Source organism: Pituophis catenifer, unplaced genomic scaffold (assembly GCF_029215685.1).
Source record: "Pituophis catenifer annectens isolate HBS135680 unplaced genomic scaffold, rPitCat1.0.hap2 SCAF_1, whole genome shotgun sequence".
Taxonomy (NCBI): domain Eukaryota; kingdom Metazoa; phylum Chordata; class Lepidosauria; order Squamata; family Colubridae; genus Pituophis; species Pituophis catenifer.
Window position 1 is genome coordinate 313527884 of NW_027256881.1, and position 136315 is coordinate 313664198.

Sequence of the window (136315 nt, forward strand, 5' to 3'; positions counted from 1 at the left end):
TCTTCCTATCCTAGCTGTATCACACAAGTTGCTTGGTTTTTGAAGGGCTTCAGAATGCTTAATTATTATTTTTTTACAAGTAACTTGAACACTCACATGTTAAATAACTGCCCTATAATTGTTCTGTTTTGGCATATTTGTAAATGTGATGTACACAATCTGAAGTTTTTACTCTGACTTGTTTTCTTGTATTAATCACTTAAAATGTCGTAAGTTATATGCCAGTAGTAATGTTTAATCAAGATGAGTCTGAAACTATGCCTTTTGCACATTCTATATATTTATGTAAAACATATGCCGTATTTTTCAGAGTATAAGATTCACCTTTTTCCCTCCTAAAAGGGGGTGAAAATTTAGATGCGTCTTATACACCGAATGTAGTCCCGCCCACCCACTGGCCCTCACCCTTTGGCCTCTGCTTCCCAGCAGTTATCTCCTTGCAAGCAAACAGCAAGAAAAAAACAGCTTTCGGCTTCAGCACATCCTAATTAGCACAAAGTGTTTGGTTCGGCCTCCCGACTCTCAGCTGATTTGCTCTTAGCTGTTGTGCAGCAGGGCTCTGCTGCTTGCTGCAAAGAGGTAAATTGCTGGAGCAGATTTTTTTTTCCTTGTGCTAATCAAGCTATGCTGAAAACGAAAATGAAAGTAAAGCAGGCTATTTGCTGCCACGAGGCAAAATTGCACAGAGGCAGAGGGAGATTTTTTTCTTCTTTTCCTCACCAAAAAAGGTAGGTGCGTCTTATACTCCGGTATATATAATTATGCAGCCTTATTTTCATCTGAGTGGAGAAGTGTATGATTGTAGTTTTTTCCTTGATCTCTTTTATCCAGTTTAAGGAGACTATGGAAACTACTCCCACATACTGACACATTATGAAGGATTAAACTACTTAGGTATCACTAATTTTCTGACAGCCGAGTTACATACCCAGATAAACTATAGAGTACTCTGAAAATAACCATGTTGCTCATAACATATTTCCTTTGAAATAAAAGGAAATTGTGCTTTGTGGTATAATATGAAACAAAAAGGGGCATAAATCATAAAGTAAGAACTTTATTATAAATAAGCTATAATAAAATCATAAATAAAATCATAATATTAGCACTATATATCTTGCTACCTAAATATTTAAATTTAAGGTGATATATCAAATAGGTAAAATTATAGCTGCCTATGCCCTGTTTCTAACAACATACTTTCTAACAGAACTATGTTGCTATTGTCAATGTAGGGCTGATATAACCATGATGATAAATAGACCATCACTAGATCTTGGTCAGCAGTATGAGCAATTTCTTCCACAATGGTGTGCTTGAGTTTCAGTTCTTGGGAATACATATCTAAGAGCTTGACCGAGACGTCATCTGAAAAAGAAGTAAAAATAATTGGTTCTGCATTGTGTTTTATAACCTATTTCTGTGACACATTTCTCAGCATACTGCAACATAGTACGTGCATAAAATTTGGCTGATCTTGGAATCTAAGTAGATCAGACCTGATTAGCACTTGAATCTTATTACTGCCAAGAAGAGTGGGGATATGCCTATGAATTTACTAGACGTTCAGCTCAATACATAAAAGAATTTAGTTTAAAACCTTTCAGTATTAATTATTGGATAGAAAAACTATAAATTCTGAAGTTTTGTGCAAGGTTTTATACAATTGATAACTTTGGCTTAAACTGTAGGATACATCCATCTCGATTTATAATATAGAAACTTGAAAACTGCACTCAGATGAAATAATCTCTCTACAGAACTAAAGTTCAACATGTCTGAATGTATTTACTTGCTCATCAGAGATTGGCAAATCATTTCGTCACAGTTCGGCTATTAGACAATTAAGGGGAAATTTAAGGAGGATATGATATAAAAAACTAAATTAGTTCTTTGCTTTTAAGTGACTTTACTCCCCAAGATGTAAGTAGATAACTGAACCTGAATTTACTTGAAAGGAGCAGTGACAGGAGAAGACAAATCACTGAGTTCTGATAGCAGAGACTAGGGATTTTTTAAACTTAAAAATGAAATTGCATATTTCCAACCAAGAATATATAATTTAGCCCCTCAGATCAGACAGAGTTATCAGGAGTAAAAAGTAGTTAGGACATGTCAAACCTTCAGAAAAAGCCAAGCCAGGAAATAGGCTCCACAAATTCCACTGGAACTATATTTTATTTTTATTTATTTTATTGAAGTAAACTACAGTGAAATTACTTCAAAAGCCTGACTATATTTTTCCTTCTATCTGTTATACCTAGGTGAACTAAGATAGAACCTGTTCCAAATTAATTTCTTATGCTTTCTCTTCCCTAGTCTTAATACTTTTGTTTTTGTAACGATTTCTCCATATTCTCTCCAAGGCCCATCTCTGTGGCTCGCTGTAATGGGATGCCACTTTTAAAATTGGACCCAAAGATGATCTGGAATAAATAAGGGAAATCATAATGAGATGCAGGACTAAAATCCTGTTTCATCACCACTCCAGAATTTTTTGGGTCAAAAAGTAGGTAGATGCAGCTTGTTGATGCTGCTTATTTGGATTTTCAACAGCCTTTGGCAAAGTTCCTTATCAGTGAACTCAGCAAACATGGGATAAGAAGATCTCTTATTTAATGGATTGCTAGCTAGTTAAAAATAATCAAGTCCTGTGTTAAGCACATTGGGCTACTATTACTAATTAAAAACAGAAGTAAAAACAGAAATAAATGGTCAACTGCCTCAAAAGGGATAGATACAAGAAGTGCAATCCCTTGTTAAACTGCGTTGACACCAGAGTTTCCAAACTTGTTCATAAACTATCTTGATTACAGATAGATTACAGTATATGGTATTTAGTGTGGTAAAAATTTAAAATGATTATGAACAGTTCCAGAAGGATTCCTTTAAAAGCACAAATGGTCAATCAAATGGCTTCAATTTAACCAAACAGTTAAATCTAAGTAAGTGTAAAGTGATGTACAAAACCCAGACAGCATCTGTCGGTAATTGTAAAAAAGACAAATTCTGCTCTAAGGGTTAAAAGAAAAAGGACTGAGATTTAAAATGCTAACACTGTAAGGCTCTTAAGAAATTTATGACATGCCTGATTCTAAAATCATAAGTACATTTCTGATTGGCATATTTTTAAAAAAAGATATTCAACATCTTTATAATAACTAGGTGAGGAAATAGAAGAGATACATTCATAACATTGGCAGATATCACAAAAATGGGGAGGGGGGGAACTGCTTTAAAAAGATATCGATAGCTCTGAACACTAGGCCCTGCCTAACAAAAATATTGTTAAGTAATTAGACAAATAGGCACTCAGATGCAGGAAAAATCAGATGCACATTTACAAGATAGGCAGCACCTGGCTTATTATTATTAGTGTTTGCAATTAGAGTCTGGGAGTTCTGACAGACCAGATTAAATTGGACCAGCAACGTGCCAAAAGAACAAATGCAGTTTTGGGCTGCATCAACAAAATATAATGCCAAGATAATGGGAAGTGATAATACCACTCTATGTTGTTAACTGGTCAGACCATACTGGGGGTTCTATGTCCGGTTCTCATTGCCACAATACAAAAAAGATGCTAAGGAGCTGATAAGAGTGCAAAGAAGAGGAACAAAGTTGGTAAATTCTACAAAGCACAATTAAAAGAACAGGATTTATTCCCCTTAGCACCTGAAGTAAAACAAGAACAAATAGGTGGAATCTTAACAGACAGAAAGATCACCAGTAGAAATAAGGAGGAATTTTCTGATTGTGAGAATTATAGCAATGGAATAGCTTGGGTGCTCCATCGCTGGAGACATTCAAGAAAAGACCGAACTGCCATTTATCTGGAATGGTGTAAGAATTCCTGCATTGGGTAATAGGCTGGACTACATAACTTCCAAGGTATCTTCCAACTGTATGATGACAATATATTAAAACTGAAAAAAGTGAAGAGAGCAAAATGAATATAGAACATTTTCTGTAAGGAAAGGGCTAGAATGTTTCAGATTCTTTAGCTTGGAATAAATCAACCGACTGTACATGATATAGACAAGTTGGCAGGGAGATATTTTTTTTCTCTCTCTTTCAAAATACAACCAAGAATCATTCAATGAAGCTAACCAGAAGATTTGAACATTTTGTTTTTTGCATTGAGCATAAAGAAATCTATAAATGTCGTTACTATGTGATTAAAGAGGGGATCTGATAAATTTATGAAGGGCAGGTATCAAGGCCTCTGACTCATTGTTATCATTTTCAAATAAATTGTCCTCATCAAAAAGACAGATTTACTTACGGAAATGGGAAACAGGCCATGTGTGAAATAATGGTGCCTTGGGTTCTGCTTCATGATGGTATGTTTCTAAGTCACAGACCCCTTTAGTTGTTGAGCACAGTTTTTCCATTTTCTCATGTATTTTAGCCTAGCAAAATTGAGAATAAGTAAGATTCAACATTTAAGAAGCAAAAGTTCAGTAAACAGTTTGAGCAAAATTGCCTGATCACTAATTTTATCAGCTAAGACATTTTGAAAATGGGACATAGACAAAGTAAGTAATAGTGACAAAGCATAATGTTTCTCTTAAGGACATTTTTAACAGCCACAGTGAAACATGGTTTAATAGTTTAGTTTGGCACTCCTGAGTTAATATGCATAGTACTTATTCATTTAAAATCTCGCTTATATGCTTAATATCTTTTCAAGTTAAAGGTTGCTATCTTGAAGTGGCTTAATAAAATAATTAAAAGTTAATGTGACAATTTGCTGCAAAGATATACTTCTGTTGACCGATGAGGAGTATAGAAATGCTTCTCAGCACAGATCCTATTAAGAAGTACCAATTTTTTAAAAGTCTCAAGTAGTTCTGTACAGCACTGCTCCAGTTCCATGTTATAGTTATGTGGCAGTCTTTCATTGTCAGAGGGATCCTCATGTTCTATCTCCAAATTGCTGTCTTTAAACCTATTAAATAATTTAAAAAATCATTTAGTATTTAAGAAAAATGCCTTCGCTGTCATCTTACTAATTCTAACAGAGAATCATCTTCGTTTAATTTCTTTCAACTTCTGAGTCCGTCATATGACATTTTTTTAAAAAAAATCCAGTTTAAATGAAATAAAAATAACTTTTGCACCAACACTATTGACAAATTAATTCAACGTACTTACTGTGTAGCATTTTTGATGTTTACAATCTTGGTGGCAATAGAAAACCCATTATCATTCAAGGTTTCCCATTTCATCATTAGGTTGTGCCAGTCTGCTGCATTATCTTTGAGTTTTCTTGCACTTATGGACAATACAGGTGTCCGAGGAGTAGAACTACTAGCTAATCAAAACACAAAATTAAAATAATTTTAATCGCGTGATGGGAGGGGGGACTGCAGAGGTCGTAACTGTGAAAAATGGACCTCAGTCACGTTTTTTCAGTGCCCTTGTAACTTCGAACCGTCACTAAATGAACTGGAGGACGGGGACTATCCGCACTTACTCCATTCATTCATTCACCCGCCCGTCCCCCCCTTTAAACAGGAAGCCCTCACCGCTCAAAAAGTCGGCGGTCTTAGCCGGGGCCCAGCGAAAAAGTCAGAAACCCTCCTCCCACCCACCCTCGCCAGCCCCACTCTGAGAAAGCTCACCAGCCATCTTCCCCCTTCGCCTCCGCGGACGGCGACCCTCTCCCCTAAATCCCTCCTCTCGGAAATGCGCTCACGTCCGGCCCCGCCCGGCAAGGAGGCTCCGCGGCTGCCGCGAGTGCTGGCGCTGGGTTTGTTTTCCCAGCGTCGCCAGGCCTGGGAGGGAGCGGCTATCCGCGCTTCCCTTGTTGATCATGAGGGGCTCTGGGTCCTACTGAGGTAGGGAGCTTGCGGCCTAGTCAGGCGAAGCGGGCGGGGAGCGCTGGGTCTCCAAGGGCCGTGTTGCTAAGGTCTGGTGGGGGGCTAATGTCGCGAAAGAATTGCTGCCTGGCTGTTCTCTCTGCTCTCTTTAGCGGCGGAGGAAAGAGGGTGAGTATCACTCTCCTTTAACTGCCTGCTGGGGTGGGGGTTGGGGGTTGGACTAGATGACCTACCAAGGTCCCTTCCAACTCTTTTAATCTGTTAACTTCTCAAGAAAGAGGTTGATGGGGCCGGAACTACCGCAGCTGGTGCAAAATCTGCCTCCCCGTTAGATGGCTTGTATGCTTGTTGTGGTCGCTGACACTGCACTTGCAACTGCACTTGCTCAAAAGACTGACATGGGTCTCTGTTAGAGGCTTGTCATTAAAAACGCGTGGAAGCGGATTTTGCCAGCTGTAACTAAAACTAAACGGTGTTTTGTTGGCCTACTCTGGAAATGCCCCTCAAAAGGGCCCTTCAGGTGCTGGTGAAAATTGGGGAGTTCAACACCTTTTGGTTTCAGAAAAGTGCCCATTGAAGTGCTGGATTTCCCCTCCATTTTAGCTCCTACTTTTCAAAACCAACACATCATCAATTTACTGTGTTTGCTAATACATTATTGTCTCCTGATAGATCATTTTTCACTGATCTAAAGTTCTGGCAGGATATTTCGCTCACTGTCCTCCTAATTCCACATTTTGTGAAAAAAATTGTACAACCAAAGTGAATGGAGTTAAAAGTGAATGGAGAGGAGCTAAATTATTGTGACGTTTTGTTGACAATGGTTTCTATTTTTATAAGTTGTGGTCCTACATTTTTAATGAAATTGCATTCTTAAATATAAAAAAACTCCAAAATAAAATTTTTGTACATCTCATTAGAGCTGTATCTATTGTATGCTTGTGAATCGTATTGTAATTTCATCAGTTATCTTAGGGAAAACTACAATTGTGGGCCTTCTTGTTCCTGCGCACTCTGGCAAATTGTTAAGGAAGGGTACACATAAATATTTTAGATCCATTGAATAAACTGTCTACTTTGGCGGAAGTTGAAAGTAAAGTCTGCTGGAGAGAAGTATCCTACTTTAGAGGAACTGGACTTAGATGATCAGAGGGTATTTTGACTTTATTTTTCCTCCTTTCAATTGTGTCTAATTCGCTTCTGATACATGTTCCAGTAAAATGTTGAAACTTTTAAGGGCATTTGTTTGAAAAAAGTCCTGTGTCTATTCCATATTGGAATCTTTTTTAGAAATATCCATTATAATTATATTTATTATTAACATGTAATTTTAGAAGGTTTTGTATATTACCCTGTTTCCCTGAAAATAAGACATCCCCTGATAATAAGCCCTATCAGGCTTTTGAGTGCATGTGCTAAAATAAGCCCCCCTGAAAATAAGCCCTCCCCAAAAATAAGCCCTCCCCAAATATATTTAAATGCATGTGCAGTCAGTCCCCGCCATTTCCTCAGGTTAGGATTAGGGAGATAGAGCTGGAAATCAGGTAAGATGACAAGAGAAGTCCTGTCTTGTTCCATGCACCCCAAAATAATGAGACCTCCCCAAAAATAAGGCCAAGCACTTATTTCGGGGTTCAAAAAGTATAAGATGGTGTTATTTTCGGGGAAACACGGTACTTTGAGAACCAGTTTGGCATATGGTTAAGACATCATGCTAGAAACTAGGAGGCTGTTAATTCTAGCCCTGCCTGAGGCACAAAGCCAGCTGGGTGACTTTAGGTTAGTCATTTTCTCTCAGCCCTAGGAAGGAGGCAACAGCAAGCTAATTCTTTGTCAAGAAAACTGCAGGAACTTTAGCAGACAGTCTTTGAATTGGACAAAATTTAATGGAAGAAAAAAAGTTACCTTACTTGAAACTATATAAAGCTCTGTTAATTACAATATATCCTTTTAAATTCATCTGTTTTCCCAATGATAAGAAGTCCTGAAATACATTTAATTCCTAAACCAGGAGAGGATTAAACCATTGTTTATTAAATCTTACAAGCCATATTGCATAAGGTGATTGTCAAGTGAAAATGCATAACTTGACTTATATTAGCATGCAAATATGTAGAGTGAGATATGCCTTCTTTTCAGCAAAGAACAGTACTTTGAACTTTCATTTTTTTATAATGGATATTTAATATATATTTACTGTATATATCTGGCTCTAAGACATGCTGACCTCTTCTAAAGCACGATATTCCAGGAAGTGGGTTGGCAATTTCCAAACATAAATCCTTTGAATTAGAAGCAGTTTGAAGTGCTCAAAACATTTTTCTGGATGTATTTTTCATACTTGGGATGGTGTGGTCTAAAAGAGGTTCATCATAGTCCAAAGGAAAAGCACAAAGTTCTGGAGTTCTCCAAAAAGTTTCATTCCCAAATTGATCGTTTTGCACATCCCTAGAATTCTATAATATGGGGTCTTAAAATTTTTCTTTTTCATGGGCTACAAGAGTATATGAAATGTATCTTTTCTAGTCTATAGGTAGTGCACTGTGTTTACTATGGCATCAGTGATACCATCATTTATCTTCAAGGAGTTTTGCCCCTTGTACTACCTTCTCAATGCCATTCCCACAAAAATCCAAAAAGGATTTCGTTCCATTGTGGTTTACTTGACTGCACTTGACACTAATGAGGATTACATAGCGGTCGGCAGCAGTATTGGCATGCTGTATTTGTATTGCAGGCATTTGAATCAGATGAAAAAATACAATTTTGAGGTAAGAACAAATTTTAATATTGTCATATCTCTGTCTTTTAGGTTGTTTGGTTAACTTAGCTTCCATCTCAAAAATAGGTAAACCCATAAAGTCCAAAATTCTTTTAAGTAAGTTGCTGTGGTCTTTTTAAAACAAGATTAAAAATTATTTTTATTGTAGTTATTGTACTCAGTCTTTTTAAGTTAACTTGTATTTGATTTACACCCTGAAAAATACTTAAGGCAAATTTGTTCTTTATTGTCTAAATTTATGTTTTCATTCATAAGCTATACTGTTCATTACTATCACTTCATTTATATACAATTTTTCTCATAAGCAATTGTTTCTAAAGTAAATAACAGCAATGGAATATATGCTGTACTGGTAGTCCTTGACTTACAGCAGTTTGTTTAGTGACCGTTCAAAGTTACAACGGCATTGAAAAATGTGACTTGTGACCATTTTTCACAGTTATGATCTTTACAGCATCCCCGTATTAATTTGATCAAAATTCAGATACATAGCAATTGGTTCATTTTTTTGACGGTTGCAGTGTCCAGGGTCTTGTGATCCCCTTTTGCGACTGTCCAACAAGCAAAGTCAGTGGGAAAGCCAGATTCACTTAATAACCATGTTGCTATCTTATCAACTGCAGTGATTTACTTAACAACTATGGCAAGAAAAGTCATAAAATGGGTCAAAACTCACTTAACAAATTGTTAAGTGTTAACAAACTGTTAACAACAGAAATTGTGGGTTCCATTGTGATCATAAGTCAAGGACTACCTGTATTTGGCTTTCTAAGCTCAACTGAGGAGGATGAGTGGGGGTAGGTGAATTTTATTTGTCCTCTTGTCATGGATATGTGACCTAAAGGTGGCTGAATCTTCCATGGTATTACCATTTTTGAGAGCAGTGGGAATATTAAAATGATTCTTTAGCACATCAAGTTTAATACATGTTCTGTGATTCTTTAGAACTGTGCAGCATTTGCTGCCTGGAAAACTAATGCTCACAGAAAATTGTACTTGCTCTTTAAGTGGAAAACTAATTCAGATGGTTTTCATGATTGCCTCAGAGCATTGCTTTATTGCTATTCTGAGTATCTGTAGCTATTTGCTACACAGCTGAGGACAGTGAAGTATATTGAAAACAATTGGGAGAGTAGCTCTGTTCATGCAAAAGTGAATGAACACTCCCCCCCCCCCATGAAGACATATTTGTTCTTCTACTGCATTGTATCTTTGCAGAGTACGGGATTTTTCATAGTGGGAGAATAAAATCCTCAGTAGCACTAATACATTTTAAGACACATTTTTTTAAAGCCACCCAACATTTCAGTGACTGGATACACACACAGAGAGAGTTCTAATTCTTTGGTTTTCTTTACATACACACACAGAGCACCTCTCTCTGTCTCTCCTTTTCTCCTGTGTACACACACACACACACACACACACACACACACACACACACACAGAGAGAGAGAGAGAGAGAGAGAGAGAGAGAGAGAGAGAGAGAGAGAGAGAGAGAACCAAAGAACTAGAACAGTAGAGAATAGAAAAGGAAGATGATCATCATATGGGAACAGATATAAGAGCCCCTTGCAAAGAATTTCCACAATCTGTTGTAGCCTTAAACTCGGGGAAAGAACCAGATCTTCAAGGTTCATTTAAAGGACTGTTTGAATCTTGGATCTCCCAAGGTGACATTGTTTAATAGATGGGATCTGGAGCATGCCAACTCTACTTCATTGTATAAAATGGGGAGAAATAGCTAGAGAGAGATGTCCCTCAAAGAACTAAACCTTAAATCACTCCCCTCTTATCAACACTGACCGGTACTCACCAAGGGGAATGGAAGATAATCATTATAACATTTGGGTTTCCCACTCTTAAATTCTTCTGGAAGGATACAGTGAAAAATCTAGGGTAGTTGCATCAGAGTTCATTAACAAGTGTGATTAGTGCTGCCTCAATGATATGCTTTAAACTAACTGAAAAGAATCCAGATAATTTATTTCCTCCAGACTTTTTAGAAACCACGTTTCCAACAATACTCTCCAGAATGGGAAGTTTAGAGACAGCAAAAACTGTCCAGATTGTCTAAGACCCTTCTCTAAAATGTGTCTTTACGAATACTAGTGTCTTCAAAAAGCTTATAAATCATAATTTCTGAACAAGTTCATAATGAAGGAGATGTTTGCTTCTAAAACTATATAAAGATTTAAAGGTTAAAACCAACACCTTGAATTGAGTCCAAACAACAGTTTACAACAAAAGCATTCCTTTCATTATGGTATAATATGTTTATGATTCTATTAATTAAAAACAGTAGCAGCAAGCTAAAGTAAAATCTTTGTTAACATTCAGTAGTAACACTTTTCAGATTTTGTAATATTATAACTAATGCAATTGTTCATGTAAAAGGTATGAAAAAAATCTACTGCTGCAGAAATGGAGAAGGGCCTTAAAAATAAATTCATGGCTAACTAAACAAACCTCTTAGGAGCAGCAGTATAATGCCTAAAATTGTGCAATTTCGTAGATATTTTTATCCATAATCTTTTCACCCTCACCCAAACAAAGATGTGTCACAAAAGTTCTGAGTCATTAATATGATGACTGCAGCCCACTTTTTATACTTCTAATTTCATACCTCTTGCTTTAATCAAGCTAGTCATTTGTCAGATCAACATTTTGAGATTCTTTTTTTAATTCTTTCTTTTTATGCTGATAGTATTTAAACCATGTCCAACTCCTAATTTAAAAATAGTATCTCCTGACCTGAAACAAGTTTATTTCTTCATTTCATAATCATTATTTTGTTTTTGTTTTATTAGGGGAAGAATGAATCCATTACCATTGTGAAACTCTTAAACTGCTTTGATGATCTTGTTGCAGTGGGAACAGTTTCAGGCAAGATTGCTATTTTTCAGCTTGTTTCTTCATTACCTGGGAGAAACAAACAAGTAAGGACCATATGTGAAGTTTGTGCTAGTCAAGACTTGTTCTTGTTCTTGGAAGTGTGTAATTCCTTAATTGAGACATCTAAAAAAAATCTGATATTTAGTGATTTCAAAAAAAATAGGTTTTTTAGTTTCCTTTTCTTTCCCCTCCTTTTCTTTCCCCTCCCCTCCCCTCCTTTCTCAATTAACATATTCAAAGACTTTTGGTGTATCTGTTAAACCAAAATAGACAAAGTGAGAAATACCAACTTGTAAACTAGACTAATGAATCAATCCAATGTATATTTCCTCTTTTTTCCCCTTCAGTCTCTTTTATGCAATATATTGATGATACACGATATCTTTATTTACAGCTTCGGAGATTTAATGTGTCTGGTTTTCATAAAAGCAGCATTACAGCCTTGGCATGGAGTCCAAATGGAATGAAGTTATTTTCTGGGGATGACCGAGGGAAAATAGTTTATTCTGCTTTGGATTTAGATCAGGTGAGGAGCTACTTGACTAAAAAATTCTTTTCCAAAATTTGATTCCTGGAGTACAGATTCTTGCTGGATCAGATCAAGGATCCATGAAGTCTAGCAACATCTTTCCTCACAGTGGTCACCCAGCTGCCTCTAGGGAGCCAATGAGTAGGACATCTATTACTGAGAGATCTGGGGGTTTTTTTTATAGTTGAGTTGTGTCTGATGGTGGTTCTGAGAGGACCATGCATCTCCTTCTGACCAATAGGACAATAGGGAGTATGTGGATATTGTTATCTTGTGCCCAGGAGGATATCTTTCGTCACCTTCAACATGGTGACAGATGAATTATGTGAGTTGGGTTTCAGTGAGTGCCAATTGTATTGAATTCTGATTATATAACAGAGGATTCTGTATCCCTCTTCTGTTTTTCTAGGGTGTTTGCAATTCCACTTTAATATTGGAAGAACCATCTTCAATCGTACAGCTAGATTATAGCCAGAAAGTGTTGCTGATCTCTACTTTACAACGAACTGTACTTTTTTATACTGAAGAAAAATCTGTCAAACAAGTTGGAACTCAACCCAGAAAAACGTAATTATCAAATTTTGGTTTGGTTTGAAGGAAAGTCTGTATTTAAAACTCACAGTAATAAGTTGAATTCTTAAGAGGTGGTGAAATATTTTTCTTTAAAAATATTTAAAATTGTTATTTTAAAAAGGTGCATGATTTCAAGTACTGTTTGTATTTAAAATAGCATGCTTAACTGAAAATATAAGATACTTCTAGTTGTCATGAATTAGAATGTGTCATTAGACTTTTGGGGCTGATGGACACATTTGAAATTTCAAAAATATGTTGTAATACTCTTACAGAATGGCTGCTGGGGAATTTATTAATTCACAGATTAATAAATGTAATCAATTATAAAACTCAGTTAAATCACAATAATCTCTCTCTCCCCTCTTCTTTACCAAAATATGGTATCTGGCAAAGTGAACATTTTTTTTTAAATTTTCTGTGAATGTTTATGAAATTTATTGAAAGATGATCCATATATTAGAGAATGGCACTTAGCTTCACAATATGTGAGGTTTTTTATAACAATAATTTGTTTCACATAAAAAGTCAGTACACTGATACCAAAAGCAACACACTGAAGGTCCAATTAGTCCTTAGTATCCTGAGTTATATACATCCATTTTTGGATTTTATATTATTATTATCCTAAATTGGATTAAAATCTTTTTGCCTTCTTTTTCTAGTCCCCCTTCCCATTTTGGGAAATAGCATGTGTATCTGAACAACTCTAAGCAATGATTTCATTCTTCACTAAAAATACTCTCCTCATCCCAAACACCTAGTGACAAAAAATTTTTCCCCATTCTCAAATACGTTTATCTGAACTGATAATTGTTTTTCTTTTATATTTTAGTACAGGCAAATTTGGTGCCTGCTTTATACCTGGGCTACGTAAGCAAAGTGACCTAATGCTCTTTGCTGCAAGGCCTGGGATTCGCCTTTGGAAATCAGATGTTCATGGGACGGTTCAAGCCACATATCTTTTGAAAGATGTATTTGCTGCTGGAATGAAGCCTTTTGAATTATATCCCCGAGCGAACTCCTTTAACAAGAGCAGTTGTAATTTCCCAGAAAGACAGTTTGGACTCATTTCCTGCTTTTCCCAAGAAGGATGGGTATTGAGCTGGAATGAATATAGCATTTATGTGTTAGATACAGTAAACCAGGTAAGAATGCAGTGAATTTGTAATTAGTTTCTGAGATAGTTATATGACAGAAAGGAATCGTGTGAAAAATGTTTCGTGCAAAGATTTTGGCTTGCGATTTACTGGAGGTTTTTTGTAACTCGATTTGAAGAAATGTGTTGTATTGGGCTGCAGCATGCAAGATGCATAAGGTTCCCAAACTAAATTTTGTAGCTCCTAGAAATGAATACACAATTTTCAATTATTTTCCCTACACAATTAGATTATAAGCCTTTTTAAGACTTAATATATGGGGAGAAAGCCTTCCTCCTACATTTTCTCTAACTTTTTAAATCCTTGTACTCCCTCAAAATATATATTTTGTATATTTTTCCCAGGATTATATTCCAGGTATCTAATGAAGTGAATGGAATACATGGAAACTAAAAACAGATTAAAGCAGGGGTGAAATACTCCCGGTTCGGACCGGATCTCCCGATTCGGTAGCGATGGAGGCAGGTGGTTCGGAGAACTGGTAGCAAAAATCCCTCCCCCCCCCCCGCCCAGCTGAGCTGCACAATCATCAGAGGCTTTTTTAAAACTTTTAAAAGCATTTTTTCTACAACCTCTTCGGCCGAAAAAAAATGCTTTTAAAAGTAAAAAAAAAAAAAAAAGCCTCTGATGATCGCACGGCTCAGGTGAGATCATCAAAGGCTTTTAAAAGAAAAAAACCCTTTTTTTCTTTTAAATGCCTCTAACGATCAGGCAACTCAGCTTGGATCGTCAGAGGCTTTTAAAAGAAAAAAAGGGTTTTTTTTCTTTTAAGTGCCTCTGACGATCCAAGCTGAGTTGCTTGATCGGCAGAGGCATTTAAAAGAAAAAAAGTCTCTGCCGATCAGGCAATTTAGCTGGGATCATCAGAGCCTTTTGAAAGCATTTTTTTACAACCTCTTCGCCGAAGCGGTTGTAGAAAAAATGGTTTTAAAAGTAAAAAAAAAAATGGCCACGCCCACTCAGCCACATTACCCCACCACCACCAAGCCATGCCCACAGAACCGGTAGTAACAAATTTTAGATTTCACCACTGGATTAAAGGTGACAGTCTATGAGGCACCACTACTATGAGGTCTGCTGCTGCAAGTTCATATAAAATCAAGTTCATATACTTGGGAATGTATATGAAAACTATTTTATTTTGGGAGGACACCAAAACTTGCAATTAGAAGCAAATATATTTCTTTATTAAAAAAAGACTAGCAATTTTAGTGAATCTCAGATAATATTTATCAGTTCCAATTACCCAGATCTATATATACAGGTAATCCTGGATGAATGACAATTCATTCAGTGACCATTTGAAATTAGAATTTCAGTGAATCAATGAAGAGATTTCCAACCCATGCCCAAAGTTACATGTGATTGTGACCTGGGGGCTTGGCAACTCATTTGCACTGATGATAGATTGCCAGGGGCCCTGTGATCATAGGATCGCTATTTGCAGTCTTCCCTGCTGTCTCCCCCAGAAGGTCAGTAGGGAAGCTGACAGGTAGGGTCCAAGCCACTGCTGCCTGTCTGATTCCTGGAGGCTGGGTTCTTGAAAGTACCCGTATTTTCCATATATACTTGTTTATATGCCTATCTGCGGATAAGCAGATCTTCAATTTTTTTAACCCAAATATCACAAAAAATTTGAGTTGGCTTATCTGCAGGTGGACATTAAAATTTTGAGGGTCAGCTTACCTGTGGATGGGCTTGTACACGAGTATATATGGAAATTTATTATTCCTGATACTGCAGTTGGAAACTGCATTTGAAACCAGTTCTGCTCACTGCATAGCCAAACTAAAATGGCTGAGTTTGGGACCCAGAATTAGTGTTGCACAAGTATTTGGTTTAAATTTAAAGTAAGTGATGGTGTGGTTGATTATATACCATTGATTTAAAAAAAATGCTGTATAAATAAAAATAAAAACTCTGGAATAGGAACTGTATTCTTAATGTAATCCTATCATTTTTTTTTCCTTTCTTTGTTTTCACAGACCATGATTGGAAGTTTGGAAGGATGTGGTGATATAGTATCAGTATCCTGCACCGAAAATGAGATATTCCTTTTAAAGGGAGACAGAGATATCATTAGAATCTCAAGCAGGCCTGAAGGATTGGTGTCAATAGGTTTGCATATTAAGTAGTATATATAATATATATAAAATGATTGTGTCCTGAAAATTCTTATTCTTGTATTCTTTCATTAGGGGCAGGGTACAGAAAGAATGAAAAATTTAAAAGAACCATAATATAAAAACTATACTGAAACAACACAAGCTATATTCAGTAAAACCACTCAAAAATAGCCATTTCTTAAACCTAACATCAAATGTCAGAGGCAAGGGGCATCCATAAATCTTCATATGCACCTCATTATTAGGAAACAATTCTTCATTAACTTGTTGCAGGTGACTAGAGATAACACTATTATTGTTAAGAACTCTCCACTGTTTCTTTCATTTTCTCAGAGGTCAAATGATTTAGTCATTGGCACAGAGGAAAAAGCCTTTTTTACAGTAAAGCATGAATAGATTTTATTTTATTTTTTATATGGTTACCCTTCTCATTGCAACTATTCCTTGATAATGTTGCCAGATCATATTAAATGTAACCAACAATTAGTTCCTGCCAGGGCAGACCAGTTTTAAGATTTTAACCTGAACTTTACATAAAATGTTATGGCACTAGAAAGAGTTTGCCTATTATTCATACTGTATTAGTTCTTAGCTCTTACCTTTTTCTCCAATCAATTTTTCATTACTGTCATATTCATTATAGGAAAAACATCAGATATTATGTAAATAATATAAATGTTTCTCTTATCCAATATTCTTTTTTGGCAATAACTAGGTGGATATTTCTAGGAAATGTATAAGTAATGTACTTTTCTTCATATTTGTTTACATCTATTGCTGTTAACATGACTAGCAAAGTTGTGAAAGATTAATTTATCCTTTTTAAAAACACATCTTACGCTAATGGAAGCAGCAGAAACTATGAATAAACTATGCCTGTTGTGAGAAGAAGTACTCATTTGAGGAGGGTGATATCTCTAGCCACTCATTTTACACTACTTCTATTTTATAAATCATTCCTGTGTTTTCTTGCTCCTGTAAATTGCCATCTAATATTTATCAATTTGTCACATTTCAGATATGAATTCACAAGCTTGGACCAGCTTAGAATCTGATTTGAGCCCAAAATTAGAAAGACCACATTTAGTAATTGCTTCAGTTTCATGTGATCCCTCTCCAGAAGCAAACCCAAAATCAAATAACTTCTCCTCACCCCAAACACCTAGTGACAAAAATGGCTTTGTAGGAAGAGCTGACCAGGAAGTAGCATTAATAGCCCAGAAAATTCGCTCACAGAGCTTTGATGGACTAGGGGACTTAAGCACTGACCCAAGAAGAAGAGGCTACTCTGTAGTCAGTGAATCAAGAAGCAGGAGCAGCTCTATGAATTCTGTGGAGAGTGGCTCCAGTTCCTTGACCAATGGGGATCAAACGTCATCAGCAACACAGAGAGAGGGTCAACAAATTTCACAAAGGTTGAGCCTGATCAGCTCAGACGATTTCAACCAGGAACTGATTATAAAACCGATCAAAGTGAAAAAGAAGAAAAAGAAAAAGCCAGGTAAATGCTTAATGAGAAAGACTAATTGTTACATTCTTATTTTTTTTCCTTTTGTATGTAGCCTGTAAAATTCCAGTCAGATCTAATTACTCCAGTCACAGGAGTAATGAGTTATAAAATTAACACTAATTTTTATCATTGTTAATCTACATATCTCAGAATGAATTAATTTATACATTTGTTATGAATAGGATAAGAGTTTGGCTGGTTTACCCCGTACACTTGTTTTTTAGATCCTGGCATATGGTGCTGAGGCTATTTTGATTCAGATTACACTTGTCATTTGCACAGGTAATTCTGTCTTAATTGGGTAGTAAATTTTATATCTGATTGGATTTTTTTAGACTCCTGTCTTTAGCTGGTCTTCAGTGTCTTTTGTTTCATGGGATCTGCACAACTGAGTCAATATATTTTTAAAGCAGAAGGATGAAATGTGAATGTTTCAATTTCAAATGTGGAATCAAGTATTGGATTTTATGTTTTATTCCTACTGTTGGGAATTGTCATAGCAGAAAGCAGCCTTTTTGTAACACTTCAGATCTCCCAAAATGCTTCACATGTGTTATCTTCTAAACCTAAAGCAGTTTTGAGCAGGTTGATCAATTATGTTACTATTTTATAGTGCATGAAACAAGGTGAGACAAATTTCCTACTTAATTTATGACAAAATAAAGTAGTTTTCTAATTCAGGGCTCAGTCTCTTATATACCTAATATACCACAATATATTAGTAAGGTTTATGCTAAAATTGCAATCAGGAGTATCATGTTTAATGACAAAATGTGTGTTCTCTTTATAAAAGAACTTGGGTTTAATTTCCAGCATCTTCAGCTAAATAAGCTTTAAAAAACAGAGTTGAAGAAAATCTTGCATGAAATCCTGAATAGTGTTTTCACTTTAGAGACTGACCATAAAATACTTCATGACATCCTTCTTCAATTCAGAGCCTTCCAGATTTATGAGTCCACAACACCTAGTATTCCTATCCAGGGCAGCAGTTGTATACTCAGTGGGCACCACACTAGAAAAATGGTCTTTCTGTTATTGCTAGTGTTCAGGTAGGCAGTTTAGTCTACTGAATCACTCAGGGTAAAAGTCAGAATGAAGTACAATTTCTAATTTTTAATTTTTAATTTGTGATATTTGGCTCTTAATAAACTTCTCCTTTCCTTCCTTTGACTTCTCTTACCTCCACCTTCTCCAACTGCATTTGAATTTAGAAAACGGCACCAGGAGAAATCCTACCTCTCTCGAAAGCACACCCTCTTATGAACAGCAAGCCTTCACTGATAGTTTCCAGATACTAAATGTGAAATCATGCTCCATTAGTTCTAGCCTCCAAGGCAGCACCACAGACTGCTTAAGCATCTGTTCCGCAGAACAGGAAAGTGTGTTCAGTATGGAAACACAAAACGATACTGAAACATTCAGTATACTTCAGTCTCTGGAGTCGATAGTTGCTCTAACACCTGATGACAACAAGGAGGCACTAGAACTGCTAAAACTTTCTAATTATAAGAATGAAGAAGATGCATCACCTGTTACGAATTCTTGCTTGCTTGTTGTGGAAAATAAAATGGGTAGTGATGATAGTGAACGCAACTGGAAACCCCTGTCTGAAAAAATAGAAACCAGCCCAAAACAGATATTCCCAAATGAAGACCATTTTCCTCTCCTACGTAAAACGGAATGCACTTTAGATGAATTACGTCTGCTGGATACTTCGGCTTCCCTAGAAGAGACCAACTCTGCAAAAGGAACATCTGTAAATAGGAACACTCCTTTTTGCACCGATGAATTGTTTGTTCAGAGTGAAGTTGCTGAGGTAATGGAGCAGCAACCATCTTTACAATTCACAGTCCCTGAGAATCCTGAACATTATCGTGTTGTTTCTGAAAAAGAAAGAAATCCTCAAGAGAGGATGCTACCTGGACAGATTTTCAAAGAAGGCGTCATCACTGACTATGCCAGTGAATGGATGAGTAAGTCTGAGAGATACGCATCAAGTGATGAAGAGGATATCTATGGGCATGGCTTGATTTATTCGTCTTCGGAGACAAATGTGACAGAAATGGGAGCTTACCATCTTCCACGGGATAAAGTCAGGTCAAATGTTGAGAAGGAGATGCTTTCGAAATCTGATCAGGTATATTCTTGGGAATACCATTGTCTCTCTAACCTGCAACACAGCTGCATTCACATTACCTTTTCCTTCAGTTTCCCCACTCTTGTTGAACATCTTTCCACATTCATATTGTTCTCCTGCAGAAGTGTTGTTTTTGAAAAGAATCTGAAATATTGCAGGAGAAATAGGAAAGCCTTTCTTTATGAATTGAGTTCCACATATGTTTTTAAAGTTTAATGAATGACTATATTTTTTACATCTTTTCATTCAATTTTTTTCAGCTGACAGGCATATTTGAAGTGTTGAAAGCAGGTGGGAAAGCAAACTGGGAAAGTTGTGCCTTATATCCCCTCCAAAATTATTGTCTTTTTTTCTGAGTAGGGGGCATACATCCAAATCAAGTACTACGCTGCAGATACTCATTTTATTTTCTAAGAATCCTAGAGAGAGTAAACTTTCTTGGAAATGATGATACTGGAGGCTGACGCTTTACTTTCAGCATGCCAGATTCCCATTTAATTATTTGAATTGAAAGTGTATTAAAATTAAATTGGGTGGAGCAGGGGATCTGAAAACAGATGAGAGTTTTCATGGGCATGCTGTTTCCCAATACATATCTCTGTTTAAAGTAATCAGAACTAGTCCTTGATGTATTGCTGAGTGATTTACTGGTAAGCTAGTTGAGAATTGTTTCACGAAAAACTGCATTTAAAAAAAATTGCAATCAGACTCTCAAATTATAGCAAGAATACTTTGCTTGCTTTTGTTAAAAAACAGGAAGGAGAATGAGAAGAGACAGTGACGGAGATGGTGACAGTTTGGTCACGAACAATTCTCTTCTTCTCTTGGCTATTTAAAAGTATTAATTTAATTCATTATTGTGCCATAATTTTACTAGAATATAGGTAGTCCTCAACTTACAGCAGTTCAGTTAGTGACAGTTCAAAGATACAACAGCATGGAGAAAAGTGACTTATGGGCATTTTTTCACACGTTCAACCATTGCAGCATCCCCATGATCACGTGATCAAAATTCAGACGCTTAGCAACTGACTCATATTTAGGACAGTTGCAGTATCCCAGGGTCACATAATCACTTTTTGTGACCTGACAAGCAAAGTCAATGAGGAAGCCAGATTCACTTAACAACCGTGTTACTAACTTAACAACTGCAGTGATTCCATTAACAACTATGGCAAGAAATGTCATAAAATGGGGCAAAATTCACTTAACAATTGTCTTGCTTAGCAACAGAAATTTTGGGCTCAACTGTGATCATAAATTGAAGACTATACCTATTTTTCTGGCTCACTGTTTAGTTGAGATTTCCAGAATTTTCTCAATCATCAAACTGAATTCAGAATTTAGAACATTGTATAAGCTATGACTTTCGCTGGGGGTTAATGATAAACCTGGGAAATTCACACCAAATAAATTGAACACCCATTACTAGAGATATTTAAGCTGCCTACTTTGCAACGGTCACCCAATAATCTTTATTGAACGTTTAATTGTCAAATATGCTAAAAACACAAGCCCTTATATAATTTCAAGATTAGGCAGCTTCATATATCATGAAGATATATTATGCTTATTCTAACTCTTCAGTTTTTAGTTTGCAGAAAGCTGGATGGGATATGCAGGTCCTGGCTATGGAATACTGAGCCTAGTTGTCTCCAATAAATACATTTGGTGCTTGGATTACAAAGGTAGCCTGTATTGTAGTGCATTACCTAGTTCTGGGTTGCGTTGGCAGAAGTTTGAAGATAACGTCCAGCAGATGGCAGTCTCTCCTTCAGGTTAGTTAGATTTGCATTTTTAGCCTATTTTTCCTAGGGTAGAAAAATGGTTTGAATGCATTTATTATTTGTTCAATTGTTATGGGCTCATCAAAATATTGTAGGCTCTACAGGAATGGATTTCAAACTATATTTTGTAGAAATGTCATTTTCAACTGTTTTACTTCAGATAGCAGATATATATTGATCGTCCTCTTAGAAAACTTCTCATTGCCCACAAAAAGAAGTGAAGTAGTAGAAAGATATATTCTAGTATTTTTATTAACAAACATTCTGTAACATTCTGATTCCTGGTCCTGAAAATGGTCGAGTTAAATATGTAAACTGCCTTTACACCTCTTTTTACACCAGATTGTTGTGGTTTTGACCTTGAGGTTTTTCCCCATCCCTTAAATCCATAACCATGACTTGGATACTTTGTTTGTCAACAGTGTTCTTCTGTCTGTTCATGATCAGTCAAGAAATAAATCAGGAGCAATCATTATAATCTTTTATATTATTTTTCTTTCCTTTGTCCTCTCTGAGTAAATCTATTATGTCCATGTCCCATCATTTTCCTTAGCTTTCAGGCTTTCCTAATGAACCATGCCTGGCTAGTACTGTAGGTCTATTTTGTACTTCTTATTTGACAAATATTGTATCAACTTCTCTAATCATCAATGTCAGTGCCATCAGGTAGAGAAACTAAGTCTCTTATGAAAGGTCTGTTTATTACCAAGGAAACTCTGTAACTATCTTAGGTGATTGTTGGAACAAATTATTCCCTATTTAGAAGTAGCTATTCACTCAGCTACAGTAGATACAATGATTCTATTGTAGGATCACCTCATTCCTGAAAAGATTGCTTATTTCTAATCTTTACATTTTATTTGCATGCAAAAAGAGAAGCAATAGGGCAGTGCTTTAGCTTGCAGTTTAAAAGGCATGACATAAATGAAAAATTATTTGGAGGAGGAAGGAATACTACATGATTTGTTTGTTACTTCTTCGTATTCATTATATTGGACCTTCCTTGATGTTGAATTCTGGAAATAAGAATGACCAGAGAGATATCTTATTTGCAGTGGTTGTCCTATAAAGAATGCTTGTAGGGTGATTTTATTCATTGGCCTAACACTTGAGATCACTTACCGTGATCTGGCATTTTTCATGTTTTGAGTTGGATTTTTAAAACTCTACAACTATCTTGTGACTGTTCCTCTAAAGAACCTAACTTTGTATGTGTCCTTCATAAATTACTGCATTCCACAATAATGCATGGGGTGTCATTTCCATATTCCCATCTCCTTGTCCTCACCATCATGGTGGTCAGACCATCCCCAGGTTGATGAAGACTGCCTTAGGCTTTAAAATTGCTGCTGCTAACAAACAAGAAATTCATTAGATTTAAAGGTGATCACTTGTGAATAATTTATTTATGTGAGGTTTTTTCCATAGGGACTCTTCTATGGAAGATTGAGCAAAAAACCAATAAAGCTTTTGCCTGTGGCAAAGTAACTATCAGAGGGAAACGTCACTGGTATGAAGCTTTACCTCAAGCAGCATTTGTATCCTTGAGTGATGACACAGCCTGGATAATTCGAACAAATGGTGATCTATATCTACAGACAGGTACTTAAGCTAGTTTTTATTTTTCTTCTGGAACTACCTGCTTACTAAATTACATTATGAGAGAATGCTTTAAAAATTGGTGGAGGTTTTTCAGTGAAAATTCCAAGCAAGCAAATAGACAGTTTTTCTTGAAAGACGTTTTGTTGCCATCATGAATCTTCTCCTACAATGGGTTGATTACACTGTGAAATCCAGTTGCAATTCTGTTACAACGTGATAAGTAGGTTGTGTTCATTTGCACTACAATCTAAAACACTCTACGCAATGTTGTTACAAGTTAATGCAAAAAATATTAATGTTAATAAAAGTGTTCCCTGAAAGAGAGTTTTGAAAACTAAAACCAAATAGAAATTATTAATTGCCTGCTGCTGTTTGATTTAACCATGTCAAATAGTTTTAGTTTAAAGTCTTTTATGGGTTTATTGGCTTGAAATTTGCTGGTCTACAATGGAAGGAGTCCTTTAAAAATGTTTTGTCTGTCAAATGACTGATCCAACAAACATATTTGTTGAAGGGTAGGAGACAGCATTATTTATTTATTTAGGAAAATGTTTAAACTGCCTTAGTATTAAATAACAATACGTAAAAATCAATGGTATTGAATCAACCTACTTGTCACACAGTGCTGTAAGATTCCCTTACCTAGTAGACTGGTTTTCAGGCAACATACAAGGCTGCACACACAAAGGGGAATCAGCAAAATTTTCTTCCCTGCATACAGTTAACAGGGTTTCATTCTTAGCAAGCATGGAACCAGCCAGTATTCATGGTGCTGTGTCATACCAATGAGCAAGCAAATACATGGAAGTATCTATTTGTGTTCACAGTTTTCATGATTTGATGATACGTAATTCAGCAGTGGAAGGAATTTGTGCCTGAGTGGGCAGACGTAGAAATAGAAATTATAAATAAATAAATAGTGTCAGCCTCAATAGGAAAAGTAATTTCCTTGTTAATAATAATTTTTAATTTCTAATCAATAAGAGAAAAGCCATTTAGTTGTTAAATACAAAGCTCTCTTTGTATTTAACACCAGGATGACTTTTTTCTTATTAATTAGAAAAAAAATATTCTGACATTTTTAGAATTTCAAAACCTAGGTGTTGATTATTATTTTGCATTTACTTGTGTACTTTATTATAACAAAAAATATGGTTGTAATGATTGAATAGCTGGCTTTTTTCTGTGAGCTACTACTGGCTCTCACAGCAAGTATTTTGATTTGTTATATAGTATGTTTTTGTCCTGCAGGAATTCTTAGATGTCTGGCCAACTATGCCTCCCCTCTCCCTGAGAAATTTAATCTCACTGTTGGAAGCTCTACCAAAGATTGCAATGAAATTTAGGAGGAGGGGATTATATATTTTGCCCCTGCTGTGGCAGTACATATGTGCTACAGTAATTATACAGGGTCTAATATTTGATCACATACAGTGGCCAAATTCAGTGGCAAAATATTTCCAGATCTTAGCCCTACCCAAGTGTAAAATCTTTTATTCCTGCTGCTTAGAAGTTTGTAACAGTGCTAATGGGAATAGTGTATGTTGCCTTGCTGCTTTCTCTATACTGTTTAAAAATTCTTAATATAGATATAGGTATAACGTGTATGCATTTGTATAGAAATACATTTAAGTATACTTTCAACAGGGCATGATATATCCAGATCTGGAAGAGAAACCTAGGAGTTTAAGATTAGGGCTTTATAAATATAGGTACTGCATTTTAACCTTGGCCAAAACCATGGTTCTTTGCTTGTAAATGGTAATTATAAAGGTATTAGTTTTATCCTGCAGTACTTTCCCATTATATTGATTCTCAAACAATCTTAAGTAACTGAATGAACTGGATAACAATTGAAAATAATTATTGCTACACAGAGAAGAGAAATATGTTAAAGGTATAGGGCCATGATGCCAAACCTATGGCACACGTGCCACAGATGGCATGTGGAGCCATATCTGTGGGCATGCAAGTGTTGCTGTAGCTCAGCTCCAGCCCGAATGCGTGCACCAGCCAGCTGGTTTTCAGGCCTTCCAGGCCCTTGGGAAATGGGCCATTTCTGGCTTCCGGAGGGCCTCCGGGGGGGCGGGGGAGGCCGTTTTCACCCTCCCAAGGCTCCTAGAAAACCTCTGGAGGGCAAAAAACAGGCCTATCAGGGCAGTGATGGGTTGCTACCGATTCGCCCCGGATCGGGTGAATCGGTAGCAGCGGTGGTGGGAGGTTCCGCCCACTCACCCAGATGCTTCTGTGGATGCGCAGAAGTGTTGTGCACATGAGTGTGTGCACACCCATGAGCGAACCGGTAGCAACAGGTTTTAAAACCCACCCCTGTACTGGGCCCACTGCCATCGTGTGCCAAAAATGAGAGCACGGGGGGGGGGGGGGTCTCGCACTCATGCACGGGGAGGCAGGGTGCATTGAATCATGGGTATGGGCATGCACGCATGCAACCCCCCTTCACTCCGCCCACTTTTGGCACGTGATGGCAAAAAGGTTAGCCATCACTGGTATAGGGTATAGGTCAAATATAATAATATATAAAACAGAGGCAGCTCTATCTAATTACTGTATTTTTCGCTCCATAAGACGCACTTCCCCCCCTCCAAAGTGGGTGGAAACGGTGCTGGTCCTTTGGTGAATAGCAGCCGAGCCATAGCGGTGGGATCCTTTTACAGTGCTGAACCCCGCGTCTTCTGTCTTTGTCATTGCCCGCCTCTTCTGTCCCTTTACCGCAGTGCAGGAGTCAATAGGCAGAGCTGGCACATGAGAGGGCACCTATCTGTGGTCCTCTCAGGCTCTGCCTGATTTTTTTTTTCCTTGTTTTCCTCCTCTAAACCTAGGTGCGTCTTATGGAGCGAAAAATATGGTAGATTATAAATTATATAGAAAGGAAATAAAACTAAACTCAAAAACTAGAAAAGTGACACACGTATTGCTTTTCTGTATTTTACTTGAAGGCCTCAGCGTGGATCGTCCCTGTGCCAGGGCAATAAAAGTAGACTGTCCGTATCAACTATCACAGATTACAGCCAGAAATAATATAATTTGGGCATTAACGGAGCAGCGTGTGCTTCTCTTTCGTGAAGGTGTAAGCAGTTTCTGTCCTGAAGGAGAGCAGTGGAAATGTGATATCATAAGGTAAACAATCTCTAAACAGTAGGCATGTCCTGTAATAGTTCTTGATTTTGCAAGGACCAGCGTTTTCATCATCTTAGTTTGGACTTGCATGTGTTTAGACAACACATTGCATCACATGAGAAGAGAGTGGACATCAGGTTTTATTGATTTTTTTTTTTTGGTTAAATGGCAAATGTTTTGAAACTTGGCAAAAGAAGGAAAGAATGTCCATTGAGTTATACAATTTAACATATACTTTTTTCACCTTACACAATTATTACATCTTAATAATTAGAATTGCAAAGATATTTCATACTTAGACTTCTAGATCCAGATAATTTTATTCATTCGCTTATTTAAAGAACTTATGAATGCCTATCTCACACAGGGCTTCTATATTGGCTCCCAACAACCAATAAAAAAAGTGAAATAAAAATAGAACAACCCTTCCATCAGGCACCAGATCAAACAAATTCTTGACCTGAATTAACCTCATCCTAGCTCTGTGCTTGGGGGAAGAGCCAGGTCTTTAGGCCTTCTGTGAATGATCAGTTCTGATCCAAGGAAAGCCAGAATCTGTTATCTGTCTAAGTTTTGCAAATTGTTCATGATTGGCTGCTAACAGTTGTATAGTTGGTTATGCTATTAGATTTTGTAAGACTTGAGCAGATTGATTATCTTTTTAGATTATATTTAAATTTAGTAGTATTTAATCTGCACTAAGTAGGGTTTGGATATCTTTAAAATGAGCAGTGGCATGATCAAGTAATAATCATTGTCATAGTCCATACAACTGGAATGTAACTTTCAGTTTCCTTCAGTAAAATGTATCTGCAAATATTAAGTTGTGTCCGTTGGCTAAAGTAATAAATTATACCATATCATTTTGAATTTAATATATTGAATTGTAAATAAATAGAATGGGAATGCAATAGGATTCCACTATGGCTGGTATTTTTTTTAAAAGGAGGAAGGAATATTTTCTCTAAGAATGTTAATAAGACCTGGCAACAATTCTAATTATCTCTGGAATTGTCAAATGCAATGTATTTTATGTCAGGCTGCCTTAGAGAACTGTCTGGAATCCATGTTTGCTGCAGGCTAGCTGTATCGCTAGCTTTACAGCCAACATGTTGGCTTCCAATAGGCTTCTGAGTACTGTTCAAATATATATTGGGAGATATTCCCCTGTCTCACCGAGATCCAGATGGCACTCTCCCTAAAGAGATTCAGAAAGGCTATTAAAATTTAGCTTCTCTAATGAACTTTTAATTAGCATTAAAAATTTACAGTTTTAAAACTGTGGATGATAGTGTAACAGGGACACAGCAATATTTGTGTTTTGAATTTAATGGTGTTATGTTCAGTCTTGTAAACTGATAGAAGTTCTTAAGGAATTGGTTGTATAAATATTGTAAGAAAAATAAGTATTGCTTGCTTTTGCAGTGAAATGCAAGGTCTAGAGCCGCTGTGCATTACTCTTGGAGACCAGCAGACCCTCTGGATTTTAGATATTCATGGGAATCTATGGTTTAGAACTGGTGTTGTTTCAAAGAAGCCACAAGGGGACGACAACCACTGGTGGCAAGTAGGCATTTCCTATTCTACTTCCAGTATGAAGGGGGCTTATTTGGTGGTGAGGCTCTGATTTCTTACTTGCATTCCTGATAATATCCTGAATTCAGTCCCAGTCAGAAGGTCACAGGAAGTAGATTTGGGGAAGACTCATAAATGAAACGGTATCAGAGATTGCAACCCTAAGATAGTGATGAAATCATGCTTCATTTACTAATGAAATCTAGATATCAATTGGTTGTCTTGTTTCTCTGTTTTGTAAGAATGCTACTTACCCTAACTGTACACTAAGTTTGATTACTTTAATTGAAGAATTAAAAAAGAAGACAATTCTGAGACAGAAAATAAATCTCATAACAAAACTAATAATTATAAATTTTATTTTACAAGTTGTAAAGCAAACTGCAGCCACATTCAGAATGGTAACATTCCTTTAGACATTATAGAGGAATACATACGTTAGAATGCTGTAAGGATACCTAAGATACAATCATCAGTGTAATAGTGTATTTATATTCTACCTTTTTACTATATTCTGGCAATATTACCTTATAAAATTTATCAATTTTACCTTATAAAAAAGGCAAAATCAAAGCAGAACATAGAAGGTAGAAGGTAGATTAAAATAATAAAATACTGAAATTCTATAAAAGTCTGGTGAAAGAGGTGCATCTTTACAGATTTACTAAATGTAAGATAGTCAAGATCAAGCCATCTGCCATGATGAATAAATAACAGCCTGGCTGCCACACAGAAGAAGGCCTTTTTCTGTAGTTCCTGAAAAATAAGACTTGAAATCAAAGTATCTTTCAGAGGGCATTTCCTGTTTCCTGCAAGTTTGTATTTGGACTTTAATAAAAGGAAGAAGAGTGAGACCCATTTTGGTGTAGTGGTAAAAGCATTAGGCTAGAAGCCAGGAGACCATGAATTCTAGTCCCATCTTAGGCACAGAGCCAGCTGGGTTTGAACCTTGGGCCAGTCATTCTTCCTCAGCCCTCAGAAGCAGGCAATGCCAAACCACTTCTGAAATTGTGCCAAGAAACCTGTGGGGACCAAATCGGAACACACATGCATGTGTGTCCAGAACCTGAAGACCAGGTGGCTAGCGCTCACTTGCCTGTTTTTTGGCTGTTTTCCAGCCATTTTCTGGGCTTTTTTCAGGCTGTTTTCCAGGTCATTTCTGGGCCAAAAAAGGCCTGAAAACAGCTGGAAAATGACCCCAGAAGGGCATAGAAACGGCCCAAAAAATGGCCTGGTTTTTGGTCATTTTCCGACTCTCCGGCACTCGCAAAGACCAGGTGGCTGGAAACCAGAAGAGTAACTGGCAGTGGCCCGCGTGCCCACAGAGAGGGCCATAGATTCGCCATCACCGGGTTAGACCCATTGGGTTATCTAGGGATTCATGTCAAAAACAGGATTTTTGTCCTCTTATCTGTCCTTTTTTAAAACAGGTTTGTTGGACTGCTTGTTGTTAATACAGCTTCCAGATTGTTGAGCATTTGTGCTATATCTTTTATTCTAAAGGGACTGTTAAATTTGCTGGGATATTTCCAAGCTACTGATTGTTCTTGTTAACACACCACATAGTTTACTGTAGAACTTATAACAGTTTTTACTGTCCTACTTCCAAAGTGAGAAATTGAAATAAGTCACATGCAAGGCTTCCAGAACTCTGAATGATACAGTTTTGCATGCCTGTTCTCCCCGCCACCAAAGTCAGAATTATAAAATTATAATGCTCTTTGGAACATCTTACCCTCTAAGGTAAGATCTGCCCCCACCCTTCTATCCTTCTCCGTGAGCCTGAAGACCTGGCCCTGCCAGTTGGCCTGAGGACCAGATGGGGAGTTCCATGTGTGGGATGCCTGCTGGACTGATGGCAGACTCTATCCTCACCACCACCCCCGGCACCTACTTTCCATCCATCCATCCATCCATCCATCCATCTTTTCAGTTATCATATTGATGTATTTTCATTGTGTTCTTTTTCATTGTTTATTTTATTGTTCTATTATTCTATTTCTGTTTTATTTACATTCCTTTCATTTTCTTCCTTTCTATTATTTTATTATTCTTACTGTAAGCCACCTAGAATAGCCCCACACTGAAATGGGCAACAAATTTAACAAACAATAAAACAAAATGGAATAGTTGCAAAGCTGAAATTTTTCCAATTCCACCTAAAGAAGTAGATTGATGTTTCCTGAAAATGTGAATGATGAAAGGATATATGCTGTTGAAAAGAAGTTGTTCCTCTTGTTGGAGTTTTCCTGTGATGTAAAATGTGTGCTCTAAAACTAAATTAGTCCTTTTATTTATACTCCCCCAGGTAAGCATTACCGATTATGTTGTGTTTGACCAGTGCAGCCTTTTCCAGACAATAATCCATGCAACACAAACAGTAGCAACAGTAGCCCAGGCTCCTGTTGAGAAAGTGGCAGACAAACTGCGCACAACTTTCTGGTCACAACAACTTCAGTGTCAACCAAGCCTACTTGCAGTCAATAGCAGCGGTGTTTGGATTTCCTCTGGGAAGAATGAATTTCATGTAGCAAAGGGAAACCTCATAGGCAAGTGCATTTTTTGTTGCTGAGGCTGCTTTTAAACTTAACCTGTTGGCATACATACATAAAGTCGTTTAGCAATGATTTTATTCCTACCAATTATTTCAAAGTGTCTGGACACATTTATTTTGAGCAGTGGTGGTTAATATCTTGTCCATTGTGTCACTCCTGGGCATAATGCATGCTGCCAACTCATACATCAATTTGTGAATGGAAAAGGCATGTGGGAATCAGCAAACACGTAGAACTTGGTTGTATCATAGCCAAGCATGCAGAGCCTAATACTTCTTTCCTGGCATATATTCCTCTGGCCTAGTGTAAAGTTTTGCCATCTCTTATTTTAAATTATTAACGTTTGTATTATTTTGTTCCTCCAGAGATCTTCTAAGCAGCTTACAAAGAATGTCTAGGCAGATTTACTTTTTCTGGGTGCTGGCCAGACCCAGTCTTGCTTAGATTTAGTGAAGTCACTGCATCATGTGCCTTCAAACCAAGAACAAATACAATGTTATGCATGTTGTATTGAGTTTCCAGATTTTAAATTAAAAAATGTGTAAAAGATGTTAGTGGTAGACGCATGTGACTGAGTCCTATCTAGGACATTTTCAACTCACCTGAGACCCATTCTATATTTTATTTCAGTGATTTGTAGTTCAATTACTATGCAGAAATTCTGTATGTAAAAATGAATAAAGATAAATCTGCCTTATTTACAGTACTTTAAAATTAAACGACTATATTGTGGAATGGTTTATATATCAAGCCAAATCCAACAGTTATGTAGAATGTATGCTGACATTCTAATATTCTATGTTGGTTTGCTACCAATAATAGCAATAAATATTAAAATACTTGAAGTTTCAAAATATATTTCAGGTACATAAATAAAACTGAGTATTGGATATCAGGTCTCAAGATTCATAGTTGCATGTATTAGAATATGAATTAATTTACTCAATATTTCCATACCACAGTAGGCAACTTCCTTTCTTCCATACGTTTTGGCCAGTATGACCAAAAAACAAGAAATTGGGATGTGTGGAAAGAAAAATTGCCTGAGCAGATTGAAAGTGCTTATGCTTCCTGCTCCCCCTCCTTTCTATATCATCAAGTTAACCAATTGCCTATCAAGTATAAATATATTATAATCTAGACTTTGGGGAGAAAATGTCCTATTTTAGATTATCTAAAGAGATCTTAAATAGGTTAGATTTTGATAGGAAACATTAGGAAGGAAAGATTATATAGAAGAAAGTGATGGGTCAAACTAGATTGCAAAGAATATCTTGTTTAGGTGTAGTGGACAGAGGGAATGGCCTTGAAGGGCAGGAGGAAGAGCTGCTACCTAAGCAACAGTCAGGTAAGAAGGACGTGGACCCAGATCAACAAAAGTAACGTGAAAAATGTCTTGGGCAAGTCCTTCCTAGTTCACAGGAACATAAGGTGCGGGAGGGGAAAGCACATTCAGACTCAAAAGATTCTGTTACTGTAGCTCTTTTAGAACATAATCCTGCCATATATGGCATTGGCTTCTCCATGTGGCCTATCTTGTTGGGCTACCTCAATATGAATGGAATCTCTTCTCTGAATGCTTAATAATTGTCATTATTAGGTCAAAATGAAAATTGAAACCAGGAATATAAAATATGTTCTTCTTTAAAATAAGAATCTAAAGAACAAAAAAGTAGTTCAGACATTACTCACTGTACATGGGACAGAGGTTGTTTTTATATTGATGGTTTTCCTGTTTTCTTTTGCAGGTACATATTGGAATAATGTTGTGCCTCGGGGCACTGCTTCAGCTACAAAATGGGCTTTTGTGTTAGCTTCTGCAGCTCCAACAAAAGAAGGTTAAAACCTCTCTCTCTTCCTCCATCTCTCTCTCCCTCTCCCTCCCTCCTTCTGTGTCTGTGTGTGTATAAAATTTATTCATGTGTGTCTGCTAGGATAACGAAACATGTAAATTGATCTTTGCTACCATTTTATTTATCCATAAAATAGTATTGGAACTGGGTAATTTAAAAACTTGTTTAGTTCTAAGTTACAGTAATAAATACATAGCAAGAAGAAGATGAATGCAGAATTGGAAATTCCTGCTCTTACTATGAACCTTTAATTTGCACTGTGATTTAAGAACTTACAAAGGTCATCTTTGCCAGTTCCTTTAAACCATTGATTCACTAGGAATCCATATATTACATTTAATAAATGATCAAGTAAAACTATAGTTTGAGAATTTATCATTTACTTTTTATATGTCTTACCGCCTCTACATTTTAACTGCATAATCCTCAGTCTCATGTTTTATAGATATATCAAGTTTTTATATTACTATATTTTTCTCAGTGCTGTATAGCCTAAGATTGTTTTGTTCATATTCAGTGTTAACAGTTTTACTTTAGAACGGTGCCAATGTATTATGGTAATTAATTAATTTTATGTTTATTTCCAGAGTATTAGAAATAAAATAAATGCTTTTATATAAGGTAAACTGCGGAATGAAATATTTGCATATATTTTTATAAATTTAAAATGAATCCTCTTTAAACATTAGCAGTTTGTATTGATTGACTCATGCTTTGCTTATTGGTTTCCCAGAAACATCCATTTATTATGGAAAACAGAATGCTAGGATAAAACAGCCATTGATCTGAAATAACAGGATTTTTTTTTTACCATTTTTAAAGAACTGCTTCTTAGCCTTGATTTTTTAAAAAAAAAAATGGAATATGGAAATAACTTTAAAACATCTTATAATGTGTTTAAAGGTTTCCAAGTATGTCTGTGAAGTGAATTAACTGCATTATGAAGATAGTGATTATATTAATACAATCTTAGAATGCAGATTTTGCTTTATGTACAAATACTGATTAATTTTTATAAAGATTTCTAAAGAAAATGGAGTTTATAATAAAAACTTTGTCCTTCCTTCAGGAAGTTTCTTATGGTTGTCCCAAAGTAGCAAGGATCTGTTTTGTGTTAGTGATCAGAATCCTCAGTTCCATCCTTCAACTGTTCAGCTCCCTTCTGATAATGAAATGGTATATTATTCAGCTTGCCGGGATGCGATATGGAGCTTGAATAGTCTGGGACAGGTCTTCATAAGGACACTTTCACCAAATTGCCCAACAGGAATGCATTGGACCAAACTGGATCTTACTCAGTTAGGTAAATCTAATTGTAGCTTTAGAAAATTCTTAGCTGAAATGCAGATAGATTCTTTTCTCTGTATAATTGATAAGAGTTCACAAACAGAATTGTTTTGATGTATGAAATGTAATGATAATAATTTAAATTGTTGTGGGTAAAATAGGAGGAGAAAGATGTGTTGGATATGTTTGCCACCTTGAGTTATTTGTAAAAATAATAAGAGTGGGATAGATAGAAATAAATAAATAAATAATAAGTAAAAATGTAGACAATGATCATAGCAGTGAATTTTGAAATATCTATCATACTGGCTCCAGACAAAGGATATGACAATGAACTAGACAACCAGTTGTGTTTTAGAAGAGAATGATCAGTATTTTTAGGAAGCAAGATAATGATGTCACAGCAACAAGTTACGATATTCTGTTTTGAGTACGATTATTATTGTTTTTGCTGCTTAAAGGATGTAGTTGAAATCTGATTATAACCTAAGCATCAGATGTCAATTCTGTGGGCTGGAGTGAAGAACTAAGTTGTTGACACCAGTGCTGTGGAGTCGGAGTCGAGGAGTCAGAGTCGGAGGAAATTTTGGGTACCTGGAGTCGGAGTCGGAACATTTATTTCCTGACTCCATAGCCCTGACAGTGCTGTGGAGTCGGAGTCGGAGGAAATTTTGGGTACCTGGAGTCGGAGTCGGAAGTAAAAAAAACTGAGGAGTCGGAGTCGGAGTCGGAACATTTATCTCCCGACTCCACAGCCCTGGTTGACACTGTTGCTAGCATATACATACACAGTTTTTATTCTGTTATCTTTTATCAGTGGACTCGTCTCTTTGTCATCTTCTCTTTCCCTGCCACTAGTAGCCATTAACCACCAAAACACCCACAGGTGCAGGTAGAGATATTTCAAAATCCCAGTTGCACACTGGAGTGGAACTCTGTGAATCAGTGGGAAGGCCCTGAAATGTAGAGATCCCGTTACCTGTTTCTTAGAGGAGTAGGGAGATAATACAGAAATAATACTGTTGAACCAAAAAAGGTTCTGGATATCATTTCCCTAGGATTCCATTTCTAATACAGCAAAGTGTTTAATCGTTATCACTGCTTCAAGAAGGATCATCAAGCATCATAGTTCATTTTAATAGTGATATTTACTGCCCAGCATTGTCTCTGTAATTGCCTATCATTTTATATAAAAGATGAACATTTACCTTTTTTTCTGAAAAAGTTTTCTAGTTTAATATCAAGAAAACATTTCTGGTTAAATCACATTAAGCATTAGAGGATTAGCATAATGGATCAATGGATTTTGAAATTTCAACTCTGTCCAGGCAGTTCTTCGCATACTTGAATACTCATCATAGCATGTGACTTAATTAAACTTGCTCTGTTATATTCAGAATTTCTGCAATAAAGTCAAATGGACTTTGGCAATGTACTGGCTAACAGTAACATATGATTATCTGGATGAATAATTCACATCAATTTTTGTAAGAGTAATACCCAAAATTGGAGTGAGAATAGAAGCTGAAAATACAATAAGTGTATATTTGGACATCAAATTGTGCTGTGTGTGTAAATAACTCCAATAATGCAGAGGAGATGGTATGTGACTGTTCCAAAAATCCTGGCACTTATTAGATCAAAACCATCAGCTGACCACCAAGCAATGAAGTGATCTTTTAATAGCTCTACTGAAAGTTAGATCAATATAAAATTTATCCTAATGTTTTATTTTTGATTGATTAGATGTGTAACAATATTGAAATAAAGGCAGAATTTAAGAGATGATAAAGAAATAAGTGAAGATTAATACTTTCATATCCGTTTAATTTGAATCCAGTTTTTGATAAATTCATTTTAAGACTTTATCTTTAGCCATGTAGTTAGAATATTTCATTCTTCCACTTAGTTGTTTGATGTGGCACTCTTCTTTCCTTGGTCTAATCTAAACATACTCATACCCCCCACCACCAAGAATAGGCAATTTATTCCCAATTTTGTCTTCATGATTAGTTTCTTTTGAGTTTTTCTTCCCAGATTGCATGATTTTTCTCTTTCAGAGATTTTTTTTCATCCATAAGTAGATAGTTTGAGGGGGGGAGGGAGAGAAAGAGAGGGAGAGAGTGGTATGTAGGTAGTCCTCTGCCTACAAGCACAATTGAGCCTAGACTCTCAGTCATTGAATGAATTGGTTGTTATATCAGATATTATGTGACTGAGCATATGACTACTTCACTTAACAATCTTTTTTTTTGCCTGTTTAAGTACAATATGCTGTCTTTTTAAAATTGCTGTGATTGTGATAGAAAATGATAGTTTTATTTCTGTCCAAATTTTATGGTCTCTAAAATGGGAGATACTGTGTTAATTTCAACTGGAATATATTGAAATGCGATTTTGTCTCCCTCTTTTCTCTCATTCCTTTTGGAAGATCATTTCGGAACTTTTTTCCTCACATCATTGGATGTTTCTAGACCTCTCTAGACATCTCTTATAAAACAATAAACTTTGCCTCTTCCTCAGGACTGTTTGTCTCAGAAACCAGGGCAGGTTTTGTTTCACAATCTTAAAATTCTGAATTGATCAGCCATTTGACACTTACCTTTAAGATGTATAGAAGACCTTTAGGGCAATTACATAGCAGAGGATCTGTAAATGACATAGCTTTGCTCATGCTGCCAAATCGGGTCATTTTGGTTGTTATTTTTTCAAGCTGATGCTGAAGGCGCCGTGGTTTCTTCCGTTCACAGTCACCTAAGGCAGCTATTCTTTAGTTGCTATGGCAACTTTCACTGTGCTGGCTGGGGAGTTCTGGGAGTTGAAGTCCACATACCTTAAAGTTGCCAAGGTTGAGAAACACTGACCTAGAGGAATTCTTGCCATTAGTTTTTAGTAGAGCTTGTTTAGCTTCATAGTTGATCGGTTTCTTTTGTAAGGAACTGAATGTCTTCAAAATTTCCACTCAGGAACTTGTCTTTTCTTATAACCGGATGCTGTTTTTCATATAATACATAAAATAGAGCAGAGGCAAGTAAGGCATCATCTATGGCAGCCATACCTTTCTGTCAGTTCAAACATAGGTGGGTAGCATTTAACTCAGTAGTTGGGGGAAAAGCCATACTGTCATATTTGAAAATGTTATGCGAATTATTGCTTAAGTTTCTTAAAAATGAATGCAATAGTGATGGCTTTTAAAGGTTTCTGTTAATAAGATGATTATATCTGATAATGGGTTATTCCAATCACAGTTTAGAATATTTTGCTAATTAGTTTGAAAAATGAATATTTCTTTTTGTCTTCATTTTTCAAAATGCTGCTCTGCCATGCTGCACATTTGCATTATTTCCCTTTGTAGCTTTGCTTTTCCTCCTATATTTTTAATATGGAATATATAACTTCTAAAGCCAGTGACATCACATTTTGATTAAATAGCTCTATCATACTTTCCTTGCATCCTTCTAAAATCAAAGAAGAAAGAATCACACAAGCTGACATTTCTAGGAAGAAATATTCTGTTATTGGAAGATTGACAGACAACTGGAGAGAGTTATTTCACATATTTATACTTTGTATTTCAATCTTAGAGAAAGCAGCAAAATGTTGATGCTGTTGTACAATTCATGTCCTTTGAATCATAGCTCTTTTAAGATAAGTGCGTCTTATTTAGCTTAGTATACTGGAAATTAAAATAACTAATCTTGAGATATTTATCCCATAGATCTCATCAGCAGCCATTATTTGCTAGTAACATTTGGAATGTGAAACATTAAAATGTATTTAGACTTTGTAAGCTTAACAGTCTCCCAGAGCGAGTTCACTTGAGTTCATGTGAAAACTTGCATCTCTTAATTATACAACAAATTGTGTTCCTTTACATTGCATTCTTTCTCTATTCCTCATTTAGTGATATATTATTTTAATAGCTCTCTCTCTCTCTCTCTCTCTCTCTCTCTCTCTCTCTCTCTCTCTCTCTCTCTCTCTCTCTCTCTCTCTATATATATATATATATATATATATATATATATATATATATATATATTGTGTTCTATTACCCTAAGATGCTTCAATAGACAGAACTTTCTACATTTAAAAAAGGCATGTTAATAAGAGGCCCAAAAGTCACATACTTGCTTTCGAATTGCACTGTAATTCAGATTTTAAAAGTAATCTGAAATGGAATGGAAGCTTATCTATTATTGGCAGTGAAAGAGAATTTCACTTGAGAATTCCTCTGCAAGTATAGAAACCTCTTCAGTAAAGCAAATAGTAAAGCAATTACCCCCTCCTCTCTCCAAGGTCTGTACGTGGAAAGAATGTCAAATGAGGGCAGAGGAGTTCATTCTAGATAATTCAGAATAGGAGTGTCCAACATTGGGCCTGATAGGCACATTTGGTATTTTGAGAGCACATTAGAAGCACTGTGGTTTTTGGTGGTAGGGACTTACTTGCTTAATAAATCTGATGTCCAAACTATTTTTGATGAAAGGAAAAGTATACTCAGATCTCCTTTTTTCATTGTATGTTAAAATGGCCATAGAATACTGGAGAATTCTCTAATATTTTATCCCCACTCACCTGAAATTATTAGTTTGGGGCAGGGCGGAATACAGTAATTGTGTAGGTTAAATCTAACTGGTGTCATAAATCACAGTTGAAGAGGCTAACTACCATAACTGAAATCCTCCATTTCTATTTAGGTGCTGTGAAACTTACAAGCTTAGCATGTGGAAATCAGCACATCTGGGCCTGTGACAGCTGTGGTGGGATTTATTTCCGAGTTGGAACTCAGCCTCTGAATCCAAATTTGATGCTGCCTGCGTGGATAATGATTGAGCCACCCATCCAGGTAAAATAAGCCACTTTTCTTTTAACTTTCAACTAGTTACTTTTCTGTATGTTGTTGACATGAAAGGGTCTTGCATTTTTCCAATTATGGATCTAAAGATATTAAAGAATATTAAAGCTGTGAGCTTAAAAATTCTATTGAATAGGTACACTTTCAGAATGAAATTGGGTTGGAACATTTAGTGTGATATTCTGCTATTCATATACATGTGACTTCCACGTTGACGAACAAAATGCTTCAAGGATGTGAAGTGTGGTTTGTGAGTGCTCTGGTTTACATATGAAAATTTGATGAATTTTTACATTTGTTTTTTAACTAGCCTGGTGATGGGAATGCAACACAGATTGTGACATGACAACTAAGGTTAAATTTCTTGAAGCCTGACCATCAATAATTATTTTCTGTTTAAAACTGCTAATACAGAATACATTCAAGGCAATATAAAACAATGAAAAAGAAAATACCGACCAGACCTGCTGATATAACTGCCGCTGATTAAAGCACTTGAAACATTATCCAGTCCCTGAAGCCTGAGTTTTTCCTAAATGCCTAAATCACCAGTAGCACTGCTTCTCTTTGGCATGACTCCTCATAGTAGCTACAGGGATAATGGCTCCCTCTTCTCTCCTTTTCCCTGCCTCTGGGCCCCTTAGAGCTTTCTCACAGCAAATTCAAGATACATTCTGAAAGCCATTTCAGTCATATGTTCTCTTATGTCATCATTTGCTTCATTCTGCATGGTGTCAGGATCAGCAGCTGCTATTCACTGCAGAGGTAAGCAAATAGAAAAACAGAAGGGAGAGAATATTAATGTCCACTTCGTACCTTGCTCTAGTGATTACCATGCCCCCATACTGAAGAAGGGAAACGAAAGCACAACTTGGTTCATAGTGGTTTTATTTGTTTTATCTTGTTAGCACGTGAGTTGATTCAGTAGCATATAAACCCAATAAATAAATGTTTTTTTCTTGCCAAACAACAATACAAAGCAAATAAAACAAATCTTGGTGAACAAGCAATTGTTTTATTTCCCAGAATTAAAATTTGTTTATATAATAACGCTGGGTGTTATTCCATGCAAATTTGAAAATGCAACATTATCTTGTCTAAATAAACAATGTGCCAAAATTTACTAGCTTTAATCTACTGTTTAACTTGCAAATACTTTATATTTGAACCATTTAGGGTAATTGTAAATGAACCATTAGGATACATTGAAGGTTGATTATTTTTACTGAGATTATGTTGTATCATATTCACAGTGATGGAGATGAAGTGCAGATAGAGTCTAGGATTTCTTTGAAATATGAAGCTCTGCAAGTATAATTTTCCCCATTTGGTGTATTTCCTAACTTACAAATCAATTTGCCAATGAAGTGCTACATTTTCTTTCTCATCTTACATTCCAAAATTATGTTCTGCTGGCCATACTGATACAAATCATAAACCTACAACCTAATGATAGTTGCTTAAATTTTCTCAAGTTTCTTGCCTCTGCTGTGAATCTGGCTTGTAGAATAATTGGTAATTAAATGGGGGCTCATTACTAAAGAATGTGATCTATTCCTTTCATTGGTTCTCTTGGTGGTTATGGGATGGCTCTGGTTTTCTCCCATGTGAAAACAAATATAATATAATATAATATATTTGTTTTCCATCCTGCTTGAATTGTTCATAAATTGAGAACAGTAAATGTCATGCAGAGAGTAACTAGGGTATTGAAAAGTTTTTATGACACTATAAACCCAGTCTGTTTTTCTTAAAATTACAAGCAAGCTGGCTAGTTTCCTTTTGCTTTATGAGAACTCCACATTTTAAAATCACTGGTTATATTTGACTGAAAGTTTTATTTTCTACACTGGCTTTCAAGAATCTCAAAAAATAACCAACTATCTGTGCTAATTTAGTTCCATACCATTTATATAATTCAGCACTATATACTGTAGTTTTGCAGAAATTCTTCTTGGGATTAAATTAAGCTTGTTTTCTTTCTTTCTTTTTAGAAATGCAAGTACTTTATGGCTATAATAGCAGAGGAATTTTTATTTTCTTAATAGTTACTATGTAACAGTTTAGAACCATTGAGTTCTAAATCTAGTCAGTATCATTTGCAAAGAAGGACATCATTATTGATCAATTTATTTTGTGCTTAAAGCACTTCAACCATATATATATATATACACACTTCATATTTTTAAATTAATATAGAGTTCATTAGGGATGTCATTTAAAATGATTTAAACATTAATCAAAATAAAAACTGCTATCATTTTCCCCCTCCTTCCTCTCTCATTCCTTTACTCCCCCCAAAAAAATTAGGAAATAGGAAAACCATTTCTCAATTTAAGTTAACTGATCTTAAAATCCAAAAGGCAATTTGAACAACTTCTGAGTTATTTCAGCAATCTAGATCATGCTATATTACACTGTTCTCTTGAATAGGCACGTTTTTCAAGAGACGCAGAGATTATTTTAATTCAAATTCTAAGTGTCTTTTATCTGTCAGTACTGGCTTAATCAGAAAATGATACAATATTGAATATTACATTTTAGTATTATGTTATGATCTCTACTGCTTTATGAAGGGGTTAATTGGATAGCCTTAAGCAATAGAAGCCTTCATCTTATTATTGCCTAGGGCTATAGTTTTAAACATAATCTCTCATTATTGCAGAAATATAAAATTAACAAACGAATTGATAATTACAATAGTTAAGGCATTAGCCTAGAAGCTGGGAGACCCTAAGGCTCACTTTAGGCACAAAGCCAGTTGGGTGACCCACCCACTCTTAGCCCTTGGAAGGATTTCTATTTGCCAAAAAACTGCAGGGACTTGTCCTAAGGTTAAAAATTTAAACAGAATCTAATTATTGCAGAACTATTATAATTAACAAATGAATTGACAGTTAGAGCCACTGAGATGAAACAACTTCTCTTTGCTGAAAATTAGGGCAGTCCCAGTGTTAAACAAGAGAAAGATGATACTTAATAAAACACTTGTTGCTTTGTTTATGGAGAAGGAATAAATGATGCTGTTTTCAATGTGAGATTTCCCACCCTTCTACATATGTCTCAGTATATGAACATGAAGGCCATGATTTATTTGCATAGGCAAGAAAACCTTAAGCAGGGAAAAAGAAAACTGAAATATGATTTATACTCTGGGAATAAACTTTTAACAGTCTGGAGCCAAATCTCAGAGAAAGCTGAAGTAAACAGGAGTATTTAAGTGAACAGGATTTACAGTATCTTTCACATCTAAGATTTTTAAAGACCTGATGATATTTGTATTCTGTTGTTGAAGCATACCATTGGTATAAACAGTTATTTTCCCACTCCCTCTTAAAATAGCTATGCCTAAAAGAAGCAAATGCACCAGGAAGAACTCACATTTTTAAAAAATCCAAATAAAGTAGAAAAGTTAGATTAACACCTTTATCCCTAGATGGACCTATAAAAAGGTTTTATGATGACATGCATGTGTCATCACATGCATGTGGGAGCACATGTTCAGAGTAAATTTTCCTTAGGGCACCCGAGTTCTACTTTGAAAATGAAGTATGTAAAATGAGATTGCAGGATAAGGTCAATGAGGGGTTATTCTCATTATAGCAGCAATTGGGCAGTACTATCCTGAAAGTATGATGGAGTTGCAAATTGTATTTTTATAAAGTGAAACTTTACTACCTTTATCAGCTGGTTTTTCTCTTACTCATTTTCTCTTCCACTTTATTCCCTACTTACTATATTTATGTATGTCACTAATCTCTGCTATTAATTTTTTATCGGTACAACAATTTTAGCTTGCTTTTCTTTAAAAATAATCCCAAATTGTGTTAATAAAACTAACCAATTAAACCACTGAAAATTTAAAACAATAGAACATTTTGGTTTTTTTTTTTTGTTTGTTTTTATTTTTTTAATTACTAACATTACAAACAACATATACAATACTTCACCCTGTGCTATACATAAGAAAGGAAGATTTGGTTCTTTGGATATATCCTCATGATCGCCAAAATCCACGTTCTCGGGGTACAGGTACCGAAGCATCCAATTTTCCCAGCGCATAGTCCACGAATGGTTTCCAAATTTTCCAGAAAATATCTTCTTTATAGTCACCATTTCTAATTTTAATATCACATGTCATTTTATCGTTTAGAGCTAATTTCCACATTTCACAATACCATTCTTCTATTCTAAAATTCACATCTAATTTCCAATATCTGGCTATTATAATTCTACCCATTATAATCATAATTCTAATCAATTCTTTCTCGTATTTTGTTGGTTCTATTTCCTTAATTATCAACAGTAATATAGTTTCTGGTCTCAATATTATTACTTTCCCCATCATTTCAAATATCATTTCCTCCAATTGTTGCCAAAACTTTTTAACTTTATCACATTTGTACCACATATGTTCATAAGTCCCTAATTCCATATCACATCTCCAACATTGTTTACTAATTTTGTTATCCATCAATGACAATCTTAATGGAGTCAAATACCATTTCCAAACAACCTTATAATTATGCTCTTTAATCTCAATAGAACAATAGAACATTTTGAAACCTACAGCCATAAAACAGGATAAAACAAATTGAAATGTGCTAAGTAATACTGTAGTATAAGTTCTGCCAAAAGTCAATCAATAGATCTTTAATTGTATTAAAAGCTAACTAACTTGGTGCTAGCCATAATTAAATAAAGAAACAATTCCATCATTGGTGTGCTTATATCAAGAATGGCTCTGGTTGCCACATAGCAAACGGATGATAAATGGAAGAACTATGCTGTACAAAGAATCCTACATTTTCCACATTCCCTACCTTTGACCATTAGTAGCTCAGATTCTTGTAGAAAGCTTAAGCTTGCAATAAATCTTTACACTCCTGATATCCCTGGCTTGACACCAGGTACACCAAAATCTCTCTCTCTCCTCTGTTTTCCTCTCCCCCCCCCCCCCCCTCTCTCTCACACACACCTTAATGTTAGGCTTCAGTGTTTTCAGTATTGATATTCATAACATAATAAAATAATGTATGTATAGATTTTTATGCAAATATGTGCTTATTTCAGCAAGGCCATGATTAAATGAAGAACATGTTAAGGGGAGGTAAACAACTTGTAGCTCAGAGCTGTGTATGCACATCAGTTGCAACCCTCCCCCAGCTTCTCAGTAGCAGAATGGTTAATTTTAGTGGGATGCATGTGAGTGGCAGATCTCCCCAAGTAATCCAAAATTGCCCTCTAAAATCTGACTATTTTATTACTGAACGTTGGTGGCACTAATTTTAGCTGTTTAAGTATGGGACTGAAAGAAATGTTTCCCAGGGGGTTACAGTTCCCATTCTTGCTCTTAATGTCCTCAAAACTGGTCCAAAATTACCACATTCCAGTGATCCCATATGCAGAGGAATGCATTGTAGCCTCCATTCAGAAAATTGCTGACGTCTGTTTTGGATGAAGAATGGAAGAATGTTTTGGAAGAATGAAATAATAATGTTATTTCTTTCTACTGAAGAGGAAAAAATTGGAATAGACAGGCACAAGTAGAGAACTGCAAGAAGGAGGCTATATTCTTGGCAGCCTTCAATTGGATGCCTTTTAAACAGTTGAACTTCTGCTCATGTGGCTTTCATCCATGTTTTCAGTTATAAAAGAGAGATTATGTTGTTTTGTGATTAAAAGAAAGGTTTAAATAGGCTGTCTACTTTTCTCCCCCTTTAAAGCTCCTTTGCATTTAAAAAGTAGGGATTAGCTATTTGGAAACATAATTTAAGTGATAATGTAGAATTAATCAGAACTTGAATGTAAGAGTAGCTAGAATAGCAGGTACCACTTAAATCATTCTGCTTTTTAATGTTAGTCCCTTTGTTATCATATACAATAAATAAATAAGGTTTAAGGTATCTTTATGGTTCGCAGCAAATGAAAAATCTGAATGATGATGGTGAATGATAAAGGATACCGGAAGGAGATTTGAATTTGCACTATCAGATCAAGCTATACATTTTATCTCTGCTGGAATATAATTAGAGAGCCAGTTTGGTATAGTGATTAAAGATGCCAGGCTAGAAACTGGGAGAATATGAGTCATGCCTTAGGTATAAAGGTAGCTGGGGACAGTAATTTTGTCTTTCATTCTTGGGAAAAAAGCAAAAAATGGTGTCGGGGTTACCTGTAGACTCTGGAGTCTCAGTTGAATAGAGCTCATGAAAACCTGTGTGCCCTTTTCAGGTTTGCTGTGCAAAACAGTAATGCAGAAACAAAAAGGCAATGGAGACTAATCCAGTCAGAACACTAATGGAACTCTATATACCATTGAAGGCATCATAAATATAATTTCATGAATTAAATGCATAGAACCTTCTAGAACAACTTTCCTAGTTGGTTTTCAGATAAGATGAACAGGCTAATAAAAAGTGTGTTCCATCAATGCTGGACTATTTATTTTCATTTATTTTATTTATTTGAATTTGTATACCGCCCTACTCCCGAAGGACTTAGGGCGGTGAACAGCCAAATAAAATACATATAATACAAATGTTAAAAAAAAACACCATTAAAATACAATTAAATAATTGGCCCAGAAAATGAAATTTTAAAACCCCAAATTTGTTAGACAAATTTTAAATTTAAAAATTTAAAAATTTTTAAAAAACAGTTTAAAAGAAAGGTTAGGCCAGGCCAGCCTGCTGGAAAAGAAATGTTTTGATGGCACGGCGGAAAGCGCGCAGGTCCGGGATCCACCGTATCTCGGGGGGGGAGCTCGTTCCAGATGGCGGGTGCCCCCACAGAGAAAGCTCTCCCCCTGGGGGCCGCCAGTCGACATTGTTTGGCCAACGGCACCCTGAGGAGCCCCTCTCTATGGGAACGTACTGGTCGGTGAGAGGTTACTGGTGGCAGAAGGCGGTCTCGTAGATACCCCGGTCCTAAGCCATGGAGCGCTCTAAAGGTGGTAACCAAAACCTTGAAGTGCACCCGGAAGACCACCGGGAGCCAGTGCAGCTCGCGCAGGAGGGGGGTCACATGGGAGCGCCCCGTCGCTCACATAACCACCCACACAGCCACATTCTGGACCAGCTGGAGCCTCTGGGTGCTCCTCAAGGGGAGCCCCATGTAGAGAGCATTGCAGTAGTCCAGGCGGGAAGTGACAAGGGCATGAGTGACCGTATTTAACGAGTCCCGATCCAGAAAGGGACGCAACTGGCGAATCAGGCGAACCTGATAAAACTATATCAGGAAGATCTCCATAAGTCTAAAAAGATGATTTATACAACAGTATGCATCAAATAATTTGTAAACGCTACAAAATAACATCTTAAAAATAGGGATCAATGGATTTAATAAATTCTGGTAAAAAAACCCAATTTAATCAGTTTCACATAAATGGGCAGTACTAAAAACCTCAGAAAAGGAATTCTAAATTTGGAAAGATTTTGAAGACTGAAGGCACTACTTAAAATTCAAGCAATATCTTTAGAAATAGATAGATAAAAACGTTGGATTGGTAAAATGGAGCAATAGGTAGTCTACATGACTAGATTTAATAATATGTTAAAGGACAGACCTAATTTTATATTAACATTTGATGGATATATTCTTAGTTTCTACAAATGTTATTCACTTACACATTATCCTATGTATTTATTTCACTAACTATGAAATATATTTAATTGCTATATTTTGGGTTGTATTTTATGGCTGTTATTCTCATAAATGTGTGTGTGTGTGTGTGTATACATTTATGAGAATAACAGCCATAAAATACAGCCCAAAATATAGCAGTTAAATATATTTCATAGTTAGTGAAATAAATAAATACATAGGATAATGTGTATATATAAAACATTTGGATTGGGTTAAAAAAGCATCTTAAGTAATATAACTTGCACAAAAATTGTGGTCGGTGTTCTGAACCCTTGATTTCCCTAAACCTAGTTTTATTTTGAACCAGTTAAAAATTTATAATAATTTTCTTGTCTTTTACCATTTGTGCATGCTTATTGGTGGAGGGGTGAAATTGAACTTACTGAAATCTCATTGATATTCAATTCATGGTGAATTATTTCATTACTGAGTAGTGTGTAATGTGACATTGAGATTTTCTTTTTCCAGAATTGACTAATTTGATCAGTGGTTTATCCATTTTTTTTTTTCCTCCCTTCAGTTAGTTTGCCAATTCACAAAATAGGATCTGTAACATCAAACAATATGTTTTACTTTTGTAGGCAGCCGGAGTCCACTTGATCAGGGTGTACTCAAGTCCTAATGATCAGAGTCTGTGGGCCATTGACAACAAATGCAATGTTCATGTGCGCACTGGGATTACAGAGGAGATGCCAGTAGGCACAGATTGGGACCAGGTTCCAGGTAAGATTACTTAACAGCTATATGCTTTGGTTGTAACTTGAGTACAGGTAGTCCTCAACTTATGACCACAATTGAGCCCAACATTTCTGTTAAGTGAGACATTTGTTATGTGAGTTTTACCCCATTTACGACCTTTCTTGCCACAGTTGTTAAGTGAATCCCTGCAGCTGATAAGTTAATAACCTGGTTGTTAAGTGAATCTGGCTTCCCCATTGACTTTGCTTTTCAGAAGGTTGCAAAAGGTGATCACTTGACCGTGGGACACAGCAACAGTCATAAATATGAACCAGTTGCCAAGCATCTGAATTTTGATCACATAATCATACAGATGCTGCAAAGGTGGTAACTGTGAAAAACAGTCATAAGTCACATTTTTTAATGCCGTTGTAACTTTGAATGGTCACTAAATGAACTGTTATAAGTCAAAAACTACCTGTATTGCCAGTGCTTGGACCCATCTTAATTAATTTACTTACATTTTTGTAACACATTTTGATTTTGCAACAAAACCACCTCCCTCTTCCAATATCCTAAATTGTGGCACTCATCACAAGATGTTGTGAGGCCCAGTAGATTAAAAAGGAATAAATGGACTCAAATATTTCATGGAGTGTACATATAGTTCTTAGCTGTGAAGATAAAAAATGTATGAAGCTACCCTTTTTTTGTTTTTATGCTTTGTTTTAATTTATTCTAATGATACGTTTCTTCTGAATAGAGTAGGCATACTATCCATCTCAAAGTTTGTACCTCAAATGTCTTGGCTTTTAGGGCTTCAGGCAAGTGAGTTAGTAATAAGCATGAAGACTGTATGGGCACGTTGTCCAAATGGAGATGTAGCACGCCGATATGGCATCACAGATAAAAATCCTGCAGGTGATTACTGGAAGAAGATTCCAGGAAATGTTTCTTGTTTGGCAGGTGAGTATCTCCCTCCCTCCCTCTCCCTCTCTCCATTAACATGTTATTTGTGGGATTATAGCAGGAATTCTGTTTATTCAGGATGAGAAAGCTGAAATATACTAGCTGTTCTAATCAGTTGGATCTTAATTTCACACAACTCCTTTCTACATCTAGATTTTAAGCCTTAAAAGAAATATTACTTAATTGTTTTTATCTCCATTTGGAATAACAAACTGCCATTGACCTAATTCCTTACTGTAGAACACATGAGCCATTCACTACCAAAACAAATCATGCAAACAGGTATCAGCATACAAAGTGATATCAAGTGAATTCTATTCCAACAACTACTTTGAACTGAATCATTGGACTTTTTCTGTTTTCTGTTTATTTTTTAATTTAGACAAAGTTGGAAAGAAAATGAGACAAAGTTTCTTCCTCCAAATTTAGTTGACAAATTTAATTTATTATTATTGGTTGGTTGCACCCTCAGCCTGATTTTTAGACTGAATTTGGCATTTTTATCCACCTTTCCTGTCCTTCCCAAGGACCTGGGATAGGCAAATGTTGTTGTTTACTGATATTAAAGGTAGCATCACAGAATGTAAGCTTTTCCAAGTACAGCAGCTGCATTTTGTATTTGATTAGTGGAGATTTTGTCAGTTCCAATGGTATCCAAATAGTACTCCATTGTTATTGTTATTGCAAAGGCATTAAATCAATGAAAAAAGTTAATGCTGACCACAAATCCCATTGGTTTCAATGGCCATAATCTTAAATATAATTCAGCCTCACATTTTTCTGGTTGGAGGCAAACTAGATTTCTTGAGTCATTGGTTCTTCTATGTTGTATACTAAAACTAATTTGCTGTTATTGTTTCCCAGTTACACCTCTAGATGAACTATGGGCAATTGGTTCTTCAGGAAATCTCATTCACCGCCTCACAAAGACATTCCAGCATTCTCATAACATGCAGAAACAGAGTGATGCTTCTATATCATTTCACTCTGATGATTTTGAGGATGAGTGGGAAGTGATATAAAATAAATAACAGTAAATAAGCAAGAACACATCCTTGGGAATCCTGTCACTTGGGAAATGCCAAGCTTTTGAAGCCACAAACATTTTGTAACATTACCTTTTTGAGATATAGGAGACTAATTTATACAGTAGTCCTCAAATTGTTTAGTGAAATGTCTTGTTCAGTATATCTCAGGTGAGGCAGGCAATGCAGCTTAAAGAAATTGTGAACTTGTCTTTATTCTAGAAGTTGTACTTTGACCATAATGTATCAATTTAACCTCATTAACAGCAAAATGAATTTGCTGTAGCATGCAAGCTAATGTCTGTACTTTATAGGAAGAATTTCGGTTATATTACATATTTCTCAGCTGCTGAAAAATACTGTTTTGTTTTTATCATGGACATTAATATCTTAGGAGAAAATGGGTATGCCTTTAATAGAAAAGAATAAAATACTATTTTTTTCAGTGGAAAGAGCTGCACAGTTTAGTGCTGAGATTAAAGTTTCATTATCAGAGCTCTACTGAATTTTTTGCTCTGATTAACTTGGCTAAAATCATTAGTTTCCCTTATTCTTTCCTAGCTTTGAGTCTCTTGTGAATTGAGATTATAACTGTCCAAATTCCCAGCCATGTGTACCATTTTGATTGAGAAGTGTGGACATTTTGGTTGTAAGGTATCTTGGAGGGCTTCTTGTTAGGGGAGATTGCCTTACGTGTTTTTCCAAACAATTTAGGCTATTGTTCCACAGATGCCTATGAGAGCTAAACACAATATCATAAGTCATTTCAATAAAATGAGGGTGGCTCTGTGAGTGAGATTCAGTACCACATTTAGCCTGACAGAATTAAGCCTGTGTTCAGAGTAGATTCTGTATTTCCTTTTGTACCATAATTTATAATCAAATCTAAATATAGTACTAAAGAAGCTTATCCCAAAAGAAAGGTTGTAGTACTCATCAGGATTTGCCTTTATAATAGGAAATTTTAGCTACATTAGCTAAATCTTGCGATGTCTTATATTTAAAATGTTTACAGCAAAGATGCTTAAATGTATAATTTACTGATCACTGCAGCTTATGTGTCATAATTATCGAATTTCTTAAGAACACTCTAAAACAAAACATAATCCCAATAGTTTTCATTTATAGTACTTTTTAATATATATGTATATTTATTTGAGACCCGAATATTTGAAGCAACTATTATTGAATCTGCAAATGAGCTAACTGAAGTGATGCTGGATGAACCTGGGTGGAGATAATGAGATTTTTTTTCTTTCTAAAACTGCCTGATACAACACTGTATTAATGGATTTTCCGCATAAGAAGTAATTTTGGCACCATAGACGTACTTATTAGCAGCAGCACTTGTATGATCAATGCTATGTTATTGGTTGATTCTTTTATTTTGGAGTGACCAAGTGGCTACATTTGTTTTATTCTGAGATCTCATCTATTTGAGTCGGCCTCTGAGGGTTTTTGTAGCTGTCCATCTATCCCTAGTTCAATTGACATATTACTTTGGAAGTCCTTTGACAACTGGGATTCCAGTGCCATCACTTCTCTGAAGTCCAGAAATTTTGAGCAAGTGGAGTGGCCCCATGATGCACTTTTGGGCAAATATTCATATTCTAATAATGAAAAAAAAATGACATAGTTGTGTGTGTACCCAAAAATATGTATGAATGTTTGCATGTATTATAAACACAATAACACTTTTTAAAATGGGCCCCTTTCATTAATTACTTAGTTTACGAATTTGTTTATATGGTGCATAATAGTGTGATTGGCTTGATTCATAATTATGAATTGGTGTTGACAGCTCTTCTAAACCCAATGAGTTCTTTTGTATCTTCTAACAGTCTGAAATGTTTACCATTATAGTTTCACTTCCATAGACTTGTGGTTTTTTTCCCCATTAAACTTTCAGATAAGTGCAATAAACTAGATTTTTTTCTTAAAAAGTGTTTTTGTTTTGATATTTAATTTTGGTATATTTATTTATGAAATATATAGGCTGCCCCAATCTATTATGCCTCTGAGTAAAACTATCCTAAATTGGTTTTATGGAGCTATATAATAAACATTTTGATAAAATTAATGAAACATCCAAGAAAACTTTACAGTTTCTTTTTCTAGGTCCCAAAGATCCAGGTTTTGAGCTATTGAACTATTTGGTTGGAAACAGTGTCTGAAGACTTATTTCTCATATTTTGAGGCATTATTTATTTCATCAAATACTCAGTTCTACTTGAGTATTTGATACCACGATCAACTTTGTATTTGTATATTTATGCAACTATGTGTATGATTTTTAGGTAATAGAGGGGGTTGAGACCGGTCTTTACATTGTCGTAAACAGCGATGGCTAACCTTTTCAGGACCAAGTGCCCAAAGCGCCCAAACCCCCAAAATACAATGCACGTGCATCCCCTGTGTGTGGCCCGTCTTCCGTGCATGTCCCCACATGCGCCCTGGCCCATGCATGCACAGCAGAGACCCAAAGACCAGCTGGCTGGTGGGAGGCACGCACACATGCATAGCAGAGCTGAGCTGGGGTGACAGCTTGCTGCCCACAGAGAGGGCGCTGTGTGCCACCTCTGGCACACATGCCATAGATTCGCCATCACTGTTGTAAAGCACCCAGAGTCATTTGTTTGAGGCAGTTAACAAAATAAATGTTCAGTTCTCATAAGGAGCTATATTGACTCAGGTATTCAATCAAAGAGATAACAATCATGTCTGGATTTGAAAGGTCTTTGAAAACATACTCGTGGATTTATAGAAATGAATCATGTCTTGATCAAAATCTCTACCAAATTCAGAAAAAAAGATTACTGGTTATCGGGATGATAGATGCTACAAGATTATTGCCATTTAAATTATTTACTCATGTCATACATTTGTTCAGGAATTCAAGATCGCATACACAATTTCCCCCCCCCAAGAACAATCCAGTGAGGTAGATTGGGCTGAGAGTGACTGAGCCAAAGTTGGCATATGAAATTTCATGGCTGATGGTGGATTTGAATTTGAGTTTCTCTTGAATTCTGCACCTTAATTACTACACCATATTTTAGCCTCCAGCAATCCATGGTCACACATATAGCAATAGCAATAGCACTTAGACTTATATACCACTTCATAGTGCTTTACAGCCCTCTCTAAGTGGTTTACAGAGTCAGCATCTTGCCCCCAACAATCTGGGTCCTCATTTTACCCACCTTGGAAGGATGGAAGGCTGAGTCAACCTTGAGCCTGATGAGATTTGATCTGCCAAACTGCTGGCAGTCAGTGATCAGTGCAGAAGTAGCCTGCAGTACTGCACTCTAACCACTGCGCCACCGCGGCTCTATATGCACTGCATATAGAAATGCAGAAAATGAAACATTATTATTAACTCTCTTCAAGAACAAAATTCACCCCAAGAGCAAAGACTGCAATTCTGTGCAAGTATGCAATTCTCCAGGAGATTGCTGAGAAGGTATGAGTAATAGCAAATAAATTGAGGCTACTCTTGCATTGAACAGTTTAATGAGGAACACAGAATTCAAAGAAAAGAACCTAATGATTCCAACCATGAACCAAATTAGTGAGATTATCATCGTTTGGGGATACTTTGTAGCTTTAGGATTAGGAACAGTGGATTCTGAATTGTATCAGCAAATTTTACAGGAGAATGCAGAATATCTGTGAACTGTTAAAGCAGTGTGGGTCATGTAACACAACAATGGCTGAACAAAATTTACATCTTGGAATGACTGAGGCAAAATCCTGATCTTTCCTCTACTGAAATGTTATGGTATGATTTGAAGGCAGTTCAGGCAAGACAGCCCCAAAACGTGAGCTGAAGCTGTTCACTAAAGAGAAATGATCAAATTATCTGCAGGAATGATCAGGAGAACACTTGGTTGAAATTATTCCTGCCATTGGTTACTAAAATTAAAGCTTCCAAAAAAGATAGTAAAATGTACAATAAATACATGACATGGTACGCTGTTTACAGTAATGTTGATCTTTTTGTTAACAAGACCCAGAGGGATGTGACAACATTGTAGGTTGTAATATTTTACAGTTACATACAGTTCTAAAAGATTCAAAACCACACCACTGAAGATGTAAATCCTAAAATGTTGGACTGTTAACTTAGATCGGCTAAACACAAGACTGGCCAGAATTCCGTATAAAGTAAGGACACAAGTTTTATAATTCTAAGCAATATAAAATTTTACACAGCTGATTTGAAATATTACACAAAACATGGTAGATGGAAGCATGATTGGATGCTGTTGTACATAAAAGTTTAAGCGCAATTTTAGATTTTTCAACATCCTCCCACATTTCAACACAATAATCCCCATGAATGTAGGAAACTCATACTCCAGAAAAAAGTGTATGCTCTTCAATGTTAAATGTTTTTTTTTAATGGGCAAAACTTCAACATTATGATTCTCTTTACAATCTAAAATAAATAAAGCTAATTCTATACTATTTAAATAGTATTCTATTTGTAGAACAATTGTAAAAAAGCAAAATATCTCTTGAGATATAGCCACAACGGGGAAACATTGGCTGTTTTCTACAATAGGGACAATAGATGACCTCACACATCTCCTCAATTCAACTTATGTATGATTCTACCTACAGTATATTACTTTGCAAAGCAATTTTGGCTTTCCATTATATTACCAATTCAATTACAGTACCACATCAAGAATAATTGCCCTTTTAAGTGAACTTCAAATAAGATTCTTCTTCAGTGAGAATTTACTGGTGCATATCTTTTGAAATTGCTTTGGCTATAGAATTTTCTACTATAGAAAAAAAAAAGATCTCTTCACCACATTTTATTACTGTTGAAAGATATAACCACTGATATTTTAATATCAATTCATGAAACCCTTAGAAAAAGTATGCAATGGACTAATGGATTAAATGGCTTTTCCATGGTCTGAAGCAGGAGTGGAAAATGTTGCACTTTTTTTTTTCTCTGCAGACTGTCTGCACAAATGGGTAGTTTTTTCAAACTTTGAGGTGTAGCCAGTCATGGCACAGTGATACAAGACAAAGTGAGGAGAAAAAATCACCATAATGAGAACTTACTTGAAAGTAGATATAATGGATAGAATTTACCACAAAGTTATAACAGATATTGGATTGGAGAAGGAAGCCCCAATATAATTATACTTAATTTTTATAAGAGATGTTTTGAGAATATTGGGAGCATTCATTAACTTACTTGGAAATTTTATTTTTTCATCTTAAACACGTAAATCCGGGATATTAACAATGCATAAAAACATATTAATCTAAAAATAAAATAATACAGAATTCAATCTTACTATAACTGAGGCACCTTAAAAAAGCTCCAGCACCAACACACATACCAAGCTCCACTAATGTCCTGTCCTTAATGTCTGAAGAAAGAGCTGTGTTTTATGGCCTTCCTGAAGCCCAATAAAGATCTCAGGAGGGAGATCTCAAGGGCAATGGCAGCCCTTCCAATCGCAGGTCACATGAAGAGAAATACAAAAAGAAAAAAAAATTAGAAGTTCAGATTCCCCTTGGTATTAGGCCATTGCAAATGAAAAGAAGTACTTCAGATCTTGGGCTAGCAGAGATGGCTGTGGCAGATAGCCTTCTTTTAGTCTTCTACAGGAACTTCCTTACATTTTCTGAATCATCAAAACCATACCAACCTAAATCCATATATGAGGAGCTAGACGAGAGGGAGAGAAAATTGAAATCTTAGATTATATTTCACCAAGAGTACCAAGTGGTGCCTTCAGCTATCTAAGTGTTCAACCTTTGAATGATGCCATATTTATTTATTTTAAAAATATAAATGCAGCCTATTTCCTTTAACATACCGGTATTCATAAGATTTTGCTGAGTCTGCAATTAATCTTTTTTTTTTCTTGCTATGTAGAGGTAAGGCAATCTCTTTGGGTCCAAAGACCTTGTGACATGGGTAGCAAATAAATTTAATTAAAAACAAAAGCAAATAAATGTTGAACTAGCTCTGGTAGGTATAGCAGGAACCCCATATGAGCAATAGCTAGAGTGCAGCTCATAAACACATACACGTTCTTAATTCAGACACTGATTTACTGACCTGAATTGGGTAGTTTCACATAATACCCTGACCCATAATATAAGCTAATTGGGAGTGGTCTTTTAGCACGTGGGCCACAAATTAGATGGCCACATTTTTGCCTGCAGACTGAGTTACTTTCTCCACCTCTTTGATATAGAACATGATCTGTGATGCATATGGAAACGAGAAAAAATGGTTGTCTTCATAAGCCTATGTACTCTTATCTAACAGTCACCCTTACCATGTGCACTTGGGTTTACTTCCAAATAAACATGCATCAGACTGTTCTGTGAGATTTCTCTGATCAGGTAACAGTCCTAATTGCTAGTGTTGCATTTACCATGGTTAAAGAAGAATAGAAAAAAGATGGGCAAACACATCTCACTGATGCAAGGCATCACGGCTATGCTATGAAATGTGTAAGGTTTTCAATTTCTTTTGTTTGGATCTGGCAACTTCACCAGTGCTTTCTACAAACAAGGTTCCTGATGAGATCCCCCTTGAATACTGTGTTGAAGTGCCTTTCTTCCATTATAATAAGAGTCCTCATTGAAAGAAAATGGAAGCAAGACTTCTTAGTCATCACTTATACTTTTTGATTGCTTCCTGACAATTAGTACTCTTTCTTTCAAATGCCAGCTGAGATTGGTCCTTTGGAGCTTATTGAGACAAAACCCACCAAAGAGAAAAAGCAGAGCCTCCCCTTTCTTTCTCTCATATAGCAACATGGCACAAGATTTTGTAGGTATCTGGGCAACTGTTTCTAATGCTTTGGTGCCAAAGTGGGAGGCAAGGAAAGACTTTTTTGACTGCTGAACAAAAGGCCACCAATTACATACTTAAGATTTCTCACAGCTGTTGCGCTATTGCCTCCTACCCAGCAGAAATCTGCAGAATTCAAAATAAGGTTGTGGTGCCACGAACAAGAATGCCACCCTTGCATCTTGAATCCCTGCCAGAAAAATCTCTATTGATGCACCCTAAATAGCTTGCTTAATGGTGAACCTGGTTATGAAAGCACAAATTGCAAAATTAAATACCTGTTAAAATGCTGGCATAACTTCCGACTGATAAAAAAAACCTTGAAAGTTACATTTTCTCCAAGGGCTGACAATCTCTACAGCCTGTTTTCAAGACTGTGATTCAGCCTTGCAATATATTGAGGTTCAGGATGAGGATCAACAAAAGCTATTGCATGTAACCAGAGAGGTGGTTTTTTTTTTTTTTAAAAGAAAATTGATTCTGTTGAAATTCTGCTCAATTTTTGTCCTACCAGGTACTTCTCAAAAAAGAAGCCTAGATCCAGAGGAATCATGAAGAGCTTTATTACTGGGATGCTCCCCCTAAATTACCCAATCCCTCATTATTCTGCCTTCCTGTATCTTAGCTTTCAATTTAAAAAGCAACACTGAATTCCAAGGAAAGTTCAGATTTGTCTTTAGGAATACCATTTTGCTGCCTGAAGATCTACTTGAGAGGATACAGTGTTGAATGGGGGCAAGAAAACAGCTGCAAAGATTAATCAACTTGATAATGATTTGACAAGGAATCTAAAAAAGCTCATGGATTCTTAGGGGTCTTTGCCAAATGAATTTTTTTGGTGTATTATTATGTTTGCATAAAATACTTCATTTATTTGTTGTGTACTTAACCTAGTTTTCTGGCCCTGACTTACGAAGAAATCTATAACTATAACTGCGCAAGATGGATTCACATGATATGCTAGGCTGCAATGAGATTGGCTAATATATGGTACTGTTTTTGTGTGAGCTCAGCTGATCAAATATAGGTTGTGGACAGTACACAAACTAATTGTGAGTTTTGTCATAAGGTTGTTGGAAACACAGTGTTGCAATTCTTCAGGTGAATTGTGAAAAATTGGCAATGGTATCTGAATCTTTCTTGTTTAAAAGAGGCAACAACCAGTTGTTTTTCTTTTTCATTTGTGAAATGGAGGCAGCTTAGCATAGTCAGGAATAGACTTGTGTGAAAGCCGTATGACTAATGTTGGTACTGAAAAGCCACCTTGCTACCAACAATATCCAAACTGTGATGAACACAGCAGGGAAGAATTATGAAAACTGATATCATATATCCCCCTCAGACCCCCCCTTCTCCAGGCTAAATACATTCAGTGCCTCCAGCTGTTCTTCATAAATTTTTCCTTCCAGATTCCATATCATGTTGGTTGCCCTCCTCCATAATGTTCCAGTTGGTCTATTTCTTCTAAACTGGTAACCACACTAGATGTAATGTTGTGTGGCCTGACCAATGAAGAATGTAGAGTAGAATGATTACTTCTCTTGAGATATATAATCTCTTTAATATAATCTCTTTAATATATAAATCTACAAATTTGTAGATGACAATCTTTGTGTCATCTACAAATTTGATAAGCCTATTATTTAACCCTTCATTCAAGTATTTATAAATATATTAAACAGTGCAGGGCCTAGAATGGCCTCTTGCAGTATACCACTCATCCAGACTGTTGTAGAGCCACTGAGGTACATTTATTTATTGAGTACAATTGTTCAGCAAACTTTATATCCATTTAACAGTAGCACACCTGTGATCAATTAAACTTTCAAAAATTGAGATCAAGTTGGTTAACCATGACTTCTGCCAAATACATGCTCCCCAAAAGATTGCTTAATGATATGTTTCAGAGTTTTCCTCCCACTATCAATAGCAAGGTCTTGTGACTATTAAGTCCTCTTTTCTTCCTTTTCTGGAGACAAGAATAATATTTCCCCTTCTCCAGTCTTCTGGCACTAGACTTGTCTCAAATTTCACTGAAGGGGGCAATTTGTATTCCCAAACTGGCTGGCATTGAAAGTGTGACCAATCACAACAGAATTGGAGCAAATACAAAACGATGAATTTCTAGTCCTCCAGAATATTTCCTACCATTACAAATGATCCTCCCTCCCTCCCTCCTTCCTATACTTTGAAAGAAAGCATTGGAATGCAGCCATCCATCATTTTTATTTTTAAAGAACATCTGTACAACCAGTTCAGGGCCTAAAGGTTTTTACAGAAATAAAAGTAATGGAGGAGAGTATGTTTTGTTCTGCAATTTGCTAGTTTTCTATTTTATTTTTTTAACTGAAAGAATCTTTAAAAATCAGAAAGGAGCCTGATGCCCAAAAAACCTATCAAAACATTAGTGACTGGGTTACCCATCTGCAATAAAGGCTAAAGCAGATAGGAAGTTGGTAGGTCCATTTGTTTAAAATCTTTGTTTGCTCCAAATATGAGCTCAGACTTCAAGACCCTTTTCATATACTCTTTGGGGTATTGTGCATCCTTCCCTAATATGAGGTCCTCCATATATTTAGAATGTTTCAAAGTTGGTCATGCTGCCTCAGGACTCCAAGAGTTGACATTTAATATACCTAGGGACTATTAAATTGAGGTAGGCTGATTTAATATAAGAAAATTAATTATTTCCTGTTTATTGCCTTCAAGTCTGTATATTGCATGGACCTGGATTTTTTTTTAAGTCAAGCTTTATACAAATGTTGCATTATTAGAGTTATAATTCTCATTGTCTGCTCAGAAATTGAATAGAAGGCAACGCGAAAGACTTAACAAACTCTGCACCTGATACAGAACCGTCTGCTGAAATCCTCCATGCAATTTGGTCATGATTGCTGGATGATGAATGAAAAACACTATGTTGTCCTTGCAACTCTTTTCCTAATATCTTAATATCTAATCTTTATCTTGATGGTTCTATATAAAAGTTTACTTTTTTTCTGCTTGAAGCCTGAAAGGAAAATGTGTGTTTATGCCCATGATGGAATCCAGTCTGTTCCCCTTTAGTCTGGCTCAGGGGTCTGCAACCTTAAATACTCAAAGAGTCATTTGGCTCCGTTTCCCACAGAAAAGAAAACACTAGGAGCCATAAAAACTGGGTGGGCGTGGCCAACTTGATGTCACTCACTTCCACCAGTCACATGATCCCCCTAGCCACGCCTACCCAGCCGGTCATTAGGGCAGAGAACCAATTGTTAAAAAACACTGGGAACCACAAAATTCTTTTGACATATCTCTCTCTCCCTCCCTCTCTCCCTGTATCTCTCTATGTCTCTCTCTCTCCCACTCTCTCTGTCTCTGCCCTGGTCGCTTCTCCCATCCCCTGTGGTCATCCTTACCTTCTCAAGTCAGGCAAGGAGTGACTGGGAGGGAAGGGCGAGGGGCAGGGTCAGCCAGTGGTGAGATCACCTGATAGGGAGCCACAGCAGAGGACCCAAAGAGCCGCTTGCGGCTCCGGAGCCGCAGGTTGCTGACCCCTGGTCTGGCTGATGATAACAATCCCATGCTGTTTTATAAAGTGTGGCAGCACCTTTGCAGTAGCCATTCATTGGCTTTTTAAATGTTCCACTGCAGAACATTGCAGAAATGCCTTCACAGCGATGACGTTTGTAATGACATGTACTGATTTTGATGAAAGACCTTTCCTGGGCATGTTTTCAAATCTTAAGAAACAAAAGAGCTCCTTGTGTGGTAACACACAAAAAAACCCTAAACAGTAGGCTTCTTGTTCCATACGGTACTTTTTTTTCTTTTTTTCAAATAATGGTTTATCCAAATGTATTAACAAAAAGTTTGAAAATTGGTTCTGTCTCTGATGCAGCTATGATTTAAATCACCTATGGTACAACAGTAATTTGTTACTTCCAAACCAGGTTACATAGGAAATATGGATAAAAATTACCAAAGGAGGTTGGCTTTAAAGCAAAGGCTGTTGGCTTATGTATGTTTGTTGAAGTATAAAAATGCAAATGGAGGAAACCCACCCCATGCCACAGCTTGATACTGGGTAGCGGAAGGATGTTGAGTGTTCAGATGAAAAGTGGGAAACACAATGTTTGGAGAAATAGTATGGGATAATGTTGAGAAGGATGGAAGGCAAGCATTTTGTTGCAGATTACATTTATTTTCAAGTGGTTTGACATATTTAAATATGTTTACAGCCATTTTTCAAGGGTACCTTCTGTGCAACTCCTTCCAGAAGGGACAGATAAGTTTCTCTTTTGTCTCCTTTTCATTTAGGGAATGCCAATACTAAATTGGCATAAAAATGAAGAGAGTTATATAAGCAACCCCCAAAAGGCACTCAAAGGTACTTTGAGACAAGTATTCAGTTACAGAGAAGACAGAGGAAAGATATATTGTAAGTCGGGGTCACCAACCTTTTAGACCTCAGGGACCACTAAATTCATAATTTTAAATCTCACGGACCACTAATATGAATTTTTTAAAAAAGATAAATAGTATTTAGTGCAATATAAAAATGCAAATAATGTTTCTGAGGACCACCAAAATTTTCTCGCGGACCACCAGTGGTCCATGGACCACTGGTTGGTGACCACTGCTGTAAGTTACCAACATGGATCATTATAGTTAAATGCTGGTGACAGCAATCAGAGTTGTTTTAGCAGGGAGCTGCTGGACTTTTTGGCATATGTGGTGGTTGTGGTAGAGAATAATGGGAGAAGGACGAGTAGTGTAACCTGCTCTGAGCTCCTAAATAAAAGGAGGATGTAAATGAAATAAACAAGACATCAAATAAGTGGACACCAACCTTCAGAGCAGTGGTGAAATCCATTTTTTTTTACTACCGGTTCTGTGGGCATGGCGTGTGATGTGTGATGTGGCTTGGTGGGTGTGGCTTGGTGGGCATAGCAGGGGAAGGATACTGCAAAATCTCCATTCCCACTCCACTCTGGGGCCAGCTAGAGGTGCCATTTGCCTGTTCTCCGAACTAATCAAAATTTCCTCTATCGGTTCTCCAGAACCTGTCAGAACCTGCTGGATTTCATCCCTGCTTCAGAGTCCCCAACTCTTGAAAGAAATTGTTCCAAGAATGACAGGTCCTGTTACAAAGTGCTATTGGATGAATTTCTCAAATAAATGCTGAGGTAGGTTTATAGGCACAGTGGCGGTTTCACTTAACAAGGAATATCTGTAGTTATTGCTGGATCAGGTCAAGTCTTAATCTACCATTTTACTTCTCACACTGGACATCATAATATATACAGTATGTCCTTTTCTACGAGGCATTTTCAGGAGCTCAACTTTTTTTTAACAAAAATCTCTTTCCAGTCGGCCAAATCTCAAACTCAAAATTTTTATTATTATTTTGTTTTTATTTAGTTTTGACATTCATGCCAAATGAGTCCTAGATTACAATTTGGGCATCATTAGATAAGGCTAAAATCTGGTTGCCTAGCTGTGGCTGGTTATGTTGGGCAAACAGTCTCTTATTGTAACTTCTCAAGGGTCTGCTGGCCCTTCAGGACAGGCAGAAAAATAAGACTTTTTATCAAACTTCTGGTGAACCACTACTCCATGTTCAAGGGAGACCTGTTTCTGAAAATCGCAGAAAGAAAATTAAGAACCCGAGCATTCAGGAAACATTCTCATTTATCCTTCCAGTCCATGGAAGAAGACTGGGAAAAGGTAAGACTACTATAATCCAGTGATCATGATGGAAAAGATGTTGATTATCCTTGTCTGATGTATCAAGATAATTAATCACTAGAATATGGATTGCACTTCACAAGGACAGGTGTGTTTGGCATCTTTACATGTTTTGGCCAAACAAAACATGTAAAGATTGATTAGAGAGCACCCTTTCTCGCTCATTGTAAATTAAGAGCACCTTTTCTTGCACCCTTATTCAAGTGAATAAATTTGAAATGCTGTAGAGAGCATTTTGGTTAATTGCTGACTAAGAGTTAAGTATCTGGAAAGCTGAAACTGTATCCTAATGTGAAGCTTGACAGAGAGAATGTTTATCAAACTTGCAGATGATAATAGGTGGGATGGCTAACACCCTAGAAGAAAGAAAGAAAATTCAACATGATTTTGATAGGTTATTGCAATTACAGTTAGAAGATAGATATTAATATTAACTTATCAGTTAATACTATAGTATAGAATATAATTTAAGACACAAGGTCAGATTTCTTCACTTACAAAAATCAATTGTACAAGTGTAGAATGGGAATATCTGGCTTGATGATGCTATTCGAGAAAAGTGTCTTGGCTGCCAAGAAGGCAGATGCAATATTAGGTTGTATCAATACTGTTTTGCTTTGGTTGAAAGTCACCTTGAGTATGATGCTAAATTCTAACCATTGCACTTTAAGAGGGAATCAGAAATGGAACAATTCGGAAAAGGGCTACAAAGATGCCCAAAGGATTAGAAATTAAACCTGAGATGACAGATTGAAGGAGCAGGGAAAATTTAGCTTTGAGGAAAGTTGATTGAGCTGGGCTATGATAGGACTTCTCAAATATCTGTAAGGATTTATACAGAAGAAGGTCTAACTCTAGACCTGTTCTTCAACATTTTGTCACACATGGAATAGTAGACTTAATAGCAATGGCATTTAGATTTATATACCGCTTCACAGCCCTCTCTAAGTGGTTTACAGACTTTGCATATTGCGCCCAACAATCTGACCATCTTGGAAGGATAGAAGGCTGAGGGGGTCAACCTTGAATCGCACAGAATCGAACTCCTGGAGTGAGCAGTGAGTTAGCCTGCAGTACTACATTCTAACCACTGCGCTACCACAGCTCTTAAATCTTAAATTTCCTATCTTAAATGATAGGAAAGCAGATTTCTTCAACTGAATATTGTACATATGTGCATGTGTGGGATAATTCAAATTATAAAAGAAATGTAACAGTGCAATAAAATACCCAGACAGGGGGTGGACTAGTTATATTGGTTACATTCAGGCAGGTGCTACACAGCCATGTATCTGGGGTGCAGAGAGAAGCCCGAAAGTGATGGCCTAAATGCACCCGTCCAATTCTAGATATCTAACCTAAGCAGAAAGGAATGCGATGGCTCAGTGGCTAAGACACTGAGCTTGTTGATCGAAAGGTCGGCAGTTCAGCGGTTTGAATCCCTAGTGCTGCGTAATGGGGTGAGCTCCCGTTATTTGTCCCAATTTCTGCCAACCTAGCAGTTCGAAAGCACATAAAAAATGCAAGTAGAAAAATAGGGACCACCTTTGGTGGGAAGGTAACAGCGTTCTGTGCGCCTTTGGCATTTAGTCATGCCGGCCACATGACCAGAGAGATGTCTTCGGACAGCGTTGGCTCTTCGGCTTTGAAACAGAGATGAGTACCGCCTCCTAGAGTCGGGAATGACTAGCATATATGTGCGAGGGGAACCTTTACCTTTACCTTTTAACCTAAGCAGGACAACAGATTCTGAGCGAAAGCAGGGGCTCTCCTCCAACTCCACTACCCGTATTCCATTCTGCTTCTTTCCCTTAGAGGTCAGAATTGCATGTCTCCTATTCTCAGTATTGATTCCTTTCTTTAATACCCTAGCTTTTCTCCAGGAGCTCAGAGTTATGTATATCAGGATCTCCTCTCTTTTTATCCCTACCAGTCATAGATTGGGCTGACTGAGAGTAGGCTAAAATGGTCTAATAAACGATTAAGAGCTTAGGCTTGTGTCTTCACAGCCCAGGTCTCATCATCATAACCACCACGATTTAGTGGCACAGAGCCACCAGGTTCTGTGCCACTAAAGTAAAGGACTGAAGTAAAATAGTTTTTGCATTTCAGCCAACAACTGTGTATGGAGGGGAGAGACTCAGTCTAATCCCTCTGGACTAACCCTGCATCAATTTGGTAGATGAGTCTGGGTGATTGTGAGTGCACAATTAGACCCTCTTTTGCATCTATCTCATCCAAAACACTTTTTGTCCTTCTTGACCATTTTGTGATGAGATATGGAACCCATCCATAAGAATAACCAGATGTGTACCAGTGGTGGGTTGCCCCCGGTTCGTACCGGTTCTATAGAACTGGTAGTAAAACCGGCGGGAGGCCCTGCCCACTGACCCCGATGTCATGAAAATGCTTCCGTGCTTGCGCAGAACAGCACACACGCGAGTGAGCGAAGCTCATGCACGCGCGCAGCCCCATTGCAAACCGGTAGTAAAGGTAAGTAGAACCCACCCCTGATGTGTACCGTATTCAGTGTTCAGTGGGCTAATGTTTACAGCCCCATGTTCTCAACAAAGTTCATGAAATGAAGAGTCACTATGTGAGTTGGGTGGCTATGCAAATATAATAGACAGACAGAAAGCAAGACAGATAGATGAGACATGACTCTGAAGAGAACAATGGCAACAAGGGCATGTGAAGCTTTGCATTTTTACATCTTGGTTCTTGACCCTCACCTTCATCAATATTCCTTCTGATCTCAAATAATTTTCGAATGACTGCAAAAACATTTTTTTGACTTTGAATGTTTTTTCAGTTTTCACTACTTCCTACTGAAATAGTTACTGCTTATATTGTTCCACTATGGTTATTTTTATTAATACCAATGGAGATTGTTATGTATTTAATGCTTTTTAAAAATTTGTTTAATGCTCAGCTGATTTGACCTCCTCTTGGATATGTATATTTTTTAAATAAAAGTGAACTATTGGTGGCAGAGAAAATAACAATAACTCTTTTAAGAAATTGACTGTTGCAATATATTGCTATGAGGAAATAATGAGAGAGGAAGAGAGTAAGGACAGCTGGCCAATAGTTCAGTTCTTTCTAACATCTAATAGCTGTTTTATATGAAATGATATTTTTTGTCCTTTTTCACATTAGCTGGACACAACTCTATAAGAGGTAATAGCTTAAACCAACATTTCAAACTCTGGTTGTGTTGTGTTTGTTTAAATTATATACAATCCTGTGGCACGTAATTTGAAGTTGACAAAGAAAAGGTGGAAAAACTGGACATACTCCAAACCTTCTTTTGCTGGCTGGGAGTATATCCAGTTTTTGTTTTGTTGTTTTGCAGCAATCAGTATCCAGTTGGTGCATTATTTACTGTTGATCTACTGAGTATGGATTACAGAAGCTACTCTCTGTTTCATTGCTTCGTTTAGCTTCTGGCCTAAAATGCTAATTCACTTGGGCAGTCTACAAATCGTCATGCCCAAGTTAAGCTTTAAACCCTGCATCCTGCCATAAAATGACATTTATTTTTAGAATGCTCTCTAGGTGTTCCACTCTCTCCGACTGAGCAATAGTTAAATAAAAACACAACATATTAAAATCTTTGCAAAAAAAGGTCTCTAATTAAAACAAGTGCTTCTCCTTCTCCCACACAGATTTCATTTTCAGCACATGGGTTCTCCACACAACCTATTTTCATCACACAAGCAGCAATTGAAAGGTGAGGGAGAGAGGGGGTCTCTAGCTTATGATCTTAGCCCTTCAACTTCAGGTCCAAAGGTTTCAGAAAGTGCGGCAAAGGTAGCCCATCCAGAGCTTCTGGGAAATGTTCGCGTGAAATGCTCCCAATTAAAACCTGCATGGATCTAACAAAGAGAGAGCAAGGAGCAAGACCAGCCAGCCACTGATATCGGCTATCACCCAGGAGGTCCTGCCATGGTTGCTGGTCTTCCCGCAGCTGCTGTTTCATGGCAAAATGGAAGCCTGTAGGCATGAAGAGCAAGAGCGAGTCCAGAAGGAGAAGCTTGGTGCAGAGATTTGATGCTGGACTCTCCCAAATTTGTTGTAGAAGTAGGTCTAGAGGTGTGTTCCCAGCACAGTCACGAAGGCAAGGTAAGGCTCCGTGTCCCAGCAACAAAAGCAAACACTCCGGCCTTGCCAGTTCACAAGCCACATGAAGGGCTGTTTTGCCACCTTCTACTCGACTGCAACCTCGGCGGTCCAAATAGGTAGCTCGGTCGTTTACTGGAAAGTTTTTGATGGCCTTCAGAATCTCTACTAGGACATGGATACGATTGTACCGGACGGCCATAGCTAAGTGAGGAGCTGAAGAGTGGCAGCAGCTGAAGTGAAGGCTTGGTACTGCAAGGGCACTTTTAGGAAATTGGTTCAGTAAATATCGGGCATAAGGCTGGTGGTTGTGTACCAGGGCATACAGCAGTGCCTCTGAAGGTGAATATGTGCTGACTTTGCCTCCTTCTTGCCAGTGGAAAGCCTCCATGCGCCTCATGTCTTCCAAGAGCCATACCGGTAGCTGGTCTCTCACAGCTTGATAGAAAGCAAAAGAGGATTTCTTGCATTGTTTCTGAGACTGGGAGCTGTGGCTGTTGCAGCTATTCAACCATTTGACATTCCAGGGCATCCTTGAGGCTGGGTTCACAGGGAAGACCTCCCTTCTTGGCTACCAGGTGTTTTTCTCATGAAGAGTCAACAAGACGGAGGAAGGCTTTAAGAAAAAAGGAATTGTTTAGAAACTACCCTCCCAAAAGCCACGTTCTTCTGTGTCTTTGTCTCCCATGCCAGGTTCATCAAGGTACAGGTGTTTCTCAACGTACAACCATTCATTTAGTGACCATTTGAAGTTACAACGGCACTGAAAAAGGTGACGTATGACCATTTTTCATCCTTACAATCGTTGCAGCATCCCCATGGGCACGTGATCAAAATTCAGATGCTTTGAGCATAATGATATATAAATATGTTTGAATTGTATTGTTAATAGTGAGGATTTAGGGTAAGAATTGTTGTATTATGAGTTATTAATTGAATTAAGAATTAAGGTAGGTTAATTGAAAGGTAATTGTTTTGATTAAGTAAATATGTGTTAATTTTTTTAAAGATGGTATTAGCTGAATATGTGATATAAGATTTAGAAATAAGTGCTACGGCAAAATAGTATATTTTGTTAAAGATTTTGTTAAAAATTGAACAAAGTGATGACCGGATCAAAGCTCTGTTCCGAAAGGATGTAATTTGTATGTTTGGAAAAAAACAAAAAAACTTTTTGCAAAAAAAAAAAAAAATCAGTTGCTTTGCAACCGATTCATATTTATGACGGTTGCAGCGTTCTGGAGTTACGTAATCATCTTTTTCAATCTTCTAACAATGGGGAAGCCAGATTCACTTAACAACCATGTTACTAACTTAACAATGGCAGTGATTCATTTAACAACTGTGACAAGGTAGGTCATAAAATAGGGCAAAATTCACATAACCAATGTTTTGCCTAGCAACAAAAAATTTGGGCTCAGCTGTGGTCGTACGTCGAGGACTACCTGTATTGTGAGGTATTGACAAAAACTGTTTGAAGATGATAGGAAAGAACTCTGCCTGAATCTGAAGTCTCCCTGTATTGATGGGAACTGCAGGCACTGCCATCCAACTCTTTGAAAATAGTTCTTGATCTCTCTCTGTTCAATTTAATAAAATAAATAAATAAATAAATATCAATTACAGTGGAGTTAAAATCACCATGGAGTTTTATTTTGAAACTCCAAGGCTCCATTTTCTCATTGGAAGGAACTCTGCTAGTTACCAAATGTCAGATTCTACAGCAGTTTGAGGGCTTTGCATTTTGCTCAGACAAGAAAACTGGAGTTGGGGGTGGGGGACTGACAAGTTTGTGGTATTGTTATTCTTGTCAGTTGCCTCCTCTCCAAGATCAGCTGTTGTATGCAAAATGTCAGGCTTCTGATGTTATTCTTTTCCTTCTATCCCTTTTGTGTAGATGGGATTTTTGCTGTTGCATAATTTATAGAAGGTCAAGCTGGCACAGTATTTTTCCCAGCCTTTAAAGTCAAGTAAAGACAGGTTAGTCATGGATCAGTGTTAAAACTACTTCTGAGGGTTTGGGGAACAAAAACAGTACCAGTGCTTTTAAGATCTTCCACAATTTTTACCTATATTTCTCAACTTTCAATGGACTTGATGAGGATTTTTTGGGTAGCTTCCCTTAGCATAAACATATTTTTTTGCTTCTTCTTCCCCCCACCCTCTATCAAATAATAGACATATCTGGTTATCTATCAGCTTACTCAAGGCCCCTAATATCGCTCACCTTGGTTGGATAATCTTTATCCTAATCTCCAAATTTTGTAGACATTTCTTTCTGTGGTTATCACCTCTTGTAATACTAGTTCTGCTTAGTGATTAATTTTTTCCTCCTGCCCTTAAAAATAAGAAAGGAGTGAGGAGGTGTTGGCTGAACTAAGTAATTTAAATCTAACCCAGATTGAATCAATTTTCCCACAGGACAGATGGAATGGAAATTTGCAGAGCTAGTTTTTACAAGGTACCTGAACTCTAATTCGGTGTCAGTCCCCTTTATATTATTAAGTATGATAAAGTAAACAGACAGTACCTTTTTAGAGGTGTATGTGGTCTGTATTTTATTTAGCTGGGCTGTTTGTGACTCCTCATCTAAAACTGAATACAATATGTACATATTTGTCTTAGCGCATTCATGATCAATAAATGAAGGGGCTATTTCACTCCTCAGTATCAAACTGAGCTACAAACAGCAGATCAGGCATTGAAAAATAACTGTGTTTGGTGAATTTATCTGAGTCCCAGAAATGGGCTACTAACTATGGTGTTTATGTCTCCCAGGAGCTGCAAAAGACTTCCGACTCACTCTGTATAAGCTTATCTATCCCCATTCACCCCAATATTACAATCAATATAACACACGCAACAGAATGACTTCTTCAGTTTATTGTCTTGGAGCTGTTAGATCTCCTAGGCAAGGAATGGAGTATTGCTATAGCAGCCCTTGAAAGCTTACTATACCCCAATCACCATACCCATCTGGGTTGTCACAAAGGGATTTCCTAGTACATCATTAACACTGCATCTTCTCTTTCCTATTGATAGATCTGAGATAAATTAACTCTGCTGGCCAGTTCAGCTTTGTTTTGTTTTGTTTACACTAGCAGAAGGGTTTAAGGGTGCCTGCACTTTGGCTCAGGAAGGTGTGATGTTTGCTTCCTTTTCAAAGGCAAAGGGCCATGAAGATCTGGCCCAGCCGCGAGTAACAAGGCTGACCTCCTGATCAAGTTGCAATTTGGAGAAGGCCAGTTAAATACCACCCTGCAAATCCCAATCCATTTTGTTAGCGTTATGGCGACTTGCTTTACAAGCGGAGCCCCCAGTGATCTCAACATCAGGGTTTGGTCCATCTTGGACTGGTACCTACTCGGAATATAGTAATTTGGGATTTAATATGTGGCCCAAAGGCACTTTCAGGCCAATCTACTGCACCAGTGTGTCTCAATCTTGGCAATATTAAGATGTATGGACTTCAACTCCCAGCCAGTTGAGGGAATTCTGTGAGTTAAAAACCACTTGCCTCTTAAAGTTCTCCAAGGCTGAGAAACGCAGGTCTACACTATCTTGTCCTTGGATTCCCCCCTCCGTGTCCTCCCCTTTTGAGCTAGCATGATCTTCATCCCACTCACCCAATGGGACCTTGCTGGTACAAACAAGGGAATGCCCTCCAAACCTTGCACCCTTGAGGGCTCCAAAGGCAGTTACCACTTGACCTGCTTTCCCCTCACTGGCATTCATCTTTCTTCTCCTCTCTTGCCAGGCAGCCGCTTGTAACAAGACATGGAAAGAGGAGGAACAACGTTGGGAGGTTCAGGGGAGGCCAGGACTCTCTCAATCTGGTTATACTGCTAGTTTTTGTACCCACAACCTCTTCTCTGCAGGCTGCTCTCTCTCTCTCTCTCACTTGGGGAGTACCGGGCTCCGGCTCCTCCAAAAGGCTTCCCTTCCAAAGACCCCTCCTCCCCCCCGAGTAGCTTTTTTTAACAGCATAAAAACATGCATTTTGGGGGGTGTTGACGGTTCATCTTTCAAGACTTGAAGGGAGAAGGGGCGCTACTCATTCTCTCAGAAGACACCGCTGTGCCCCCAAGGCCCCCATTCTCTGCTTCGGCACCTTCCGTCTTTCCAAGCAGCAGATGCAATTCCGGCACGACCCCTGCCTCCCCTCCCCTCCCTCCCTCCCTCCGTCCCCCGCTCTCCATCTTCCCTTCCCCTCGCCAGACGCCCCAAGACCTCCTCTTACCTCGCGCGTCTCTCCACCCCAAAAACTCCCCAGCCAGCCCGCCGGTCTTCCGAAACGTCGCTGGGGTTTCGATCTGGCATTCGCGGATTGGGCCCTGACCGCAGGGAAAGCGGGATCCAAAGCCGCCCTTCTTCCGTCCGCAAAGAATGCAGCCCGGCGGGATTCGCCTGCGGGTCGCGCGGGGCTCTTCCTCGGGGCTGGCCGCAGCAATGAATGAGCGCCGCTCGCTCTTTGCTTCTCTCCGGCTGCAAGCCGCGCGCACACGCACCCGAGGGAGTCCGGCAGCCGCGGCTCTTCCCTCCGCCGCGCCCCCCCCGCCCCCGCCCCCGTGCGCTCCTCCGCTGCCTGCGCTCTCCTCCCCCTGCGGAAGAAGAGCGGCTGTGCTGGGCTCCCGGCTGCACCGAGCGCGAACTGCCTTCTCAGAGGAGAAGCCGCGGGCGGGAACAGCAGCAGCCGAGCCGTCTGTTCTCAGCAGGAGTAGAAGCAGCAGCAGCAGCAGCAGCGGCGGCGGCCAAACTTCAATTGCCTCCTCCGGGCTCTTTTATCCCTTCCCAGATCCCCGTCTGGTGAAGGTCGCTTAGGACCGGGGAACTGTCCGGAGCCTCAGGATTGGTCCCGGCGGGGTCCTCCCCCCCCAGCTTCCCATTGGCTGAGAGGAGAGGACGGGGCCCCGGAGCGATTGTTGGCGTCAGCGGGGAGGCAAAGTTCCAAGAAAGTTTCCGGGCTGCTTGTAAGTCGTAGGAGCGCGCGGGGCTCGTGCTGTTGACCCTACAAGGGGAGGAGGGCGAAAAAGGCGGCAAGGCAGATGGGGCTTCCCCCTGCAGGGGATCAGACGCCCCCCGTTCCCCCCCCCCCACAGCCCTCTTCCGCCCCCTTGGGCCCCCTTTTCCTCCCATCCTCGGGGCTTGCTGCCATTGGCTGCCTTAACGTGCTGATCTCTCCGCCAGGCTTGGAGCCGACGGAAACATTCCTAACACCAGCTCTGCTGCCCCATCGCCGACCCCTCCCCTCTCCTGCCACAACAAGGGCGCCGCTAAAGGGGCTGCCCTTGCGCGCCTATTGTGAATCGGCGCTCCCGTGGATGAGTCTAGTTAGTAGTTGTTGTGGCCAAAACAAAGACAGGTGCACTAGAGCAGGGGTCTCCAACCTTGGCAACTTTAAGCCTGGAGGACTTCAACTCCCAGAATTCCCCAGCCAGCAAGGACAGGTGCGTTAATGCAGGGGTCTCCAACCTTGACAACTTTAAGCCTGGCGGACTTCAACTCCCAGAATTCCCCAGCCAGCAAAGACAGGTGCGTTAAAGCAGGGGTCTCCAACCTTGACAACTTTAAGCCTGGCGGACTTCAACTCCCAGAATTCTCCAGCCAGCAAGGACAGGTGCGTTAATGCGGGGGTCTCCAACCTTGACAACTTTAAGCCTGGAGGACTTCAACTCCCAGAATTCCCCAGCCAGCAAGGACAGGTGCGCTAGAGCAGTGCGCTTTGCTGGTTGAGGAATTCTAGGAGTTGAAGTCCGCCAGGCTTAACGTTGCCAAGGTTGGAGACCCCTGCACTAGAGAGAGCTGAGCTTTCACCTCTTTCGACTGGAAAAGTCTCACCAAACGTTCCTGAATCTTGTTGCCATGATAGCTTATAAATAGGGGCCTTGGGTGACAAAGCCTTCCCTGGAATTCTTGTGGTGTTAGCTTAACCCTCCTTCCAAGAAACTTAACTCATCGAAGTTCCAAGAATTTTTTCTTTTCTTTTCTTTTTGGTACTGGTTTTCAATACAAGAGAAAGCAGACACCGAACCACTTAAGGAAAGGGATTGGCTGGATCTGCCACTTCATTTTCTCTTTCATCAGTTGCTTAGAATTCAGCTGCCAATCACTCTCTCTACAAATATTATAAAGCCTTAGTAAGACCACACCTAGAATACTGCATTCAGTTTTGGTCATCGCATTATAAAAAAAGTTGTTGAGATTCTAGAAAAAGTGCAGAGAAGAGCAACCAGGATGATTAGGGAACTGGAGGCTAAAACATAGGATGAATGATTGCAGGAAATGGGCATGGCTAGTCTAGTGAAGAGAAGGACCAGGGGAGACATGATAGCAGTCTTCCAATATTTGAGTGGCTGCTACAGAGAGGAGGGGGTCAAGCTATTTTCCAAGGCACCCGAAGGCCAGACAAGGAATAATGGATGGAAACTGATCAAGGCGAGATTCAACCTAGGGTTTCCTGCTTGGGTGGGGGGGTTGGGGTTGGACTAGATGCCCCTTCCTACCCTGTTAATCTGTTAAATGACATCTGCCTATCCCAGGTCCTTGGGAAGGACTCTATAGATAGAGGAAAGTTCCAAATACGGCCTAAATATCCGGCTGACTGTGCAATGAGTCACAATAATAAAATAGTAATTGGTGCAATCCCAAAACAATTATACCACTGGAACACTAACAGTATTGAGAAATTCAACCAGTCAATTGCAAAAAGCAACTTTATTTGGGACAGCTTGCATCCTGTAAAACCATATCTGTAACACCATCAAACATCCACATCTGCCCATCCCAAGTCCTTGGGAAGGAGTCAATAGGCGTAAAAAGATTGCAAATCCAGCCTAAATATCCAGCTAACTGTGTGATGAACCATAATAATTTATTAAACCTGTGTGCCAACTGGACAGATCTCAGTTCATGAACCACATCAGCAGCCACTGAAGTCACTGAAATGTGCTGGAGTACATTTATGGCTAAATTTTGCTGGGAGAAGAAAGAAGCTGTCTTAGTTATGGGCTCATCTTGTAGGTAACATGGCAGAAAAAAGTATGGCAGAAAAAAGTGTGACAGGTTACCAGGAAATGTTTGTGATAAAGAGCTGTACATCTTGACACACCCACTTCAAATGCTTCTATTTTGTTTGTATATGTGATTTTGGGTTCAGTGATTATTGCATGCATAATATCTATCAGTTCTGGGAATAGTAGTGTTGGAGATTCCCACGCAGATTGGCATACCTCTCTTGGTGAGGAAATTGGGTGTTTCCAAATTTTGGGTGAGCTTTGTGTGACATGTCTAGCAAGGTACATATCTGAAAATCAAGAATTTCTATCAGGAATAACCTGAATTTGTTCCTTGGACTGTATTTGCTAATGAAGGGTACTGTACTTCTATTTTCTTCTGATGCTTAATATTTGTTGGTTCTGTCTTAAAATTGGGGGTAAACCCATTTACAATTTACATCGGATTAAAAAAAAGTTTTACAACTGTTCAGAAGCAAAGTTCACACTGAATCCAGCACCATCCTTTGCATGTATTAAAAAAAAAAAAAGATAAAGGTTTTCCCTGACCAGTGGTGTCTGACTCTAGGGAGTGGTGCTTATCTCTGTTTCCTAGGTGAAGGAACCAGCATTGTCCGAAGATGCTTCCGTGGTCATGTGGTCGGTATGTTTATATGCTGAGGCACATGGAATGCTGTTATCTTGCCACCAAAGAGGTGCCTATTCATCTACTTGCATTTGCATGCTTTCAAATGTATATTTAGCAATAAATTTGGTGATGTTTTTGAATTGATCCATTCATTTTAATAAAAAATGCATTTACTGCAGCATAAGTATATAAATAATAATCAGGAAAATAGTCTTTTAAAAGAAATGCATAAACAGTAAACAGCTTAATGCAAATATCAATGTTGAAAACTCAGTTGATTTTTAATTAAAAATTAATCATGTAGTAAATCTAGAATCAACTGATGATTTCAACAGGATGAAATTTCACGCAAATGTGACTAATGCTGCCTCTGCATGCAGATGTATTTGAGAGCACAGTGTGCAGAGATCAGTTTGATCATTGATCCAGGGAAAGGAACTCTCTCCTGTCTTGCTTTGTGTTGTGGCTAGCCAGAGCTGGCAGAAGATTCGGACAGTGAGGAGGTTGGGGAGAAACATGGGCCAGTCCTGGAGTCTGGGGAAGGCTCTGAGTAGGGCTCTGCATCAGAGACAGAGAGGGGGCCAGGGTTGGATGCCAGTTATCAGCTGCCTTCAGATTCAGACATCAGTGAGGCAGACAAACAGCCGGAGCCTGTTCCCAGTGTGCGCATGCGTAGAGTTGCCAGACGAAGGGAACAGCTAAAGAACAAGGGTCGACTTGGGAGTAAGGCCACAGGTGGATGATGAATGGCCTTTCCTAGAGGGAATAAAAGAGGAGCGAAAGGGGAGTAGAATTTGCAGGTGACAATTAGTTTGCCTAATTGGTTTGTGACTCTCTGAGGCTCTTTGCCAAGTTTTGAAGATATAGGCCTGGCAGCTCTCTAAGCCAGATAAAGTCTGTGACTGTAAATTCTCCATTGAAAGACTTTGCTGAAGGTGAATGAGAGGAATTCACTGTTCGTTTAATAAAAGGGGTTTTGTCGGGACCAAGATTCTGCTTCATGCTTTTTGGGGAAGCCTAGGTCAGAACACTTTGATTTGCTTTTCCCAAAATACAGGCCAGCTTGCATCTGTTCTGTCCCTGTCTCACACACGCACACAAACAGACAGCCGGGGGTTAAATAAACTGGCAGACAACCAATTCTTCCGATAAGAAGCTTGGCAGCAACCCAGCAGCTGCTTGCCAAGAACTTTACTCAAAAACAAAATACACACAGTCAAGAATTGTCCAGTTTGTAAAATAAATCCAAGGCCGATAATGTTGTTTCCAAAGATGCAATATGACTCGATAGTAGTTAGTTTTGTCTGTCACAGAGTCTGAATGGCCACCTCACCCCCTTTTATACCCTGTGGGGTGTGGTCCAGTGACTCAGCTTAATCTCTGGCACGCCTTTTCTTCTGTTGCACGTGCTTATCTCTGCGACTGCCGAGGATCCAGCCAAGACTCATTTCCCTCATCACTGTCTACCTGTGGCTGCGTGGACGTGCTTGGCCCCGGCCCTATCTCTTGCCCTTCGGCGGACACCGAAGGCATTGCCAGAGAGGAGGGTCCTGGAGAGGGAGGCCTTGCCAACTCCTCTCCTTCACTCTCGGAGTCCTCTCCTGCCGATGACACAGGCTCAGGTAACGGAGCCACAACAGCATCAAGAATGATACTTCATTTGCACCTGAATCCTTTAGATTATGAATATCCAACCTTTTGGTTTGCCCGGGTCTCATTTAATGAAGACAAATTGTCCTGGGTCTCATATAAATATATATAATGTAGTTAATATATATAAATCACATAATGTTAAGAGTGTATGATCTTGTGCATTAGTAGCTGTCCAGGACTGCATGCAGCACACAGGCTGTGGGTTAGACACGCCTACTTTAGATACAAATATGGCTTTTTTTTCACCATGCACAATTGCATCCCAGTTCAGCAATGGAATTTAGTTGTGTGTTATTTATCCTGAATCAACTAAATATATTGTTACATGAAATTAAATTACATGGAACAGTATTATTAATAGGAAAGTTAGCTGTTAAGAATGTCTGCTTTCGTTTTCAAATATTGGTATTGCATGCTGATTTCCTACTGGCAAACTTTCTGATTACACTGCTGTGATTTAAGTTTTTATCCAATGCTCTTTATATCATTCTTGTTTTTATTATATTCTATTTTATGTTTTTGTCTATGTCTATATGTGTTATAACAGATGACTAGTTTTACCCAGAGTCACACAAAACACAATTAATTGCAGCAAATACATGGATTTCTACAGTGTTTTCTTCGTGTTTCTAAACCAGGGGTCTGCAACCTTAAACACTCAAAGAGCTATTTGGACCCATTTCCCACAGAAAAGAAAACACTGGGAGCCACAAAACCTCGGTGGGTGTGGCCAACTCGACCACTCACTTTCACCAGTCACATGACCGCCCTCTAGCCATGCCTACTCAGCTGGTCATTAGGGCAGAGAACCGGTTGTTAAAAAACAGCGGGAACAACAAAACCCTTTTGACATTTCTCTCTCTCTCCCGCCCTCCCCTCTCCCCCCCCCCTCTCTCTCCCCCCCCTCTGTATCTCTCTGTCTCTGCCCCGGCCGCTTCTCCATCCCCCGCCGTCACCCTTACCTTCTCAGGCCAGGTGAGGAGTGACTGGGGAGGGCGAGGGATTGGGCCAGCCAATGGTGGGATCATCCAACAGGGAGCCACAGCAGAGGGCCCAAAGAGCCGCATGTTCTAAACCATCTTTTATCTAATAATTTTCCTAACAACTCTTGAAAATAATGGGCAAAATACAATTTTGAAAATGATGGGATCTGATTTATGATCATGATATATGGCAGAACTTGACTAATCTTCAGGTTGGGAATTGGGTAGAATGAAATTTCCTTATGGAGGGCACATAACCTTGCAAACCTGAAAAGATTGTGCAGCAGTTTTCCTTTCTCTTTAATTGTTTTTTGGGGGAGTGCAAAATAAAAAAATGTGAAAAAGATGTACGTAAATATGGGAAGGTTATAAGCAGAAAGTATTGTACAGATCACCCCGTAACATTCTGGAGATGAAGCAAGATAATTATATATTTAAATCTTATTAACAAATGTATTTGCTTTTTACAAAGCAAGGGCATGTTTATCCTTCATACTAGGCTTTCTTGATATTTGATATTGATATTTTTCCAGAATTATTAGACTTTGGTACATAATAGTCCAGCACTAGTAGCCATGAAAACTTTCGGTTATAGGAGTTGTGGTCCCAACAAGATACAGAAATTTGTTGTTAAATTTTGAATGGGAACCTACTTGTTTATTTTCAAATCAGTATGTGAAAAGAAACTTTAGTTATTACCTCAATTTTGTAGTCATCTAAATTTGATAATACACCGTGTGCACAATTATTAGGCAAGTGAGTATTTTGACCATATCATTTTTATGTATATTTTTCACCTCCAACCTGTATAAACTTGAATGCTTAGTTGGCATAAGCATATCAGGTGATGTGTGTTTGTGTAATGAGGGAGGGTGTGGCCTAAGGAGATCAACATATCAAGGTGTGCAAAATTATTAGGCAGCTTCTTTTCATCAGGCAAAATGGGCTAAAAAAGAGATTTAACTGACTCTGAAAAGTCAAAAATTGTAAAAAGTCTTTCAGAGGGATGCAGCACTCTTGAAATTGTTAAAATATTGGGGCGTGATCACAGAACCATCAAACATTTTGTTGCAAATAGTCAACAGGGTTGCAAGAAACGTGTTGAGAAAAAAAGATGCACATTAACTGCCAAAGATTTGAGAAGAATCAAATGTGAAGCTACCAGGAATCCATTATCCTCCAGTGCTGTCATATTCCAGAACTGCAACCTACCCGGAGTGCCCAGAAGTACAAGGTATTCAGTGCTCAGAGACATGGCCAAAATAAAGAAGGTTGAAACCCGACCACCACTGAACAAGACACATAAGTTGAAACGGCAAGATTGAGCCAAGAAATATCTGAAGACAGATTTTTCAAAGGTTTTATGGACTGATGAGATGAGAATGACTCTTGATGGACCAGATGGATGGGCCTGTGGCTGGATCAGTAACGGGCACAGAGCTCCACTTTGACTCGGATGCCAGCAAGGTAGAGGAGTGGTAGTGGTATGGGCTGGTATTATTAAAGATGAGCTAATTGGACCTTTTCAGGTTGAAGATGGACTCAAAATCAACTCCCAAACCTACTTCCAATTTTTAGAAGACACTTTCTTGAAGCAGTGGTACAGGAAAAAGTCTGCATCCTTCAAGGCCACCATGATTTTTATGCAGGACAATGCTCCATTGTATGCATCTAAATACTCCACTATGTGGCTAGCCAGTAAAGGCCTTAAAGATGAAAGAACAATGACATGCCCCCCCCCCTTTCCTCACCTGACCTAAACCCTATTCAGAACTTTTGGGCCCTTTTTAAATGGGAGATTTACTGTGAAAGAAAACACTACACCTCTCTGAACAATGTCTGGGAGGCTGTGGTTGCTGCTGCACAAAAAGTTGATTGTCAGCAGATCAAGAAACTGACAGACTCCATGAATGGAAGGCTTATGACTGTTATTGAAAAGAAGGGTGGCTATATTGGTCACTGATTTATTTTTAACTGTCAGAAATATTGATTTGTAAATTTTGAGTTGTTTGTTTATTATTTTCACTTTAACAGATGAAAATAAATGAATGAGATTGGAAAAATTTCATTTTTCATTTAGTTGCATAATAATTCTGCACACTAATAGTTGCCCGATAATTGTTCACACATAGATATTCTCCTATGAAAGCCATAACCTCACTTTTACACTTTTTAAATATTCAGGTTTGAGGTTTATTAACATTTTGGATTGATTGAGAGCACTGTAGTTGTTCAATAATAAAATTAATCCTCAGAAATATAGCTTGCCTAATATTTGTGCGCACAGTGTACATTTTGCCAGCAATAAAAAGAACCAGGCATATTTCGGAGGAAAATTATTGAGAGTTGCAGCCGTTCCTGGAGCTTGAGATACTGGTAATGGTTAACCAATCCGTCATCACTTTTCATACCACTGTAATACATTGTATGTGGATTTCATTTTGAAAGCAATCTAGACGTTTCAGCTAGTGCAGAATATAGAAGTCCACCTGCTTATAATCTAAATAGTTTACCACCTCAGTAAGTGCTGCTTATAATCTAGATGGCTTACCACCTCAGTATCTGCAGGATATCCTTGTTCAGGAAAAACCATCCTCTCTGGTTCATTCATCCTCAGCTGTATAAAAAAGTGATAGAAGTTTATATTAGCTGTATCCAGTATACTGAATAGATTCAGACTAAGCTATAATTGCTTTTGATTAGTGCATTGTATGATCCTAGCCATCATGGAATCACTGCAGATGTTGAACTTGGCGGATATGGCAAATAGGTCAACATTTGCAAGTTACATGGTGCAAGATTCCAGATAGCTTAAAATATGCCAAATTGCTTAAAACGTTCATTGTAAACTAGACTTGTGCTCTTAGACGGCAGTACTCCAATCATCCCTAATAGGTATCATGGCTACTGGAGTTATAAATATCCGAAGGGGAACCTTTGCCCTTTCTTGATGTGGTTTGCAGTACTCCACTTAGAGGGAGCACATAATACAGAAAGAGCCACTTTCAACATTAAAAAGAAAAGCCCCCTTTCCATTACAAAATTCATTCTCCTGTTGAACTCCATATATCTTAAAGGTGCTGAAGTTGAAAATACTGTTATACATGGAAAGATGGACACCTAAATCTGTTGCTACTGCCTTCTCTTAGTTTTCTTCAAATATGCATTTTTTTTTTCAAAATCAGCATCATTTACCTACCAATGACCTAGTGGTAATTATTCATGTTTACTTTGGCCAGGTCCACAGTTCAATTCATTTGATGGTTTGGTTGTGACTTACTTGCTGAGTGAGCAGGCATTCTTGATTAAAGTCCTGGATTTATACTGGGCATTAATCTGGCCTAGATTATGGTCAATACTTGTTTTTCTTTTCTCATCAAGCCAAAATGTAATTTTCTTTCTCTTATTTCTGCTTCTGATCGGAAGACGTAAAACCAACACTCTTTCCATGGGACTCTCCTTATCATGATTAATAGAGTTGTTATTTGGAGAGTATCCAAAACGAAAAGAGAGGAGAATTTATATTTCTACAGAAGTTGCTGAATTACAACTCTCATAATCCCTGACTACTGTAGTGATCAGGCTGATTGCAATTTGTAGGAGCTGAAACCAAAATGTTCTAGAGACCTACAGCTTTCGAGCCTGATTATATAGGAATCTGTACTTAAACAATAACCCCTTAAAAGGTATAATTATTTATGCCAAAAGATTTACAGTCTAAATGTTGGAAGCAGGTTTTGCAGCCTTACATAATCTGCAATGAGCATTGTACCAGAGTTTCTCTGGAGGAGGGTACCATATAAATGAGTCCATCAGGGAAAAAATCCAGTCTCTTATAGATGGCAACATACTATCTGGTGATAAAAGTAGCATCATGAGGATCTCTGGAGATCAGGAGGTTTCCTTTGAGTATCCATGTTCATGGAGGTGGAACTAGGAAATTGTCTAACAAGGCAGTTCCACAAGGTTTCTTATAGCGTGCTGACTTTTTGTTTTTAATGGATAACCTTTCATGAAACTAGATGTCATCTTAATATAGCTTGTTACCAATGTTACATTAGATATGTATTAGTGAAAATAGACTGAGCTGACTGGAACACTCTAAGCCTAAGGCCTGGCATAAATATAGAAACATCAACTAGGCAGAAAAGGCATCTGTAATCCATAACCCAAGATGTAAATGGAGAAGGCAGCAAGCATGCTCAGCTGCTATTTATTACAACATAGTCCATGTGTATCCCATTTACTTATCATATTGTATAATACTCTTTCCTCATGTCCAGGAAAACATGCAATGCCATCTCGTCAACAAATTTTCAGGTGGCTTCACTGAGACATCCCTCAAGGTTTTCAGCAATAATATGGACTTAGTTTGCCCCGCCTTCTTCAGGAAGGGGTTTTCCCTTTCTTTAAACTTTTCAGTCTAGTCTGATGGGTCCTTGGTCTCTCTGATCTTGGTTGTTTTCTTGCAGACATTACATTACCCAAACTAGTAACATCATCAGTGCTAGTAAGGAGTGGGGTTTATTCTCAATTTATATTTTAGAGGCTTGCCCTGTCAGTGTTGATGGGGGTGGTCTTGGAGATTGTTTGGTTGGACTGTTTATTGTTAGCTTGCTTTGCAGTTCCTTGATTGGAGTATTGTTTATTCCTGACCATCTAGCAGTTTGAAAACATGCAAATGTGAGTAGATAAATAGGTACCACTTTGGTGGGAAGGTAACAGCATTCTGTATGTCAGAATTGGCATATAGTCATGCTGGCCACATGATCACAAAAGTGTCTTTGGACAACACTTTCTCCCTCAGCTAAAAAATGGAATGACCACCAATCCCTAGCGTCACACTCAATTTAGCTTTACCTTTTACTTCTTGATTGTTGGTCTGATGTTAATCTTGGTGTTAATCTATGCTTATCTGGATGTTTTGTCTTTTTGTTCCCTTCTTGGCTTGTTGATTGTCTCTTTTGCACAGCATGTAGATGTTGTTTATGCTTATGTATCTATTGATGGCCAATTTGTTAGAGTGCCAGGCTTCCAGAACTTCTGTAGTGTTTTAGATTTGGCTTAATCTAACATGGTTGCAGTTTCCTAGTTGAAACTATGATTAAGCCTGTCTATTTGTTGTAAAATTAAAGTCTAAGTCTAGCAGTCTATTCTCGTATTCTCCAGCTGCATAGTCACTACATAATTTTTGAAAGCCTCTAGACCACATTTAAAAATAAAAAATAGCTCTAGCAATTTTTAAAAATAAAAAAATAGCTCTAACAATTACAACATTCTGTCTTTCTGTGTAACAGGAACACTCTGAAATGTTGGTCCTTAATGACCTGTTGATGCGTGTAGTTTTTCTTTCAAGTATACTAGATAATAGTTTGTCACTTCATTTAGGATAGTGACAGAACATGAAGGGCCACAATAGTATTGAACTTCAATTCCCATTATCTCTCTGTACTGACCATGTTGATTGGTGCTGCTGAGAATGATAGCTTAATCAGAGAGACAGTTTCCTGTTTCTCATTTAGGATTCAGATCCCAAAATTCTTATTTCCAAAAGCACAAAGTCCTGCAGGATATGGAAAGCAGATTGTCACAAAAGGAATCATACATAGAAGTCTTTCAAATACCTTCAGGATTCTTTGTTGCTCTTATTTATCCCAGCACCCAGAACACAAAGAAAGTAATGTGGATTTACAATTTTGCTTTCCTTCTGAACTAAAACCTTTACTCATTAACTCCTCTTCCTTGTATACATGCCTAAATCCAAGTCTTTCTGGCCAGATAGGTCTGAGTTCCACAAGAATCAAGGCAGGAAGCTTATAAAGCACTTTCTGTTTGATGGCTTATAGGTACTATAGTAGTTCCCATTCATTTTTGTTGACTTCCAAAAAAGTTTAGCCAGTCCCAAGGTGATACTTTTCTAACGTCTCCTACTGCTTTTCCATCTTCTCATCCAGTCCTCATGCAACCTTTGGGTATTTGAGGAACAAACTTTGCTTAAGAGGGCCATTCCTTCTTTTGAAAACCATCTTGTTGTGTCTTGTTAGAAATTTATATTCTGGTATTTTATCAGAAATTGCTACTACTTTTTTTAAAAAACCTATTTTGTTTTTATGACCTACATTGAATGAGTCTCAAATACCCATGTTTTATAAATGTCCATTTGTGCCATCAGGCAACTATTCTCCTGAACATTATGAACAATTTGATGTTGATATTGCAATAGAATGACTCATCATTTATGACTATTTATTAGCCATAACAAATACATTTGTTAATAAAATGTAATTATCTTGGAATAATTTCCACACCACTGAGGTAAAGAAATGCTATCCAGCTCCTTGGAAGACCTGTGGAATATGCTGGGTCAACTCCCAAGAAAAGAAGCAGCTGGTTCTTGAGATAAACTTCTCCCTCAGTGAGGGCCTCCCTACATTTCTCCTTGTAATTCAGAATTATTTCTAGCCCCAGAGCCCAGTTTTGGGGAAAGCAACTGAAGGACTGGTTATAGGCATCATATTCTGTATTGAGACTTGCAAGAGAAGTCGAAGACTAGAAATAAGTGGAGATCATGCAAGATTGGATCAGATGATAGTCCAATAGACATGCGATAGACAAGTGAGTTGTCATTTTGTGGAAAAGGCAGCTGAAATTACTCCAAGTGTGTTTTGCCAGTAAACAGCAAGATATTGTTATCTCAGCAGCAAGTAAGAACTAAGTGGTGCAAACCCAACCATCTGATATAGGCTACATTTGTCCAGTCTCTTTTTCTGGATAACCATAATTTTGATAAATTAACCAAGATGGACCCGATTCACAGAACAATGGTTGGCTAATTAGTGTAGTCGTGGACAGTTCCATGGCGATTTTGCTGATAAAAAAGCAATGTTCTCTGATTGGTGGAGTCTTGAATAAAACTCTGGTTGTGCTTCTGCTAAGAGGGGAGATTGTCATTTTCTCATTAGAATTTTCTGCTGCATCTGTGTAAACTGTTGGATGCATAAACCCTTTGAAATTATTTTAAAAGTATTGACAGATTGCAATAGAACTCAGATGTAATCTGAAATGGTTTGAACACTCCAAAATATTTAATAAATGTAAAATCAGTTTCATCAGGGCACTCTTTATGTATCTGAAAATTTGTAATGCAAAATAAAGGCAAAATTGCTTCTTCCAAAGTATAGAACATGGGTGTCAAACTCGTGTTTTCATAGCGGTATTATGTGATGTATCCTGACTTTTCCCTCTTCGCTAAACCAGGCATGGGCGTGGCCAGCGCATGACGCATCTGGCCCGCAGGCTGTGAATTTGACAGCCCTGGTATAAACATCAAATAATGATTATAAGTTACAGGATTCCAATTGACTGTTAGAAAATAATATAATGATCACAATAGAACCTGTGATTGAGGAAGTTTGCAAATTCCTTTTTATTGGAATTCTACAAACATGTTGGCAGAACGTTTTGTCAGAAGTTTTAAATTGAACTCCAGCACTGAGCAAAGATTGGTTTCAAGGGCTTAAGTCCTGCCTTCTAATTCTAGGTTTCTATATAACCCATGTTAATTAATTAATTGTTTTATTTGAAGGCAGTTTTTTTTTAAAGTCTCCAGTTGTTTTTAGTGGTAGTAATACATGCTAGTTGTACTGTTCCTCCCTTAGATCAGTATGTGTTGCTTTTATTCTTCTTTGAGATTAAATTTCAGTTAAGGCTTCCCTTGCCCCTTGATCCAGGGAGGATTGATTATTATTCTTGAACACAATCCAGTAATTTTCTCATGGGGCTAACTGATTGAGCTTTCTATTTAATTAAAGATACTTTGATAAATGTTACACATAAGAACGTTGGAGTCCATATTCTTTATAGGAATGGCAAGTAAGCCTCCCAAATACCACCTCAGACCTCTTTGCTTTTGAAAACACCTTTTGGGCTGGCTATCATAGCTCTGGCCAGCAATTGCAAACGAATGTTTACTTTGATAGTTTGCTTAATAAAGTTAAGCAAGTATTGGAGGTTTTCACAAGAGGACAGTGACCTGGCCTTGGTGCAAGCAAGCAAAGTCTAGGAAGGCAAAGGGACTAGGCCTTAGCCTCACACCCACAGCAGTAAGCACATTTTCTTGCTTATCAAGGAACACTTCTTAGATATGCAGCCCAAAGTTTTCAGAGGAAACAAAGAAAAAGGGAGGCTAGCAGGACTCTAAATACCTTAATGTTATGCTATAGAGATGACAAGAGTACTCTAATTTCACAGCCAATGACAAGAGATGTCTTAACAACTGCAGGCTATGTTGGGAATTTCTCTTTTCATTTCAGTGTAGCTTTAACTAAGCCCATCACCTTCAAGCAGTATTCAAAAATGTGATTTCAACTGAAGGGTTTTATAGATTGTCCAATTAACATGCATAACCTCCAAGGAAGCCCTCTTAGCTGTCCCATTGTGAGCATTCCCTGAGCTTCTATGCGATTAACCTTGGTTCATATGACTACAGCAGACACAATATGAAAATTTTAAATGTGAATGGTTAGTTTAACAGCAAAATCGTATCACTTGTAATGGGAGGAGGGGTAAGGAATGAGAAATATGTATATTAAAAGTTTTATGTTTAATATTACTATACTTACTATACAAGACAGACACAGACTTCAGAGGATAATTAGAACTGCAGAAAAACAATTACTACCAACCTGGCTTCCATTAAGGACCTGTATACTGCACGAGTCAAAAAGAGGGTTGTGAAAATATTTACAGACCCCTTGCATCCTGGACATAAATTGTTTCAACTCCTATCCTCAAAACGATGTTATAGAGCACCATACACCAAAACAACTAGACACAAGAACAGTTTTTTTCTGAACTCCATCACTCTGCTAAACAAATAATTCCCTCAACACTATCAAACTATTCACTAAGGCTGCATTACTAGTACTATTAGTCTTCTCATCATTCCTATCACCCATCTCCTCCCATTTATGACTGCATGACTGTAGCTTTGTTGCTTGGATCCTTACGATTTATATTGATATAGTTTCCTGATTGCTTATTTGTACCCTATGACTATCATTTAGTGTTGTACCTTATGATTCTTGACGAATGTATCTTTTATGTATACTGAGAGCATATGCACCAAAGACAAATTCATTGTGTGTCCAAACCCACTTGGCCAATAAGGAATTCTATTCTATTCTATTTCTTGCTTTCTGTTTAATGTTTTCTTTAATGTTTGGAAATCAAGGGCCCTTCCATACTCAACAGCCATGTCAATCCAAAATCTGCATTATTTCATGGGCTGATTCCAGTGCTTGCATTCAGATCTAATTAATGTCAGAATTAATAAGCTCTGCTATAAAGAAAAACAATAGCAAAAACTGATTTTCAGCATTTCATCTGTAGTAAAAGAGCAATTACTACACTCACTCCTCTTCCAGCTCCTGCAGTTTTTCCTTTCGCTCCAAGGAAAGACATGTCATCAATCCCCACTGATTTCTGGCAGCCTTACTAGGCCTTCTTCACCGTGACTGATTTGCTGGTTGGTTTTACCTTGTTAATTGTTACCAAAGAAAAAACAGCAAAAGAACAAGAGAGGATGGGTGTGGCTGGTTGCTATTTTGAGTGATCCCATTGGACAATTGTAAGTATTGCTGGCCAGCTCAAGTGCGGGAAAAGTGAGGACTCTCAAGGCGCAAAAATTACCCTGATAATTTGGAAAGGAAATGGTCACATGGAAGATGAAAAAGAAGATATATTTCTTGCATGTTTAATAAACAGACAGAAAAGGACAAGTGACAGTTTCTTCTTCTACACAGTTACTAATTGGACTTTCAACTTCTCATGAATTCTCACATTAGATGCTGAATGCCTGTCTTTATGCATCTTGACAGTGCTAAATGTTTGATCAACTAAATTTATTTACTTGATTATGTCCTATGTTCCATATCATGGATGATTCTACATATTAAACCATTATTATTTGGATTTACAGTATGTCTCTCCCTATTCCAAGTCTCTAAGCAGTTTACAGAAATGCAGTGAGAGCGATGAAGAATTTGGTCCATCCATCTTGCTGCTAGTCATTCTCATCTTCTCTTTCCACCCACTTTCTCGGCATTAGAGTTTTTCCCAGAGAATTAGGTCTTCACATAATGTGACCAAAGTAGGGTAATTTGAGCTTGGTCATTTATGCCTTGAAGGAGAAATCTGGGTTGATTTGTTTGATGTTTCATTTGTTTGTTTTTGGGTTCTCTGGGGAATTCTCAAGAGTTTTCTCCAACACAAACTTTCAAAAGCATCAATACTGTTCAGAGGTGGGTTTCACATAATGTTACCACCGGTTTGCTGCATACTGAAAATGTGAGTGCGCACGCTTGCACACATGCACACAGCTTAGAAAACATGGCTAATTAGGATGGCATAGCGCCGGGGCGGGTAGGCAGGTGGGCCACGAACTGGTCCGAACCGGCTGAATCCACCACGGATAATTTTTCTATCCAGTACAGTACGTAGCACGTTGACAAAAGGGACTAAAATTAAATGTACAGAAGAGCAAACAAGGTAGAACAACCAGCCTTTGAATTGGCAATAAAGATCTTGAAATGGTAGACACCTTCAGCCTTTTAGGATCAACCATCAATGGTAAAGAACAAGCAGTCAAGAAATATACCACAGATAGCATTTTGTAGGGTGTTTAATTAATTATTAAATTTGTATATTGTTTAATTCCCTGAAAGCCTCTGAAAAAAATATTCTGATACCATGATATGTCTATATCTACAAAGACCAGAATAGTGCAAGTAATGGTGTTCTTTGTAACACTCTATGGAAATGAAAAGTTGGACTTTGAAGAAACAGGATAGGAAGAATATTGATACTTTTGAACTTTGGTGTTGGGGAAGATTCCAGAGAATACCATGGATAGCCAAGAAAGCAAACAAATAGATCATGGAACAAATCAATCCAGAGTATCCATTTGAAGCACAAATGACCAGGCTCAAATAATCATACTCCAGACACATTATGCAAAGACCTACTGTAGATCTCTGAAGAAGGTTCTAATGCTGGGAAAAATGTAGGGAAAAAGAAGCAGAAAAGTGTATGGACTCAGTTACAGTGGCAATGAGTGCACGGCTGGGAGACTTGAAAGAACAGGTTAGGGACAAATCAGAGCCCAAATCCTGCTTCTTTTTTTGCATGGTTTTAGCTGCCAACTCTTCAACCATTGTTTTAATGACAAGGGTTGCAATGGTCAAGTTGGGAATTCAGAGTTTTTATGGGAAAATTGCCCAGCAATTTAACATTTAACATATATTTTATATCAAAGTGCTTGAATTTGGAATTCCTAATTACAACTAAGCTTCCTGTGAGAAGAACTTGTTGTGGCATGAACGGAAGCTGGAATTATTTACTTTGAGTTGTTATGTACACCATTTTCAAACGTGTCTAAACAAGCTGGGACCTTTTGTGTAAGCATAAAGAGAGGCTAGAAAATATCCTGTGCCTATTACTGGTGATGCATTTTATTTTCCTATTGTTTTGAAATAGGTAATTTGAAACTTGCTGTGTGTCTCACTGTCCTCTCAAAATGTATTCATATTTTCCACATATTCCTATTTTTAGCACTTATACACCAACTTCTACTCTATTACATCAATATCTCAGTTATCTGACTTATTCAGTAAACCAGCTTTTTGATTTTGTGACACACCAAACTATAAACTAAGCACATGGGCTAGTCTAAAATATGATTAGATAAATTGTGACAAAGTGTGTGATGTTAATACAACCAAGGTCTCCTCCTACCTTTTAAGCAACTGCTAACTTGCTTATCCTCACTTTTTATATTTATAGCAACACTATTAAAGTTAGTATATTTGTCAAAGAATTAAAGGCTGAGTATAATAACCAACTTGTATTTTTGGGGTGTGTAAAGCATTGTAAATAAAACAGTTACTGAAACACTCTGGATTTGTCGCTTTCTTCTTTGAGGACCTCATCAGCTGTGGGGAACCATCTGCTTCTTGGGACAGTGATGCAAAGTTGGGCTTCTCTTGTTTTACTACATGTATCAAAACAAGAGGATGCATCTGTCCTAGCTTGCTGTCCTCATATTACTTTGGAACAGCTGGCCCCAGGTTTTTCTACCAGGAGCATGGAAAAAAGAATGGTACTAAGGGCAATACCTAAAGGTCTGAGGAAAAAGGGGCATGCTTGCACCAACTTGAATGGGCAATGGGCTCTTCCTGAACCCCATCACCTGACTGACCCCTGAGATAATATTTGGCTAAGGGTCAGATTTTCCTGAGATTTGAACTGCTTCAGGTTTCTCCCAGCTAAAGTTGAATATGTCCTTGACTGTTTAGTATTAAAATAACACCTTGACCGTGTTTCATTTCATTCATGGTTTGGAGATGAGGTGAAGACAATACCATGGTGACAAAGTGAAAAGAGAGTTGCTGGGGCATGTTTGTACCTGGTTAAATACAAGAGGGGAAAGCCCTCTGTTTACGTAACAGTGATGGCCAGGGCACAATGCTAGCCAGGCCATTTTGAGAATATGTTATAGCTCTGGTCAAGAGAGGAGAAGGCTGGCCAGATCTCAAGGGAAGGAACTTCTGGAATTGCTAAACAGTTAGGTATCGCATATGAGTAGTTCAGCGTAGATTTAAGGAATATTGCTGAACTTGGAGCTTTGAAATTCTTTTTGTCAGGGAACAGGTCAGTGTGGAAATAATTATTAATTCAATTTGTATGCCGCCCCTCTCCGAAGACTCAGGGCGGCTAGTAATAATATCTGTATCAACTTCTGCCTTTCTGGCATTCATATTTTAGAATTCAGGATTCTATTATTGATCTTACCTATTACTTCCAGATTACTCTCCAATTGAACTTTTGACAAGACAATTGTATCTGGGATGCAAACATCTGAATTACCACTTGATGGCAGCCCAGAGTGCAAGTTTTCTGTTTCTTTACTGCCTTCCAGTGGTTAGCAAGATTTTTGCAGCCTAGATATGGTTGCTTTAATTTGTGATCTACTCAAATGTTTACTGCTCTGTGTAAACCCTTCTAAAATGTTTATTGAAACAAGTTTATGTACACCAATCTGACTTTCTGTTATTTGAGTGATCTAAATTGGCTTGGCACATCATTGTTGTTCCAACATACCATATATCCTGCCTTTCTACCTAAACCATAAACCATGCTTCCTTCATCATATTTGTTGAATTCATGGAGTATGCTAAACTAAAGCCATGGTTTCTGGCTGAGGTCTGCAAAACACAACAGGCTAATGTGCAGCTGGCTACTATGGCTCAGTGACTATAGTCAGCTGGCATAAGCTAGCTAGCCACACTTTTTCTCTGGTATGAATCCACAACTTGGTTAATTCCTCTAAATGTTAAACATGCTAGTTTGAATATTAGTGTGTGAGGACACAAAAAGGTGACTCAAATCTATTTAGTAAGTTGTGATCAAAATAAACTGCAATGGGTTAGCCATGATGTGTTAGGCTGCTGCTGCAGATACTTGATTACCATCATGGAGGACCCAATGATGTCAACCAGGCAAGTAGAGTTCAAAGTGTTCTTAATACTGTAACACTGTGTGACTAAGTGATCAAAGTGTTTTTAATATTGGAGTACCATGTGACTTGATTTCAGGTAGGGAAGATTCAGGACTGCAAATTAAACAGGCATGATTCATCAAGTGTACCCTTGCATTTCATACCAGAGCTTATTTAGAATCTGACAAAGTGTGATTTATTAAAGAATTGTAGGAGGAGAGAATGTTAGTTCTTGGCAAAAAACCAAAAGGAATCCAATAGTACTTTTTCAGACTTACAAATTTGATTTAAAAGCATTAACTTTTGTGAAAGCTCAGTATGAAAATATGCTAGTTGACTTCTGATTTATGATATACCGGTAATTGTGCAAAATTATTTTTCCTTGCTTCTTCAAAACACTTAGAAATAATTGCATCCATAGCAAAATGTTACCCTCTACAGACAACTAATAGTTACTGCAACAGGTATTACCAGCTCTAGAACTCTTCTTTGTGGCCAAATATAGAATTCCTCCTTAAACCAGCCACATTCCACACATTCTTGCCCCCCTCAAGAAAATTCTAAATTGTTTGCTGCCTGATAAAGGGTTAATTGAAACTTCAAACCTTCTTGCTATGCTTGCATGGTACATTGAATCCAGTTAACCAATATCTGTTGCCTTTATCTTTTCTATATTTTCTTTCTAGCTGCTTCCTCAGAGTCTTACAGGAAGCAGAATGTATAACCTATATCAAATACTGATTTTCGTAAACCTTGCAATTTAGTTAATGGGTTGTGTGTGACAGGGCAAGATGGCAGGGAGGTTGACTGTCAAATCAGGGTTTTTTTCAAACTTGGCAACTTGAAAATGTGTGGACTTCAACTTCCGGACTTCTAGTTGAAGTCTTCATAGCTTCAAGTTGCCAAGTTTGAAAAAAACAAAAAAACCCTGTCTTAAACCAATATGGGCTTACTCAGTGGTGGGATTCAAATAATTTAACAACCGGTTCTCTGCCCTAATGATTTCTTCCAACAACCAGTTCACCAAACTGCTCAGAAAGTTAACAACCGGTTCTCCCGAAGTGGTGCGAACTGGCTAATCCCACCACTGGGTTTACTGTGTCATTCAAAACCAGCTATTTTTCCTCTATGAATTTTACAGTTTGGTGATTTAGACCTGCCACATGGATTGTATTCAAGCACCATGTTATATAATGGAAACTATGTTCTGCTTTATTGACAACCTAATTGCTTCTGTTCACACAACTGCTTAATGCGTTGTGTATTCCCTGTCAACTATCTGCAGTGAGAAATACGTGTCTTCTTTGAAGTCTTCATTCTGGTACTATGCCATCTGTTCAGAGGTGGGTTTCAGCAGGTTCTGACCAGTTCTGGAGAACTGGTAGCGGAAATTTTGAGTAGTTCGGAGAACTGGTAGTAAAAATTCTGATTGGCCCTGCCCCCATCTATTCTCTGCCTCCCAAATCCCAGCTGATCAGGAGGGAATGGGGATTTTGCAGTAACCTTCCCCTGGATTGGGGAGGGAATGGAGATTTTACAGTATCCTTCCCCTGGAGTGGGGTGGGAATGGAGATTTTATACCATCCTTCCCTTGCCATGCCTACCAAGCCGGTAGTAAAATTTTTTGAAGCCCACCACTGCACCTGTTGGAAACTTCCTGAGTGGGTCTTTATGCCTCCACGAGCTAATCATTATATTATTATATCATAGCATTATCCAAGATTGGAATTACATGCTGAGAGCCACTTTGATGTAATAGTGAAGGCATCAGACTCCCAGGAGTTTGGGAGTTCTAGTCCTGTCTTTGGCACGAAGCTAGCTGGGCCAGTCACTCTCTCAGCCCTAGACAGAAGGCAATGGCAAACCATTTCCAAAATCTTGTCACGAAAACTGAAGGGATTTGTCCATGCAGTTGTCAGGAGTCAAGACTGATGTGAAGACACCTAAAAAAATAATTACATAAACGTATTTTAGTAATGATATGCTGGCATTAATATCTGATTTATTCACTAGCATGAGAATAATTCATGATTATATATGGTAATCTGTCCCAACATGCTTTAATGGACTGAATGCCTTAATCCAAATGCTCTGAAACTAACAGTTGTGGAAGAGCAGGAAACAGGTTCTTGGCTGAGGATTTTCCAAATTAGTTAGGTTTCTATTAACCCAGGACCAAGATGGCCATAGGTCAACTATGAGTATGATTGATCCACCTATCTTGGGGCCATTTTGTGAAAGCACCTGCAACAAACCTCAAGAATGCTAACTGAGGAATTCTGGGATTTGAAGTCCACACATCTTAAAACTGCCAGGTTTGTGAAACATTGCAATAGGTGACAGCAAGGACTGAGAGTTTTCTGTATCTCTTTGCTGCTCTCTAGTGGTGGTCTGGAGTTTACAGCCTGAGGGTCTTTTCAGTTTGTAGCCTTTCCTATATTGTTAGGGCTACCAGATCTGGATGGCAAACTAGGTAGCAATAAAGGGAGAGAGATTTCGCTATTACTTTGCTGCCTTCTAATGGCTTACTAGTATTTTGCAGCCCAGATACAGAAGCCCTAACTAAAATGTAAGTCAGTTTCATCCCACTTTGTTGCATTTTTTAAAAAAGCTTGTACTGTCTGTTTTATCCCTCGACTGCTGGTGCCAAGTTATGATTAAGAAAATCAAGTTATTTCATAACAATCAGAATAATTGAAAACACAAGCAGGGCTTCACTTCATTTGTCTGCCATCATTTAAGTCAAGTTATATGAGTCTCAGATTCCAGTAGATAGCAGATTCACAAAAGGCTTACCTTTTGGAAGTCATTATTTAGTTAGCAAGCAAGGGAGACTTGCCCCACCCACAGACAAATATGATGCAATCAGAATATTTGGCAACGATTTTCTGAGCAATTTAGTGTTTTTATATCCTGGTTCTCTGGGAAACCACATTCTGAATTTGCAAGAAATTTTAAGAACAAAATTACATTTCTCTATATTAATGGAAGCTGCTGGATGTGCAAATAATGTTCAGCTCCAACTAAGGACATGATGTGAATGAAAAGCAAGAGTCCAGTGGAATTTGTTTCCTATCAGAAGGTCCCATGATACCAAATGCTGACTCTTCAATTTCTGCCTGCAACACAAGCCCTAACTGTAAGTTGATAGGGCCAATAGGATACAGTACAGGTAGTCCTTGAATTAAGTCTATAATTGAATCTGGCAATTACACCAAGTCATGATGGTTGTAAAGTGGATCATCACAAGTCTAGACTTGCTTTTAATGACCTTTTTTGAGATGGCCATAAAGCAACTGTCACAGTCGTTAAGTGAACCTTTTGTTCGCTATGGGCCAGTTTTTGCCAGAAACCGGAAGAAAACACTAGTTTCCAACAAAATTGTTATATATTGCAAGGACATGACCATGGGGCACTGCAAATAGATGTAAATGTGGGCTGGTTGCCAAGTGCCCAATATGCGGTCATGTGGCTGTGGGAGAGGAGCAATGTCAAAATGGTGAAATTGGATTGTAAGTACCTTTGGGGGAGGGCATCAAAGTTTCAAGAGGTCACTAAGAACTGGTTGTAAGTTGAGCACTTCCTTTACTATATTTGCATAGGTCAAAATTAAAAAGTAGTCAGTATGGATTCCTTAACTGGTTCTCCCCAAATTCCAGGGCTGAATCCAGTGGTGAAATCCAAATTTTTTTTTACTACTGGTTCTGTGGGCGTGGCTTGGTGGGGGTGGCAGGGGAAGGAAACTGCAAAATCTCCATTCCCATTCCATTCTGGGGCCAGCCAGAGGTGGTATTTGCTGGTTCTCTGAACTATTCAAAATTTCCGCTACTGGTTCTCCAGAACCTGTCAGAACCTGCTGGATTTCACCCCTGGCTGAATCCATTACTTGCCAACTTGGAGGTAGAAAAGGTAGATTTCTCCATAAGGAAAAGAGTCCTTGGCTTGTTTTCATCCAGAATGCTGTATTTTTACAAAAATATTTACCATCTATCAACAAAGATTTGCTTCTATGAGCGCTGCCTACTGAACAGATTGGGAGCTGCACCCAGGTGCAGTGAAACAAACTTTTCTTACACGCTTAAGCTGGGCAGGGATGAGTTCCTGAAGGATGTCTAGATCCTTGTGCTCAACTGAAGGAGGGAACGGAAAAGCATATAAGCAGAAAAGTGAAATCTGAGGGGTAAAAGAGCCCAACAACAATCTCCTGTATCTGTAGTTCCTGAAGCTGGAAATACTACCAGTACTTCTGATCAATCAGGGGCTATGCCGATATTAACACTCAGTGGCAGAGGGAATCAGTGAAGTCAGTTTGATAAGATAAGGTAAAGGTTCCCCTCGCATATACTGTACGTGCTAGTCATTCCCAACTCTAGGGGGTGGTGCTCATCTTTGTTTCAAAGCCAAAGAGCCAGAGCTGTCTGAAGATGTCTCTGCAGTCATGTGGCAGGCATGACTAAATGCCAAAGGCGCATGGAACGCTGTTACCTTCCCACCAAAGGTGGTCCCTATTTTTCTACTTGAATTTTTTATGTGCTTTCGAACCGTTAGGTTGGCAGAAGCCGGGACAAGTAATGGGAGCTCACCCCATTACGCGGCACTAGGGATTTGAACCGCTGAACTGCCGACCTTTTGATCGACAAGCTCAGCGTCTTAGCCCCTGAACCACCACATCCCTCTACTTGATAGGATATGTCTATGGAAATTCTCAGTCATCCAGGTCATGGTTGTCCCAAAGGTGCTTTTTCAAAAGGCAACTAGACTTTCTGGGTTTTTTTTTTTTTTGAAGATATTTCGCTTCTTGTCCAAGAAACTTCTTCAGCTCTGACTGGATGGTGGGGAACTGAAGGATTTATATTCCTTGCAGACAGCTGGTCATTTGCATTCTTTTAGTGAATCGTTTGATAGGATATGCCTTTGGTCTTTCATTATAATGCAAACTCACAGAGACAAGTCTGGGCACACATCACACAGAGCCTTTGAGCAGCAGTGCTCGATTATCAGCAACTCTCCTTGCTGGTGCCTAGACATCCTGAACAAGGTCTGAAGTTCTTGAAGGCAACTCAGGCTCTCATTTTGAATGCGTCTGTTAAATTTCTGCAAATATCAACAATTTTGAAGTGCAAGTTTCTTCTGTTTTGTTTCAGCTTAAGATGTAAACTCTGGGGCAAAAAGAAACCCCACATTTCTTGTGTATTTGTTGCAATACACCTAATTGCTCCTAATGTTGTATTTCTTCCAGGGTAGTGTTATTTTGTGCATTATTTCATATCATTGACATGATGATGATAATCAGAAGAATGCAAAAACCCTATACATTGTAATTTTAACCCAGGCGACTTGACTTCAGCATAATTTCATCTCTAAAGTTGCCAGCTTTGCCCCAAACGTGCTCCAGTACATCTAACAGTTCTGGGAGAGCAATAAATAGGACAGGGGCAGGCTTCTGATCTTTGCCTTTCGCTCCTTGGAGAGCTTGCTTCATTATGACAGGGTTTACATATCACACTATGCCATCTCGTGATTAACCACAGTTGATTTAATAAATCATAATGGGTGGCTTCACCCAATTCAACTAAACAGGTCATGTGTCTTAATTGTAGAGTGGAAATAATAGTCTTAAAGCTTTCAGTGCACTTTTATGCAGGGTTTATTTTATTTATTTTGCATCTTGATTGGGGTGGTGGTGGTGAGGTTTGTTTCCTAGGAAAAGAGCTGAGACAAGACTGAGGGATGCTGAGAACTGTAGTTTCAATTGTGTTGAATTGTATTTCACAGCAGATGAGGCAGGAAAGTTAATGGAAGAGTTTACTATGGTTCACAAGGGTAAAAAAGTCACCTCTTCTCTCAACTGCCTGGCACCCCTTGTCACCTATGAGCTGTGGGACATTCATGCTAATGATCAAAAGATTAATTAATTTCACCCCACCTATCAATGCTACACAAATACTCATTTATTCACTCTTCATTTACTCTTGTACACTTCAGGCAGTGTATTTATGTATGTAATTATTTATGTATATAAGTCAGTGGTGAAATCCAAATATTTTTACTACTGGTTCTGTGGGCGTGGCTTGGTGGGCATGGTGTGGCTTGCATGATGGGCTTGGTAGGCGTGGCAGAGGAAGGATACTGCAAAATCCCCATTCCTTCCCCACTCCAGGGGAAGGATATTGCAAAATCTCCATTCCCACCCCACTCTGGGGCCAGCCAGAGGTGGTATTTGCCGATTCTCCAAACTACTCAAAATTTCCGCTACCGGTTCTCCAAAACCTGTCAGAACCTGCTGGATTTCACCCCTGGTGGAATATAAACAAAGAAACAAACAACCCAAAATACAATCAAAGTAAAGGGAAAATAAAACATGGGCTACACAGCCATCTTGCTAAGTCTGTAGTTTGGTGGCAGCCCCAGGCCTGGTCGCCCAATTAGATCTTGAATTTATTTTGGAATAGCAAAAGGGATGGGGGCCAATCCAATTTTGGAGAGAAGGATGTTCCATAGGTGGGCATTACAGTTTAAGAATATCTGCTGGTTTCATTAAGCAGACAGATGGGTACATTCCAGATTCCCTCCCTGAAATCTTGCCATCTAGTGAAATCTCAGAAGCGGGCCTTTTCCATAACTGCCCTTAACACCCTCTTGCTGGAGATTCAAGAGACACCCACCCTTCTAGCCATTTGGAGAGCCATTAAGACCTGGTTTTTTACTGAGGCATTGGGGTTGTATTATACAGTGGATAGTATGGAAGGAGGGCAACTTAGCTTGCTGTGGGGCATCCCAAGGGGACAATTAAGGTGCAGGAGTTTTGTTTTATTGCTTTTATTGTTTTATGATTGTTTCATTTATAGCTTTTATTCTTGCTGTGAGCCTCCCCACAGTTGCTTAACATGGGTGGCCGTATAAATATTTTAAATAAACAAATAGCAAAGCTTGCCTGTGAGACATGCATAGCAGGAACATTCCATCCAAGGATATTTCTTCTAGCTAGGCTGAATGACATGCTAAATAGGAACAAAGAAATGGACGTATTGCAAACAAGCCCTCCATGGGAAAACAAATTCCAGCAAACCCAGGATAACATTGGAATGCAGTTTCATTAGCATTAATACTAGTGGCTAGCAGAAAACATGCAACTGAATTTGGAAGGCTGAGAAATGAAGAAAACTTAGTAAACTGAAGTGTTAAAATATAGAGCCAGTTTTTATACATTGTTTTTGTAACTGGAAAAGTTAGGGATTAAATCTGGCTATTGCAAAGGAAGTGCTTCAACATTAAGCTTAATGTTTGAAATGAATGGAATTGCTATTACTATCTAGCTCTTGTTTATTTTAGTGAGGCTTGCTTAAGTAATAGTCTGCTCCTTAAAGCATTTGTACAGTTTCTTTTGCTGAAATCACACCTCCACAACCTTAATACTTAGATTCAATTCCCAGGCAGAGGGAATTCTTTGGAGTAAATAGATACAGGTTGGAGGCAGGGAAATGTCTTAGTTATCCACATCTATGGAAATTAGGTCTTTGTCTCTTTTTAAGATGTGAGTTAGCACTTCTGTGTGCAATCATTGTCCCATCAATGTCTCAAAGACAATTAAGTTAATAGCTGGTAGTGCATGAGAAAGACTCCAGGGAACACTGACGACTGAGCGCAGAGCTGAGCCAAGAGTATTACCTGATTGCCTACCTGTTTATTACCCACTTATGGTGCTTCTTAGCAAGGAAAGGAGAAGTTGGAACAGGATGTTATATCAAGCAGTCAACAGTCAGGGAATCGGTTTCTCAAATGTTGCCCTAGAGCAAGGAGTAGCTATTGCAGGTGCAATCAACTTCATACCCACCCACCCCACCTCCATACTCCTCTCCTCCACTAATATGCTAGCAATACTTCCAACTAAAAAGGGATTAAGTACAGTAGAAGATGCATCTCTTTTCAAATTCACACGAGGAAGTTAAGTGAGCCTGTAAATGAAGCCATCCTTTATTGTGCGCTGTTAACCCACACTTGGTTTCCTGAAATGAGGTCAGAGAAGTTACGTGTAACTGTAGGTTTACAAATGTGTAAGTTGATGATAGTAGAAAGGAACAACATACCTTGACACGTGCCCTTGTAAGGTGCGTAAATGTTTGTGGAAGGGGATTACAGTCAACATCATAAAACGCCACTAGAGTGGAGGGCACGGCTTTAAAGAGAGTTGCATAGCTCTTTATTTCTTCATCCGTTGGTTTATTCTAAGTCAGTTACATTTTTAAGCCAAAGTATTTTAAGCAGGGGTGGGTTTCACCTATCTTAGCCGTTTGCTGTGCGTGCGCACACTCGCGCATGCGCTTTGATCACTCATGAGCCTTCTGTACATGTGCCTGGCCTAAAAAACATGCCTAAATAGCACGGCTTGGAGCCGGGGTGGGATGGGCCGGGCCGGGCCCACCCGCAATCACCACTACCGGTTTGCCCGAACTGGTGCAAATCGGCTCAATATCACCTCTGACTTTAAGGCACAAAACAAAAGGCAACCACAAATAAAATGAAAATAGCTTTTTGCTCTACTTTTTCCAAAACAACAGACAACACTCCAAGAAGAGCTGTTTTGGATCAGGGTTGGGGGAAAGAATGTTTGAATGTGGAGGTAGGGTGAGGTTGCTTATATAGGCAAGGGAAATCCAGATGGAAAGGGACTAGAGCTGTGATGGCGAACCTATGACACGCGTGCCACAGGTGGCACATGGAGCCATATTGGTGGGCACATGAGTGTTGTCCTAGCTCAGCTCCAGCATGCATCTGTGCGCCGGCCAGCTGATTTTTGAGCCTTCCGGACCCACTGGAAGTCAGGAAACAAGCTGTTTCCGGCCTCTGGAGGGCCTCTGGGGGAGGGAGGAGGCCGTTTTCGCCCTCCCCAGGCTCCTAGAAAGCCTCTGGACCTTGGTGAGAGCGAAAAATGGGCCTTTTGGTTCCACTGGAAGTTGGGAAACGGGTCATTTCCGGCCTCCAGAGGGCCTTTAGGGGGGTGAGGAAGGCCGTTTTTTGCCCTCCCCAGGCTCCAAGAAAGCCTCTGGGGCCTGGGGAGATTGAAAAACAGGCCTACCATGCCTACTGTGTCATCGCGTGCCAAAAGCGGGGGGGAGCGCGGGAAGGGGGTGTTGTGTGCGCATGCATGGGGGGACGGGGCACATTGAATTATGGGTGTGGGCACACGTGTGCACCCCCCCAGCTCCTCCCGCTTTTTGCATGCGATGGCAAAAAGGTTAGCCATCACTGGACTAGAGGAATTAAGACTGTTTGATGCCTAAAATATGTAACTAGATTGCTCCAGGGTTAGTTGGTGGGAGGCAGATGAAATAAGAATTTTGTGAATTGGAAAGTTGCTACCCAAACTTTTGAAACTTACTACTTCGACACAGAAGTTGGACATTTGAATTTGAACATCACTCAGTATCTGAAGGAGGACATCAGCTGAGGGGAGGCAGCCCTGATGTAGGAGAGGCCCTAAAAGTGTGTTTAGAAGTGTACATAGATAAACTCAGTGCCAAGCTTCCTATCCAAAGGCATGTATTCCTTTCCTTAACAAAGGGATTTGAGCTGAACACATTGTGAGTAGGACTTTGGGCCTACTCAGCAGGCTTTCCAGGAAAAAAGACCTGTTCAGCCATCAGATGTATTGCCTTTTAACAACCAGTTCTTTTACCTGTATTGATCTAATAGCATAAGATCTGTAGAAATTATGAAATAAATCATCAAATCCTTCCTTGGAAAGGGGGATCATGCTGAATCCATTAGTAGCTGTTAACATGTTATTGGGAATTTTGTTGCTACTGGTAGTCCTGAAATGTTTTTGGTTCCACTTACATCTGAAATTTGAAACAGCATCCACTAGCGAATTTTTGGTGGCCACGGCTTCTGAACCTGTCTGAAAATCTGAAAAAGAAGAAATGTTGCCTATGAGAAAATCTGAAAAAGAAATTATTTCTCTTAACCATCTTTTTTGATAGCTCTTCTACCAACACATTTCCACTGTATAGCATTAATCTCCTGGAAAAAATGGGACTATATATCACTGATCTTGAACCACTAAAGGTCATGGTTGCTCCTGTAATGTTATCTCCTTTGAATGGGTGAAGTTACTCAGTATCTTTGCAAACATAGCAGCTTGTTGCTATGTCTGCCGCCAACTGACATGTCCAAAAATGCACAGAAGATAATCCCCTGCAATTTCCCCGTAGCACAACTGTATGCTGGCTGCAATCCAGCTGTATTATGTGAATGAGCCTCCTAGGCATTTCAGAGAGTGAACTGCTTAGTTCCCTGTGATCTTGCAAGCAGATTTAGAAATGGAAGATTTCTCTGAGGAAACCAACCCCGCCTGGGTTATGGTGGCTAGGAATAATAGGCAATATGATCCAACACATTTTAAGAGTCCCTGGATGTAAAAGCCCATAAGATACCATATATTCCATCCAATGGTGGAATTCAATTTTTTTTACTACCAGTTCTGTGGGCGTGGCTTTGTGGGCTTGGTAGGCGTGGCTTGGTGGGTGTGGCAGGGGAAAGATATTGCAAAATCTCCATTTCCATCCCATTCCAGGGGAAGGATACTGCAAAATCTCCATTCCCTCCCCACTCCTGGAGGAAAGATATTGCAAAATCTCCATTCCCACCCCATTCCAGGGTGAAAGATATTGCAAAATCTCCATTCCCACCCCATTCCAGGGTGAAAGATATTGCAAAATCTCCATTCCCACCCCACTCTGGGACCAGCCAGAGGTGGTACTATATTTGCATAGATCAAAACTAAAAAGCAGTCAGTATGGATTCCTTAACTGGTTTTCCCCAAATTCCAAGGCTGAATCCAGTGGTGAAATCCAAATTTTTTTATTACTGGCTCTGTGGGTGTGGCTTGGTGGGCATGCTGTGGCTTGGTGGGCGTGGCTTGGGCGTGGCGGGGGAAGGATACTGCAAAATCTCCATACCCACCCCACTCCAGGGGAAGGATACTGCAAAATCCCCATTCCCTCCCCACTCCTGGGGGGAAGATATTGCAAAATCTCCATTCCCAGCCCACTCTGGGACCAGCCAGAGGTGGTATTTACTGGTTCTCCGAACTACTCAAAATTTCCGCTACTGGTTCTCCAGAACCTGTCAGAATCTGCTGAATAGCACCCCTGATTCCATCCTTCTTTGTCCTAAGTGGCTCCTAGTTTTCTCAGTGAATACATGCCATTTACTTTCTGTATTTTTCATTAGAGTGAGAGGTTTGTGGAAGGCTTGCTAAAGAAGCCTGTCCCTAGGTAGCTACGATGCTGTTGGTGCCTAGAACAGCTGGAGACTCTTCACTTCCTCTGATAACAATAGACAGTTACATAGAACTATACAGTTCTTTTTTGGGTAGTGCTGACAGCATAGGCACTTGTAATTTCCTCCACTCATTTATTTATAGAATTGTGATGGATTTCACCAATCTTTTGTTTATCAGTCTTAATAACTGGGGACTTTTGTGAGCTAAAGTCTCCAACTTTCACATCAGGTTGTGGTCTCCAAAAGGATAAATAACTTTTCTGGGGTTAGAGACCTATTTGATATATTGAGAATAATAACTCAATAAGTAACTCTCATCCTGCCCACCAAGGGAGCTGGTCAGTCAATGGAGAAGCCTCCCCAGAGCCGTCATGTTTTGAGGATGTTCACAACATGCTCATAAAGTTTCATTAAAGGAACATCTGTTAGAGGGTGTAAAAAAAAATTAAGACAAGTAAGCTGCAACTTTACAATCAAAGCTCTGCTACTTTTTCACATGTGTAACACATGTGAAAAAGTGTGAGGCTTCAGTCATGGGACTGTGGCTGCCATTTTGACTCTGTTAACCTCCTCTGTGGACACCCTGGCTTATGGTAAGAGCCAGCTACTCCATCTTCTTAGAGTAACTGAAGTCACTAGTATGATATGCTTAGGATTCCCTTGCAGCCACTATTTCTCTTGCAAAACATTAGCCTCCCTCTGTAGGAAGAAATATCCTTCTGGGTTCAGCTCCAAGTGGGGAAAAAGACACTGGAAACATGGAGACTGCTTGGAAAGATGGTTTAATGGTGGACAGGATCACATGGTTTGAGTTCCCGAACAGAAAAGGGCCGAGATGCAGCGAGACCCCGGGTTTTATGCCCTCTCTGGCTTTGAATTTCCTGGGGCCCCAAAAGAGTATCCTGATTGGTTGTCAGACTCCCAGGGGTTGGGGGTCTTAGCTAGCCTTGCTGGCTGATGTAATCTTCCCAGGTGCCATGTGGTGAGTTTCTGTTGCTAGATGGGTCCTATTGTGTTGCAGATGATGATCCATTGACAAAGATGGGAGGGAATTGAGTTTCTGCCTCTGACCCATTGACAAAGTGGGCGGGGGAGCAAGAAGGTGGGAGCTGCTTCATCTTTAAAACATGCTTCTCCATTTCTCATCCAGGGAAACATAATATTCTGCCTTTTTAATATTTCCTAAAATATTTCATTCTTCTAGGAAAGGGGTGGGTGCTAACTTCCTACACCTCCAAACCATTTTGAAAGAATTTTTGAGCCTCAGCCGAGTTTTACAATTGAAACACCTGCCCTCTAAATCAGCCAGATCACTGTTTAGCTTTTTATACAGAAGTTGTTGGATGTCTATATAAAAAGAAGAGGCAGCTTGCTTGTTGTCTTGGGATTCTAAATTTAGCAGATGGTAAACAGGCATCTTTTTAATCCTAACGGTAAAAAGAGAAACCCAAATGTGAAATAAAATGCCTCACTTTCAATATAGAAAAGAACAATAGGATTAATAAATCTCTTTGTAATGAGATGCAGTGCAAATTTGGATTATGAAGTTGACTAGGGTGGTTAACCTGTGTATGTGTGTTTGGATAAATATATACTTTCTCTTGAGAGCAGGCAACAGAATTTCATTTTTAATGGGGGCCAGTGCTCACAGTAAAAATATGACAATAACATCTGTCTGTCTGTCTATCTATCTATCTATCTATCTATCTATCTATCTATCTATCTATCTATATCTATCTATCTATCCATCTATCTATCTATCTATCTATCTCTGCCCAAGCACCCCTGTATGACTATATCATGTCCACAAAGTCCTCAACAGCTTGTCTTGAGTTTACATTCCTTAAACTGAAATAATAATACATCATTGGTTTCTCTGTTGTCTGAGTTGATGGCTGAAAGGGGGATTCTTTCCAGATTTCCTGAGGTGAGGTATATAGTCTATCACATCCTTGGCAGCTGGATCATGCAATAGGGACAAGTAAATTGGCCAGATTTCACCTTGAGCATCTCTGCAAGATGTCACACAAAAAGCTTAGTGGAGGTTGAATAGTTTTTCTTGCCATCTGTTCTCAGTAAGTCTTAGCTTCCACTTCAAGGACAAGTTCTATACTATAAAGTTTGAATATAAAGTAAGGTCTCCACCTCTATATTAGTTTAAATAGGAATATTTTAGAGATATAATCCCTGAAAAAAATCTGCTTTGTTATCCATATTTACTTTTCCACATAATCACTACTATTTGAAATAGTATTTAGTATCAGCTCCACATTGTAAATTAGTTTGGAGCTTTAACTCAACCTTTAGCCTTCATGTTGTTTTTCTTAACAAGTGTCCTAATAGTTTGGAAAGAAAAACTGTGTTGGACTCTGATAACTTTGCTGTTCCTTGCATTTCTGCAAAACACTGAGCTTGGGATGACTGGCAAGAGTTATCTGTAAGAAACTAGTTACAAGTCCATAAACCTGTTTATAAAATTATATAGTTAGCTATGACTATTCCCTCATGTTTGTATATATATATATATATTTCTTTCATTTATGTTATTTATTGTATTTGTTTCCTCATTTCTCTGCAACTTCACACTTCTCCCAACAACAAGATTAACTGGCCAGAGAGAATGACTGATCTTAAGTCCCTCACTGAACATCATGGCTAAGTTGAAGTTCAGCCTGGCTTTCTCTCATTTGAGTCTAGATCATGGGTGTCAAACTCGATCGTGTCACGTGACGTATCATGGCGTTTTTTGCCTTTGCAAAGCCAGGGTGGGCGTGGCCTGTGTGTGATGCATCTGGCCAGTGGGCTGCCAGTTTGACAGGCCAGGTCTAGAGACTCAGGTGTTAGTACCAACTTGATCTTAATTGATCTCAAAAAGCTAAGTGCTGATTTGCATTTAGATAGAAGATTACCAGGAAATCCAGAACTATAGAGATTTTTTGACCAAGAAATCAGAAAACATCCAGAAAAAAGACAGTGGCAATCTGCTATCTTGCCAAGAAAGCAATGGCAAGTTCCAGAGTCAATCAGAAGCAAGCTCAACTTGAAAGAGATGTTTCCTTGTATTTTGCGAGCATAAGAAGGTTAATTTATGAAGTGCTTTATATATTTCCTTGAGGCTTTCACACTGTCATCTCTAACCCTATAGAAATTCTTGAGAGTAAAAAAAATTACAGAGCTGGAAAGTAAGCTGTGAGATCATCTTGTCAAAACCACAATATCACAATTTAATCGTGATCATCAAAATGAACTGTATGGGAGAAATATGTAAAAAAAAAGAGTATTAGAATTTGATTCAGAGGTTATGGGAATGTGTTCCGAATCCCCCTCCAAAATGGTGTGCTGAACAGACAGGTGATTCTTTTTCTCCTGCTGTTGAATACCTGATTTTGTCACCAAAGCTGGTTATTTGGTGGTTGGGCTGCCCGTTTTTTGAAGGGGAAACTAGGAAGACCCAGGATTACCTTTGGACAATTATGCACTAATGGAGAAGAGGGAGTCTGGATAACCGTGGACAGTCTGGTCTCTTGCCACTTTTTCCCTTCAGCTGCTCATTTTTCTTAATCTCACCTGGGTTTTAATTGCACTTTTTGAAGCTTCTCTATCTCTTGATTTATGACTAGTTGACTTTTCACCTATTTTATAACCTCTTGATGGACTTTTAAATCTTTTTTTTCCTGTTTGTCCACTATTATTATTATATTCCAAACTACTCTTTAGCCTTACTTACTTACATACAAACATACATATAAACAAATATATCATCATCATCATCATCATCATCATCATCATCATCATCATCATCATTTTAGCCATTTTCTATCCACTGCAGGATGAAGGCCTCTTCCACATGTTTCCACCAAAACAATCCTGAGCTTTATTTTGCCAATTGGACCAACAATACTTGCTGATGTCATTGATCCATCTTGTTTTAGGTCTCTTTTATGGATGCTTTTTGTCAAGTGGAGTCCATTCTATGACTGCTTTTGGTCCACCTGCCATCAGTTCTTCTTGCTATGTGACCAGCCCATTTCCACTGCAATTCTTTTACTCTCTTGATAACATCATATACTTTCCTTTGTTCTCCAATCCATGTGCAAGTCTTTCTATCTTCTATTTCAAGCAAGTATCTTTCCATGGATCTTTGCGCCACTTATACCTTTTGCAACAATTGTGAGGTTAGTGTCCATGTTTCTCTGGCATATAATAGAGCAAGTAGCACACACTACCTACTATACAGTGAATATTATTGGATTTATATTTACACAGGATTATACTACAAATTTTGCTCTTTCTAGTTTACCTTTTTTTAAAACAGAGCATTGATATTGATCTCTCAATTTTTGATAGGAAAATTCCTTCCTTCCTTCCTGGAATAGATGTGATAATTAAATCCCATAAATATATTGCATTCAAAGTTTGGGCTTTTCTTAACAATTAAGAGTTTAATACATTAGTGTTGTTTTATTGGTTAAATAAGGATAAAATGTTTAGATTAGGCAGAGAATTTTGTTTACTTTTTACTGTGATTTATGATTCATATTACATTGGCTATTTTATTAACTATTAAATGCTGGATTTTAATAATGTTAGGGAGTCTTAAAATGCAGTAATGCACTAATCTAATAGTACTTCATCTATAATTTATTATATTGCTTGCTAACCTTTCTTAATTTTTTTCTACTTGCTTTTCTTGATATTTTTAAATAACTACTAAAATAAAATAAAATAAAATAAAATAATCAAGTAAATAAATATAGCAATAGATCTTACAAAGTCCATGCGTTTGGGATTATCCCAGTGCCTCCTGGGACATTGTTTATTTACTCAATCTGAGTAAATAATACTTTTCCTTCCTATCATGATGCTACATTAATCTGTCAATAAAAATAAACTTCCCAGATGTTACTAAGCACCAGAATTACAACAGCTGCTATTTTAGAAAACATTCCTAGTCCACAAAGTTGCTTGAAGAGTTGCTACAGCTGTTGGAAAAGGGGATATGTCAGCACATATCTACACTATAAAGTTCTTCAGTAGTCAAAGCCCCAGGAAATATTTCTTAAAAATGTTTGTATTTACTGTTCTAAGAAAAGGGAAGGCAAAGTCAAACCAAACCTTGAGGGGAATTCCCACATTTCCCCATCAGCACAAGTTGCCTGAGAAGTGGCAGCCTGGTGGGCTAAAGCACCACTCCTATGATACAATTTGGAGTACCTCTGCTTGTGATGTGAAAAATAAAAGACTTCTCTTTAACCCCGGTTGTTAGGAAATCACTGGCACTTCTCAATTAAAGGATATATTCTCAACAGCCACACTTACTGTTAACATAGTGAGAAAAAAACAAACAGAACCAGCAGTTGAAAAGTTCTACCCTAAAGTCATAAAAGTATAACAATTTAACCAATCATAATCTAATCTAGCATGTCATGTGAACCTGGCTAGTTTGGTTCATGCCACGCCAGAAACTCGGTTAATCCCCCATGTCAAAGTTCTGTTAACTAAGCAAGAATACAATGCTTAGAATGCAAATACAGTCTAATCTCTTCTGTGCCCTTTTGAACATGGAATTAATAACACTGGCTTATTAACTTCCAACTGTTGCGAGGAGGACTAAGAATTTTGGCTATACTTTGAACCGTTCAAAGCAGGGGTGTCAAACTCGCGGCCTGTTCTGCCCCAGCTACGGATCCCAAAGAATGTAGCACACACAAACTCTGAACAAAACTCAGTTTACTTCAAAACACAGTCTTTTGCAAATGCAGACTGTTAATAAAAACATTCTTAACAACCTGCCAGAAATTCCACAGATAAGATAGAGTCTTACTAGAGTTGGCAGAAAGCCCAGAAACCAGGTTTGCAGAGAAAATTCAAACTCAATGATCAGCGAATGAACGGACAAACACACGTTGTTTCCTGCAGCTTTTTACAAGCTGTGTGCAAACTTAAATAGGCTAAGGGAGTGGCCAATTAGCCCCAAGCCTTACTCTCGAGGAGACCTCCTCCTGGGTAACCACTCCTGCCTTTTGGCAGCTCTGCATGCTCATGCATTGAGAAGAGGCTCTTCCACTTCATCCTCTTCACTTAAAGGAGGCACTGGAGGTTCTGAAGGCCCTGGCTGAATCCCTGCTTCTGGCACCACAACTTCTTCAGCCTCCTCGCTGTCCAACTCGAGCGCCGGCAGCACAGGCTGCTGGCACGACACCACACCAGCCTCCTCATCGTCGGGATCAGCAACAATCTGCGCAGGCCGCTGGCGGGCCACAACACGGCCCACGGGCCAGATGCGTTACGTGCTGGTCCCTCCCCGTCCCGGTTTAGCAAAGAGGGAAAAAGTCCCGATATTTCACATGATGCCACTGTGACGATACCAGTTTGACACCCCTGATTTAAAGTGCTATGACGCTATGTCACAGTATTATGGGACAAGTGAGGGAGGTGGATTTTTTTCTTCCTCCCATAGAGGAGCAAACTACTTTCACAACAGGTTCTGTACATCATTCAAGAGGAGGGCTGTCAAACTGACGTCGTCACAGTGGCATCATGTGACATATCGGGACTTTTCCCCCTTTTGCTAAATCGGGTGTGGGCGTGGCCAGAGCATGACACATCTGGCCCATGGGCCGGAAATTTGATGCCCTGTTCAAAAGCATAACTTTCCTGAGCAGAATGCACATAGAACTTCCCTTCCTAGTTCTATATGATGGTGAAGGACAGGGGTACCAATCTCACGTCATCACGGTGTCGTCATGTGACATATTGCTTTTCCCCCCTTTGCTAAACCGGGCGTGGGCATGGCCAGTGCATGACGCATCCATGGGCCACAAGTTTGACAGCCCTGGTGAAGGAGAATTGAATGTAAAGTTGGGTTCATATAGAATAGGGTTCCCCAAAATCTCAATCCCAATATCTCAATAGAATTTGGATTCTAGCCAAAGGTTGCTGCTGCTGTTATTATTTGTAGTACTATCAGTTAAACTAGTATTTATTAAATTATCTTCATATAATAATAAATGCTTGGGGATTGTTGAACAATCTGGAACTTTATAAAGGGGTCAATGAGCAGAAGGTTTGGAGGGGCACTGATGTAAAACTTGCCCAAGAGACCTTAGTGAAAACCCCATTTCCACCCTTATTTTTTTAGAAAAATATGCCCTCTATTATAATACATCAGGGTTAAATATAATTGCATACAGTTATACAGAATCTGATAACAGCCAAACCGGCCTTAGAAAATATTGTATAATATTCTGTATAAAAGAGCAGAATCTTGAATCTTTTATCTTCATAGTTCTTTTTGACTATTTATATTCCTCTTTATAAATGTAATATATTTAGAAACCTTCAACCTTCTGTTTCTTCCCATATTTCTTAGGATATCCTAATTGCACATTCCTTCCTTCCCAGGCTAGGTCAAAGGAGAACATTAAAAAAAATGTTGCAAAACAGGCTCTAATTTTAAAACCGCTCCCACTGATAAAAGTTATGTTAGATAAGCCTGTATGTTGCTTGGTAGTTTATGGAAATTACAATTATAAAGGGGGAAAATATAATAAAAGTATGAAAGTTAAAATAATGTGGGATAAATTGAGAGCTATGCTTTTGCCAGGCATATGAACTAAATACAATTGTTCCTAAGGGAAGGAGATATTTGGCCGACTATAGGGGACAGAGAGAATGACCTTGAAGGACAGGAAGAAGAGCTGCTTTCAAGGCAACAGTCAGATAAAAGTAACCTCAGTCATGCCAAGAAAATAAGATGCGTAAGCATCTTAGGCAACACCTTCCCTAGTTCATATGAAGATGAGGGAGGGACGGGGAAATTTACAAGATTCTGTTCCTATAGTTTTACAGTAAAAGTAATAACTATATGACATCGGTTTGCCTTGAAGGACTGACACCAGGGGTGAAATCCAGCAGGTTCTGACAGGTTCTGGAGAATCAGTAGTGGAAATTTTGAGCAGTTCAGAGAACTGGCAAATACCACCTCTGGCTGGCTCCAGAGTGGGGTGGGAATGGAGATTTTGCAGTATCCTTCCCTGCCACGCCTACCAAGCCATGCCCACCAAGCCACACCACGCTCACAGAACCGGTAGTAAAAAAAAATTGAATTTCACCACTGAAATTCACTGAATTTTTCACCACTGAAAAAAATTTGAATGACACCTATAGACTTCATCTTTTGAATATCCATCTGGCCTGTGTGATCTTGGAGGCCTTTCTCGCTGTTACCGACAGGAGGAGTTGTGATTTCTGCAGCTTACTGAACCACAGCAGCTACAATTTAACTTCAATTGTGTTTATTTTTTCTCCTTTGGAGAAGAACAAATGAAACAAGACCAATCTTTCTCCATGCAGGAGACAGAAAGTATTGCTGACCAGATGACATCAGCTTTTAGGGCACGTGCCCGAGAGTGGAGGTTCCATTCTTACATCTCTGTCCCAAATATGAAAACTGTGAGGTGAGACAGAACTCTAAACCTGGGGCCTGGTGGCTCAGCAGACTGAAAGCATTGTGATTAACACCAGATGTCTGCAATTACTGTAAGTTCGAATCTCACCAGGCTCAAGGTTGACTCAGCCTTCCATCCTTTCTAAGGTAGGTAAATTGAGGACCCAGTTGTGGGGGCAATAAGCTGATTTTGTATAAATATACAAAAAGTATGAAGGCTGTTGCTTAACGCATTGTAAGCTGCCCTGAGTCTCTGGAGAAGGGCGGCATATAAATCAAATTAAAAAACAAAAACCTGGTCCTTAACCATATTTATTTCTCTGTATCTGCAGTTCAAGAATAAACACTAATTTAGATAGCCTCTTATGAAAATCATTCTTCAAGTAGGGAGCATTCAGCCAAAATGGCATTTCTTTCATAGAAAAGGGAAATATCAATAGGCAATGTGGAGGGAGGAGAAAACCCAGAGAGAATTGATAGAATGTTCTAGATGTGGACATGGCTAGAATCTTTATCAGGAGCCTCCATGTTGCAATATGTTGCTATAGGTCTTTTTGAGTCTCCAAGACATTGGCACATTGAAACCATTTCCTGCTTTCCGTTCTTCTTACTTTCCTCCAGTTATTTTCTAAGGAGAAATATTAATGCCTTTTTACAAAAAATATTTCAAAGTTTCCATTTTCTGTAGTTGCTGAGAAAAGGATAATGAGCAACAGATTCTGGTATATGGAGCTGATTGTAACAGAAGTTTCCAACTTGGCACTAAGTCTTCAGACCGGATGTATATGTATGAAGATCTTCTATCAATATCCATTGGGATTAGTTAAATTCTGAAGAATTGTACCTATACATTGTATAGGATTACAGATCCCTTGAGATTCTTTCTATGCCAGCAAATCTCATTTTCTTATCTTCAGAATGACATATCCTTTGCTCTTAATGCTTAAACAGGGATTTCCTACCTCATATATACCTACTCTAGGTATATATTTTCAAAGAATTTCTGAGACTAGATAAAATTAGATTAAGATGTTTAATAAAAGTTCTGCTCTTTAAAGATTGGATAACTACTGCCAACAAGATCCTTAAAGTGATGGGACACATTTGCAGTGTGAACTTTGAATAAGAAGCCTGTGTGCAAGTCAACTCCTATCCAGCAGAGGTCAGTAATTCCTGCGCCTCAGCACTTTTGGTATAAACCAAAATTAAGGCAGCAAGAGAACAAAATTGATATAATTGTCAAACAATCCGTTGGAGAGCACAGACTTTTGCACTGAATCATTCTGCCTGCGATATTCCAAATGTAAAGCCGGTTACTCTGAGCTTAAAAATAAATCCTGAGAGCAGAGATGTTAAAAGGAAAAACATGAAAAATCACATTGAATTATTGAGTATTAAAAATGAAGAACGGATGCCCTGTTTCAGTACCTGGGGACAGAGCAAGGAACTCAAATGCATACTATAGAATAGGAAGTATCTTGCTTGAGAATTGCACTTCTGAGTGAGAACTGAACATGAGTCAGCAATTCAACCTGGAAGCGAAAGAGGGAAACTTAGTTATTTGGCTGCATCTCTTTCATAGCACAGGAAGTTATTATAGCCACTCTGTTCCCTGGTATACTGGCTGGGTGGGGAAGTCTGGGAGTTGAAGTCCACACACTTTGAAATTGCTGAGGTTGGGAAACAACGACCTTGGTGCATGGATTTCATACTTGAAAAGGATCCAGGCAAGCTGGAAGAGAAATAAAATGAGGAAATGAAGCTAGTTTTGGGACTGGAAATTTATTCCTTTGAGGAGAGGCTGAGGGAACTGAGCATACTGAATGGAAGTACAGGTAATCCTCGACTTACGACCATGCTTGAGTCAAAAATTTCTATAGCTAAGTGAAACATTTGTTAAGTGAGCTTTGCCCCATTTTGCGACCTTTCTTGCTACGGTTGCTAAGTGAATCATTGCAGTTGTTAAGTTAGTAACACGGTTGTTAAGTGGAATCTAGTTTCCCCATGGACTTTGCTCGTCAGAAGGTCGCAAAAAGGTGATCACATGACTCCAGGACACTGCAACCGTCATAAATATGGGTCAGTTGCCAAGTTGCTGTAGTTTGATCACATGTCCATGAAGATGCTACAGTGGTCTTACGTGTGAAAAACAGCCATAAGTAACTTTTTTAGTCCTGCTATACACTGGTGGGTTTCAAAAATTTTTATTACAGATTCTGTGGGTGTGGCTTGGTTGGCGTGGCTTGGTGGGCGTGGCAGGAAAAGAATACTGTAAAATCTCCATTCCCACCCCATTCCAGGGGAAGGTTACTGCAAAATCACCATTTCCTCCCGATCAGCTAGGACTTGGGAGGCAGAGAATAGATGGGGGCGGTGCCAGTCAGAATTTTTACTACCAGTTCTCTGAACTACTCAAAATTTTCACTACTGGTTCTCCAGAACTGGTCAGAATCAGGGGTGGGTTCTAAATTTTTTTACTATCGGTTCTGTGGGCGTGGCTTATTTTGTGGGCGTGGCTTGGTGGGGGTAATGTGACTGGGTGGGCGTGGCCAACTTTTTTTCCCCCCTACTTTTAAAAGCATTTTTTCTATAACCTTAAGAGGTTGCAGAAAACAATGCTTTGAAAAGCCTCTGCCGATCAGGCAACTCAGCTGAGATTGTCAGAGGCCTTTCAAAGCATTTATTAACCACCTTTTCGGCTCAAGAGGTTGTAGAAAAAATGCTTTGGAAAGCCTCTGACATTCCCAGCTGAGCCGCAGGATCATCAGAGGCTTTTTTTTTTACTTTTAAAAGCATTTTTTCGGCCAAAAAGGTTGTAGAAAAAATGCTTTTAAAAGTTAAAAAAAAAAGCCTCTGATGAGGTGGTGGGGTAAGCGAGCGGCGACTGGGCCGGGGACTGGTTCAGGGGCATGGCAGCCAATGTTATTAGTGGTTCTCGGAACTACTACAAATTTTTACTACCAGTTCTTGCGAACCGGTGCGAACCGGGAGCAACCCATCATTAGTCAGAACCTGCTGAAACCCACCTCTGCCACTGTAACTTCGAACAGTCACTAAATGTATGTTGTAAATCGAGGACTACCTGAATAGTTCAAATACCTGAAGGAACTTCACACAAAAGAAGACCATGATTTGTTCCCTATTGTCGAAGAAGGCAGGAGTTGGAAGGCAGGACTTGGAATAACTTGTCTTAAGTTATAGGAAAACTGATTTCGGCTGACTGTTAAGAATGCTTTTTAGCGATAAAAGCGGTTTGACCGCAAGATCAATTGCCAAGGGGTGTGTATGTGATCAGCTTTCTATTACTGAACATGGCTAGACATGGATCTTTTCATTTGGACGTTTGCACCGATCAAGGATTTGATTTAGCACAGATTTCAATGTCTTGTACTAATCCTATTATTTTTTTAATACATACTTTATGGCATACAGTCACAGACATTTGTGGATGAAGGACAAAGATAAAGCAGGTGTTGTAATATTGTGATGGAAACTCCATTCCTTATGTATTTATGTGCTATATAATGTCATAAAAGAGCAGTTTGGTGTAGTGGTCAAGGCTAGAATCCAGGAGACCATGGCTTCTGCTCCTGCCTTAGAGCTGTGGTGGCGCAGTGGTTAGAATGCAGTATTTCCGCTTAACTCTGCTCACATTGCCAGAAGTTTGATTCCTTCGTTCCTGACCAGCTCAAGTTTGAGTCAGGAATGAAGAAAGGTTGACTCAGCCTTCCATCCTTCTGAGGTGGGTAAAATGAGGACCTAGATTGTTGGGGGAAATATGCTGACTCTGTAAACCACTTTGAGAGGGATGTAAACCACTGTGAAGGAGTATATAAGTCTAAGTGCTATTGCTTAGGAACAAAGCCAGCTGGGTGAGCTTGGGCCAGTCATTTTCTCTCAGCCCAAGGAAGGAGGCAATGGAAAAACACTTCAGAAATCTTACCAACAAAAATGCAGGGACTTAACCAGTCAGTAACCAGGAGTCAATGCTACTCAGAGGCACACACACACCAAGAGTGTCACAACTATAAAATGGTGGAGCTTGTGTTACGACGTTGCAACACATATTTTATTATAATGGTGCTACTGTGGTTAGGAATAGATGCCTTTATGTATGGTTCCCACTATCACCTTATGGTTCAGGCTGCAACCTGGCAATAAGTTGTATTGAATTAAATGCAATGTAGAAATATGGGGTTACATTTCTGATCTTGGAACTCAGTCAAAATCTTAGAGGCTTCCTGGTCTACTGATACTAATGCTAGTAAAATCAGCTGAAAAACCTGATGGCAATTATGAGATTTATAGGGATGTTTCTGGGCAGATGTTTCTACTGCAGGTCTGCAGTACAGATAGCCCTCTACGTACGACCACAATTGGGACCAGAATTTCAGTTGTTAAGCAAGGCAGATGTTAAGTGAGTCATGCTCAGTTTTATGGCTTCAAGCGGTTACGTGAATCACTGCAAGTTGTTAAGTGAATCACATAGTCATTAAGCAAATCCGGTGTTCTCCCTTGACTTTGCTTGTTGGAAGTTGGCTGGGAAGGTTGCAGAGGACAGTCACATGACCCCAGGATGCTGCAACCGTTGTAAATACATGTCGGCTGCCTGATCATGTGACCATGAGGATGCTACAATGGTTGCACACCACAAAGACTGATCATTATTTTCAGTGTCGCTGAAACTTTAATCACTAAACAAATGATTGTAAGTCAAAGACTATCTATATGAGATTCACATGATTCATTTCTTTGACTTTTCATCTGAGAAGGAGCTGCATTTAATGAAGATCTTGCTGGAAACCTAAGCACAGTCTGACAGTGTAAGTAACCTTCGCTACAGGATCTTTACTTATCTATTTCTGAATCATTTATCAGTCATGTACATATTATACAGTAGGTCTTTATTTTATAATATCTTTAGTTTAGAAATCCTATTCTTTTCTATAACCAGAATGTGCTTAAAGCAGTTTAGCATCAGGACAGGAGAAGTGAACTACTTTGGTCATGAAGGCGCTGCCCGGGAAGACAATAGCTGTGTGTTTCACAGTTGAAGCAATTAACACACATGGCAATTTAGAAGCCTCCCCCCACAAGACTATTTAGTTCAAGGTCAATATTACTTTCCTGCATCTCCACCTGTGCTATCTAATGGGCTATATCAAAGGAGGCTCACAAATGAAACATGAAATTAAGATGGCCGCTTCTCCAGCCTGATGATTTCCATTGGCTTTCACAATTCCTCTGATGAGTTTCACCTGACGTAGAAAAGCTTTCCTAGCTGTTTTCTGAAACAGAGAAGTAATCCAAGCAATTGGCGATAGCAATTGTGCAAGCAGCCTGCTGCTTTTCTTAATAGGGGTCAAGCTGAATGATTGCAAAGTCTCTAGCTTTTACTATTGTTCAGTGGGAAACGGCTGAAGGATACCTGCAAACTCCTCTTAACTTCTGTTGCCATTCTCTTTCTCAAGACTGATGTTGTCTCAAAGCTCAGGAAATGACCCTGGAGCAGTACAAGAGAAGATGATAATATTTCTGAGTCACCAGAAGAGCAAAAGAAGAACAGGTGAGTTCATCTCTCACTGAATGGAAAGCAAGCACCTTCCTGTTTTGTTCAATCTGCAAGCAGGGCTGTGCTTGCCTTGGTCCTTCGACTAAGCATTTCAGCACTACGTTTGGTTGTGTACCTCTGTGGTGATACCTGGGATGTCTCCCAGTTCATGTTGGTGAGGAGAAAATAAGAATTGTATTCCGACACATCTAAGAGCACCAGATTGAGATGATCTGTTTTAGATCAACCAACCCCAAGTTATTTTGGGTGTGGTTAATAAATTTTAACCACATTGTTAAGACATGTTTATTTTCCACACCATCTGGATAATAATGAATTGTATTGCTTGGAATTTTCTAATTCATCTGATTAAATTCCTGCCTTTTGTCCTGATTGAGGACATTTATATCCCACTCAACCCTCATGGCTGCTACAAATAATCTTTCCATTTAATTTCATATAGTTATAAGAATATCAGCATAATAATATGTTAAATAGCAGGATGGTACCTGGCAAAGAATACCAGGTTTGTGGATAGAAATTTGAGACCTGAATAGTGATTGGAAATATGCACCCCTAGTTCTCTGCAACCCCCAAATTTGAATCACCACACAATTCAATAAATACTTCCAGTGCTAGTGGCCAGTGTGTGTGGCCACTGCATCTCCCTTTAACTGTGCCACCAGTTATTTCATCAGTTTTCCTCCTGCGCTTAGTGTAGCAAAGCTGTAAACTATGTCATTGAGATGATGTTTGGGCTGAGTGAATTGAGTCACAGCTCATTCCCTCATGCTTATGATTTAATTATAAACCAGTCCTTGTGGCAGGTGTGACCATCATCACACCTTCTGACTGGAAGTACTTACTTAGGTAGCTGATTCTGCAAGTTAACTTTGGAACCCGGCTTCCAACCAGAGTTACCCTGGGATTTTCAGTATCCTTTCCCAAGGCAGCTTTAGATAAGCCTTGATTGATTGATTGATTGATCTGTCTGCTCATCTCACAATGGTAATATTCGGTGGCATGCAAGGATTAAAACACAAAATCCACAGCATTCAAGAACTCCACTCATAGAGAAACACATAACCACAACAGATTTCTGTGTTCACTGGTGCCAAGGAAAAGTGCTGGATGAGTGCCTGCTTCTCTAAGCTCTTATTATTGCATGATTTTCACTCATGTACGCTCTGATCCTCCAAAGCCCCATCAACTTCTGCAGCTAAGGTTGTTTTTTCATTTCTAATTTGCACTGCTTATTCACTGAGCCACAGAAGTGTAGGAGCTGGAGAAATACCAAGAAGTGTACAGCACAGTATTTATTTTTTTATTTTTTTTATTTATTTCGTCAAGCATGTATTAGATAAGATATATAGACATAATTATGAATACATGAGATGGATACAAATAAAAGGGAAGATTAGGACAGAGATGGTAGGCATGTTGGTGCACTTCTGCATGCCACTTAAAGACCTCTTAGGAATGGGGTGAGGTCGATAGTAGACAGTCTAAGGGTTAGAGTTTTGGGGTTTGGGGAAGAAACCACAGAGTCAGGTAGTGCATTCCAGGCATTGACTACTCTGTTGCTGAAGTCATATCATATCTCTGCTTAGGATCTGAATTGTCTTGTAATCTTTGCTCTAAATCAGTGGCCCCTGACTTTTTGGGCCCCAGGGACTGGTTCTATGGAGAAAGGTTTTTCTGTGGACTGCAGCCCAGTGTTAGGCCACGGACCAGGGGTTGAGGACTCTTGTTCTAAATGAAACATCTTGCAACTCTGGACAATTTACAAAAAAAGTTAAAAAAAGTGCTAGAAAGCAGTTAAAATTAGAAAAAACGAATAGAGAAGTTAAAAGTTAAAAATCAATATGATGGAAGTCCTGGGGGTGAGAATCTTCTCTAACCTGTCAACCACTCTGAACGGAGCAGGCCCTTGTTTGGCCCAGGCCAAACAGCAGAGCAATTGCAATAGCATTTAGACTTATATACCGCTTCACAGTGCTTTACAGCTCTCTCTAAGTGATTTACAGAGTCAGCATATTGCCCCCAACAATCTGGGTCCTCATTTTGCCTACCTTGGAAGGATGGAAGGCTGAGTCAACCTTGAACTGGTGAGATTCGAACTGCCAAATTGCAGGCAGCTGGCAGTCAGCAGAAATAACTTACAGTACTGCATTCTAACCACTGCGCACCATGGCACTCTAGCCATATTTTTTAGGCTCCTCTGGAAAGCCAAGAATATGGGGGCAGACCTCAACTCCAAAAAGAGAAGAGAGACTAGTCCAGAGGGCAGGGGCCACAACAGAAAAGGCTCTTCTCCTGGACCCCACCAGCTGAAATTCTTTGGCTGACAGGATCTGAAGTAAGTCCTTTCCCCTGAAACAAGTTGGGTGGGTTAGTCCCACTAGAGCGAGATGTTTCCTCAGATACCTTGGACCCAGTCCATAAAGAGTTTTAAAGGTAATGACCTACACCTTGAGTAAGACCTGAAAGCAAACTGGCAGCCACTGCAGCTCACATAACAGCAGTGTTACATGTGCCACCTGAGATGCTTCCAGAACTGTCTGTGTTGCTGTGTTATGTACCAGGTAGCTTCCAAGAACTCTTCAAATGTACCCAATGTAGAGTGTATTGCAGTGATCCAACAGGGAGATGAATAAGGAACGAATGACAGTGTACAGGTCTTACGATCCAGGAAAAGGAATAACTGGTGCATAACTGGGAATAACACAAAGTTGTGAAAAGGGTCTCCTAGCCATGACTGCCACCTACTCTTTGAGCAGGATTCGCAAGTCTAGGAGAAGCCCCAGGTTGTGCATTGCGTTTGTCTGGGGTAATGCAAATCCATCCAGAACTAAGGATGATAAACCCTCAGATCCCGAGGCCTGAAGCCACAGTCTTTTATTACATTTAAAATACAATCCTCCTTTTGTTTTTATTAGTTTACTTATTGCATAATATCTAGCCTTTTTTAAAAAAATAAGGATGCCAATCTTTTTCATTGTTTTTGGTTTTCAGCCTGTAAATGCCAGCAACATTCCATGCAGAAATGTTGCAACTAAAGCATTTCCTAGATAATAATGTGTTGGGATTACAATGGAGTCAGCACCTGGCATCATTGGGCAGCTACACCATCCCCAAAACTTTGCTGCACCCTCTGCTAATTCTAACCCTAAATTCCTGTCCAATTAACAATTCTAGATCTTCAGATACCCTGCTTTTCCATTGCCCATAATGTCTATAGAGATTCTCAGTCATCCAGGTCATGGTGCTTTTTTTCAAGAGGCAACTGGACTTGGTTTTTCCTTGAAGACATCTCACTTCTCATCCAAGAAGCTTCTTCAGTTTTGACTGAATAGTGGGGAAGGGTAGGATTTATATTCCTTGCAGTCATCTGGTCGTTAGCACTCTTTCTCAGAATTCAGAAAGAGTTCTGAGAAACTTACAGTCTCCTGGTTTTTAGCTAAGTGCCTTAACTACTAAACCAAACTAGCAATCCTTGATGTTAACTGTATTGGGGTATAGATTTTCAGTAGAGCCCAAATTGTCAAAATTTGCAATTTGGAGCCTTTATGGAAACAAATATTTTGTCTTCTGAGAAGAAATACAATTCTCTGCTCCACATTAGCTTCATGGCAGTTATAATGAAAAAGCTGCAACGAAACAATATTTTATCTCATACTAAAGCAGGGCAAGCATCTAAAGCACTTCTCAGGAGAAAACCAATTCAGGTTACCTGTTTACCACCAGATTTGGCGCTCATGGATGCACAGAACATTCCCTGATCAAGAGAAGTATGCTTGCAAGGCATTGATCAAGACAAGTATACTAGCTAAGTTGATGATTTGCAAAAGATGAAAGATACTTGGTGTGTACGTGTGTGCATATGAAAGAGGGGGTAGGGGAGAACTCCCAGGTTCATTATTTTTTTGCTGAAAATGAATTACAACTCCCTTTTTTTGTTTTAAGATTTTTATTCATTTGCATTGCTCTTGTGCATTTGACTGCGTACTAGCGCTTGGAAATTTAGAAGGTCGTGGTTTGTCTGGCAAGCAAGTATGGGAAAGCATCTCTTCCTTTGTTTCTGCATGTCAGCTACTGTTAAAGGCACAGTGGAAAGTGAACTAAATGGCACATTAAATGACCTTCTGGAGGGGAGGACTGGGTTCTCTGTTTTTTTCTAGTAGCATTGGAGATACCCCTACCAGAGAGAGCCTTTTCTCATGGAGGTTTAATTAAGTCTCTTTAAAAAGGAGATACCCCATTGCCTTCATTCCTTCCTAGCAGCTGCAGTGTTTGGGATTAATGATTTCTGTTGACTCAGAAGGCATCCTTAATTAATTGGTTAGCCTGTTTTCAAATCTTACATTTTTTTTTATAGAACTGCAGATGGCAAGTGCTGCCTTGGAAGAGACATTCCCCTATTGTGGGTGGGAAAGAAAAATGGATAATTTCATTTCTGAAATTAAATTCCCGGAAGCACATATGGCTGTAATCTGGAAAAAAAAAGTGATTATCTTTTTAAATAGATAAGGACATTATGTGGATCTATTGAATGGTGTAACATTCTTCACATATTTCTTAGATGAAAATCGCATTTTGTTTAAGGGAGGTAACTCCACATAAGCATGTTCAGGACTATATAGCCTTAACTGATTGACAACACTAATATTGCTGGCAAACACTTTTCTTTAAATCTGAGAAAAATACATTGATTTAGAGGCAAAAAGAATTGATTTCTCTAATTTTATGGAAGTCAGACACTCAGCAAGCGAAAGAGTCTTTTTGGACATATGTCATGCCATATGTCAGGGATGTCAAACTCAAGGCCCAGGGCCGGATCCAGCCCGTGGGGTACTTAGATCTGGCCTGTGGGGCTGCCCTGGAAACAGCGAAGGACAGGTCGACAATGCTTCTGCCAGTGAAAACGGGCTCCCAAGCTTCATTTTCGGCTGCCATGGCCTCCTGCAATCCTCTGCCAGTGAAAACGGAGCTTTTGGAGGGCCACACATGGAGCTCAGGAGCCTGTTTTCGCTGGCAGAGCACTCAGGCTACCACAAGCGCCCCCGACAGAAGTGACGTCGAGCTGGCCATGCCCACCCTGGGCACACCCACCCCGGGCCCCCGAGGTCAAACACAACCCTGATGTGGCCCTCAATGAAATTGAGTTTGACACCCCTGCCATATATGATAAGGTATACTTGCTAAAATCCACTATTCCTCATATTTTTTCAGGACTGTCTACAGAAACTGTAGACAGTTTCCAGACTGTCTACAGGTTTTATGACTGGCCGCTTAGTGACCATTCAAAGTTATGACCAACCTGAAAAAGGATTTACAACTCAGATTCAAAGTTCTGATAATCCCCCTGCCCTCCACAGTGGTCACATGACCAAACTTTGGGCATTCGGCAGCACAGCCATATTTAGGGCTGCTTGCAGTGTCCCACAGTCACATGACTGCATTTTACAATGGTTTTGCTGAAAAATGCACTGGTTTGTTTAAGATTATTGTGTTTACTTATCAACTGCTGCATTCACTTTACAACTGCTTTACAAATTGCTGTTTGCTTTACAGTCTCTGCATTTGCTTCACAGCCATTGTAAAATATAAAATTTATGACTGACAGGACATAAGACCATAATGGGTTTGCTCCAGGGGTGGGTTCTAAATTTTTTTACTACTGTTTCTGTGGGCATGGCTTATTTTGTGGGTGTGGCTTGGTGGGTAATGTGACTGGATGGGCATGGCCAACTTTTTTTTTTTTTTAACTTTTAAAAGCATTTTTTCTACAACTTTAAGAGGTGCAGAAAAAAATGCTTTGAAAAGCCTCTGCCGATCAGGCAACTCAGCTGAGATCGTCAGAGGCTTTTCAAAGCATTTTTTTTTACCACCTCTTTGGTTGAAAAAATGCTTTGAAAAGCCTCTGACGTTCCCAGCTGAGCCGTGGGATCATCAGAGACTTTTTTTTTAACTTTTAAAAGCATTTTTTCGGCTGAAAAAAGCCTCTGATGAGGTAGGTGGGGTAAGCGAGCGGTGACCGGGCCGGGGACTGGTTCCGGGGCGTGGCCAGCCAATTTATTACCAGTTCTCGGAATTACTACAAATTTTTACTACCGGTTCTTGCGAATTGTGCGAACCGGGAGCAACCTACTACTGCTTTGCTCCCTTTACAGTCGTATGGTTGGGACTGAAATTTTAAAAAAAGTCAAAATGGCAGCCGCAATGGTGTCATTAAAACTCTGGCTATTGTTTATACCTGTTGCACACACAATATTCTTCCCTGCCCTCTGCACTACATTTCCTGATATATTCAATTTTGAGAGTACCTCAAACCTGGCCCCATTTGCCCTTAATTATGTTAAGGTTTAGATTTTTATGAAAATCTGTGTGCAGCGTATGTGTCTGATGCTTGGCATTTGCCCCAAAGTCTCCATTAGTGTTTATGTGCATGAGAGAAAGATGCAACCGCACAACTTCTCTTTCTGTAGCATTTGATATCTGAAGTCTTGGTGAGCCTTGGTGGTGCAGCAGACTAAAGTGCTGTTAAGTAGCACCAGCTGCCTGCAATTACTGCAAGTTCAAATCTTACAAGGCTCAAGGTTGACTCAGCCTTCCATCCTTTCGAGGCAGGTAAAATGAGGACCCAGATTGTGGGGGCAATAAGCTGACTTTGTATAAAAAAGAACACCACTTAGGGGGGGGGGCGAAATCCCTACTAAACAGGTATATACAAAAGTATGAAGGCTATTGCTTAACCCATTGTAAGCCTCCCTGAGTCTCCGGAGAAGGGCGGCATATAAATTGAACCAATAAATAAATAAATAAGTGTCTACAAGAGATCCGAACATTAAAAGGTGCAATATTCAAACAGTACGTTATTGCAGACAGTCGGTCTCCCATTCTCCATTTTTCACTAGAGATGTTATTTATTCCACTTGCATTTAACTTCATCACAGTGCTAGTATTTGACATTAACAATAAATCCTGCGTAGCAAATTTCAGCTTCAGTTAATGCAGCTCTGTTGTGAGTTCATCTATTATTGGCAATCTTGTACAAACATACCAACCAAGACAATAGAACCTGCTATTCTTTATTATACATTTCTCCCCATCTTTGTTGCGCTTTAATGGCAAATCTGAGAAAGACTGAAGAAGCCAATCAGAAAATACGTTTCCCTTTTCTGAATGGTGAACAATTGCAGGGAGAATAGATGAAGGGGGAAAATGCAGGAAGCATAACACAAAAGCCCTCCAGTAGATGTGATCCTTGGCATTCTGTTATTTAGCCCTCTTCGGTACTTAATTTCTCACTTTCCACTGCTTTTGAATCCCCTCAGTCGGCTTTTTAGCAATGAGCTATTTATTTATTTAGCATATTTTCATGGCCACTCATATATCAGGGTGGCAAAAAAGTAAAACCAATTTTATAGCATAAACACACCACAAATGAGCCCCCACCTCCATCTCAATAACAGCATAAGAAACACACATGCATCAGTGGTGGGCTGCCCCCGGTTCGGACCGGTTCGCAAGAACCGGTAGTAAAACTGGTAAAACCAGTTTTACCAATTTTACCAGTAAAACCACCCACCGCCCTGGATGTCGTCATCTGTGATCTGCTCATGTGTAGAAGCTTCTGCGCATGCGAGCGAAGCAAGCATGCTTGCACGATCCCATTGCAAACCAGTAGTAAAGGTAAGTAGAACCCACCCCTGACACGCACCCACACCAGAGCTCCATTAACATGCTGACCCCAGTATCTGGGGGAAAGCCAGGTCTTTGTGGGCCTTCTGGAAGGCGGCAGGTTTGGGGGTGTCCATATCTTGGAGGTGGGAGAGGCTCTTTCGCATGACAGGCTCCATGATAGAGAAGGGACAGCTTCTGAGTGACACCAGTCTTGTACTTGAGTCACATACCCTAAACCCAATAATGAGAGGCAAAGGAAAGCAATATTCATTCCATAGATTCTCTATTGGCCCTCCCCTTGTTGATATGTTCCTGGAGTAGCCTTTTCCCCAGGCTCTGGATAACAACTGTGAGGAAAAAAAACCCCTCTGCATGAGCAGGAATGTCATGTCTGAATAAGCTGTAGGGTAGTTCTACTCACAATACACACAATGCCCTGATTGTGAGTCAATAAACACTTCCATGATGTTATGCTGGTAATAATGTGGAAGAGTTTGGCCATGCTGCCTGTTAGGATATTTTTAATGACTTCTGAGACAAGACAGCAGCCCTATGGATTTCCTAGTAGCTTCCCACCCCAGGATTAATCAGATTTGGATGCGAGCAGGTAAAAAAGTCAAGCTGGCAGCCACAACAATGTGATCAAAGCTCCCTCCCAGCCCCTTTTTGATGTACATTGGGCTTGTCAAAAAGGGGCAGGGCTGTGATCACATGTATTGGCTGCCAGCTTGATTTTTTTTTTAACCACTCTCCTGCTAGTTCTGCTCCTGCTCAATTTTTGTTGTTAGCCAAGATTGGCTAATGCTGTCATCTGCCACGGCACCTTCTATTACAGTATGTAATATAACCAAAGTGCATGAAATGGAGTAAAAAATATCCCTCTGCACTGCCTTGAAAGGTTCTTGTGGGCTAGTTTTGAAAACATCATTATAACAGGAGATTTAAAAAAGGACAATTTTCACATCAATGTATTTATAACCCTCCGTTTTTCACATTTTATCTTTTAATTTACTGATGAGCAAGAAATTGGATCTTACTGATTTTCTTTAAAAAAAAAAACACCCTAATGTAATTAGGTAAGTCATATAATTGCACCTTCTCAAGGATTCTCTCACCCATGAAGGGGATATAAACTGGATCAGCAAAGTGGGCTTTCTGGATGCAACTTAATATTGTCCACTCAGCACGAGCATCTGAACTGTCCTCCCCCCCAAAGGAGGAAAAAGTAATTGGGCTGGAGAAGAGAGCAGAACTGAGCAGAGAGATAGATACCTTGGAAGAGAATGAGAGATTGATAGATCAGCAGGTTAAAAATCTGAAAGAGTGGATACAGATAGTTTTATCTGTGTTGTGTGAGCTTGTGCACATGTTTGAAACTGCAGTAAAAGAGCCTTGGTAGTACAGTGGTCTAAGGCACCCTGTTATTAAGCTGGTTATTAAGACCAGCTGCCTGCAATTACTGCAGGTTTGAATCTCGCCAAGGCTCAAGGTTGACTCAGCCTTCCATCCTTTCTAAAGTAGGTAAATTGAGGACCCAGTTGTGGGGGCAATAAGCTGACTTTGTATAAATATACAAAAGGATGAAGGCTATTGCTGAGAACATTGTAAGCTGCCCTGAGTCTCCGGAGAAGGGCGGCATATAAATCAAATTAAAAAAAACAAAACAAAACGAGTTTCTTTTTGTAATGTTTGGGAACACATTCCCATTTCCCTACTTGCCTCAAGCTGCTTCCTGAATTCAAATTCTTGAATTGAGGCAAGCAGAGAAATGAATTTACTGAATTTATTTTCTTTCTCCTTGCATTCTCCTCCTCCTCCTATTACTTCTCTTTCAAGGCAGTTGCCGGGGAAAAAAAAAATCAAACAGTTGTTTGTCAGTTTGCAGCCTGTGGACTCCCTGCCAAAAAGAAGGGTGAAAAAGAGATTAATGTTGAAGGTTTCAGCCTTGCTCACTGCCAGGCTACAGCACTGCCAGAAAGAGTTGCAAGGATCTGCAGACAAAAAGAGCTCACATCAATCCAGATTGTCTTCTTCATTCCTGCAGCCACCGCAAAAAGCACCCACTGTTAGAGCTGTTGGGAAAAGCACCCGGTTGCAAAATGCTGACATACTGTCTTTTTGATTGCATAGGTTATAGTGGCTTTCAAATGAAAACAAAGGAATGGTGCCTTTGTAATCAAGTTGATTCCCCTCATGGTAACTATTCAGATTTTTTTTTTTTTGGTGCAAATGGCTAGAGGAATGTATATTTCATGTTCTGAAAATGTGGATGGGAAGGTATCCAAGTCGTTTATTTACTCTCCTTTGGTATGAAGCAATGTTTTTCAAATTTAACTATCTTAAGATGTATGGACTTCAACTCCCAGAATTCCCTAGTGAGCATGCTGGCTAGGGAATTCCGGAGTTAGAAATCCATGTATCTTAATATTGTCAAGTTGAAAAATGCTGGTGTGGAATGTAGGCAGGAGGAGTTATAGAATAGAATAGAATAGAATAGAATAGAATAGAATAGAATAGAATAGAATAGAATAGAATAGAATAGAATAACAGAGTTGGAAGGGACCTTGGAGGTCTTCTAATCCAACACCCTGCCCAGGCAGGAAACCCTACACCACTTCAGACAAATGGTTATCCAACATCTTAAAAACTTCCAGTGTTGGAGCATTCACAACTTCTGCAGGCAAGTTGTTCCACTGATTAATTGTTCTAACTGTCAGGAAATTTCTCCTTAGTTCTAAGTTGCTTCTCTCCTTGATTAATTTCCACCCATTGCTTCTTGTTCTACCCTCAGGTGCTTTGGAGAATAGTTTGACTCCCTCTTCTTTGTGGCAGTCCCTGAGATATTGGAGCACTGCTATCATGTCTCCCCTAGTCCTTCTTTTCATTAAACTAGACATACCCAGTTCCTGCAACCGTTCTTCATATGTTTTAGCCTCCAGTCCCCTAATCATCTTTGTTGCTCTTCTCTGCACTCTTTCTAGAGTCTCAACATCTTTTTTACATCGTGGCGATCAAAATGGAATGCAATATTCCAAGTGTGGCCTTACCAAGGCATTATAAAGTGGTATTTACACTTCATGTGATCTTGATTCTATCCCTCTGTTTATGCAGCCCAGAACTGTGTTGGCTTTTTTGGCGGCTGCTGCACACTGTTGGCTCATATCTAAATGGTTGTCCACTAGGATTCCAAGATTCTGTTTTTCTTGTACCTGAGGAAATTTAGGGGATAAGGCATTTACTGAAAAAATAATTTGGGGACTCTCTTTTAGGTCAGCTGAAGGAAGCACAGATTGCCACATGATGTTTTCTGCCTATTTCTAGCATTCTGAAGTCAGTAGAAGTTTGCTTCAGATTGCTTCAGAGACTGAAGAGGGAAGAAGTGAGGAAGGAAAAAGGGGGTGAGATGGAAGTCCTCTAAATGACATTTATTTTATTTAGCGTATGGTTGGTCACACACAGTATTAAAACACTTCATTTTTACAGGTTAAAAACAATTAAAACAATAAAAAAGCAGTAAGAAAACCTAAAAGGAAAACAGAAATAACATTTCAAAGTTTAATGTCGAGTTTGGAGATCCAGTCAGTAGCTGCCGTTGTTATGCAGAGGAAGTCCCTAGAATCACCTGGATACCTTCTGTTAGGGCATTCCCTCACTATGTGCTGGATAGTCTGTCGAGGGGCCCCGCAATCATATTGTGCTGAAGGTGTCTTTCCCCATTTATACAGGGAGTCAGCACACACCCCATGAGTTGTTCTAATTCTATTATATGTCACACATATGTGTCGGGGTAGGCTAAATCCTGGAGTAAACTACTAGGCCTGATATGCTCGGAGACATCTTGGGGGGAACAGCTATTCCACGCTTCCATCCACTTTTGTGTGGTGTTCTGATGATCGGCCATCAACTTGCACGCTGTCAAGATTGGTGGATGACAAATGACAAAAATGGCTGAATGACCAATTTTACAGGCTCTCTGTAACTGAGAATTGGTTTATATATACTATGTATTTCAAAATTGGTAACATACACATTCATCTCAAAAGTAATATGACAGGAGTTATAGAAATATAACTGGTATCTTTTTCTCTCTGCATTGATTGCCGGCTGAGTCTACTTGTCAGCCGTAAAGCAGTAAACAAACAGGAAGAATGTGTCTTAATCTAGGAGACGGGCACTTGAATCTTTTGTTTCCTGTCACCAAAACAAATATTTCATAACCAGGACAGCCATAAAGTAATTTTAGACTATGGACTTAGTTATTTACCTAGCAGTTTTCCTAAGATGGCAACATGAATTGCTTTACTTCATTTATCACATTTTAACTCTCCTCCTACTCTGTTTTGTTTTGGGCCTTTGACTTTATGTTCTGTGACACCTTGAATTTATACAACCTAATCCTGTTTTGATGGAACCAGTGATCTGTAACTGATCATACAATCTTATCTTATTAACAACATAATATCAATATTAATATAGCAATATATATTTCTTAAATGGTGGGCTGCTTCATCATTGGGATTAAGCATTGTAGATCAGTGGTCACCAACTGGTAATCCGTGGACCACTGGTGGTCCGCAAGAAAATTTTGGTCTGCAGAAAAATTATTTGCATTTTTTATATTGCACTAAATCAGGGGTCCTCAAACTATGGCCCCTGGGCTGGATACGTGCAATGAACGTTTGCATTACTGTGGAGAGTCTCCCCCTTCAGGGTCTTTTTGTGTGAGTTGGAGTGGGGCAGAAATTCCAACTTGGGGTCTGCTTCAGCCTCCTGGTGTGGGGCTTTGGGCAAAGGCTGGAGGAAAATGCCGCTGGTGGTGAAGAGCCGGAGGGCTTTGTTCCAGTGGGACTGCATCATGGCCTGGAACTGGCTGACCATCTCAGCCCACTGAGCTTCCAGGTGCCGGTACCAGGCCTTGCACTCCTGCAGGTCTTCCCTCTGCTTGGAAAACCTATGCTCTTAGTCCTCAGTGAGGTGCTTCTGCTAAGCCTCCTTCTCGGTCAGATCCAATTTGAACTGAGCTGTTTTGCCAACTCTTTCTCATGATGGCTGCTTAGCTCCAATAACTGCTTCCTGTTGGGGCACTAAGGAGCCTGGGCAGGCAGGCGAGGAGGGGCTGGGAGAGGAGGGGCGAGTAGAGGCCAACGAGGTGCCCCTCAACATGAGTGACATCAAGTTGACCACACCCACCCAGTCACATGACCACCTAGCCACACCCACGCAGCCGATCATTAGGCAGATCATATTAGTGGTCCGTGGGATTTAAAATTATGAATTTAGTGGTCCCTGAGGTCCGAAAGGTTGGTGACCCCTGGTGTAGATCAGGTTTCCCATACTTAATAACGCTATTATGTGTGGACTTCAATCCCTAGAATTCATTAGTTAGCATGCCTGGAGCACCATTTTCAAAAAAGGGACAAAAATGGAATTTATTTATTTATTTATTTATTTTATTCAATTTGTATACCGCCCTTCTCCTAATGGACTCAGGGCAGTGCACAGCCAAAACTAAAACACATACCAATACAAAATTTAAAATTTTTAAAAGAATTTCATGACTTTGGCCTCAAAATTTAAAACATTCAAACTAAAACCCATTGACAATTTAAAAAACTAAAAAAGCTAGAAAAGGGGGGGGGTTCACGCCAGCCCTGCTTGATGGAAAGGAAAAGTTTTTAGGGCACAGCGAAAGACCCGGAGATCTAATATCCTTCGTATCTCCGGGGGCAAATCGTTCCAGAGGGCAGGAGCTGCCACAGAGAAGGCCCTCCCCCTGGGGATCACCAGCCGACATTGCCTGGCTGATGGCACCTTGAGGAATCCCTCTCTGTGGGAGCGTACTGGTCGGTGGGAGGCTATTGGCGGCAGAAGGCGGTCCCGCAAATACCCAGGTCCTATGCCATGGAGCGCTTTAAAGGTGGTGACCAACACCTTGAAGCGCACCCAGAAGACCACTAGAAGCCAGTGCAGCTCACACAGGAGAGGTGTCAGATGGGAGCGCCCCCTCGCTCCCAAAATCCCCCGCGTGGCTGCATTCTGCACCAGTTGGAGCCTCCGGGTGCTCCTCAAGGGGAGCCCCATGTAGAGAGCATTGCAGTAGTCCAGGCGAGTGCTTGAGTGACTGTGCGTAAGGAGTCCCGAGCCAGAAAGGGACGCAACTGGCGAATCAGGCGAACCTGATAAAAAGCCCCCCTGGCCACGGCCGTCATATGCTCTTCTAAAGACAGCCGTGCATCCAGGAGGACGCCCAAGTTGCGAGCCCTGTCTGTGGGGGCCAATAACTCGCCCCCAATAGCCAGCGATGGCACCAGCTGGCTATATCGGGATGCCGGAAGCCACAGCCACTCGGTCTTGGAAGGGTTGAGTCGAAGCCTGTTACACCCCATCCAGATCCGCACGGCCTCCAGGCACCGGGACATCACTTCAAGGGCATCGTTGGGATGGCCTGGGGTGGAGATGTACAGCTGAGTATCATCAGCGTACTGATGGAACTCCACCCCAAAGCCACGGATGATCTCACCCAGCGGCTTCACATAAATGTTGAACAGAAGGGACGAGAGGACCAACCCCTGCGGCACCCCACAAGCAAGGCGCCTCGGGGTCGACCTCTGCCCCCCTGCTAACACCGACTGTGACCGGTCGGAGAAATAGGAGGAGAACCACTGCAAAACAGTGCCCCCCACTCCCAACCCCTCCAACTGGCGCAGCAGGATACCATGGTCGATGGTATCAAAAGCTGCTGAGAGATCTAACAGGACCAGGATAGAGGAGCAACCCCTATCCCGAGCCCTCCAGAGATCATCCACCAACGCGACCAATGCCTTTTCCGTGCTGTGCCCAGGCCTGAAGCCGGACTGGAGCGGATCCAGATAGACAGCTTCATCCAGGTACCCAGGAAGTTGTCGCGCCACCACACTCTCAGGGAGTGAGAATCAGGGAATTATAGACAAATCAGCCTGACATCAATACCTGGGAAATCCTGGAAAAGATAATCAAGCAACAGATCTGCAAACACCTAGAAGCAAGCAAAATTATAACCAGAAGCCAACGTGGGTTTGTCAAAAACAGATAATGCCAAACAAATCTTATTTCATTCTTTGACAAAGTGACTAAATTTAGTGGATCAGCGAAATGCTGCGGTCATAGTATACTTGGATTTCAGCAAGGCTTTTGACAAAGTAGACCACAACCTAATCTTTGTAAATTAGAAAAATGTGGGATAGACAGCATCACTACCAGATGGATTCATAACTGGTTGACAAACTGCACTCAATGTGTAGTCCTTAATGGAACAACATTTACATGGAGGGAAGTAAGCAGTGGGGCACTCCAAGGTTCTGTCTTAGGCCCAGTATTCTTTAATATTTTCATAAACAATTTTGATGAGGGAATATAAGGGAACTCATCAAATTTGCAGATAACATCCATCGTTAGGAATAGGCAGGAATAGGCAACAGCCCAGAAGATAGGCTTAAGATCCAGAAAGATTGCGACAGACTAACACTGGGCCTATCTAACTGAATGAAATTCAATGGTGAAAAAAGTAAGACAAGAAAAACCAAATGTACCGATATAGAATAAGTGGAACCTGGCTCAATAGCAGTAACTGCAAGAGGGATGTTAGAGTTCTGGTGGACAATCACTTAAATATGAGCCAGCAGTTTGGTGCAGCTACCAAAAAAGCCAATGCAATCCAAGGCTGCATTAACAGAGGATAGAATCAAGGTTACATGAAGTATTAGTACTGCTTTATAATGCCTTGATAAAACCACGTTGGGAATATTACATCCAGTTTTGGACGCCACAATATAAAAAAGATGTTCAAATTCTGGAAAGAATGCAGAGAAAGGCGAGAAAGATGATTAGGGGGCTGGAGGCTAAAATATATGAAGAATGGTTGCAGGAATTGGGTTTATCTAGTTTAGTGAAAAGAAGGACCGGGGGTGACACAATACCAGTGTCCCAATATTTGAGGGGCTGCCACAAAGAAGAGGGGGGGGGTCAACCTCTTTTCCAAAACACCAGAAGGCAGGACAAGAAGCAATGGATGGAAACTAATCAAAGAGAGAAGCAATCTAGAACTAGGGAGAAATTTCCTGACAGTGAGAACAATTAACCAGTGATACTGGTTGCCTTCAGAAGTTGTCGGTGCTCCATCACTGGAGGTTTTAAAGAACAGATTGGATAGTCATTTATCTAGAATGGTGTATGGTCTCCTGCAGGGGGGTTCTACTTACCTTTACTACGGTTTCCAGCGGGGCCACACGCTCGCACTCTTCTGTGCAAGCGCAGAAGCGTTTTGATGACGTCGGGGTCAGTGGGCGGAGCCTCCCTCTGATTTTACTATCGGTTCTATAGAACCGGTGCGAACCGGAGGCAACCCATCACTGGTCTCTTGCTTGTGCAGAGGATTGAATTAGAAGATCTCCAAAGTCCCTTCCAACCATGGGTGAAATGCTCCCAGTTCGGACCGGATCGCCCGATCCGGTAGCGATGGAGGCGGGTGGTTCGGAGAACTGGTAGCAAAAATCCCTATCCCCCACCCCCATTGCCCAGATGATCTGCACAATTGTCAGAGGCTTTTTTTTAATTTTTAAAAGCATTTTTTCTACTATCTCTTTGGCCGAAAAAATGCTTTTAAAAGTAAAAAAAAAAAAAGCCTCTGATGATCGTGTGGCTCAGCTGGGATCATCAGAGGCTTTTAAAAGCATTTTTTCTACAACCTCTTTGGCCAAAGAGGTTATAGAAAAAATGTTTTTAAAAGTAAATTAAAAAAAGTTGGCAACGCCCACTCAGTCATATTACCCCCCCCAACACCAAGCCACGCCCACAGAACTGGTAGTAACAAATTTTACATTTCACCACTGCTTCCAACTGTTATTCTGTTATATCTTAAAGTGGCCAAGGTTGGGAAACACTGATCTAGATGGACTTTAGAGCTTCCTCACTCCTTCCCCTCCCTTGTCTTCAGTCAAAAGAATGTGGACTTTTAAGTAAAGGGCTGGAAGCCATACTGAAACAATTTTAAAGAGGTTAAAAGGTAGATTTAAAAAACAACCATCATTTTATCTCCATCCCATGTATTGAAATAAAAATTTTCCTCATAAAACTATTGGATATTTTTTCCCATCCTTCTTGTTCAGTGATAGGGGTGTCCACAAAGTATGGTCAAAAGGTCAAGATGGCAGCCACAATGGTGCCATCAAAACTTCACCTGTGGATTTTTTTGATGATTCAATCATACCATAGTGGCTGCCATCTTGACATTTTGTACACATACCTTATGCACAGCCCTTTTTAGTTCTCCGGCTCTATATGTACCCATATTCACCAACAGTTTGTGAGTAATCTGACTCCAGGGATTTCTAACCCTCTTTAATTGGCCCTGAGCTTGGAAACTTTCCCCCCATAATGTGTATCTATGACTACTGTATACAGCTAGAGATCATGTCATGTCCTGAAACAGAAAAATAACGAAGTTGTGAATAGGACTAGACGCAATCCTTGACTTACAACTACAATTGAACCCAAAATTTCTGTTGATAAGCAAGACAGTTGTTAAGTGAGTTTTGCCCCATTTTAAACCTTTCTTGCCACAGATGTTAAGTGAATCACTGCAGTTGTTAAGTGAGTAACATGGTTGCTAAATGAATCTGGCTTCCCCACTGACTTTGCTTGTCAGAAAGATTGCAAAAGGTGATCACATGATCCAGGATGTTGCAACCGTTGCCACACGTTCGAATTTTGATCACACGACCATGGCGATGTTGCCACGGTCCATAAGGATGAAAAACAGCCATATGTCACTTTTTTCAGTGCTGTTTTGTAACTTCAAACAGTCACTAAATGAATGGTTTTAAATCAAGGACTACCTAACCCTACGTGGTTAAAATGTTAACCCAGAATGTAAAATGTAATCTTCAAACAGAAGATTAGGGATATATATGGAGAGATTGCCTTGGAAGTTAGCAATTGCAATTGTGCCAGCATTGCAGTGAAAGAAAGTACAGTAGCTAATGCCACTAAGAGATCTTCCACACAAAAGCTTTGTGTCACTTGGGGCTGGTCTCAGGACTGGTTTGATCTCATGGCTTGGGGTGCTGAGCCAATTTATTCCTGGATATGCATAGCTTGTGGGTAGCCTGCTATCCCAACAGCAGGAAATCTCGCCTTCCTTTGCTTCCTGGGCTCAGGCAGCTATTTGTCCCTCCCTCCCTTTCTCTTTAGCATTCAGTTTCTGGAGCTTGTCTCTTCCTCCATGCATTATTTAGAATCATTTCCCCCTCTCCAGCCACAGTAGCAATACTTAGATATAGTTAGATGATTTTGGGGTGGGGAGAGAAAGCCCACCTAGTTGCAAAATTGCTGGAATGCTCTTATTTATCTTCCTAATTCACAAGGGTTTTTAAATGTGACAGATGAATAACAGGCAGGGTCTGAGAAGCCTTTGCAGGTTTTCAATACTTTAGTTTACATTTTGTTTTTCAATAGATCTTTCAATAGATGGCTTCCCTCTTTGCCATTGATCAGATCGGTTTTGTTTTTTTGCAAAGAGGCAGCTGGTTGCATACAAATAAACATTTTGAAAGATGTGAAAAATATGGTGTGTGTAGGTGTGTGTAGGTGTGTGTAGGTGTGTGTGTATGTAAGGAATGAAATCCTAGAATAATAATCTATTTAGCATGGTGTGGGGTAAGGGTGTCTTTGTTTTCGCTACACCTCCAGTACCTTTGGAGAAGGGATCATTAAATAAAATACGTTCTTTGTATTCTCCCCTATTGGGCCACTGGAGGGAGTCCTGTTTGGCTCATGGTATTCTCCACATTTTGAGATCAGCTGAAGAGAAGATCATCACAGTTTGCTGTCAAACTACTAGGTGACTGATGGTAGAACAGAAACTCTGGTAGAGTGGTAGGATACTCTATCAATGTTCCTCAGACAGTGGACAGAGGGTGGGATTAGGTAGCACACAAGGAAGTCTTGAAAAGTCTCTGGCTGCTATACTTTCCATGTATGATTCCTTTAAGTTCTGTATTGCTTGCACAACACAACTGTTTTAATAGTGGGAGAAGCTATTTATAGAGCAGGGGTGTCAAACTTGATTTCATTGAGGGCCACATCAGGGTTGTGTTTGATCTTGGGGAGCCGTGGCCAGGGTGGGTGTGGCAGCCCAACGTCACTTATGTCGGGGGAACCTGTGGCAGCCCAAGCGCTCTGCCAGTGAAAATGGGCTCTCAAGCTCCTTTTTCAGCTGCAACAGCCTCCTGCAACTCTCTGCCAGTGAAAACTGAGCTCAGGAGGGCCGCATGCAGCCCTCCCAAGTTCCATTTTCGCTGGCAGAGTCACTGTGGGCCGGCTGTTAGGATATGGTTTGAGCCTAACTATGTTGTCCAGGCAATATAAGTGTACTGTTACTTTAAGCTGAAACTGTATTATGTGGCTTTAATGCTGAGTCATGCTGTAATCACATAATTACTGGTTGTGAGAATATTTAAGCAAGGTACTGCAACGTGTTCAGTTGCTGCTATGATATGCTGTTAAGAGGTTGCTGATATGATGCTGCTGTTGATGATAAGCTACCATTGAGAGGAGGTGCTATCTGTAATTATCATTGGATGGATCTGCAACCATCGTGGTTTGTGAACCAGAGTGAGTTTGTTATTCTAACCAACTACTGTTTGTTGAGTAAGAAGATTCTGTAACTACTGGACTGATTTACTGGCAAAGACTTGGAATTTGTTTAAAGACTATGAAACTGTTTTTCTACTATAAAGTAAGCTTTTGATAAACCAGTTTGCTTATCTCTTATTCATTGCTCTCAGCAACGTTTCTCTGTGCAATCTACTCTGCTGGTTGGTAACACAACAACAATAACCTTAACACCGGCCCTTTACTGTTTCCAGGGCAGCCCCCTGGGCCAGATCTAAGCATCCCGTGGGCTGGCTCTGACTCCTGTGCCTTGAGTTTGACACCCCTGTTATAGAGTAATAGAACTATAGGCCTGGAAGAGACCTTGGAGGTCTTCTAGTCCAACCCTCTGCCCAAGGCAGGAGTCCTTCTGGACAAATGGTTGTCTAATCTTTTCTCTGGATGGCAAGCTGTTCCAATGATTAATTGTTCTCATTGTCAGGAAATTTCCCCTTAATTCCAGGGTTGATCTCCCTCTGATGAGCCTTCCACCCATTGTTTCATGTCATGCTTTCAGGTGTCTTGGAGAATAAATTTATTTATTTTAATTTTAATTTTATCTATTAAATGTATTTGCTTCCCATCTCATTTTGAAGTGACTCCGGTGGCTTGCAGTATTGAAAACATCAAAATTGTAAAAGATAAATATTTCTAAAAATAAAAATGGAAATTACAATGAAAAACAGAATTGCACTTAAATGATAGGGAGGAAGCAGGATTGCCTCTTATTCATCAATCACTTCCAGTGTGATGTTCCCCCATTGGGTCCCCAAGCCATCTGGCAGAGCCAGGTCTCCAGGCCCTTACGGAAGATCAGAAGGATGGGAGCTGAGCTCACCTCAGGGATAAAACATTCTAATGGGCAGGTGCCATGGCAGAGAAGGCCCTTCTCTTGGACCCCGCTAGCAGGAATTCCTTGACTGAGAGGGCCCACACCATGCCTCCTCTGCCGACGTGGTTGCAGTGGGCCAATCCCAGTGGGATGAGACGGGTTCCTCAAGTAACCTGGACCTACGTAATTCAGGGCTTTAAAGTTAATAACCAACACTTTGAATTGCATCTGGAAGCAAACTGACAGCCAGTGAGTGCACCTCGCGAAGCAATGGAGTAACGAGCCGCTCTAGGAATCGCATAAACTGCCCATCCTGCCACACTCTGCATCAGTTGAACCTTCCAAATGTTCCCAAGGTTGACCCATGTAGAGTGCATTGCAGCATTCCAGATGTGAGATGACCAGGGCTTAAATCAACCACTTCTTCCCTGTTCAGGTATTGGAAGACAACTATAATGTCACTCCTAAGCCTTCTCTTTGTTAGGCTAAACATACAGTACTTAGTTCCCTTAGCCATTCATCATACTATTTAGCCTCCAGAACCCTTATCATCTTTTGTTGCTCTTCTCTGTACTCTTTCTAAGTCCTCAGCATCTTTGTTTGCATCATGGTGACCAGAACTGGGCACAGTATTCCAAGTGTGGCCTCACTAGTTTACAGTATAAAGTGGCATTATTACTCTTGATGCTATCCCTCTGTTCATGCAGCCTAGGACTGCATTGGGGTTTTTTTTTTGGCAGCTGAAACTTAAGGGGTGGTCTACCAGAACACCTAAACCCCTCTCATAGGTAGTACTGTTGAGCCAGGTACTGCCTATTTTGTACCTGAATTGTGCTTTTTTCCCCTTACTCTCCATCTATCTTGTCCCTTTTGAGACAAAAAGAGGCAAGCTAGATGGAGGATGAAATCTTATTCTGCTGCCAGTTAACATTTATAGCCTCTTAAGTATCTGTACCTTACTATAAAACACATATTAATAACAGTGTAAATATAACAACAGAATGTGTTGCATTCTGGGAGCTTTATGAGACCAAGATTTGTTAGACGAATTCCTGGTACCCTGTTTCCCCCAAAATAAGACATCCCCTGATAATAAGCCCAATCGGGCTTTTGAGCGCATGGCAATAAGGCCAAGCGCTTATTTCAGGGTTCAAAAAAATATAAGACAGGGTCTTATTTTCGGGGAAACACGGTATATAAAGACATAAAATGTTTATTCCCATCGAAATTTGCTGAACATTTAAAAAGCGAAGATTATACCAAGAATTTATAAGAACATAATTTATCTCCTTTTACCTGTACTAATAGACAAATATTCCAAAGAAAGCAGATCCTATTTACACAATTAATAAGGAAAAGAAAACAGAAGCCTGTCACAGAAAAAAACAGAAAAATGGAGGGGAATATCCTCAAACCGCAAATGTTTGAGAGAAAAGATAAGTCTTAATCATGCTTAGTAAGTAATTATTGCTTACTAACCAATATTTATTAACCATTATTATCAAACCATGTTTAGACCATCATCACAATGCTCAAGCAGTTTAGGTTGTTAATAAAAAGTTAAGGATATGCTGCTCACAAAAGTTCTTAATTTCATTTTTTCTTATTGTGAAGTCGATTACTCAGCTCCTGGTCATAAAAAGCAGCATCAGCATATACCCTCTACTTTCAGCCAATTTTAAGACCTTCCAAGAAGAATTCCAACTGATTGGTCAATAATTTGGATGGTCTGATCACTATCTTACACATGTTTTTTTACAGTATTTGTTTGGCAGAATGGCCAAGTCATAGGGATA

General features: G+C 39.2%; 3 protein-coding genes across 3 annotated transcripts; 1 reads left to right on the plus strand and 2 right to left on the minus strand.

Moving 5' to 3' along the window:
• Window positions 1–1111: 1111 nt before the first annotated feature.
• CINP (cyclin dependent kinase 2 interacting protein) lies at window positions 1112–5675 on the minus strand. Its single transcript, XM_070931567.1, has 5 exons — window positions 5628–5675; window positions 5158–5317; window positions 4828–4951; window positions 4286–4412; window positions 1112–1368 (listed from the first exon to the last, which is right to left on the minus strand). The coding sequence occupies exons 1-5, from the start codon at window positions 5632–5634 to the stop codon at window positions 1166–1168; spliced, it is 621 nt and encodes a 206-aa protein (XP_070787668.1). The 5' UTR covers window positions 5635–5675; the 3' UTR covers window positions 1112–1165.
• Window positions 5676–11898: 6223 nt separating this feature from the next.
• TECPR2 (tectonin beta-propeller repeat containing 2) lies at window positions 11899–50451 on the plus strand. The gene is made up of 17 exons (XM_070942057.1): window positions 11899–12028; window positions 12441–12598; window positions 13440–13752; window positions 15750–15882; window positions 16909–17391; window positions 18612–19537; window positions 21132–21315; window positions 22753–22926; window positions 25884–26064; window positions 27490–27631; window positions 29948–30188; window positions 31943–32032; window positions 33117–33350; window positions 38032–38180; window positions 46418–46559; window positions 47331–47480; window positions 48348–50451. The coding sequence occupies exons 1-17, from the start codon at window positions 11966–11968 to the stop codon at window positions 48503–48505; spliced, it is 3921 nt and encodes a 1306-aa protein (XP_070798158.1). The 5' UTR covers window positions 11899–11965; the 3' UTR covers window positions 48506–50451.
• Window positions 50452–63686: 13235 nt separating this feature from the next.
• Window positions 63687–69733, minus strand: ANKRD9 (ankyrin repeat domain 9). Its single transcript, XM_070942067.1, has 2 exons — window positions 69439–69733; window positions 63687–65814 (listed from the first exon to the last, which is right to left on the minus strand). The coding sequence occupies exon 2, from the start codon at window positions 65728–65730 to the stop codon at window positions 64843–64845; it is 888 nt and encodes a 295-aa protein (XP_070798168.1). The 5' UTR covers window positions 65731–65814; window positions 69439–69733; the 3' UTR covers window positions 63687–64842.
• Window positions 69734–136315: the final 66582 nt, after the last annotated feature.

Excerpts from the sequence above, each read along its gene's own strand:
- CINP (XM_070931567.1), bottom strand. Across the intron at positions 4,952-5,157 it reads AACATCAAAAATGCTACACA|GTTTAAAGACAGCAATTTGG; the intron begins GTAAGTACGTTG and ends ATTATTTAATAG. Across the intron at positions 4,413-4,827 it reads TTGAGACTTTTAAAAAATTG|GCTAAAATACATGAGAAAAT; the intron begins GTACTTCTTAAT and ends CAATTTTGCTAG.
- TECPR2 (XM_070942057.1), top strand. The coding sequence starts at position 11,966 with ATGAAGTTATTTTCTGGGGATGACCGAGGGAAAATAGTTTATTCTGCT. Across the intron at positions 27,632-29,947 it reads ACGACAACCACTGGTGGCAA|GTAAGCATTACCGATTATGT; the intron begins GTAGGCATTTCC and ends ATACTCCCCCAG. Across the intron at positions 32,033-33,116 it reads TGCAGCTCCAACAAAAGAAG|GAAGTTTCTTATGGTTGTCC; the intron begins GTTAAAACCTCT and ends TCCTTCCTTCAG.
- ANKRD9 (XM_070942067.1), bottom strand. The coding sequence starts at position 65,730 with ATGCCCTGGAATGTCAAATGGTTGAATAGCTGCAACAGCCACAGCTCC.